The sequence below is a fragment of the Betta splendens genome, chromosome 10 (genome assembly GCF_900634795.4).
Source record: "Betta splendens chromosome 10, fBetSpl5.4, whole genome shotgun sequence".
NCBI lineage: Eukaryota > Metazoa > Chordata > Actinopteri > Anabantiformes > Osphronemidae > Betta > Betta splendens.
This window is the reverse complement of record NC_040890.2, coordinates 13466761-13588656: the sequence shown is the minus strand read 5'-3', so window position 1 is coordinate 13588656 and position 121896 is coordinate 13466761. Positions and strand designations below refer to the sequence as shown.

Here is a 121896-nt window from a genome sequence, read left to right as displayed (position 1 = left end):
ATCTGTAATCTTAACTGACTTCAATCAGGCACATGTTGATTGATGTAAAATGTAAGCTGAACTTTGCTGAACTGCCATTTAAACCACTTTACATTTCAGGATGTGATGTAAATTATATGTATTTTCAAAATATTTACATTTTGTAATCAGAAAATATAATAAAAATGTCATTATGAATTAAATGTTTTAATGAAATGTCATTGACTTAAAGGAATGACTAATGTGCATGGGAAGAATAAATAGGGCTGCTAAGCTCAATGTATTTCTTAGAAATCCTTTGGTCATCATTTCTGCTTGTCTGCATTCCTTCCTCAACAGGCTATAAAAAGAAGTGCAGCGACTCAACAAAGTTCAAACAAGTCCACATCTAGAAGTCTACTGTAGATATTACTATATTAACACAAACCCAACACACTCCAGACGTCTTATATGCAAATAGGCATTTTGCATATACATTTTTTATTTATTTAAGAATGCTTTATTATATATGTTTTTGTAAAAAAAATATTCAGTTGTATTTTGTTGCTGTTAATGTATAAACAAACTGAATTGAGCCTGTAACGCTAGATACTTACGTGGCATGTCATCAAACTAGGAGGTATCATGAAATAATTTTAAATAGAATTTGTATAAATACAAAGTGTTTTCCATTCCACATAGTTCCGCATTCGTAATTTCACATTAAAACTACGTTTCCCATAACTCCATGGTAGAGTAAACACTTTGGGCAACGTAGTTTGTTGATTGGTTTAGAACGAGTACAGCGCCATAGTAAAACTACATTTCCCTCAAAGCACTGCGCGCGTTGACGCTGGAAGTGTGCAAATTTTCGTTGTGGAAAAAAGTTCTCATGGTAGTTTTGATGCCAGAGTAAAAAAAGTTTCGTCTCAGTCTAGTTTTTCTTTAGGTTGTATCAAACCCGACGGACCAAGTCAAAGGTAAAACTGTGAAGCTAATTGTAGAGGGTTGGTATTTGCGTTAACGCTACGTTTGACGGTATCTGTGTCGTTTACGCTAGTTTTTAAATAACGGGTGCATGTTAGCTAGCTGTTCGCTGTTTATGTTTGAGTGCACGCGTTTAGCTGCGGACGTGTGATAGTTACCTGCTAAATTAATGCAGCACGTCAGTTATTATGGACTCCAATGACGACGCTATGCGGCTTAAATTAACGAGACAGATGTGTTGACCCTCCCTGCTCTGGTTCAAATAGTTAGCAGCTGCGTCTTAATGTTAAGATCAAACCACGTTGATTTTAATGTCAAATTATTGTAAAGTGTATTACAAATTTTGCGGTACTTTCTCATAACAGGGCCCAGGCGTGTTACTGAATGTGGTTGTCTCTCATGACAGCGGAGTTTTTTTTTTTTAATTCTCAGCTCAGCTCAGACTAACTGAAGAGAAATGCCTGGTATGGAAGACTGCCACACCTTTGGGGTGTTGAGTGTGTAATGAAAGGATAGAGGGAGCGAGAACCACAGATCAAGTGTTGTGAAAGCACTGTCATTAGTCATGAAAGCAGAGGGAGGGAGGGAGGAACTCCTCCTCAGACAGCAGCATCAATGAATCCCATTGAAGCTGGTAGGATGAAGAGTGTAGTAAAGCACATGTTGAATCTTCCAGCCAGAGGCAAAGCAGCATGACACCCATAAGAGCACCCCACAGTCAGCTCAAACAGAGCTAAATATTGTTTGTGAGAGGAGGACCAGTCTATGCCCGATTGGTCATTAGCCACAGACGTCATTGTTTTCATTTAGGCCAAATATAAAAAAACATCTGTAATTGTACCAATTCCTCATCATGGGTTGAGCTTAACTTCTAAAGTCTGTCCTTGTCACTGACAGAAAAGCAAATGTTTGTAGTAAAGACGTTCATGAAATCTTTGTTATACTAACAAGTTATTAATTACAAAGTACATACAACAATTAGCAATAAGGTGACGTAGAAGTAAAATTGATTCCAATACTAATACCATATTACTGTTTGTGTTACGCTCACAGGGACCAGTACTGCGACAGAATGGGGAGTGAACCAGGCCCAGTTCAAATCATCACAGTGTCTAAGGATTCTCACTCCTTTGACTTGGACACAAAGGCTTTAGCTCAGATTCTGTTGTCTCCTCGTGTCCGAGACAAACATGTGGTGGTGCTGTCGGTGGCTGGGGCCTTTAGAAAGGGAAAGAGCTTCCTGCTGGATTTTATGCTCCGTTACATGTACAGAAAGGTGAGCTGCACTGAAACCTGATCTGCGTCTCAGTTTTCCAGACATCATATTCTCCTCTACCATGCTTATGTACAGTATCAAGGGCACAAGATCACTCAAAAAACAGCTTTGTTTTTAAATTAATTATTATATTGTTGTCAATATGCCTTTTCTTCCAGAGAATTAGTTGAAGGTGTGGCAAACTGGTAAATTATTTCTGTGTGCTAGCAATAATTCCATGCATGTTCAGCATTAAGGCCCATCCCTGCTGTAGCATGCAAACTAACTAGTTCACTGAGCTGAGTAATGATTTTTTTCTGTAGAAGGGGTTACGTTTCTGAGATCATCTATAGAATTTGTGCTAAATTTCTATTTTATCTAGCCATAATTTAAAAGGTTTAAGGAATTACAGTAAATTATCTAGACAAGAACTCATAACCTATCCAAATCAATATATTGTATTTTCTATAAAAAAAAAAGTAAAAGTTGGTCAGCCAATTAAAAGTTCTGTTCAGGTCAAATTTACATGACAGAACACTTTGAATAAGCCCAAAAGCCTCAGCCTGGTCCTTTTGTTTAAGGTGTAATTTGTGCTTCTAAAGGGGGATGAAGACTGGCTGGGTCGTGATGATGAGCCGCTGACTGGATTCTCTTGGAGGGGGGGTTCAGAACCTGAGACGACAGGAATCCAGCTGTGGAGCGAGGTTTTCCTCGTGAAAAAGAGCAATGGAACAGAGGTACTCGCATGTGGTTCATTCAAGCTGTGTGTAAGTCAGCAAACACAGCTCAAAACAGGCTTGCTTTGTTGATAATACTCACTACATGTGTATTAACAATATCAAATTTAATTGTTTTTCCCTCTTTTCTTATATGAACCTTTTTACAGAGAAGTAACAACAATTTTGAGTGTTCCTTTAGTTTCTTATAGGTGTAAGTTATAGTTGCAGCTACTGAATCTAAGCTAGTGTCTGGGCTTCCACAATATAATTTTTCTTAATAATACTTGTTTTTGTCTTTGTGTGCTGCTGTAGGTGGCGGTGGTGTTGATGGACACTCAGGGAGCATTTGATGACCAGTCTACCGTGAAGGATTGTGCCACCATCTTTGCTCTCAGCACCATGACCAGCTCGATACAGGTGACTGTCATGAAGAAAACCCTATTGAACTATGATTTTAACATAAAAACAGCAATAACTAATACTCTTTGTTTTTTGTAGCTCTACAACCTGTCACAGAACATTCAAGAGGATGATCTACAACAACTGCAGGTCTGTTTATCTTAGTACGCCGTGAGTCCATGGTGGTATCCATGTGTTTTGATGTCTGAATGTAGTGCTACTATCAGGCCTTAATTATTTAGTCTGTTTAAAATTTGGAATCTCCTCCTTCATCTCACTTTTAATTTTGAATTTCCAGCTTTTCACAGAGTATGGTCGTCTTGCCATGGATGAAATTTTCCAGAAACCTTTCCAGGTAAACAATAAAGAGGAAAAAAAAGATTTGCTGAATTGTTGCAGATGCTGGACATGTATCTAATTTGTTTTCATATGTTCCTTTTGTTGCCCCAGTCTTTAATGTTCCTCATCAGAGACTGGAGCTTTCCTTATGAATATAAGTACGGGTTTAAAGGAGGCAGTGAATTCCTGGATAAACGTTTACAGGTATCGGTGATTTCTGCAGTTCCCTGTGGTTGTATGGAAGTCAAAAGTTCTGGATTCCACCTATGTTTGTTTTGACTTTTAAAGGTTAAGGAGGCCCAACACGAGGAGCTGCAGACGGTGAGAGAGCACATTCATTCCTGCTTCACCAAAATCTCCTGCTTCTTGTTGCCTCACCCTGGGTTGAAGGTTGCAACCAGCCCTTCGTTTAAGGGACAACTTCAAGGTAAATTTTAATCTTTCATACAAATCTTAGGATTTAGCGCAACACTCAGCAAACTGAGTCCTCTCCTGACTGTTGCTACATTTACTGTGTTAGATGTGGCACCAGAGTTCAAGGAGCAACTGCAGAGTCTCATTCCTAAGCTACTGGATCCAGACAGTCTGGCTGAGAAAGAGATTAATGGGAACAAAGTCACTTGCAGGGGTCTTCTTGAGTTCTTCAAGGTAATGTCTTCTCCTTCAGAGTCACGTCCTGCTGAGCCTGAATATGTTCTTCAGATCTAACACTGACCTTTCTCTTACCAGGCCTATATCAAGATTTACCAGGGAGAAGATTTACCACAGCCAAAGTCTATGCTCCTTGTATGTTCAGTATTAAGAGGCCAAGTTTGAATGATTCCTTTCACTTCTTTGTATGCTTTTCATAGATAAATTTAATATTTGCTTGTTTATCTCCCCAGGCTACAGCAGAGGCCAACAACCTGGCCGCAGTGGCAGCAGCCAAAGATCAGTATTACAAAAACATGGAGAAGGTGGGCTTGCTGTATTACACAATCCTCTGTGCTGGCAATAACATGAGAGTATTTTCCATTGTTTTTTTTGTACAATAGAGTTTATTTAAGTGGACTTGAAAGGTTAGATTTTTATGCCAGCCCTGTTACATAAATCAGGTTTCTCATTTACATGAGTAATTCCGCTGTATCTGGGAAGATGACTGTGACCTGCATGCTTTCCTTGTTTTAAGGTGTGTGGGGGAGACCTGCCCTACGTGGCTCCTGACTCTCTGGAGGAAAAGCATCACTTTCACTTTAGGGAGGCTCTTCACTCCTTCTCATCCACAAAGAAGATGGGCGGACAGGAATTTTGTGATCGTTACCAAGCAAAGCTTGTAAAGGATATGGAGGAAATGTGGCAGTCTTTCTCTAAGCACAATGAGGTAAGAAAACAATGTAATTTCCTGTTGGATTCTGATCATTCTTTTAGTACATGTTCCTAATCACCTGCTTTTTTTTTTTTAATTTTAAAAGTCAAAAAATCTCTTCAGCGCCTTCCGTACACCTGCGGTGCTGTTCGTCCTTGTGTGCCTCCTCTACGTGCTGTCAGGCTTGTTGATCTTCATCGGCCTACCGTTCTTTGCCATGATATCTGACTGTACTTTGGGTGTGGTCATGATGGCCATGCTGACGTGGGCCTTCATTCGCTACTCTGGTCGGTACCGGAACGTGGGAGGAGCCATTGATCAGGCAGCAGGCATTGTCCTGGAACAGGTAATAAAATGGGCATTATGATTAGCATTTAGTTATTCAGGTATGGAATATTTTTATGTAAGCACATAGGAAGGCCACTAGATGGAGACACTGGCGTTTAGAACAAGAATTAATGACTTCACAATTCTGGATTATTCTTCTCCCAATTACAAACATTAGTTACAAATTATGTCCACTTCATTTATAGTAGATGTAATTTACCAGCTCGATCATAATATCATAAAGTTTAAATAAATGAGCTGTGGTATAGCAGTCAATTATATTTATAAACTGTCTCAGACCAAATTAAAAACTATATACTAAACTGTCAGTTTCTTTGCCGTCAATATCTTGCTGAGAGATGTAAAACGATAATTAATATTCATGAGCTGTATCCAACTATGAATGAAACTAACAACTGGGTTTTAAAAGAGCGAAATGCCTCAGGGGGGGCGTTTTATTAATAAGACAAAACCAGCAATGGATTCAAGCATTATTAGTGCCATTGTTAAACATATGACTGAGGAGGCTACAGGGTTTCAGTCATTTAACCACAGCAAGAAAATCTGAAGTCAGCAGTTGTGGAAGAAGTACTGAACAGTTTATGTATCTTCTCTCTCTTATTCCTCTGCTTTCAGGCCACTGAGATGTTGAACAAATCAAGGGGGACAAACGTGGGTGAGGTCAAGAAGAAAACCAGTTAAATGACCTTTGAGCCTTCATAATCTCGATCCAGTGCAACCAGCTCACATTCAGCCCTAAAGCCTTATTCTTCACCTGTTAAAATAAACATGCAGCTCAAACACATTGGCAAAATCATAATCCAGATTCACCAGTATCTATATTATGAAAAACTCCATAAAGTCCAGGTTGAGGCAGGGAGTCAAACTGCCCCAGTACATCAGTCACCATTTTACGGGTTTGTTACTGCTCACAAGTCAGTGTTTAACTTAAAAAACACTATGTTTCAGCTGAATGAATTGTTCAAACAGGGTGCTTTTAAATGATCTTTTCCTATAACATTGCTAAATAGTCACCTTTGGTTATTGGTACAATCGTTTGGTAATGGTGGCTTTCAAGCTCATGGATTTATACATTTTCTCTTTTGCTACAGATTTACTTATTGGCCTTAAAACATTCCATATTGTTTGTAGATTTTCTTTATACTTACTATAAACTAGCATTTCTAGGCAGGTGAACTGTCACCGTTTATACTGTAGAAGAAGATTCAAAGTGCTTCAAGTGCTGTTGCCATTTATTCTCTGATGTGTTAAACTTTCTTTTTTTGATTTTGACACTGTAGAGTATGCTTGTCTCTTTTAGAGACATTATATACCAGAAAACCTTTCAAACTCCAAAGATGAGTATCTGTCAGTCAAAGGCTTAGCTTTACATGTTCTTCTTTTGGCCTTGTAGTCTCAAGGAATAAAAGGAAATATAATAGGATATTTAAACAGTCGTATCTTCTATAAGTCACATAGACCTTATTCCTTTAGGTCTATATAATTCAGATATTTGTTTGTTGCAAGTATTTTCTAAAAATGTTGCAAGTATTTTCTAAAAAAAATTAATTACTTGCTAAAATTGTTCTGTCAATGTCAAACTTGTTTTTATTACAAACCACTGCTGCTTGAACCTATTTCATAGAATCAAGGCTTTATTTTTGACTGGTCGTGGTTGTATTACTGCAGCTACGCAACTAGAGAAAAATAGTTTCTAAAATTCTCATTGACATGCAGCCGTTTGACCTTTGGCCAGTCATACAGAGAACTGAAATAAGGACCAGGCGGGGCTTCTCAGGCCAACTTTGACTGAATGGATAAAAGGACTCTAATTATATGACTATGCCTAAATCTGATTGTGATGAAATATGCATTCCTTCAGAAACACTCCTTAGCAACTAGACTTAAACAATATGCCTTTTAGAAGAAGGGGAATCATGTCATATGTAAAAAAAATTCTTTAACCTATACGAGCAAATAGAGCTGACAATGCTCATTAATGTCCTTACACTACAGGAAAAAGAATACAAGGCCAAACCTTGACCTTAGGAATATGGAGGATGGAGGTTTTAGAAACTTGCAGTCTACGTTTTTGCACATTCTGTGTCTTTCCCTTTCCACAAGAGGAGGAAACTTCAGTGTTTTTTACAAGCACATACTTTTGCACTTCCCTCCTCTTTGGTGCTTTTTGCACAGCACTCATTCCAAAAGTCGGTAAATCCATTCAATATTGTAATGACAGCTTTTGCAGAGGTTGAGAACTGCTGTTTTGAAGAATAAATAAGAGCTTGACACTGCTAATGTTTTCTAATTGTTTTATTACCGTTTTTATTTTGTGAGATGAAGTTTGTCATTCGGTAAACCAAAGCAAAGTATTTAGTGAAATTTAGAGACATGGCACAAATTAACTACTATGTGAAATTATTCCTTTACCTGGGGTAGAAAGATAATTTTTCAATTTCAAGTAAAATATTGTAAATATACTTATGGTTCGCATAATTTTTCTACATTACATCACTACATTTACCTGAAGGAGTTATATTATATTATGTTTTTAATATAAAATACTAGTATAGTTAGTAAATGCAAGTAAGGGTGAAACTATTTGTAGATTGACTTTTTTTTTCTTTCAAAAATACCAACCAAATATACTATAGTTCTCAACTTTTCAGTGTTTCAGCATCAAAGTTCAGTTTGTATGATTGTTAGATTACGCTTATGATAGTGATTTTTGAATTTTGTTGATTTTTTTTTTCCTTTTTTTTTTTTTTGCAAAGACAAAACACTCACAGAGAGAGAACTTGCAAACTCCACAGAGAATTCCACCCCTGAAATCTAACCCAGGACCTTCTGTCAGGGAGTAATAATGATATGACTAAGGAGAATAGGCCATGTATGGAGACATCTGGAGGAGCCCCTCCCCCATTGAGATACGTGTTGAGAAGCTTTGTGTATGAGGTACAGTATGTTGGCCTGTACTACATTTTATTTATTCTTCCATTTTCACTCATTCCTTGTGTTTCTCTTTTATTTGATCGTTTGAAATCTTTACTACTTGTGCCTTGTGTGTGTGTGGGTTGGTTGGGATGATATCAGTTTGCAGTGTCTGTTTACAAACCTGTTTGTATTGGTTATTTAACCTCCTGATGAATGTAGGTCAGCGGCTCAGCTCTGAGCCTACTACAGCATCACCGTGCAGAAATGTGTGGATGCAGCTTCCGCTCCTCACTTCCCGCTGCGTCAAGTCCACCGCTGCCTCCCATCCTCACACTGACCCCCTCTGTGTGTCTTTCCCTCTGCTGTAGCGAATTTCGTATCCCGTGTTTTCCTTATATGGCGATCAGCGTCGCTTCCCAACCCGCCCCGCGCTGAGAGAAAAGCGCGTGCACATAGTGCCGCCGCCGCCGCTCCCCGTTCGCTTCCATATTTGGAAGTGAGTTCAACAAAAACCGCTCGGAGGGAAGGAGACAGAGGAGAGGGAGCGAGGAAAGGGAGCAAGGGAGGGGGGTTCGGAGAATTTCCACTTATCCCGAAAGCCGCTCTTTCGTGTTGTGGGTGTTCGACGTCGGTCAAAGCAGAGATATTTAGGTTTATTCATCAAGTAATCAATCTATTCGCTGTCTTTGCAAAAATAAATAAAACGTATTTAATTATTTATCAGTTTTACCCTGCTCACAATGGCCTCACGGTGATAGATGTGTATGTATGTTTAAATATATGCATACAATTTGTTCATAGGCTTGTTTTTAAATATGTGGTAATAGTAACAAAAACATAAAGATCAAGTAAAACTTTGTTTCGATTCATAATTATATTATTCTATTAATCAATTACAAATAAAATAATATATTAAAATATATTTAAATGTTGTAAGATTCCGGCGTTCATTCGAATACAAGCCTGCTAAACACATATTCCCATAATCCTCTTCGCTTTCCATTGGGTATGTTGGATTTCTGCACTCATGGTTGCCGCCACTCTCAAAGTGCGTAGTTATATAATAAATTCTAACATTCATTAAAACAGGTACATAAATAAACATATATGTAACATATATGAAATATTTATTTATTTTACAAAATTTACAATAGTATTTAGAAAAGCGAAATCTCGTTATCTTGAACGGAAAACAATTAAGACTGGTGTAAATATAGAGACATTATGCTTGTTTTTTATGAAATGTTTACTTATATGTTTATATATTGCCACTGAATCGAGGTAATTATTGTTAGTACACATATCTGCCCTGCATATATGTCTCTGTGGGTAACTGGTGATATAATCCATAAGTCAATATTAAACCTTAAATAAAACAACCGGACCACCGTGGTTAACAGACACGCGCTCCCCGCTCGTGCCCGCTCCTGGAGCGGGGTCCAGCACATACGCGCGTTCACGTTGTGTAGCCAGTGTGTGACCGTGAGAGACGATTCATCGTCACAACCCATTCAGTTCTTGTTCGGACGCCAAGCAGCTCTCAGTCTCACTATGGTAGGTTTAATATTTCATAACAATTCATGTGTTGTAGCTTCTTTCTTTGTGCCTTCTGAATTCAATGTAAACGTGTGAGGACGTCTGAGGTTAGCGGTTTTTTTAGAGATGCGGCTGCTGGTTTTACCATCAGACACAGCGAGTCGCTGCTGTGCGGCAGGAGCTGATGCTAGCGGCGGGGCCGGTGATGACTGGACCCGTAATGACGCGTCCGTAGTGCACATTGAGGCCGCATTTAGCTTCATCGCGTCCGGATAATTGGTAGCGAGATATTTTACACACGATGACGTTATTACAGAGCATTTAGGCGACTAAGGCCCCACAGATGGGCGCCATTTCATTCATCCGTTCCAGTTGCTCCGACAGAAAGCCGCTATACAAAGGCCCCGTCTGCGGTCACCTCAGCACCATTGTCACGACGCTCTGCGCCGGGCCGTCACCGCACTACGTCCATGTTGGCCACCTCAGCTCGGCGGCGCGTCCGCTCGAAGCCGAGCCGGGCCGGCAGGTGCGCGTGGCGCCTCGGGGGTCCGCGTACCGGCCAGCGGCGACCGCAGCGCGGCTGCTTGCGTTTGCGGGGCAGAAATGACGCGTTATGGCTGCGCTAGCTGAGATTTGCTTTTCTTTGTCTCTACGCGGCTCCCCGCTAACTGTGTTTGGACTCCGCTCGACTGCGGGCTCTAAACTAGGTCAGTTTTAACCCACCACGGCGGCGGATGATTAAACGTCATGCTCCTCACAGAGCTCCGTTGTGCGGGTAATTGTGTGAATTGACAGACCGCCGGTTTGACTACTTTTGCCTTATATAGCAGGCTAGCGCACACATGTGCGTGTGCTGCATTCATGGCCCCACCCTGAATTTGGTGCAAAGACCATTTTGTCTGCTGCCGTATCATAAGGCATCTGCAGTTAGGTTTGATTTACGGCCACTCGTGGCGTGGGGCTTTTGCCACTTATTTATTAGCGTGTAATAAATATCTGGTGGATTTATCCCGGTTATGTAACGGTATTTAGGCAGCGTTGTGTCCGCTAGCTCAAGCTAGTGGGCCACAGTCTTTGGATCTTTGTGGCTGCGCATCTCTCTCTCAGTTGCGCATCTAATTTATACAGACGTTTATACACCGCGTTCATGCCACGCTATTACAGTGCTGCACAAAAGCAGCAGGTACCTATCAATACATTGTCATGAATAATATGAGAAACATAAAACCCTAAGGGTGTACGGTGGTATATTTGGACATTACTAACCTGTAATATAATTTTAAAAATCTGTTAACTAATTGTGCTGTGTGTTGCCTTTAGCCTGAATTAATTCAAATACGCCTGCTTCACACTTTCTCTGGGTGAAACCCATTGGGCCTGTGTTTGCTACTGACACAGGCCTTCAAGATATTATCCAACAAGGCCCGTAATTGGGTTTGAAAGGAATTCGAGACTTGCGCTATGACTCGATTTGTACTGAGTCATTTGAACATTGACCTCTGTAAAGAATAGTAGCCGAGCTTAGGTTAAGATAAGGTGAGAGCTAATGATGGTCACAGCGGTGTTAGTTTACCTCTACGACAAAAATAAGAAAAATGAACACTTATTTGGCCAGTTGATCATTTTCAGAGAGAAGGCAGTACAAAGTAAAAATAAAATACTACACTGGCTTAACTGAAAATTATTTTGTGTACATCATTTATTTCTTAGCATCACCATAGTGTGAGACAAATGGGTCTTTCGGGCTCGTCTGCCAAGCAGAGAGAAATCTGTAGATTTCAGCAGGTATTTTAGAAATGCACATGGCAGGAGGAGACGTGGAAAATGTCAGACCCTAATGCCTATTTCATGGCTGATTGATAAAACATTAGGCCGTTAGTAAGGTTGTTCGCTGGTTAATTATTAGTCTAAATTTCAGCTTTATCTCACTGAGACCTTTCTACACCCTGAGCAAACATACAGCTCTCGTCGGAGTTGCATCGTCTCTTGGGTTCCTTTTACGTCCTTCCTGCCTTATTTCCTTTCCATTGTCCCTCTTTTCCACTGGCATATTGCTGCTAGATAGCAGATTGCACCCATTTCTGCTGAAACCGAGGTTTCCTGTGATGGAGGGCCATAAGCAGAGTCAGAAGACCCGGCTGAGTTTATGGAGCAGCTGTGACTGTGCGATGTGACTTGTATTCTATATATCAACAGAAGGCCCATTGTCTGTGCCCGAACCCAGCGCTGAAAAGCCTAATTCCTGGCTGCGCCCTGACCAGCACGGTCCTCTTCATGCTAGAAAAACTTGCTTGTCCCTCGGCTTGTGGAGAGAACTTTATACTGATCCTCTTCAGTCACACCTGTCAGCCCAGGTTATTTAGTATTCATACTCAGGGTGGACCTTTAGACTAGGAGCAACAGCCACATATTTATGCTGTCTTCTTCAGTATCCTTACAGCCTGACCTCATGCATAATGAATGGCATTAAAAGGCTGTAGCGCCTGAATCATCAGTGTTGGTTTCATCTGCACCAGCTGGGGTGGCGGTTGGATATTTTACTGATTGCAGCGGCAAGCTTAACTCTTCACCACCACCATGGCCATTTTACGACCACACCTTTTGTGTTTCAATCGTCGTTATCAGCTGTCTTGGTGGGAAGCGCTGCTGCTGGGTGTGATAGTCACATGCTGCCCTATCAGGCCCTTCTTTGGTTTCATGACTGTTTTTACTGTACTCAGTTTGACTTTTGTTTGTTTTTGGACAAACATACAAAATTAAGATATTACCAGCACCACTATTAACTATTTTACAGAATGTTCAGTTTAGTTGCTTAGGTCACTTTGTCAGAATATAAAAAAACTCAAGTTGATGTTTAGTATTTTATGTTGTTAAAACAGGAGTCTAGACACTTAATGTATTCGGTTAAATATTGTCAAAAACAATGGCAAATATTTGTGCATGAACCACTGAAACCAGAAATGTCTCCCATTGTTCATTGGTAAAGAGCCTTAAATCAGATCAAAAATGAATCATGCAGCTCTAGTGTGGAGGTACAGAATGTGCATTTTTATTTATTCATTTATTTTTTTTAAATTACTTGATCCTCTTTGAAATGCTATTAATAGATATAATGATTATACTTCTAAAAGTTGCATAAATACATTGAAGTTGCCTGTTAAATATTGAGGGTTTAATATGGAATTTTTATCTCTTGCTTCATCTTTATTCTGTTATATTGGACTTGAACTATTAGCAGCAGCTGCTGTGTTAAATAGCAACAAATGCGTTTCGACTCTAAATGAACAGATGATGTTCTCCACAGGCCTCTGGTGTGAAAGTCACAGATGAAGTTATCGCAGTCTTCAATGACATGAAGGTGCGTAAGGCTCAGGCCAACGAGGATGAGAAGAGGAAGAGGAAGAAGGCCATTCTGTTCTGCATGAGCAAGGACCTCAAGAATATTGTCCTGGACGATGGCAAGGAGATCCTGCTGGGCGACCTGGGAACCACCGTCCAGGACCCGTACCAGCATTTTGTGAAGATGCTGCCCCCAGATGACTGCCGCTATGCCCTGTATGACGCCACCTATGAGACCAAAGAAACAAAAAAGGAGGACCTGGTCTTCATCTTCTGGTGAGGACAGTGTTGATCAGACAGTCAAGTTTCTATTACCGTCAATAAGATTATGTCTATGTTAATGCGTTTTCCCATGTTTGCAGGGCTCCAGACAGTGCCCCCCTGAAGAGCAAGATGATCTATGCCAGCTCAAAAGATGCTATCAAGAGGAAATTTGAAGGTACGGTTTAGGTTTGCTCAGAGATTAATATTAAGCAGGATGAAAAGGGTCAATTGTTTGGACAAATTCATAGAATTATTATTGCCCTTACAGTTTTTGGTTCACTCTCAACAATCAGCATTGCAGCAGGTGAACGTATGATTAGCTGGTGCAGCCTTTAAGAGCAATAAGCCCCTACATTGTACTCTGCAGCTATCAGATGTATTTATAGTTATTAGATTCTTTTAATCCAACTCTTCTCTCTCTCTCTCTCTCTCTCTCTCTCTCTCTCTCTCTCTCTCTCTCTCTTTCTTTTTCTCTTTGTTTAGGTATTAAGCACGAGTGGCAGGTGAACGGTTTGGAAGACCTCAAAGACCGACACACCCTGGCAGAAAAGCTCGGTGGCTCATCAGTAATCAGCCTGGAAGGATCCCCTATATAAATATCACCCTCCTCTGCGGCTTCGATCGAGGCCTTTCAGACACATCTGTTGGGTTTAGCTGTTCATTCCAGTGTGGTTTGGAGAAGGGCAAAAGCACAAGCAGCATCACGTGCAGGACTCTCTCGGGGAGGGATATGTGGGTGGGTTTGGGGTCAAGTGACAGTTAGAAAAAAACAAAACACAAAAGAAATTCCACAAATGAAGACTGTCAATGCAGTTCAAGCAACAAAAAGAATATGAACAAAACACACACAAAGGAAAAACATTAAAATACAACTGATGAAGGATGATGATATTAAAATTAAAATACATATATTGTTCATGTTGGAGGGCAGGGATTGTTTTTCCCTGTTTTATTTGACTGATTGCAGAGAAAGGGACAGGCAGCAACCTTTAGTTTTCCAACTTCAATCCTGACACATAATCGTCCCAACTACATTGTTTTGCCAAACTTCTAGTTAAGTTTTGTAAGTGTGTGTAGTTGAGACTAGATGTAGTACAAACTAATTCACAGTTGCACAAAATGTATCAAAATCTTCTCTGGGGAAACACGGTTAATTATATATATAATTTTTTTTGTTATTCCATTGTGTTTTCTTTTCTTTGAACATGCAAATTCCAAAACTTGATTCCGTTTTTATTTTCAGTGCTGGGTCACGAACCGCAGCATTTAATGTAGTAACAGACAACATTCCTTGTATGTGTTCAATCCAAGATCTTGATTTTAAAAAACTGGTGTTATGAAGGTCTGATAGGGAGCAATGTGTATGTGAAGGACCAGCGAGTTTAGACTGAATATTGAATGGTGGATGTTTTGTATTGTCTCCTTATCTCTAATAAAAAGTACTAAACTACTGACTTAGCCTGGTTTTGTCAAATCTTCTGATTAGTGACCAGACCAGACTGGATAGATAGATGTTTGCATCTGCTGACTGAGTATAGATGGGTCTGAAAATCATACCACTATAAATTATTTGGTGTTTTAGGTCTTTTGTCTGATTGTGTATATCATGTACTTGTATTGTTTGTGTAAATTCAACAGGACACAATAGTTATAGCAAATAATTACTGATATACAAGAACTTGCTGCATAAAAGTGCACAAAAAAGATAAGTGTATAAAACACACTACCTTACATTCTTCCAGATTTTCTTAAAATTTAGGTGAAACAATTTTTTGCCAATTAAATAATTAAGTAGTTCCAGTAGTTTAATCGGCTGCAGCTGCAGTACAGGCTGTGACCACAAGACGGCGCCCCAACACTATTAAATTCAAATCAGAACTACAGCCACAAACATTTATAAATCTCTCTTTATTAAAATATATCAAGCATTTTTGTAAAAAATAAAAATAACACTCTGTCTCTGCTGTCGACAATGAGAAACTGAAACATCGGGATGACATTAATCCGCGGTCGATAAACTACTGTCAGCTGCGTATTTATCAGAATGCACCTTATGGCAGAAGCCTGATTCTGGAAGAGCTACCTACAAACCAAGACACTTAATCTAAAGCAGAGAGGAAAATGAATAACAATATCCTCCATACATCACCGTCAGACACAGTAGGAAAATAACCTGCTGCCGGACCCAAGCAGCAGGAAACACGTTTTTTCCCTCTTGTAAAAAGTGGCTTATGTTAATACAGTGGAAACTCTGACTATGTTATTAATCTGACGGCGGCTAAAATATATTAAAAGGAGCTGTGTAATGGTGTCACAGACATATTTGTTTAATAGACCCAGAGGTCACAGAAAGCCAATTAAACACAGAAGTCAAGTGAAACTAGATCCAATAGTATCCCTGTTTACTGATGTAAAAATGAAGGACTTTAATATTTATTATGCTCTTTATAAGTCACTTTGTGCTTTCGTGTATTTTTCATGTATTTCTCTTAAAACCTCTGTTCAGTCCTGGACACATTCTGGTCCGTTCCCATGAACCCAGTAACAGATCTGGGCGAACTTTAGCGGGGTGATGCGCACCGCCACGTTGTAATCCCGGTTCTCGCCGTCTATTTCCAGCCACTGGTGTCCGGAGAAAATGCCGATGACCTTCCTCTCCCAGCGCTCCAAGCCGCTGTCCCACACCCTCCCGTACACGCCGGAGCCGCTGGCTCCAGGTCGGGCGTCGCAGTGCTGGTATATCAGGTCGCTGGACTCTTCCTCCACGGGACAAAACCTGTAGACCAGCTCCCCGGGTCGGTCGCTGTCAAACCCAGAGAAGTGGATGCGCTTCCCCGCGAGGTCATCGGAGGAGGGGGTCACGGAGAGGCGCATGAAGGGACCCCTGTGGGGCCAGCGCAGCTCCAGCAGCGCATAGTCGAAGTCCATGCTGACCTCCTGGGGCCCCTGAATCCAGCCCTTGGGCACGCGCGTGCGTCTCACCCTCACCCAGCGGACCAGAGGCTTCGTGGGTGGAGTGAGGCCGGCGTTGGTGCCGTTGATGGATGGGAGCACGAGGAATCCCACCCGGAGCTTCCTGGCGCCCTTCACATAATCCTTGCCGTCGTGCACACAGTGAGCGGCCGTGAGCACGTGCAGCTGCGACACCAGGACGCCGGTGCAGCCGGTGGAGATCCGCACCGCCGTGGAGAACGGGTAATCCAGCAGGAAGTCGTGGCCCTGGATGTTGAAGCGCCCGTCGGCGCCGTAGATCTGGCGCCTCACGCGCCGGCGTTTGGGCTTCGCTCGGGGCCCGGGGCTGGAGGGGTGAGGAGCGTCGCCCGCCTCCCCCGCGACCTCGTCCCCGGCCTCCACCTGCACCGCGGTGAGCGTGCGCGAGCCGTCGGCGTACAGCGTCTCGAAGGCCAGCTTCTCCGTGAGCTGCGGCGCCGGCTCCTCCACGCCGCGGTGGAAGCAGCTGGAGTTGCAGCGGGTGGCGAAATCCAGGCGGGCGTGAGCGCTGAAGCGGGAGCGGCCGAGGGGCGTCGGCGAGTGGGGGACCAGGGTGGGGATGTGGATGGGCGGCGGGTGCAGAAGGGACAAGGTGGAGGGCAGGAGGAGCTGCAGGAGGAGCTGCAGGAGCAGGTGAGTCAGGACGGAGGCGTCACGTGACGTCATGGCGGCGATGGAAAACACTGGCAGACAGAAAACAACCCCGTAAACAACAAAACAACACACACACACACGCACGCACACGCACGCACACACGCACGCACGCACGCGCACGCACGCACGCACGCACACACGCACGCACACACACACACACACACACGCACACACACACACGCACACAAACAATAACCCCTCATAAATCTGGACTCCCGCACTGTTGATTAGTAATTGCAGGCGAGGCCCATTTGCAAAAAGCTAATGTTGCAACGAGGCCTGGGCTTCATGTGGTCTAGTGACGCAACAACCAACCTCTTGTTCCTATAATATAGATTACAAGGAAAGTCGGGCTTCAGCCTGACGGAAACAAACAAGCAGTTTAACACACAAAATGGAACCGTTCAGGATCAAGTACTTTGAAGAATAAAACCATCTAAGCTGATCCCAACAACAAACCTGCCCGGTCAAAGCTGTCAAAGCTCAGAGATAAGGTTTGTTTTCCATCAAACACGAGCTACTTCAGTGTGTGTGTGTGTGTGTGTGTGTGTGTGTGTGTGTGTGTGTGTGTGGAGCTTTCAAGAAAGATTAACAGAGACAGGGAGATACTTGATCCCCTCTAAACGACTGCGGAGCCCGAGGCAGTGACGGCAAGAAGGGAGCAGGTGTGTGAAAGCGAAAAAAGGAACAAGTCGAGGCAAAGGGCATTATTCCTGACAAAAGGCAGGGTGGGGCCTGTCCACACACCTATGAACCACCCCACGGGACAAAAGGAGGGCGAGTGCCCCCCCTCCATCAGGCACCTGGCAGCTGCTGGATCCACTTTCCAACAGGAACAGAACAGAAATGGAGGGTGTGGACGGGTTGAGTCCATAATCTGAGCACACGGTCTAAATGTGACCAGTTCTACTATCACGTGCAGCAAAGCAACACAACAATGATTAGAACAACGAGTGGCCTGAATAGTCAGCTTGTGTCTAAACACACGAAGCTGCAGGAAACGGGTCCTATTTGTTAAAACGTGCCCGTGAGTCCCAGCAGACCTCCCCCCCGGCCCCTCTGTGACGCCACCGTTCCCAGTCCAACCACTAACTCTAATCAATTACCTGCTGGTTGCAGATCAGTGGTTCCTGTTTACATCGCAGTCAGCCTTCGAGACCTCCGGTGTCACGTCCCGGGTTTCCCTCATCCTCCCCGGTGGTCGACAGGTACTTTCTCTCTCCCTCTCTCTCTCTGACTCTCTTATAAAAATCTCAGCTTTGACTCCGGCAACTTTTTTTTTATCCCAGAGATAAAGCAGCAGATGTTGACCCAGTCGCGCTGGATGTTCCCTGAACGCTGAACTCCTGCTCGGACACGGAGCCACAGATAAAAGTCTCTTGTCCGACCCAGACGCGCTTTGCGCCCGCGGACCGCTCGGTCCTAGCGCCCCGCCTCCGCTCACCGACGCCTCAGCGAAGCGCGCGCTCCGTTCACGCTCCTGATATAAAACAATATGTCACTCGAGCGCGATTATCACGGAGGATGGAGAGACACTCACAGCGTGTGTCCAGGAATGACGCTACACGGACTACAGCGAAACGTTTACACTCACAAGCTTCGTTCTCCGGTGTAAACAAATCATATCTATAAACTGCAATTAGTATTTTATTATCACTCTCGCATATGCGTGACTTCAAGGCTTTCAACTCATTTACATCTATAAGAAAACGCATTTCATATGAACTAAGAATCCAGGCATCATATAATAATTTTGCACCCGGCGCTGTGATTTAACACGTGTGATAATTTAATCACATTTTTGCTTTAGTGGCTCGGTAACAAATCATAGGTGTAGCAGACGTGTGGCCCTTCGCTGGGAGCCTAAGGTGACGCCCAGGCAAGAGGCGTCTTGTTTCCAGCATCAGTGCGCTCCAATTATCGCACGTGCCAAGAACTACGGGATGGAGGACGACTCCTGGCTGCACGGCGGAGCGCTGTCGGGGCACGTCGGTCCTCTGTCGGGATCCCTGCGCGGCTGTGGAATTTGGGACGCGGCGGCCGGAGCCCTCCCGCGGGGTCTGCTGCGGCGCGGCTGCGCCCGGAACAGAGCTCCCAGTCACGGCGACAGTGTCCTCAGGAATGCTGCGGAATGTCCCGGCGCGGACGCGAGTCCGGCTGCGGGCACAATGCGCCCGTTGTTGTCCTCGGGGCGGATGTCACCCGAAAAGAAGCACCTAAGCGAACCTGCCGCTCGTCCCCGGAGCGGAGCGCGCGCTCGGGGCCGCTATTAATACGTGCTGACGGACCGAGAGCGAGACGGAGCCCCTCGGACGTCCAGAGCGGAGTCACTGGGAGGCCAAAGGCCAGGGAGGTGTGACTTTCGCTGTGCAGGAAGTGTCTGGAACGGGAGCGGACCCCGTGACACGTGACACGCGTGACGTGCTCGGCGGTGGCGTCGTCTCGCACCGACCACGAGCTCGCATCCCAGCCTGCACGTGCGCCAGATGGAGCAGCCATTAAACCGCCTGACCTTTTAGCATCTGTAGCATCTGTCCACACAGTTAGCCGGGCCGAACCTGCTACTTTAGTGGTTTCACTGGTTTCACTGGTTTCAGCTGTAACAGCTGCCCTTAAGCTGTAAAATGTTTAACAGCTCGCTGGAGTTGTGTGTTTTCCTTCCTCTCCATGTTTGTCTCTTGGACCCTGAGGGTCTGGAGGTGAGTGACATTCCTGCTAACTGTCCACGACCTCGGTCCTCAGCACTCTCATACCTTCCAACACAAGTCATATAATAAAACAAAAACTGCGAATGTCAGGCTCATTAATTCCAGAGAAGCCTGTCATTATCTCCAGAGGTGCTTATTATCCCTGTAATGCAGCAAAGTAAAGAGGACCCCAGTCTGAGGCTGGTAATTATTCAGGGCATTTACTGGTAGCTGTCTGCGCTGTTCGCTCTGGAGGATTCCAGATGAGTCAGAGCGCTGGGTTTTTGTGAGCGGAGCGGCGTGCAGCCCTCACCCCCACCCAGGCGCCCCCCCCCCCCCCGTGCATATTATACCGGGCTACGGAACTCGATCCCTCCTGGATCCACGGGCGTTCGGCTCACGCGCAGCGCGGCCCACGCGGCCGCGGAGCTGGTTCCTGTGGACTATTTAACTTGATCATTGGCTTCGGATTCAAACAAGTCATCGGAGCCGTAAAGCAGCGGAGAGAAGCTTTCATGACTGTGGCGCCCGTCACTAAGAAACGGCACAAACTGGAGCCGCGTCGCAGCAGCGCTCTTTAAAGAGCTGCGAGCGCTGAAGAACGTTCCCTCTCTCCGCCTCAGTGTTGTACGTCCCCGCTTGCCTCTCACATTTATTTATTGGCCCGTCTCCCTGTCCTCTCTCACCGAAGCTGTCCTCGTCAAACCTAAACACAGCACTTATTTTCCACACTTCCATCCACGTGTTGTTGCAGCACTTGACACAGAGTCTCACGCGCGCCAAGAAGCGTGTGTTCAGTTTTTCCTCCGTGGGATTATCTCATCATCATCATCTTCATCGTGGTCGTCGTCCTGCGGAGCGAGCGCCTCTGCTGCCGCTGCTCCCCGGTCCTCCTGCAGGGCCTTGTGGGTACTCCTTTAGCCTGACCCCCCCTCCTCTCCCCTCCCCTCCCCTCCCCTGCATGATGTCATTTCAGTTTGACTGCATGAGCTGTGAGGGGAAAAAGAACAAGGGGAAGAAACACAGTTTGCAAAGACCGAAGTAAGGAATGCAAACTGACTTAGATGAACTCCATCCGACGGGAGCGTGCGTCTCCTCGTGTCTTTAACCAGTCCGGGCAGAGCGAGGCCCGCTGAGCAGCCTGGAAGTCGTCCCAGTGCTCCTCTGGCCTCCCATACCAGCCCTGAACACATCTTCAGGCTGGATTCACATGTAAAGGGCATCTGTTAACATATTTAAGTAATTCTTGGTTTCAACAGTTGCTACAATGCCCAGGGGCCAAATAAATCGACTTATCACTCAAGGAAAGCCATTTCACAGATTGTGAAATTAGTTGAGATGCCAGATTTATGTAAAAGAATGTTGGACAAATATGTTGTGGCACGAAGATAACGACTGCCGCTGCAATTATAGTTTCCAAGTACAAGTAAGTGAACGCACATCAGTTCAGCACAATCAAATCCAATGACTCGGATTCTTGTTTTTAGATTCATCCGTTGATGTTGTTAATTATTATTGAGTACAATCTGACCTGAGAAAGAATGTGTCTAACTGGGACGAGAGAAAATAAAATAGTTCCATATACTTCATAAAAAGCCTTTCCACCCAACCGCAGCGTACAATGAAAAGATCAGTGCCAAAAGTGTCCGACATGGATTTAATACCGACAGGCGCTAAAGTGTGGGTTGAATATCTGAGTAATGGTGGGTTAAGTGATACCAGAGCGCCGTCGGCGAGGGAATGTTAAAAATGCTGAGAATCGCTCAGTGGGACCAGAGGCGCACGTTGTCCCAGTGTTGATGCAGAGCTTTCAGCAGATCGATGTGTTTTAAGCATTAGGCAGCGAGCGAGAGGCCGCGTGAGACGGGCCGGGCTCCCTGAAGCGACCAAACGCTCCGCTCGCTGGAGCAAAGAGGCTCCAGCTCCGAAGGTGCTCAGCAAACGCGCAAATATTTACAGGCTCAGAGCCCACATTCTGGTCCACACGCACGGCGGAGCCGAAGGCCGACCCACAGCCGAGGCTGAGCCTCCGAGGCAGCGCTTCACTGTCCGCCGCAGGTGGCGCGACTGTTCTTATGCGACGAACAACCAGCGCATTCAATCACCACATCACCTTTTCGACTTAAACGATAAATCTTTCAATTGTTAATTCATCGTTGAATGAATCAAACATTTCATTCTGATTAAACTGACTAATTCTCGGCCTTTCCTCAGTGGAACTGTGGCGCTTCAACGGGGGACTCTTCAATGAAATGTGGTTATGGTGTAATTTCAAAAGCCCAACGCATGAGATTACGTCATTTGAACTCGTAATAATCCTTTGTGTCTTGAAGACAGATGAACAAGCTGCTCATGTATGAAGCCAAGGAGCCGCATCAGCATTAACACGTAGAAAAAAGGAACAGAACCCAAAATACACCAGCTTCGCTCAGACATGTGTTGAACACGGCTCACTTTGCTGTTGGCTTAACAGGGATTCCACTGATCTCAGATCTGCTGTGGCTGGTGGCAGGTGGCTGGTTGTTCCGTGTGGGTTTTTTCATCTCTAACACCCTTTTTACTTCACACTTAGTCATCGGAGCTGGTGTTATGACATGACAGGTTTAAGCCTTAATACTGTGTGCTGGTTTCTCTCCTGCCTTTTACAGTGAAACGTGTGGTAGACGTATTGTGTTATACAGACAAATTATATGTGTGTATATATAACTGTTTATACTATCCAGCCAACACACTGTGTAGAGGGTTTTGTCCAGGATAGAGATGAGTTTGACCAGCATTCTCCTCTCTTAGTATGTGCTGGAAAAATCGTCATATTATAGTATATGCTAAAAATATTCCATAGCTTAGCGTGCTATCAAGTAGCTGTGAGTGTACATTTATGTTATGTAGTGTAGAGTAACCTTCTGAGGGGCACCTGAGTGGAATCTCCTAGAATGTTCCGGAATGTTATCGCCCCAGTTTGTGCTCCAGAGTTCTTACGAGGGACCCTCCCACAGGAACAACACGGTTGCTAGGCAACAGGGGAGCCTTGATAGCAGCCACAGCGTGGTCTGAGGAGAGGAATCCAGCCGGTGTGTGTGTGTGTGTGTGTGTGTGTGTGTGTGTGTGTGTGTGTGTGTGTGTGTGTGTGTGTGTGTTTTTCTACATACTGAACAGTAATAGTGTGTCATGTATTTACTGATCGTGCATGTGTTGTGTAACGCCTTTTAAATCAGGGATGCTAGAAACTCCCCTTCCCGAGCGGTGGGACCAGGCTAATGTTCGGCACTGACTCTTGGCCGGATTATTGTCTGCTTAGCTAATGGAAGCAATGAGTTTAGTGTTTCCACGCTCTATTTGCATGTTTCTCATTTCGATCGGCCCCTTGGTTTGTCTTTGATCGCGTCCAGAAACGTGCGGCGCCGCTTGTTTTCGTCCTCCCTGCTGGAGGAGCACCCGATGCAGCTGTTTTCAGGCTGCTCCTATCTGCAGCTGTTGATATTAGCATCTGCATTCCTTAATAATTTGGTGACAGCGACAAGAGAACAACAGTGCAGATAATGACTCTCAGACTCACTAAGCAGACGTTTCCTAAACAATACAAAGCAACAGGCCGTCCTCTCATCCAGCCCTTCGCTCTGTCCAGCGTTACTGCTGCATCCCTCAGCTAAATAACAGCATTTTAGCCGCGGGGCTTCAGAAATGTGTCCCCGTGACTGGTTCTGGTTTCATCTGCAAACAAAGTGATGAAGCCTTGACGCTTATCGTTGGATTCGAGCATGGCTCAGCTGGAGCCTATTGTTTTTGACCTGCGTTTAATCCACGGCCGTTTGTGCTCTGTTCATTGAACAGACAGAGGACGGCGTAGGGATTATGGGCTCATAAAAGGCATCAAGACGGCGACAAAGCCTTCCAGCGACAAGTGTGTAAATGTAAAGCTCTCTAAAGCGTCGTCACAGAACGGCCCAGAGGAGGAGAGACCCGTGAACGTGGGACCATCACAAAGACTCTGCAGACGCGGATCTGTATATAATGAGTCATATGATTCCAGGCCGTCCATGCGACGCCAAGGAAAACTTGGAGAAAACCCTGTCTGACACCAGGGGTCCAGCGAGCGGAGACACTGTGTCCTCGCAAAAACCAGAAAAACATTCTGAAAATCTCCCCGTTCCCGACACCTGTTTTATTTTTCATTAATCAGTAAGAAAAAGAGGGACGACAGAAAAATAGAGGAATAAAAGGAGAGAGGCGCATGAGGCAACCGAGGCGGCCAAAGGCTGAGCTGCAGCTGTGTGTCCTCACGTTCAACCCCCGTCCGGATCCAGATAAGAAACCCCATCGCTCAGCCCCGACCTGCTCCCACTCACACTGACAGTGAGGACTGAGATGCACTTGCACAAGGTTGAGCTCTTTATCGTTTCCTCTGCAACCTGTGTCTGAGGATCCACGAGGACCACAGCTGGATTCAGAACTGATCCCGTCTGCAGACGCTGACCTGCAGCGGTTCTGGGTTGTTTGGACTCAGATTCACACACGTAATGTCTTCTACCTTGGTTTCTGTGAAGCTGAAACCTCTGGTGCAGCGCCCTCGTAGCTGAGAGTGTTACTGAAATACCAGCCTGAGACTTAGCAGGGTGTTGAATGACCGCCGGCCTAAAGCGCGCCGGTTCACCAGCTCCACGGCAGAGAAGCGCCGCTCAGACGCCCTCCGTCCCCCACAACAAACACACCAGGACATGAGAACAGGGTGAGGGCTTGTGTCACACACCAACCTGAGTCTTACTTCGCCAAACGAGTCGCGATGCGTTTCAAACCCTTTCACAAACTCTGTTTCCTTTCATATGTTTTCCTACAAACTGAGCACTGTCAAGTTTCAACTGAATGAGACAAGTAGCAAACACAGTGATTAATAGTTAATGATAATGAAAAGCATCGATGGCTGCAGGAACGCAGGCAGTTTCCCATCAACATCATATCGGCCTCTTCCTGAACATAAAACAAAATATGGAAACAATAAGAGCGGTGGACGCTGCAAACAGCGGGAACCTGCTGCTCATAAATCACAGCCCTGACACCTCTACAACAATGGACTCTACCTGACCTTTCCCTGTTGCTGCTCTCAGCACCAGGGAGGCGCGAGTCCCGGGATTTGTGCAGCGGAGCAGGACGTCAGGTAATAATGAACACGCCGAAGCGCGGTCAACGACACACAGCTTCACGCGTTAAGTCGTGACTCAGAGTTTCACATGCCGAGCCTATAGACGCTCTCCATCACCTGATAGCCTCGTTGTTGACTTGCAAACGGTGTCAGATTCATCCGGGTCACGGTGTGAGCAAGCCGTGAAGTATAGATGAGCTGAATGCAGACAAGCCCGGTGTGAATTCATACTAATCAGCCTCCGAACGCAGATGTTTGGGGTCTCTGAGATGCTGCAGCGGCCCACGTGGTCAACGGCGTGTGGGAGCGAGGCCAGGTACCTTAATCCCCCGTCACCCCTGGGATTCCCCACCAAGAGATCCCATTAGCGAGGATAAAAGCTGTAATGTAGTGCAGAGAGGCTCGGTGGACCTGCAACCCCCACAGGCCGGCGCTGACCTCCATCTGATCCCTCACTAACTGGAATTACAGCTCCGGCTCCAGCGGGCAGTGTAAAAGAGCAATGAACTGTGAAGCATTTTGATGTCTTAATGAACAACATACACACAGCAACAAGTCCAATAAAAATAGAAATGTGAAATGAGCTGCAGCGCGTACAGATGCCGGAGAAACCACAGCAAAGGCGCACGCAAACACTCTGAAGCAACTTCACGAGAAAGGTCAAAGGTCACGGTGACGTGACGCAACAGAGGCCCGGTGCTCAAACGTGTTTCTAGCTTAGCGTTCTTTCCACATTCTTCGCAGACGCACGCTACGGAGCGGAGCACCGGGTCGGCGTCTGGTGTCACTGAGCAATAATCACACACAATGTGAACACGGGGGGAAAAATTCAACACCCAGATCCGGAGATCAAGAAACGCACTCGCTTCAGCGACGTCCAGGCAGCGATCGGAGCAGGTGCATGAACGTGGAGAGACCTGAAACCCGACTGGTCACGTGTCGAAGCAAAGAACAGCTGTTAATGAGTCAGTTGATATCATACTCAGCTCTCTCCTCCATCAGAAGAAACAGAAGAAAATGTCAGACGCGCATCTGGTCTTTATGCAGTGAAAAGCACACGATGACCTGAAAAAGATGGATTCTGTGCAGAAAAACACATGATTTGCTGAGTCTTTATAAATCAAAAATTCAGAAGCCATAAATTGTGCTTCTTTCTTGTTCCCAGAAGGAAGTTAAACGTCGCGGAGACCTTGACTTTTCCATCCCATGCTCCCGCCCTCGTGGCCAGCTGGTAATCTGTGAACCAGATTCCTTTCATCCGGAGACGAGGGGCCAAACACATATTTCTGGAAAACATTTCTGAAACAGGACAGACTTGTTGGCCTGACCTTAAAATGTGGAATTACTGCTGGAAATATTTGGGCTTCCATCTCTCCTCCTCCGCGACATTGGGCAGGGAAGCGTCTGGTAAAATAAACCCTGCAACGGCAGATGAACCACCACCACCCCTGGTTATGATCCCTTCATGTGGACACAAAGAGCCAAATAAACCAGTGCAGCTTCGCCAATTAGCGAGTCGAGGAGGAGTTCTGCAGGTGGAGGCAGGCAGCGGCGGCTCATTTGCCGACACCCTGCTGAGATAATTCAACCCCTGCATGAGTGTGTATGTTTTCACACTGGCCTAGTGAACCCTCACACACCGGAGGACCTCTGGTGTGGACAAATAGACCCAGAGGACGGAACACACGGCCGCGTCTGGGTACACGCATGCAGGGAAACCGCCAGAACCCGGCCTCTTAATACGAGAACGCCGCGCTTTCGTTTTAGATCGGAGATAAAAAGGCAGCAAACTGGACCCCGGGGAGGCGGCGGTAGCCTCCGGTTCAGTGTATGCGCTGCTTACACTGTGTGTGTGTTCACAGCTGGTTTTAATGTACTGTAGGAGCAGCAGTCAGATAAGAACATGCTCAGGATGATAACGGGCTTCAGAGCGAAGCTCCGTAACAGAGAGTAAGACGTCCTGCGGCGTCAGTGCTACGCTGTATGTGGTCACACAGAGACGCTGAGATGAAACTGAACTGAGCTTCAGTCCTTCGAAGACATTCTTAGGGCTGCTGAAGTGGGAGTTAAGCCATTTATCATGACTGAGTGAGGCCTGGCAGCGTAAAGTGCAGGCCTCTCCACCCCCGCGACACACAGACCAACGGAGTGTATTGGTTTGGACCACAGCACACCCAAGAGTCGGGCTGCACGTGCACTTTGATTCATGTCGACCGCAGACGGCACTTCCTGCAGCAGCTGCTCGCTACGCGCCGGGTTTCACTGGAGATTCCAGCAAATCACCTCCCGTGACTCACCTCCTAGAATAAACTGAACTAAACTCCCCTGACAGCAACAAGCAGGCCCGATAACAGTAAGTGGAAAATGGGAAGAGACGTAATGATAACAAGCTTTAACACAATAGCCGCCCTTGAAGGCAGAGGGAGAGGAGAAAGATGTGGGTTGAGGGAACTTTTCCTGAGCTCCGCTGCCAGTGTCAACTGGAAACCTGGACTCCTCGCGGCTCCACATCAGGAGCAGACAGGAAGAGAGGTGCTGTAAGGAGCTCAGCACCAGCTTGATCCAGTTACAACAACGCGGATTGTTTTCTTCTGATGTCTGTGGCTGAGGGCATCATGGCCTATAAAGCAGTTATTTCCTTTGTGTAGTTTTTGTAGGTTAATAATGACAGAAATTATTTACGCATGCTCCAGGGTGCCACCACTAAACAATCACTTATACACAATATCAACTTCCATATACTTTGTATTTGCATAGAGTCCATAGATGCCCATGTGGCAAACAGAGCAACGCTGCCATCTAGAGATAAACAAACAAAACTACATCAACCACATCAGCATTATTGGATTATAAAGATTTTAATCCAGACGCCCAACAAAGGTTCCTGCTGTGGAAAAGGGCCTTTAGGAACATACGTTGCATTTACTTGTATAAAACTGCTCATACAATAACATTTAGAACTAACTGGTGGTAAAGCTGAAACAATACATCAATCAAACAAACAGCCGTGTTCTAAAAAGCCAAAAAACTCTTTAGTGATTACAGTTTGGTCCTTTTTCGCAAGAGAAAAAAGTAATTTTTTTTTTTAAATTAAAACAGACAAATAAAGACATTTTAATGTTAGCTTGAAATGCACGTTTTCAGTGTTTTGACTTCTCAATAAGAGATTAGATTAAAAAGATTCAACTGAAATCAAATCCACCCCTAGACGTTTGAGAAATTGGAAAAAGGATTAGAAAAGAATGCCTTATTTAAAGATTTATTAATTTATAATACAAGCTTTTTATGTAGACCACATTGCATTTTAGTTTGTACATTTACTCATACTGAGCTAAACGTCATAGCAGTGACACTGATTGACAGAAACACAAACCAAGGGACACTCAGTGGATGGAATCAAAAGGTTTACAACTGTCTCTGAAGAAACCGCAGCCCATCAACACTCTCAGTGCTTTCACTTACTTTTTTTTCCCCCATGATGACATGCCCTTACTATTCCTCATTCACTATCCCACGTGGATCAGACACCCTCAGACACGCACGCACGCACGCACGCACAGACAAACTCACCCACACTAAAATTCAACAAATACCTATACACAAGATAAAAATCGATATTTAAATTTCAATATTAATGATATTACTGAATTCCACAATAAAAGGCAAACAAGAAGACAGCATCCAGATGAAAAGGTCAAACACCACCAACATTTTCCGAGTCCAATAGAAGAGGGTCTCACACTGACAACACGCCTCCCTATCGTGTCCTAACACTTCTTCTGTCTGCGTTTAACTGGCCCGCGCTGTGTCAGTTCCCATGACGGGGGAGCAGCGAAAGTCACGTCAATGAAATCACCGCCAGGGGTGCAAATATGACACCTGGAGGCACACAAATCCACCAAACTCCGTCTGTACAAGCCTCGCTGGGAGCTTGCGGTCGGTTCTCTGCACCGGATCATCCCGCAGTTGTTTGTGCAGCTCCTCCCAATAAAAGTCGTCCCCCCTGGTCTGTTACCAGGAACAAATGGGATGCAGCTAATGGCACAAACGCCACTGATGATACAAATTCAATGGTTCAGTTAATAAGACGCAGAACAGAGGAGCACAGCATGTTTACTACACTACTATGGGGAATGAAGGTGTGCTCCTCTAATGAAAAATATAAACCATGATGGAGAAGATGATACAATAAACAGTTGTGAATTAATAAGGGTTAACACCCAGACAGACATCCATGTGGATGGGTCCACACATCCATTATAGTTCTTCCACGTTCATGAGGAACGATGAGTTCTTGGTAAGTCTGATAGCTCTGTAAAACCTTTCCAGTGGAGAATTTGTCAGTGATGAAGCAAAGATAATGTTAAGGTCATGATTATGAAACAAAAAAAGCCCAACAACAGCAAATTCTGTTGACAAAGTCAAGGTTCGGGGGCAAAAGGTGAATATATTGGCACAAAAAAGCCTCAGATTAGACAAGAGTTCAACCAATGCAGATACCAACCCAAACCAGACTTCCTGATTTGATCCAGATCTGTAGCCATCAGAATGGTGGGCAGGAGAGAACAGAGTGTATGCGGGTATACGTGTGTGTTTGTGTGTGTGTGTTATGCTTGTGAGGGTGAGGTGGATTCTTTTCCTGTTGCTTTACAAGAGGAGGCAGCAGTTGCTCTCTGTGTTCTTTTCTCTGTTCCTCTGACCTACAAAAAAAGGACAACAGCAAATGAATGAATGAATGAATGAGGAGTGAACAAGAAATGAGGTGAAAAAATAAAGAGAAGAAAACGCAGAGCACTCAGATTTCTTCAGATAATTAGTGGGAGAGCTGAACAGCTCTCACACTATTGTTATCTTCGGTCTTTATTATTATTTTTCTTCTACTTATTCCGCCCTTTTTTTGATTGCTATCTACTTTTTAACGCTTCATCGTAGAATCGTCGTTCAACTTTCTAAACGTGAGTCATCTGTGGGGGAGATGTGGGCTATTACTTTTTATGTTTTCAGCTTTTCAACTTTTAACGTTATTCAACTTTTTTCATCGTTTTTTTATAATGGTCGTCTATGGGAATCATCGTTAAACTTTTTGTCAACTTCCCTCTTTTCATCAGCGTCTATCATCGTCATACTTTGGCGTAGAAACGTCATTTCAACTTCAGAAGCGTCCATCATCGCTCAACTTTCTCCTCGTAAATCAGCGTTGCCGTATCTTCTATACTTTTTGACTCGTGAGCGTTTAAATATGGTGTGGTTTTTGTTAAATTTTCAGCTTTTCCATTAGTGTGTATTGGGTCAGTTAGAGTGCGTGATGTCACAGCTACAGTGAGAAGGTGCGCTTTTTTAAGACAGAACTTCTGTCTTTAACTTGTCACTACAGCCACAATTTTTACTCTATCAATGTAATTACTTCAATAAATCGTAGTCATACTTGTCTTCTTTCTAATGATGTGTCTGGATATACCCTCAGACCTATACTTCAGTCGCTATCAACCTCAAAGCGCAGAGACATCCTGAAAATCTCCCATTGACTCTAATGATAATTTTTCGCAGACGTCTGGGGAGAAAAACAGAGGAGACATATTTTGAAATTGCCACTGTGGCTACAAGCTTTTGTCCTTAAACATAAAATTCACACCATTTGCTCATTGAAGCCTTGGGACTCGTAAAATGAAATAATTTTTGTGATAACTATCATGGTTTAGCTGGAACAAGCCTGTTTATACAGGGTGAAACTCTGCTTTCACAGAGCAGAGTGAGCCTGATTTTCCCGCCTTTCGTCTCCATGGCGACGGCGCAGCTGCAGATTTGACTGACAGGTCAAACTGCTGATGCTCAGTGTACAGAGCAGTTCCATGCTTATTACTGATTACTCAACTACACTATTGGATTGTGTAGTAATTAAGCACACACTTCCTCTTAATCCTTTCAAAATAAAAGCACCAAGCCAAATAATTAGCTTTAATAGCAATATTTCAACTTTTAGATGGGTAATTATGACTATTTAAAGATAGAATAACAGTTTAGTAATTACCCACACGTGCTTCCTCTACATCCTTTCAAAATAAAAGCACCAATGCCAATTATTAGCTTTAACTGCACTGTTTTTGCCTTTGAATGGGTAATTATGATTATTAATGGGTAATTAAAGACTAATTGACAGTTACGCTATTACCCCCACACATTTCCTTTAAATCCTTTCAAAATAAAAGCACCAATTACAATTTATTACCTTTAATGGCAAGATTGATTAAAAAAAATTGTGGTTCTGAATGCTTACCAATCGTTAATGGGACTACTTTAGAGTTCAGTAAATAGCCACTCAAACTTATTAGGGTGCTTTTATTCTGAAAGGGCTAAATCTAAATCTTTTGCTTTAATAGGGCTATTCTTGCTATTGAATGATAAATTATGACTATCTAATGACTATTTTATAGTTTAGTAATCGCCCACACACACACAATCTCTAAATCCTTTCAAAATAAAAGCACCAATGTAATTTATTACCTTAAATGGCAAATTTTTGTTTCTGACTGGTAAATTTCTACTAGTTATTAAACTATTACACGGTTAGGTAATTATTTACAAATACTTTCTTCAAATCAAAAAGATAATCATCTTATTTATGATTGTGAACAATGCACCTTGGTCAACTTTTTAATCTTTGACATCTTTTAACCTTGGTCAACTTTTTAATCATTGTCATCTCTTTAATATTGTCATAGTATGACCTTGGTCATCTTTTTAATCATCATCTTTTTAATCGCCATCTTTTGTCATCGTTTTAATCTTTGTCAACGTTTTCTCGTTTTCATCGTTTTGCCGTAGTCAACTTTTTGACGTCAGCAGCTTAATCAGCGTTTAACATCGTTGCGGCAGCAGATCAGCTCTCCCACGTAATTTCTCGAGAAATTACTTTTTCTAGTTATTATTTTTCTACTGATTCCGCCCTTTTTTTGATTGCTATCTACTTTTTAACGCTTCATCGTAGAATCGTCGTTCAACTTTCTAAACGTGTGTCATCTTTAGGAGATGTGGGCTATTACTTTTTATGTTTTCAGCTTTTCAACTTTTAACGTTATTCAACTTTTTTCATCGTTTTTTCATAATGGTCGTCTATGGGAATCATCGTTCAACTTTTTGTCAACTTGGCTCTTGGCTCTACAGTAGTGGTCTTAGCACTATTACTGCCTCTGTACAAGACAACGGATGGTCTAAAGCACATTAAGAAATGCACACGTCTTGACAAGACAGTCTGAATAAAATAACAATAAGAAAAGTTGTTCTGGTTGTTCACAAGTTTGTTTATGACAATTCTACTTGAGTTCTTTCATAGTTTAAATTAACTGCAACATGAAAGTGCTTTAACTACCCATTTGTAGTGGAGCACATTTATTGAAACAAGTTCTCTCTTTTTTTAATGTTAATTATTGACAACAAATGGAGACAGAGCGGCAGACTAAGACATTTATGAAAAGCATAAAAGGTCCTATGTGATAGCAATCAAAGCACCAGCCCAGATAAAACGGCCTAAATCAGATAATATTACATTTGATTTGGTCCGTTCACATCTCAGTTGGCGAAAACTAAAATCCGTGTCTGGGCCACTATAATGGTATGTGAACAGAATCTCATATTCAACAGTTATGTCAACAGTGCAGCAGAGTATATGCCTTACTGTTGCTAGGCGAGGGAAAGTTTACAAGTCAACAGTGACGTTTTCAGGGTTAGTCAGCAATAAAAGCTTTTGTTCAGTCCAGTTCAACCAGCACAATTACTAAGAGCTGGCGAAACGCGTTTGCTGACTAATAAAACAGGTTTGTGGCGTCAACGCAGTGCATACTGCTACCAAACCTACTCTTAATCCAACCGTGGTTCTACTAAAGAGAATGATGCTCACCATGAGAGTTGGGCTCTGGAAGCGTCTCTCTTGCAACCAGATGCATGACAGTTACTCTGCCCGGTGGCAGCTTTAGAGCTATAGACACATGAAAGACATCTTATGACAAGTTCATTACAACAGATTTTATTTAGTAAGTTTTATTTGGTTTTATTCACCACTTTAAAATGTCCAGTCAAATTATTTGTGGTGTAACTGTAACAGGAGGTCAAAAACGTAAGAAGATTTAAATAATCAAATCAGCCGCTTACAATGGTCAATTCACAGTAAGATGAAGTGAAAGGACTAGGTCCACTAAGACCTGTCACAATGGAAACATAGTGCAGCAGCTTTTAGCCACATCACACAGCCTCAATGACAAGAAGAATTCCTGAAAACCACCTGATGAAAACCGATCATTTCACAGGATGAAGCTTCACTATGACCAGAAATATTTCCAGGATGCATCAGACAGGATCTTACCTCCCAGGGTCACATTGCCATGAAGGAAGCGCCCCTGGTAGATGAGGCGCAGTATACTGGGACTCCTCACGCTCTCCTCCTCCCATCCTGTCAGGAGAGCAGAGAAAGTGAAACACCCGAGAAATACCTATATCACCACAACTAGTCACATGTGTGGACACAGCTTGAGGTTACAACGCTTCCATTGCAGGATTTTTAGTGTTTTATTAGAATAGTGACCCAAAACAACAAAGCAGTTGATAATGACTAAAAGGAAAATTAAACTAATGTAAAACGATCAAATCAAACTTAAAATGTACCTGGAGGCCAGTTCTCAAATACATGTCTGGCGATGTCCGTGGCCGAGTCATTCGGGGAGAAAGTGAAGTCTTCTGTTTTCCCACTGACCAGAATGAGGCGAACCAGCTACAACCACAAACAAATATATTCCTTAACGTACACAGTGACACCAAACTTCCCTTAAACTGCGTCCTAATTAGTGGCCGAGGAACCCCTTCACTTCCTCTAACCTCTTCAGACATGAGACCTTCAGACGGCTGTGAACAGACAGGCATTCCAGTCTAATTAGATTTATCCACGCCAGCTCTCCACCCTTCAACTGGGCAACTTCATTCATCAAGGGCTTACGATGAAGTGAGCCTGTTGCTGCAGACAGCAACAGATGGGGCATAGGGGGAGAACACGGGCCATTTGCTTCATGCTGAAGGCCTAATGCGATAACCCCAGGTGTCCCAGACAGCTTCAGGCCACAGCATTAAATTTATACTCATAGGAAATTGTGTATATGTGCATGGCAATGAGGTGTCGCCCAAACGTTATCCTCTTGTCAATGATGAAAAAGTGTAGTCTTATTTCGCTTGCAAGACAGTAGACATACAAATACAAGCATGCAATTAAAGTGTTCCCTGCTCTGGCACAGCGCAACTTAAGTCTGAGAACTGACCTGACGTATAAAAGGTTAGTCTTGTGAATGTGTGGACACACTGACTCTAAACCTAGAAAATATATTCACAAAAAACTGCCTGATCTCAGTCAGATGTTGAAAAAAAGGCCACCCACGGTGATAACATCATTACTTAGTGCATATTGTTGGTGAAACTTTATTACTCAAAAGGAAGTGGCTTGTGTGTGTGATTTGGTTTAAATGTGCTTTGCACTTGCTTTAGCGGTAAATATTTGAAATTGTATGTAGAAAATATCCCAGAGAAGAGAACAAAGAGACTTAATTGTGAGGTGTGACGCAAGCGTGGGACAACCCCCTCTCTGATCTGTTTACATGTACAATCCTCCCTTGGTGGTCCTGTGCCCTGCCATCCCCTCCCCCATATGAACTGAATAACCTCAAAGTGGGGTTACATACCCATGTAGTCATTTACAAGCTTTGTCCCTTGTCCCTTTCATCCCAGCAAAATAAAAACAAACACAAATCTGCCTGGTGATCCATAGTAACGTCACATGGCACAAATGTTCCCAGTCCTTTATGCTGCTACGTGCCTTTAAAGAGTTAGAGCTACAAAAGGCTTAACCAAGCTAGGTTCCTAGTTATATTTCATGAAAACATACAACAGAATGCTGACAGAGACAGTCCCTCTCACCACCTCATTGTCTTTATCTGATGTACAAAAATAAGGAGTTTAACAAAGGAGGATCATATTTGTAATATAAGTAAACAAATTCTAATAAATACAGAAAACTACAAATTACCTTTTTCTATTATTTTGCTTGCTAGTTATTTTTCATATTTTATAAATGTATCATTTATACTGACAATAACTGGCACAATTTTTTGTATTACTGTATAAATTTCCTAATGGTTTCATTTGACCTACAGTTCACATCCTAAATAATTAAAAACCTAGCCCTAACATTTGAAAAACAAATTAAATGTTCTACATTGTTCGTTATAACTGTGCGTTGAAAATACATGCCAGTTAGTTCTCTGTCGATCTACCAGCTGACTGTTGCAGCTCTAGAAGCCACAAGTAAAAGAAACCTTTGCTAACGTAATTTATTTAACCTCACTAACTCACTTGATACATGAATTAACAACATTGATTATCCATCATCAACCATTTGTCAAACTAACTCTTAATATTGAGGTATGTTGGCTATATAGCCTCTGTGTTTATCTTTGATCTGTCAATAAATACGTCTTGTCTATTAATGTTGTTTTGGGAGGGGGGACACTTAGTAAGAGGGTACAATCAATTGGAATCTAAACCTTGGAAGGAAAGTAGGACAACGTTTTAACTCAGATTAGACAGATGGTGTTCACAGGAACAGCAGTCACTGTCCCAGCTAAGTATTTGTGGACGCTGGCTAATCCATGACCACCCCCAAGCCCACACAGCAACAGTTAACTTTGGGAAATGTTTAGTAATACAACTAAGAAGAGTCTAATATATTAATTAAGCAATATGGCGTGCTACACGTGGACAGAGACCACGTACCTACAAAAAGCAGAACCTTGATCTGTTGATAGTGGTGAACAAATAAGTACATTAAGTAGGAAGACCCTCACTCACCACATCACGATCCCTCTTGGAGGTCATGACTCAATAAGGAGGAAAGCCGTGGATGCAGAACAGTGGACCGGCCTGGCGTGCTTCAGCTGCTTGAGACTGGGCCAGAGCCCTGACATCAACAACAAAAACACCATGAAGCTGCTTCCCACATCCTGTCACCGAAACTGCCTGCACATCATCGATTATCCAGCGAGCTTAAGTGGACCATAACATTATCATCCCAAGCTCTAACCTTCGTCTAATGTATTCAATTACTAAAATCGTATAACCAACGAGCAAATAGGCTTTCGTTTGCTTTAGCTAATTAAAATAACAAACTTAGCTACGGCAGCGACGAGCTTAGTAGCTTAGCCAAGTCTTCAGGATGTAGGCTAACGTTAAAATTTCAGACTAGCTTATGTTACTATAATTAGCTGGATTCAGTCAACAATTCTACTTAGTTGGCTTATGACAATAAAACACAAGGTAACGTGAAATACTGAAAATGTATCACTCGTGGAGCAACGTCCTAATAGATGTCGACACTGAGCCTTGTAAATAGACATGGAAATGCTAACGTTAGCTTTAGTTTCTGTGTTAGCCTGTGCTAGATATCCTGCTATTGCTGGATGTCTACGGGCTAATTAAATGTAAAACGGCACCTTTACCTTGATTGATCTCACCTGCATCTGACGACTATGATAAAACTTTGCATTCAGTTATGTTGACGAATCAGCGGGGATCGGTTTGCATAAGGAAAATATCGAGTGTAGTTGGATTTCGAGGACTGTGGATATCGGTGGCTAATGGACGGGAAGACGCCGGATGTCAGCTGGTTGCAGACCCCGACGTCTTCGGGAGTTGTAGTCCAGACACAAATATAAACCAAGACGTCACAATTTTTAATAATTTATAACACTACTGTTTTGCATAGAGTTCTCATTAGAACCAAAATAAAATAGTAAGATAGTGAATATTTTTACATAAAATAGAGAAAACTGCATTAATAAATTTCATACCCATCAGATTTTTAGTAGAATAGTAAAAAAAACAAGCTTTTCCTAACTTGAACTAACACTAATACTTTATAAATGTTTATGATATCATAACTTTAAACAATAATAGCTAAAAACACATAAAGGTTTTACTGTGAAATCAAAAGTCAAAAACAGTATATGTGATGATGTAGATTTGAACAAAGGCAAAATCCCTGTTTAATTGGGGACCATTACTCATACTTGAAATCACAGAAAACATCAGAATACAACAGTATATCTTTAGGTTCATGAAAGCAAAATAATTACAAAACACTTAAGCTGTGTGCCCTGTTTATGGATGTGTGTTTGTATAGTTTCTGTTTTCTATTTGCTGCCCTCTTGGTAGGTATTAGGTAGGTATTCTTATTCTTATAAACATAATAGTAATAAAGTTATAAAAATGAACACCAGCTGAGATACCAGCTATACCTGGTTCCTGATGTTGAGCCTACATTATAAGGAATCTGGTGAGTCACATAAGAGCAACAGAAACCTAGCTATCAGACACCACAGCTATAACACAGAGTCTTTACTCCTGAGTCATGACTCAGGTAATGAGTAGGAAGGTCAAACTTCAGAGATAGAAAGTCCCACATTTCTAAGTGGCATACTCAGTATTTTATGATCAACATTATGATGTGGTTATAACATCTACAGATACAATAATCTATTTTCTACATAAGGCATTTGTTAATCATTTTAATTTCTTATCTTAAGACATTTTGGGACAATTTTGTACATCTTTTGGAATTAACTGGGATTTTTTGATATATATATATATTTTAAATATAATTAATACTGTATATTTTTCTAAATACCTTTACACACTGTGCCTAATGTCTTAAATACATGCTGCATATATAGACAGACCGGGGTGTTAGGTCCACTTGCCTTCTTAGAGAAAGGCAAATGAAAATAGTTTTGAGTGGTCATCACCTTTAAGCTATATAACGTTTAACATTTCTAGTATACACACATAGTGTACATACAGGGTGTGCGTATGTTTGTGTGTATTTCATTCTTTCCTACTGACCGTTAATACCCTAAGTGTCCTGGGTGTACCTGAGATTTAGTACACTGATAAACTATTACATAATGTTCCACTACAGGTAGCCTACATGTTACCTCAGTGCCGCCAGCTGCGGTTTGCGCATGTGCATGGTCACACTAATTACTCAGTTTCCCAGAAATCCGAATAACGCATGCGCAGAGGGGGTTGCCTGACCGTGGTAAACAGACGTCAGAAGGGAGTCTTCGCCTCGAGTCAAAACAAAACAAAACAAGTCAAAAGATCCCGAAGGAGTGAAAATTAGGTCCACGGAAACGTCCGGAGGTTTTACAAAACTCGCCAGTGTTTAGAACGGTTACTTGGGAGAAGTTATCGGAGGCTTTTCGCGGACTTTTTCACGGATTGTAAACTCTGGAGTAGCAGGAGCTTAACCAGCTAACGTTACGGAGGCTATCGTGCTGTTTTCAAAGTGCGGCGAGTGGGAGCCGACAGACCGCCGAGGCGACCCAACTTCACCCAGCGCCGGGGAATCCGCTTTCTAGTGCGTTCGCTGAGACCGCTGCGCGGGGATTGGCCGAGCTGCGGGCCGTGCGGGTCGAGGGGGTTGTGTAACCGCTCCTTGGAGCATCGTGTGCGGCGGCAGGAGTGTGGAGAAACATGGCAGATGGTGACATGCGCCCGGCCGCAATGTGGCTGATCGTGCAGACCTGAGGCTCAGACTTTTCTTACGGACATTTGTATAATTCTTACACTTTTTCTGAACTCCAATATTACCCAGACCGGCTCTAAGTGTTCCCTCCACTTCAGTTTGGTTGGTGATTTGCTGCGGCTCTGACCCTCAGGCCAGAGACGTTTTGTTTTTTCCAATTTTTGGCCGTCGCTTAGAACAGTTTTTTGAACAATCAGACATTTTACCAGGATTGGATTGGATTGGATCCTAAACTCTTACTGCGTTCTAGTCATTGTTGGATTTTAGAAAAAAAAAAAGTTTGTGTGGAGTTATTTTGGCCGGGGAGAGCCTAGACATCACTTTGTTTACAAGTGTAGACAGACGGTCTCTCCTGGGAACGTCCTTTGTAACAGTAGCCAGCTAATCCCTTTTTGTAGCGTTTATAGATTTAAAAAAATAACTACCAGGTTTGAATATGATCATTTTTATAGAATTTGGTCCGAAACTGATTCTGAATTTTATAGTTTTCCGCTAAATTATAATCTTATATTTTGAAAATATATATATACTTTTATAAGATATATCTTTTTGACAGATATTTAAATAGTTAATACTTTAGGAATTCAATAGGCACGACCTATTAATTAGTTTTCAGGTGAGCTAGAACCTCTGTCAAGCCAGATGTTTGGATGCTCTCTGCCACTTCTGTTTTTTATTTCACTCAAACAAAGGAACTCCCATCCCAACCATCCTTCAATCTATATAAATCAGAAGGTTTATGATAGTTACTATTAAGGAGATTATTTGGGTTCCCTAATCTCCAATCTGAGGATTAACCCGGGCTATTGGTGTGTCCAGATTATTACGTCTCTTTTGTAGGCTCCTCAGTGGGTGAAGCATATTGTTTTTATTTTGTTTTCAGGTGTGCTTTTTTAGCAGCCGCCTTAAAGTGACGTTTGCCTTTTAAAGGTAGATGTTTTAAGTGCATCCCATCTTTCTGGTTGCGTGGAAATTGAGCGAGCCGCCATGGAGGAGTCACCGCTGCCCCCGATTGACCCAGATTTTGAGCCGCAGAGCAGACCCCGCTCCTGCACGTGGCCGCTGCCGAGACCCGACATCTCTGCTGTCAAACCCGAGGGCGCGGATGGCACCGAGTCCGCCGCCGGGACCCCGCCCGCCGACGAGGACAAGTCCGAGCCGCAGCAAATCACGTCCGAGCCCGAGAAAGCGGCGGCGGCGGTGGAGGGCGGAGTCGTGGCCGGCGTGGGCGGGGCCGGCGTGACTCCACGCAAGGGATCGTCCCGGCGCAACGCGTGGGGGAACCAGAGTTACGCGGACCTGATCAGCCAGGCCATCGAGAACTCGCCCGAGAAGAGGCTGACCCTGGCACAGATCTACGAGTGGATGGTGAAAACAGTGCCTTACTTCCGAGACAAAGGAGACAGCAACAGCTCAGCAGGCTGGAAGGTGAGTGTGTGTGCGCGCGTGTGTGTGTGTGTTTGTGTGTGTGTGGGTGGGGGTGGAGGACACTGGGATGCAGCGTGAAGTGTCTGCATCCCAGTGGTTCGAAACTGAGCAGCCTGTCGAATCTGATACCAAAATTAATTCGTGCTATTATTGTTTAATGTAGAAATTTATTTTTTTAAATAATTGTCTTTGAATCTGATGCTCCATAGTAAAATTAATAGTATATTATTGAATTAGAGCTGCAAATCATAGTTATTAATAAACACTGACATAATTAGTTATTCTAATAAAGATGTTACTAATTATTTAATTATTGTCTGTTTGGCCTCTAAACGATCAAAAATAACGTGATATCATCTTGTTCTTTCTGGACAGAAGTGCAAAATTAAATATTTTCTTCTAAATTTGGTAAAGAGTTTGGAGCAGATTTATTTGAGTATATGGTATGGTTACACGCAGAAATAAATAATTATCTAGTGATTTATTCTAGGTAATTATTGGTGCCTTGTTGTATTTGTTTTCCACTGTTTTCCCAAATTCGTAGTGAAACGACTAGAATCTAGTGACCCAAGGTAAATCTGATTTAGCAAATACTTTTGGAGCATTATTCCACATTAGTGGTTCTGAGCCCTATTTAGATTTTAAACATTTGAAATAATCAACTGTGATACTTTGTGTCACTGTTGAGCCCAACATTTGTAGCAATAAACAAAGAAAAATATATATACATTTACTTTTTTACCTTTTTTTAAGGGTTTTAAATCATTGAGTACATCCCCAAAACAGTGAAGACCTGCATAACCATCAGAATTCCTTTCTGCTTTCAGAATTCAATCCGCCACAACTTATCACTCCATAACAAGTTCTTGAGGGTTCACAATGAGTCAACAGGTAAGAGCTCCTGGTGGATGCTCAACCCAGAAGGAGGAAAGACTGGGAAAGCTCCACGCCGCCGGGCCGCCTCCATGGACAACAGCAGCAAACTGCTGAAGAGTCGCATGAGGGCCAAGCAGACGAAGAAGCAGGCTGGAGCTGCTGGTCTGGGAGCCAGCAGCGCGGCACTGCAGGGTGACGGCAGCACAGGTTCAGCTGGCGCAGACAGTCCCAATTCATCCCAGCAGTTTCCCAAATGGGTCAACAACAGCAGCCCCTCGTCCCGCGGCAGCATGGACGACAACGACATGTGGACCACCTTCCGTCCACGCACGAGCTCCAACGCCAGCACCCTCAGCGGACGCCTGTCTCCCATTGCTCCTGGACAGGAGGACGACGACAACCTGCCCGACGACGGGCTGCTGGGGAGATACGCCGGCAGCAGCCTGACCCCTACTCTCACTGAGACCCTCATGGAGGAGTTGGATCTGATCGACGGCCTGACACTGATGACTGGGCCTCAGGGAGGAGCCAGCCCCAGCACAGCTCCGCCAGCACCTCCCACTCCACTGCCCTCTGCCTCCACCCTCCTGCCCCGTGGCTCCGGCTTCTCCTCCTTCCATCATCTGCAGCCATCCAGCCTCCCGCAGGCCCCTGTTCACAACGGGACCCAGGCCTCTGTGTCTCAGTGTGGCCCCAGCAACAAAGAGCCATCAACCTTCAGCAACTCCCTCTTCAACCCAATGTCCAGCTCCGGCTCTCGTGGCACTGGACAGTACAACCCCCACGTACCCTCCAGCCTGGAGGCGCTGCTCACTTCTGATTCCCCTCCTCCAACCGATGTCCTGATGTCCCAAGTGGACCCCATGGCCAATTCCGGAGGTGTAGGCCTGATGGGTTTGGGCTCATCATCTAAACCCAATCAGCTGCTTCTGAGTAAAGGACTAGAGCCTAACAGAGTGGCCCCCATGGCGCTGCAGGCCCAGATGCAGCCACAGCAGCACCACATCCACCACCAGCCGCGCCAGCAGCAGCCACAACAGCAGCAACAGCACCAGCACCACTCGCAGATGGAGTTGGGGATGATCCTCTCAGGAATGTCTCAGGACCCACCTCAGCTCTCAACTGTCAAAATCCAGCATGGGACGCTGTCTGCTGTGTCTGCTGCTGCTGTAAATACTCACCATGGCATCAGTTCGACTAATCCCAACGCGGCTCTGCAGGCGATGGCTCAGTTCCCAGCGCCCTCCTGCTTCCCCACCATTCAGGACCGACTGCCCACAGACTTGGACATAGACATGTTCACCGAAAACCTGGATTGTGATGTGGATTACATCATCAACAGTGACCTCATGGACGGAGACGGCATCGATTTCAACTTTGACCCCATACTGCCAGGGGCCCAAGGCTACCCAGGCCCGGCCACCACACAGGGCTCTGCTCACAACTGGGTGCCCAGTTAGGTCCTGAGCGGATCCCACACTGTCAGCCAGGTTAGGAACTAAATCTCTTTCAACCGCGCAGCGTTTGATCTAGAAATGATGAATGATCACTATTACCTAATTTTTAGCTTTGAGACTGCCACTGATGACTTTTTTTATCATCTTGTCTTGTAGGAAGTGATCACCAATCAAAACAACCTCACAGGTGCAGTCAGCCTCCCTGCTGGACAAAGATACTGCTTTCAAATTCAACGCTACTCTCAGACTTTAAAGACAAAAGCCAGACCTCAGTCATGTCACGTGCCAAGACATGTAGAGGACAGGGGGCAGATTCAGGCTACTATGCACACTTTCTTTTTTTTCCAGTTTTTTAAAAAATGACATTAACACTTGCAACACTGGCTGCTGGCCATTTGATTTGATGAGTGAGGAGACGTGTGGCATCATGTTTTTAGTGTGAAGAGACCTTCACCAGAAGAGCTTTAAGATGATTACAGTACCCTTTGATCTCAAAGGGTTTGGTATCCCCTCGGTTTACTGCATTGGGCCCAAAAGGCCAGATTTCCATCAACACATGCCGAACGTGACTGAACACCTGAAGGAGGTGCGATGACTCTGCTGCGCCTTCCTCCAGAGGAAGGGTTTCACCACAGGAGTTGATGAATATTGAGCACAGTGACTGTTTTGTGCACAAGTGAACAATTCAAAACTGGATGACTAGAGTTGGAGCATTTTTGACTCCGCGTTGGCTTCACATCTCGCCAAAATGCGCATCTGAACTCTGATTATGTGTACGAATTATGTTTCTCATGTTGGAGGAGCAGAATGGTAGATGATGATGCATCTGTTTCTCCAACAGTCAAGAGCGTATTTGCAGTTTGGCATTTTTGACTTCAATCCAGTGTGGTTACGTAGATGTCAGTTTTTTTAATCCCTGATGTGCAGTTAAACTAACCAAATGAAGAAATGTGATTTGTGACTTTACACACGGGGCATTCACGTGTAGTTTTATTTGCCAACCAGTGATTCGTTGGCCAAGTATTATATTGTCTTGGACAGTAATACGCCTCAACTGTCAGATGGTCTACCTGATTTCCTTTCTTCAATCCCATGCATTTTCAGAGCACTTAGGTTTCCTGCGACACAGGGACCCCAAACTAAGAGACAGCATCCACGTTGGATTGTACTATTTCATCATGGATTTAAGTCCTGTACGAGAAAAGACACGGCGCACCTGTTGCACAGGCGCGTCGCACCATGCAGATTTATCAGAAGAACAAAATGAAATCTTGAAGGAAATTTGAAAAATGTCTTCTTGAAGGGTTTTGCTATTTAACGTGTGTCAGTGAGGTGACAGTGGGTGTGGGTGCTTGATGTCAGAATATCCTCCCACTTTAATTCTTCAGAACTAGCGTTCCAGGAAATTAATTCACTGTGTGAGACGTTCAAAAAAAGAATTTATTTGATTATAGTTTTAATATACAATTTAGATGGAGGTAATAAATGAGATATTAATACATAAGAATATATTACTAATGACAAGTGATGTTTTTTACATTGGAGGAAGAATTTTCAGATCGTTTTTAACGGTAATTTTCTATACTTTTATTTTTGTAAAGGATGAACTGCATGTAGATTTTTTAAATAACCAAAGGAACACTAATATTTGCATTTGCATGGCATTTAGAGTGAGCTTCAGCCTGACACAGTATCTCATTGTACATACGCTTCGCAAAAGGCGCCTGTAACATCAAATTTGACAGATACTTGACCTTTTATAACTAAAAGTTTCCTGTCTCTGCCTCAATGTCTTTCTGTGCACAGTTAAAAGGAATCTGTGCTGGAAACCTTTGTCGTCCCACTTTCTCATCTCAGATTGAGACTAATAACACAGCCTTTACCTCTCAGGGTCACTCAGAAGAAAAGCAGCAGGAAAACAGTCCTGCACAAATATAATCGCACCACGTGACTAAAGCAAATGCGAAATTCGTTTCACGCCTCTTTCTTTTTTCTCGACGGACTGAAAGTAATCGGCACGTCTTTGCTTTGTTTTTGTTTTTAAGTAGTTGAATTGGCTGCAGCCATGTTTAGCAGTACTAGGCTCTGCTCCTCCTTTGGCCAAACTTAAAACACTAGAGCGTTCTGTAGCAAAATGGACTTTAATCGCTCTCCCCATTGAAGATCTTGTGTTTTGTGCTTGTATTTAATTACACATCAGAAACCATCCCTGTAGTTTAAACTCAGCATTCATCATTTCACTGTAGTCGTGTTAGCCTCTGCTTTGTATAAAGTTTCTCTTCCCCACTAATGTTTTTGTTTTCTATTGAATGGTGCTAGATGTCATGTGTATTGTAACCTGAGGTACGCCACGCTGCAGTGGGTGCGTATCAGGGCCTTTGTTAAATTGTTTCATTTTCTCTATTCATCACGATCATCTCAATGTTTTTATTTTTCTGTATCATAACCCCCCCCCAACCTGGTCCCAAACTAAAGACCAGCTTGTTAAAACTGCATGATTTACCTTTTAATTTACATTGTAACATAATTATTTTAGGAAGCTGTATATGCAACGACCCCCTTTTTGACTTCACAATGGTCAGGTGTTGGTAATGTTATTAACAGCTGATAGGATGGTTGCAGCAGGTGAAGGCGGGCAGTGTGTGTGAATCTGCTGCACCAGGTTTTGTTGTCTGTAGTTTACTGTTTCCTATTAAAACAGACAGGCAAGCTGTTAATTCCCTTGTATGCCCCCCTCCTAATTAATCACAATTATTTACTTTTTCTTCCGTATAGTCGTAAGCATGTAGTCCCCTTTACATTTGTTTTGAAATTTAAAATTGCCCTACTTGATCCAGTATTTAGCATTTGATATTTTGTATTTTGACTTTCCATAGTGGAGGGTGAGGGGGTCAGGGGACTGATGAGCTGTGCATAAGCCAATTATGACTTTTGATTAATGTTGATAGTTTTTTTTCTTCTCTGCCCCTTCAGTCTTTACACATTATAAAGTCAGCCAGAGGTGAGAAACTTTTCTGAACAGCAGAAATAAATTCAATAAAATGTTTAACCCACTCACTGTTTGTCGTTTGTTGATGGGGAGTAACTGGGTTTCAGTGCTTCAATGATGACAGTTCTGCAGCTCATCCACTGAGTGGTGCTGTTTGGTTATACAAATATTAAAGCAGCACCCAGATAGACTTTTACTAAGCTCTTGTGTGATGTCAGTAACACGCTTGAAGTGACATATGAAGATGGATAAGAATGCTTTAATAGTAACTTTTTTGTGCTCCTTTCTCAGATTCAAAACATCTTTTTTTAAGTTGCCAATATTCTACTACCCTGTATTATATATAGGCCACATAATGTTGTAGTGGTGGAATACTACTAGTTGTGTCCAGTAGCAGCAGGATCCATATTGATAAATTGAGAACGTATATAAAAAAGCAGCAGACTGCAGTAATTTTCATAGAGCATCTTTATAGAAAACATTTCTTCACATTTTCAAAAACATTTTTTTGTGTTTTCACTTGTTTTCTGTTTTATTGTCATTTTTTTAAATAATTGTCCATTTTTATTATTTGCTTAAGTTGAATATGTTTAACATCCACATCAAAGGCTCATTCTGGCTTGTAGAAGGTGTGATCGGAAACACTTCATTGGAAATGGTGCTGACCAACACCACAAATAAACAGTTCCCCTCCACGCAGGAGATGCCACAAGCTTTGGACCTGTCAGGTGGAGGACTTCCCCAGATGCAAACAAAGCCTCCAGTAGTCCCATCCCTCCACTTCGAGCCTGAAGGCACCTGTGTTAACAGCGCTTTTGCTTTTATTGATATGCACTTCTGTTGCATTTCTACGTCTACACCTAATAACTCTAAACAGTCTGTCACACCTCTACATCTACCCAGGCTGCAGCACAACAAACAGGTCCTACAGTCACACCCAGAAATGAAAAAAAACTACTCTACATTTACAAAAACATGTAAAAATAAACACAGACAAAAGATACAAGCGTTTGAACAAATAATTTGCACATTGCTCTCCTCTGAAAATTGTACTGTGGACTTTAACTTGATAATCAGCTTTGATGCAGCGCACAAAAAAAGCTTTAATAAAAAGCTTTGAGCAAAAGTCGAAGCCCAAACTCAACTCATGACCAGTGCAGAGCTACTTCAGGGCATTTTCATCTTCTAATTTCTTACCAAACAACCTTTGGTCTGAGACTCGCGCTGATTTGATCGTGTCAGTACAAAAAAAACCCATCCAAAAAGGGCTCAGCTTAATATTCACTGTCAGAAACAGCTCACTGACCTCTTCAGGTTAGTTACAAGCTTTCAAATTGTGTGACTCCTGCGTTAACGGCGTCAATGCCAAAATCCTTTCAATAATCCACTGAAATATTTTGGATTAGGAGGCTTCATGAGTTTGAGCACAAAAACAAAGTCTGAGTGTTAGAGGAGAAACATTAAAAATGTTTGTTAAACGTTGTATAGTGGAGAAGAAACGTTTCAGACCCACGCAAAGTGTGCCTTATTGTCTAATAATGAGCTACCTTGCATTATAAATATATAAAGTTTTTTTAAAAGTGCTTATTAAAAGAAACTATAGTGATGTGATAACTTCCAGCTGTGTCACTGTTGTGCTTGTTCTTGACCAGCATTAATACGAAATGTTAGGGAGATTAAACTGTCGTTCTTCACAGTCTCCTGATCGTTTCCTTCCAACACTGAATTAGATTGTCCAGAAAACAAACTAACAATAATCTAAAGGCCCAGGTCTCCCATCAACATTCATTCAACTTGTACAAAAGTTTTTTTTTTTTGAAAAGCTGAGTTAATACAAAAGGAGACTGATTAAACTAGGAGAGTATTGGCCACTGTAACACACTGCTACAACCAAGCAGTTTATCACAGACTGACACCTGTAAAATTTAAAACTCTAGAAATAATTGCACATAACCTTCGAGAGCCAACATGTTCAAGAAGATGACTTCACAACAAGAGAATCTGCAGAAAGTGGTAAGGAGTGGGGGCTGTGGCACACTACGGTTTAAATACATTAAATCCGAGGGGAGGAAAAGCACATTCATGAGGTACAGCTACAAAAACGATGGAGCTCTGTGTCCTTAAAAGTGCCGCTCTCATCCCACTTGCTGAGATCTTGTTATGCTCGTGTCTCTGGGTCTCTCTGTACCGGGGGAGAATTGTGACTTTGTGCCTCTCCGAATACTTAGGCAATCATGTACTGAGTGATGGCTCTCAGGGCATACAGCAGCTCCGCCTGCAGCCGGGCCTCCATGACTAGTAAATTGACATGTATCTGTGAGAGAGAAAGAAGATGAATGAGTCACACTGAGCACTGAAAACATTTAGAATGCTGTGTCATTGTTGAGTAAAGGTGGAATTCCTTCTTCTTTGCACAATGTGCTTATTCGCCGAGAACAAATCTCCTTAGCTTAGCATAAAGAGAGGAAACATGTGGAAGCAGCTAGCTAGGCAAGTAAAAAGGTAATCTAATCCAGTAAACTGGATTACGACATGTCATTATCTTATCTATACAAAAACCAAAAGTGTAAAAGTAGTCATTACTCTGTTTTAAGGATGGGGTATGTGCCTTAGCCAAGACTTGTTGCCAAGCAACTTGAAGAGACTACAGACAAGCTGCTAATTCTTCCTCTAATAGATAGTTACTGATCTGTACACTACAGGACGTGACCACAGCTGTGGGTGTAGTCAACAAGAATCCAATAAAGAATGTAAACACTTAGTGTGGGGAATATTAAGCACCACAGGGCCTGATTGGAGGCCTTTAGCCGTAGAGGTGAAATCCAATGCTCAACTTAAAATAGAAGCCAGATCACGATGCTGCACAGATCACAGTGGTTTTAATCCCCTTTTCAACCCTCACGTGAAAAGCAAATAAGATGCTTCCTAACAGGTTCAACTAATATTACTTTGAATAAGTTTGTAAAAAGGGATCTTACCCGTTCTAAAGTCTTTAGTGGAGCCCAACTCAGCGGACACACTGACGTTTTGGTGGCATCAGGAAAACAAGCCACAGCCTTGATGTACAGCTTCAGATCCCGCTCCAGCAACTGGTTCACTTCTCCATAATCATAATCATCATAGCTGTAACAACAAACCACACCACTGCTGATCCACTGGACACATTATGCTTTCTGTTTGGTATCGTGCACAAGGTAAGTGGCAGTTTACCGTATTCCTAACACACAATGGATGTAATTCCAAATAGCCCTCTTCAGGTCGGGGCTGTGCAACGAGGGGAGGGTGGTCACACTCCTGAATCGATCGTCCAAGAGATGCCCAATGTCTGAATACAATCTGTTGATTAAGGAGAAGCCGTGGTCCTCCCATGAATAGTCCTGACACAGGCAAAACAACATTACGTCAGCACAACAAGTCTTTGACATCGCCGAAAATAAGCACATACACTGAATCTGTATCTGAATTTGGCTTTGACCACCTGGACGTCAAATCAAACCGTTTCTGGCTAAGCTTCAGATGCAGTTTGGATAAGAGCCTTTCAAATACCAGACAAGATATGTGCTGCCCATGTGACAGAGGGTTATATCAGTTTACTGTCAGTTAGATTAACTGCTGGTAAGGGATCATGAAGCATACTGCTTAGGTCACAAGCGGTGCCGTGATACATGCATCAAAATGTGAAGCTTTGTTAATGTAGTGGGTGTTAATACACAGATTTAAAACACAACCAGAAGTATTTTCTGTGGTCACTGCACACATATGTAAGTTTACTTAAGCGCTGGTTTTGATACTCACCTGAACTCGGAACTCCTCCTCCCTACGAGCAAACTCCTGATAGCTAAAGTCAGGGTCTGTGATAAAGCGCGACGGGTCTGTGAAACATATCACGTCCTCCTCCTCCTCTTCCATATCTAAAAAAAAAAACAAGAGAGATAAAATAAGTGCATCAGCAGCGTGACTGAGTAGTAAAGGCTCACGTTTCACACCATGTGACCTTAATCTGACACTTAAGATAGCCATCAGCAGTGAGTGAGCTAGAACAGTGTTAGTTAGTGTGTTTGTTACAGCGTTGTCCTGCCAAGTGGGTTACCTGTTTGCTGGAGTGTGTGTGTCTGTAGAAGCCGCTCCTCTCGCTTCTCACGCTCCTCCTGTGACTTCTGGATTCTCTCCTTGAGGCATACCATGTCACAGCTGGAGTCCAGAGACTGTAAACAATCCGTAGAATTTTATCATCATCTCAGATTTAAACTAAAGAGTTTCAGATGTAAATAGTACAAATATTATTATACACATTCTGAATGAAACCTAAATGTACCAATGGTTCCCAAACATTAAATATTTTTGGACTGGTTTGATTATTTTTCATGACCTTCAAACAGTAATATATATATGTATTGTATTGTATAGAAAATGTAAATTGTAAGCCTCAAATAAATCACTGGTGCTAAAGTGTAAGGACACTCAACCTACATAAAATAAAAGCTTTTATTTATGTTTGTATCATCAGTTCATCTCAAATGAAGCAAATTAAAACAATGTTAAAAGAGCATTAAGTGGAACCATTTTAACTATTTTCACAATAAACATTGCAGTTAAGGAACCAGCTATAAAAAGGCAGCATGGTGCACGTTTATCTTGACAAACACAACACACAAGGAATAGTAGGAATACTTTCTGCATAACACACATTTCTCAGTGATGTTTACTTTTAGAAAATACAAGTTGGATTTGTTACCCGCCGTCGTGTTATGTGTTCAGAGGGAGAGGCAAGCGACTGAGGCACATTGGCATTGCCATTGGCAGCATCAAAGGGGCAGAAGGTCGGTGGGGTACCGTTAGGAGATTTGGAAAGAGGAGCAAGGTCGGTGTTTGATTCGCATCCAAATACAAAACTACAGAGGGAGTGGCAGTGGGCCAGGATCACCACAGCCTGCACCAGTTCAGCCAGCGACCAGCACTGCTCGCCTGATTTCAGCAGGGTCTGGAAGCAACACAGACAAGACCTCATGATTAGTCAGACCAAATAAACTAAAACTTGTTCCTCTCTGAGGAGTCGGACTTCAGGTCAGTTTGGTCTCGTTATGATTTATGTAGATAATGTGAAGGGTGGTTTTCCTTCGCTGTACCTGGATGTGTGAGCAGGCAGTCATCCAGGGTTGGTGTGCCAGCACCTTGTTGATGTGGTCAAGCAGGCGAAGGCGGGGGGGTGCCGCCTCCAAACCCTGCAACCACAGGGGGTCCCCACCCATCCTCAAAAACTGGGCCGAGTGTAGGTACACCAGGTAGTTGCAGTGATGCCGTGCTGCTGCCTAAAAGGAGAGGTTAAGGAGACTTAGGAGGACGACCAACTCGAACAAAGGATTCTGTTGTTTCGTTCATTCACAGTAATAATAATAATGAGCTCTGGTGGCTCTTGATGCCATAACAAACAGAGTTTGTTGTGTATTAACAAGTAAAACTCTGGCACTGACCATGATGGCGATGTAATGTCTGTACGGCAGCGGCAACGGGCCGTCCATGTGCAGGATGTAGTGCTGTGTCCGCAGGAAGCTCTCGAAGTACTGAGGATGCGAGGCCATCTGCTGGGACACAGCGTCCACGCTCCCCCTGCTGACCAGAGCCTTCATGAACAGCAGCGACACGCGCTCCTTCTCACTGTTCACCTTCATCTGCAGAAACAAGGACGGAGAGCAGTTGATTTCCACATGTCCAAAGCGAAAAAGCAACAATTAAATAGAAACTAAAATGAACTGAAGTCAAGCAACAATAAATAACTGAAACTCTTTGTTTTTTTCAGTTATAATAACATAACAGAATAAATATTTGACCAGCTGCTTGCTTTGTTTGCTTTAAAAAGGCACAAGCAAATATCGTTATTCTGTTATGATGGTTGCAAATGTATTCGCAGTGTGAAAGGTTTCTTTCAAAACACTGCGCGCGCACACACACACACACACACACACATCTGACCCTTTTAACTGAACAAGATGGTATAAAACCAGCAGCAGGGCTGACCGCTACTCTGAAGGTATTATTAAGGGCTCATTTTGAAGCCAAAGCAGTTTGGCTCAAGGTAAAGTTAGACTTCAGCGCTCACACCGTGTGATGGGCTCAGACTGTGCTTTGGACCAGAGTCATGTTCCGGACCTTAAATGAGCTGAGCAGAGGCGATCGCCTAAGAACTGCAGCTTTAATGTGGCGATACAGCGCCACTCTTGTGTGAATGCATTCCACATGTTTTTCTTTCTTCAAATAAAGAAAGTAAACAACAGCGCTCGGCAAGAAACCGACAGACACTCAGTCACCAAGTTTTATTGGCTGCAGCTGGATCAAATACTTCATCTCTACTCTACTTATTACATTTTGACAAACTATAGGAGAAATTACATTAACAAAAGCAAACAGCTTAACATGCAGTTAAAACAAACACAAACCAACAAAGAAAAACACTCAAATGGGTCCTTTAAAACAGGGACTTTCAACCAGAGAGGAAGAGCAGAAGAAACTAATGTGAAACTTGAACTTAGGAGGCCTTGAAGAGGGAAGCTCAGCGGCAGCCAAGAAGTGGATGAGACCAAACACACAAACACTGGAGCAACAGGGCTGTGGCGCCTGAGGCCAAAAGAAACGGACCCATGTGGAGACGGAAGCTGGTTTTCCCTCATAGGCACAGGCGTATATTACCTCTCGCTATCATACAACGGCCTCTAGGAAAGGAGCCACGGCCACTGATGAGTTCCCTAAACGTGAAACCGGAGTGCACAGCACTGATTAAAGCCAAATGGTGTCTTGTAGCCTGAAGTGAATATTGCCAAACACCTTTTTAAACGCACCTTTTTAACAACACAGACTGCTGTCTAGGGTTTTTACTGTCCTGTCAGATCACAGACACCTCAACTTAGGCCAGTGCAACTGCCCTGTTACTTAATATTAGCCTGTACAGCCCTTTAGAATTAGACACCATGTTTATCTGGCTTGTAGCTCCATGTGGTATTTCACTTCTCCCTGTAGTGGATGAGTGTTTCCTCTCGATCCTTCAATAGGCTCCACCTCTTGACCTATATAAAGCCCACGCTCGAAACATAACTGACATATTCACATACCACACATTAAAGAAATACATTTCATTCAGCTTTCAAACGTATTGTATTGCAGTTTGGAGAAAAGGTTCTAAAAGGAGCAAGAGGACAAAACAAGCAGAGTGAGTAAACGCATTATATGAAAGACAGTGACAGAGGTCTGACCTTCTCCCGTCTACTGGCTTGTGTTGGGAATGAACTGGAAAATAGTTGGAGCGCACGGGCGCCTGCCAATCAAAGACCTATTGACAAGAGCATAGAGCAAGTATCTCTATGCAAACTCAAGGGTGTCTCATTAGTATGCTGAGCAGCAGAATCTAGGTTACTGCTCCACTAAGCCGTAACTGGCTCTGTCACTGTGATGAATAAGCCTGTTTAACTAGGCATCCTTTCAGAGGCCTGCACCACACAGAAACATGCTTCAGCCAACACTTGTTATGAGTTTAACGTGTAGTGAGACCACTTGAGGTCCATTACTTCTATTCTGTCACCATAAAGCAAGGATTGCAACATTAATTAAATTTAATTTCATCTCCACCATCTCCATTTACATGTGTTTAGCATCCCAGTTGGTAATATCTCCAGAGCATCATCTGGCTTTACACAAAGCATGAATTTAACAATACACACTTGGTTTTAAGGCTTTCAACCATATTTTCATGAGCAGACAAAAAAAATCCTGCAAACATAGTGGTTTATGAAAAGACAGATGACTAAGAGCCCACTGTCGCAAAACCTTATTAGACTGGAAAATCATGAGCTATCATGTTACACAATGTTACCTATGTACAAGTAGATACAGTCTGAATAAGTGTCCCTAACCAGGGCACAGATTCAACCAGCTCCAGTAAGCCTGTGGCTCAGCTCCTTGATAGAAAGAGAACAATATATGTAGCAGAAGGCTATTACTGGGTTTAGACCAGTTGGAGTTAAAATGTAAAAAAATGAATGTCCTTCATGAAACACCAGGCCCAGAAAAACAGGCTTTGGGCTTCACCGGGCTTTCCGTCAGTTAATAAACATCTTTTACTCTAATAAAGTGAATAATACAAACTATACAATCAGAAATGTAAAGAAAAACACTAAATACCCCAAAAATCTTGAAGATTTCAGTGAATGACATCTGACATTTACTAAACCTTTAGCAAGTCTACAACACTTACACTTCAAATAAATGCCAGCACTTACTATTAAAGGTTTAGGGATTTGCCATCACTGGCATCCTACAAAGAGGAAGCTGGTATCTTTTGTAATCTCATAAACATGTCTGGGCAAATACGACAGCAAAAGTCGAACTGAAACAGGAACTACAGTCGTGAGCAATCGTTCTTCAGGAAATGACACATCCCACGTTCCATTCTATAGTTTTAGAAAAAAGCTACACGACATGTTCAAGTCCACTTCAACTAAAATGACATCTTTTTCTCTGCCACTATAAATTAGATTTTGTAATGCCCTTTATTAACCATATTTATAGAAACATCGTCATCAGAAATGATCAATAATTGTAGTTAATAAAGGATAAGGAAGAATGCTTTGTTAAAACTGCGCTGACCTACAAACACAATGCTTCATCTACTTCTTAAAAACAAGGTTCAAGAGCTGCACACTGCAGTACGTATGATAAGGTACAGTAATACGCTCCTTATTGTCCTCCCACATGAAAAATACACCCGCATGAAAAGTGAAAAGGCTGGTCACAAAAGTGCGTAGGTGGATATGTAAAGCAAAAAAAGAAGAAGATTTAGGTGACTGTCTTTGGTATTACAAAGCATATTTTGAGTTCTCATCTATCGGTCTCATTAGGCACAGGGTCTCTACAGTTGTCCTTACAGTACACCAGCCACAGATTTTGTAACAGAACCATTTGTGCGTAGTCAACAACAAGCTGGAAGGTGAATAAAGCAAGACTGTGATGTTGATATTAGAGCTGTGTGTTCATGTCACAAGATGAAGTCAAACTGTGGCCTGGTTTTAGAAAATAAACAACTCAGAGTTACTGCTGTGTGCAAAATGTTACCCGTATCTATCATTTGACATTCAAAAGCATTATTAATCTCCATTCCCAACACGGGAGAGGTCATTTGTTTATTGATCAGAGAGGAGCAAGAGGCAGGGATAAAATGAAAAACAGGGGTGACGTCAGTGAGGGAAGGAAAGGTAAATGGAGACAAAGACAGGCTTTGATAGCAGGCAGACAAACAAAACTGCAGCACTGCTGCTGCAGACACGGGAGAAGGACATCAATCTGCATGAGGAATGAGGCTGGAGGGGTCTGTCCTTATCATGCACCAGCGTCCTGGTGGCATTGAACCCCCCCCACACACACATCCAAGAAAGCATCGCTGGAAACACAAGCAGCCGAGGGACGTTTTTGGCTTTGCAATGTGAACTCAGGGAGTAGCGCAAAACAAACCAGCTGCAACCTAAAGAGGCATGGAGGGAGGGAAGGGAGCCTCTGGGTAGAATAGCACATACAACACAACCATAAGCAAACAAAACACTGTACTGCAGGACCAAAAAAAACAGAATGCTGAGCCCACACACAGCAGATGAGCGATAAAGCAAGAAGACGAAGAAAGAAAAGAGATTCATCCATAACATGGTAATCGATCACTCATCTTATGACAGGTCATTTAATTAGAATGCAAATGGTTGATTAGGTGTACACTTAAAATGCTAATTCCTCTGCAGCAACAATGTGAGATGCACACCATTTAGCAAAGCTGACAGATAACAGAGAGAGAGTGGGTCAAAAGTAAATCACTGGATCTGAAACCAGAGGAGATGGGATTTGAATCCCTTGGTGCTCACATTCCTCGCTGTTTTGCTCCATTTCTGGGCTCTAATCTGTAGCAAACATGTCTTTTTTTGGACCGCATTTGAGACAGCGCCCCCTTATTGTTGCAGATGGGAACAACAGCGACAGAGGAGAAAAACAACTTTGATTGGCAGTCCAGTTCAGCGAGCAAAAAACAGCACAATCAAAGTCTCCGACGCTCACGGGCACCAGCAGCAGCACAGACGGAGGCGTCCTCGCCAGTCCGCGACGTTTAAAAGCATTTACTCCCGATCCGCTGCTATATCGTATTTATACAGTAGGCAAATAAAATGCACCGCATTACTTCAGTCAGCCAACGTTAACGCACACTTTTCTCCCAAATCCTCAGATGATGTCATCCTCACCTACAGCTATCTCCTTCACAGACGTCAACAGACACTGTCCTGTGTCCCTAACATCCGTGTAAAAGTTAAATTAAAGCACATTTTTAAATGGAGCACGTCAACCCCCCTTTGTGAAACGAACAAAAGCGGACTCCTGGTTCAACTGTGTGCGCGACTACTGCGACGTTAAAGCATAAGACAAATGGTTAAAATGGATAGTTTGTGCTAGTTTAACGCTAATGTGCCTTTGTGGGGTCAACACTGTTGTGAGCTTTACGTGACATTTTAACGCCTGCTCATGGAAACGACACAATAGTTCTTAGTTCTGGACAAAAGTAGAAGATCCTAAAGTTTAATGTTTAAAACAGGCGTAGCTATGCTTTTATTCCCTTTTTTATCGTTTGTATTGTATATTACTACTGTGTAGACCGGTTTTCGCTGGTTAGCAAGTTAACGTTTGAGTCACAATAACGTTACAGAGTGACGCTATGTTGAAAAGTTCAAGAGATTTTAAACTGTTAGCAGTCGTATTTATTATGCCCGTCGACTGGCAACAGCACAAACTGCTCCTTTAGATACGCAAAAGCTGCGACAAAGTTCAACACAAGAGCTGGAAAAATACTTTTTCTTTGATATGGCTGCGCGAAATGAATGAACGTTACTCGGGCTCCGTAGTTAGCGGCTAGCTCTAATTGCGTTATAAGTAACTTAGCCTGACTCCCGCTAGCTCCGCTTTCAACCTACCTGGTTTTGGACGCGCTGGCACTGGGTTCTCAGGGGGTACTCCATTTTATTCGTACAGATGATCATTTTCCAAAAAAGTGTGCTATTACATGGACGCGGCTCTGGCTTGTCTTGGTGCGTTCCAAGCTAGCGAACAAAAGGCACGGAAGCCTGCCTGCCTGCCTGCCTGCCTGCTGCTCTGCTGGCTGCAGCTGAAGCCTGGTGTGGACAGAAAACCTTCCAGGCTCTGGGCTGACAGCTCCAGTAACAGTGCAGCCAATCAGAGCTCGGGGGCGGAGCAGCTCGCGGGGGGCGACGTTCAAATGCTAATGAACATCTGCAAGCAGCGGCGCAGGGAGGCGGAAGCGGCGCGCGCTGCCACCTTCACAGAACAGAAGGATACTTTTACTCTACTTTCCAACTCGGTGTAATTAAATAATTAAATATTGTACTTCTTGTATTTTACTGTAAGCGTGTGTCCTGAAAATTTTCAACTGGGGGATCAGATAAGGTTAAGCTTAAAGAATCATAGTTAAAGAGCCATTGCACTCAAAATAAACCCTGTTTTTTGTTTGGTGACGGGATGCGTTCACTGACACGTTGAGCCGCATTAACCTCGGTATCAACAACAATAAATTGCACCAAAGGTCATGTTCAGACATGTTACAGTGAAAGATTTGAGCCTTTATAGGCCAGTGTGTCTATAAAGAACCATAAAGAAGATCCAGTCCATTACATTTCTAAATGTTTAGAGTCTCCAATCAACCTGTCTATGCAACGTGGGAGGAAACCCGAGTACCTCAAAAGAACCCACATAGACACAGGGAGGACGTGCAAACTCCACACAGAGAAGGCATCTCTTACAGAGATAAAGGCAAACCTGATTCACTGAATCTATGAGAACTGAACTGCTGTTTTACTATTGGGACACCCATTACTAAGACATGCTGGGTAACCTGGGAGCCCTAAATCTGATTAGAAAAAACAAGCATCATGTCTAGATTTCATTGTTGGCAAGACTCAGACTTGATGAAAGCTAAATCTAGAAGCACTAATTATCTTCTTTAGTAGTTTAACCAGAACAGACAAGGTGACTGAGAAAGGTGGTCATAATATACTGTAGGGGAGGCTGCTGCACATAAACAGCAGAATTTACACTTCCCATGGCGCACTTTAATAACATTCTTTCGTAGCAGCCTCTCTGTCTGCTAAAGGCCTGTTCCAACACAGGCTATCACTTATAAATCTGTATTCTCAGTGGCCAAGTTGAGGGTCCAACATAGGGGTTGTCTTAATCCAAGACCTGACAAAGAACCTTACCAGAGTCCCTGTGACCTCCATGTGTAAACTCGGTGCATGAGATTTCACACTGCAGTGAGCTCCCAACTTTGCGGCAGCTGTTTGGGGAAGGCCCTTTCCTGTTTCAACATGACAATGCTTCTGTACACAAACAAGCTCCATAAATGTGTTTCCCAGCTCGCTGCAGATGAAGCAGATGGACTTCCACTGAGCTCTGACCTCAGCTACATCCAACATCTACGACTTCAAAGCCGCTACTGAGGCTGCACATTAGCTGTGTATTAAGCTGGTTTAGGAAAGAGATGTTTAACAATGACGTGCAAGCAGGGGAGGAGGTAAAATCCCAATCTTATCGCCACACAACTGTTACCACTCTTGTCCTAATGAATGGGACATTTGTTCTGACAGAATTTTTTGGAACTGCTGCAGATCAACTTGTTTTTCAGTTGGAAGGTTGGAGTCAGGCCTCTAATTTCCTACTATAAGCCTTTTCTGCTATTTGTATTCTCTCAGCAGCCTTGACTGAAGTTAACGTTAAGAAACCAGGGCATAAAATGTGACAATAAACTCTTTATTTATTCATTAAAATGTACAATATTTAAACTTTTACAGAGGATACCAAAATAAAAAATATACAGTTATAAAATACTGTGAATCAGCCCTTTTAATTCACAGATTAGAAGGGCTGACAATTGTTATGTGGCGGAATCATGTTGGAAAGTCAATGTCAATGCAAGTACATGTAGTACTCTATGTTTTTACCTATAACATGATCGGACAAACAAAACTAACTTTTAAACAAAAACATAAACTAAACAAACCTCTCAGTGTGGAACAAAAGAAGCGACACTGCTCCAGGAAATGCATTTAAAACAACATATGAATCACACTGGAATGTCTGGTCTAAACCAGTTGCATTAGGAAAAACAGCCAAACCGTGTGACTTTAATGAAGATAATAAATTAAAGAAAGAATCAAAGTCTAGCCCAAGGCGTGAGATCTCTCTGGGGAATTTGCTGTGCACGTCAGAAAGATCCAATAAATAAACTTATTTACAGTACATAGCATTTCAGAGAAATCTCACTTCCATTAAAATGACTCCAAGGGTTGAGCCTGACTTTCTTTTGACATTTGTTGAGGAACATAACCAGTTCCTTGTTTCAGCTGAGGTGTCAGCAGCTGTTTGGTGCTCCACAAACCAGAGCCATCATACACAGTTTATATCACTTGTTTTGTCAGCTGTGACACATGCGATTGAAGGAACTGAAGAAAGTTTGCCCCAACGTGTTTCTTGTTGCAGTGAATCTTACATTCGACTGAAATTCTAGAGTAGACAGATGGGGAATTTTCTAAGAAGGAAGTTTATGACACTGCTTCAACAGTGAGATGAGATCTGCCAATGAAAATGTTGTCTGTCAGCAAGTCAATTCAAATACAGTGTTTCAGAAAATAATACTAGTTAAATTCAAGTTTTAACTTGTTCCACAACAGCACTTCAACAAAACGGCATGTCAATAAATTCTTGCAAACTCTCCAACCTTTGTAGTAGAAACATTTCCTCATTGTGAGGTTGTTCAGAGTATTAAAAACGTTTGTGCTGCCTTTCACCCATTACTTCCTGAAGAAAACCTCATCATTGTGAAAAAGTAGTACCTCACTGCTAAATTACAAAAGTGTGAGACCTACTGTCTGTCCTAAACTGTACAGCGAGTTGGATTTAAAAGCCCAGCTTCTATGTGCTAGGATTAAAAAAAATTGACTCAACAAGGTGACATGCACAATTTAGCTTACTGTGATGCAATGAATTTCTTCTGCGTCTCTGCATATCTTCATAATGAACACAACTTTGGAAAGTCAAAGAATGGAAGTCACACATAGTCACAGTTTAGGCTGGGTGAATTGGATTTTTTTTAATTATACATTATATAGCACATGTGACAGTGTTGTACTGTGTTCTGTTCACCGGTCTTAGCTGAAATACATTATCAGCTCACAATTATGGCAGGACAAACCTTACAACACTTACTTACTCTTACACTCACTGGCCAATGTATTAGTTGCACCTGTACTAATGCAAGGTAATACAGCACCTCTACATTATAATGCAATTTGCATTATATTAGAAGGCTAATATTTTGGCTCATGTATTCATAGAAGCAACTGCATATCAAACTAATGAAACAGATAAAGAGACATTCTGTGATTCATAATCTAGCACATTATGTTTTCACCGAACACCGAGGGCTCTGTCGAGAAAGTTTGCAAAGTTCTTTGGCTGTCCAGGTAAGAACGGTTGAAGAATAGCGAGATCCATGGTCTTCAGTGTTTCTGTCAGAGTGCTGGAAGAATTCAGAAGACAACGTTTGTTATTGCTGTTTCAACCACTGACAAGTGCACAATCAACCTGAGGAACACATACCTGCATGTGCAGTAAAGCAAGTGTGAGTCAGTGTGCAGCTGTTCAGCCAGTTCCAACTGGTGATTGTTCATTAGTTTGTCATTGACCACAACCAGCAGAGGTTTGCCTGCACCGAGCGCCTCCAGACAACTACCAGCCCCTGAGGAGAAAACCATGATCCAGAGTAGATGCAATTTTATTTACTAAAAGTGACAGTTTTATTTCCCCTATTTCGTGGACCTTCCCATGTCAGAGCAGAATGGCCTTGTAAATATTTTATTTCACAGTTTTGAACCACTACACATTCATGCATAGTGTGACAACACAAATGTGTGGTTTAAGAGACAGATTTAGATTCTACACATCCAGTGTGAATTAAACTACAAAAACTGCATGTTTTGGAAAAAAAAGATGCTTTTTCAATGTTTATCCTTTTGTGCTTGTGTATTTTTAATACTCACCTGCGTGGCTAATAACAAGATCAGCCTGCTTCATGTCTTCTGCTATGGAGTCTTTAAATCGAAAAGCCTCCACTCTGATGAGTGGACAGCTGTCAGCAGTTGGAAGAAGACTTCCTCTCCCGACCTGCAGAACCAAACGCTCATATCCACGAGCCTTTAAAGCCTGTGGGAAGACATAAAAACACACTATTGCCATTTCAAAGATGAATGGATTTTGCAAACAAATTAAAGTGCAAGGTTTATGTTGGCCCAGTTTTCCCACTAACTGAAGAGAACAGGTCAGAATTACCTGCTTTGACTAAATTATTTTTAGGACCAGAACCTGACACCAAGCCACAGGTTTTGACGTCACGTTCCTTATTCTATGGGTGTTATGTTCCCAGGCAGAGCTGAGTCCCATTCAAACAAGTCTGCATTGTGAGTTTAACTTCCTAACCTACAGTCCTTATAACAATACCAAACATCCCATTGTAGAGGCAGGACTCTAGAGGCAAATAGGATCTTCTTTCATTCGATCTTTTTTAATTCAATGAACTAGATATTTTATGACCCAGGGTGATTGGATGGTATCGAACAGATGTATGTCTATAAATAAACGTCTGGGTTCGATAACGTCACCGTTTGGTTGATTACTTTGCTACTGAAACCGACTGTTATCGCTAGAGCTGCCTTTACTTACCTGAACGGCGTCTAAAGTCGTGATGTTTTCAATGAGCTCGTCAAAGCTCGTAGTCCCCACAGTTACAAACACCGTCTTCATGCCCACGCCAGTAAAACAAGCCTCTTTAATCTTTTAGTTCATTTGTTATTTATCTACTGCCATGGCAGTCTTTACTTTGACAGCAACTTCCGCTCCTGTGACGACTAGACGTCTCAAACGATGACGTCAACACGCTACGTAGGGAAAAAAACATGCTGTGCTGCCCCCTGAAGGCGTGGAGGTAAAACTGCCATAGACGCACAATAATGAGTCTGCAGCATGGAAAAATACCAGGGTCCAGCTTGTTGTAATATCTCAGCACATATAAAACGCTACTGAGCGTCTACACAGGGCTCCACAAAATGTTATAACAATAATAACATTCATGGACATACGTTGGTATCAAAACATATTAAATCATTATAGAACCAATACTAATCAATATTGGATATTTTACTTTACAAAATGCATTTAACATTGTCCTATTGCTATGTCAATGCATAAGCAGAAGTCACTATTGTAGCTTGATCTGTATCTATAGATTTATAATATCATTCTTTGCCCTTTCTTTGTTCCTGCAGGAGTTTCCTCCTCCCCATGCAGTAAAAACAGCTTTAATGTGTGAGCATTTGTCTTTGTGTGTGTAACAGACTAGCGACCGGTTCAGGTTGAAACCTGATGTCCTTTAATAGCTAAAATCAGCTACACCGGCCCTGGAACGGGGTTATAATTGAATCTGGGTGGAATAAAACCATATGAGGTACTGTAAAGAATCTGGCTCCTAATTTGTGTTTTTCATTCAACAATCTGGCATCTGAAGCATCAAATCATATTTTGAGAGTTTGACCACTTTAGATACTCCTAGTATGCTGTAATGTATCACACTACACTTGAAAGCCACTTGAAATATGTTGGAAGATGGAAGCACCAGGAGACCAGTGTCCTGTTTTTGTCTCTACTGCACATGTATCCTGTGGTGTGGCCAGAAAGAAATGCAGCAGGGACCAATGAAAAAACAATTCAGAGGAGATTCTTTTCCCTGGAGGAGCTTACAGGAGCAGTGGTGACCCTGCTGATTACAGGGACGTCCGCAACCCCACCGCTTCCACGCGCACACACCGGCCGCTGCCAACTCTGAGGGATGCACAGGCTCAGAGAACAGCTCCACCTGACAGCCGCAGTGCAAAGAGCGGGGATGGTTGTTTCTGTACTCCGTGGGATGTGAAAACGGCAGCAGCACCACGTGTGAAAAATGTAAGGAGAAAAACTCAGTCGCAAACACACCAGGCCCATCGCATAGTGCCAGGGCAGTGCACAGAATCACACACCAGGAAGTGGAATATGTAGGCTGCTACTGAAAGTGATATTTTTAGACAAGGAAGCATTTTAACTCTTTTGTTTCCTATTTGCCAGATATGATCAGAAACATCAACCAGTTTAACCACTTTTAACACTTACGGTGCCTCATTTACTGACAGAAGATGTTTTAAAAGTACCAGAAATAAAATAAATGTTGTGTTTCTACACAACATTTATTATTGATATGCTGGATATTATTATGATCATAAGGATGAAGACTAGCAGTTAGTACATGGGTAATAGGAGTAACTTGTTTTGTTACCCTTTCAGCGAAAACAAAATACTAGTGGATGGACAATGTCAGAGAGAAAACTAATAACAGTTCACACAAATCCAGTGGCACACCAGTTAAAGATAATACTGTGACTGTGTCCCATGACAGAAACACAAATGCAAGCATGTTTATTACAAAGTGATGAAAATAAAGAAACATGAGACCAAGGTTCAAGAGAAGTTATTTAAGGCTCTGTTAAATTCTCAGCTTCAAAAAAAGAAAAAGTCACAAAAAGCAAAGGCTAGTATAAAATTAAGAGTTTAAAACCGGTTACCAATGTCATTAGTTTTTAATAAATATGTCACTATAAGAAAAAGAAAAATACAAAGATAAATCGGATTAACTGTGCCAGAACATTTCTCAAATCACGTTGCAGCGGGAAGTTATTAGGAGGACAACAAATCAGCGTTTCTTGGAATTAAAGCAACACACGCCATGTAGTCAAACACAAAAATGCACTGTGAGCTTCCTTTGGTCGCTCCAAAATTTCCCTCCTACTGAAAAGTCTGCGAGAAAACTGAAAATGGAAGACCTGCGTCCACACGATTCATGCCTTGTAAAGAGACTAACAGAATTCAAGGTAAAAACAATAAAATGGCTCTTCCTTATCACTTCAAGTTGATTTTGTAAAACATTCTCAATTTTGAGCATGCGTGGTTTCAGACCAGTTCAGCTGCTTCAGGGTACTGCAGTATCAACTACAGGACACCAGCGTAACATGATAAAAAGGACCATTTAATCGAGTCAAAGTAAATCCTGCTGGAGTTTTTGTCAGAAGGCTTTCAGAATAAAAGTAAGCAGTACACCTGAGCAGCAAGCTGATCCAAATATACACGCTTAAAAGTCAAAATGTTTCAACATTATGAAATACTAATTCCAAACTCGAGACATAATACAAGTAATAACAAAGTATATAATAGTGATTAGAACAGCTTTAAAAAGAAGCTGCAGCCTCACACAATCCTGCTCATTAACTCAGGGATACGTCTGGCTAAAGGGAAAAAAAAAATTCACAGATGGTCGTTCTTACAAGTCCGTCTGTCTGACACCATCGCGGGTCAACGCAAAGGCCGTTAAGGTTGCAGCAGAAACGTCTTCTAACAGTTAAGGTATCAAAAATAAGACTGACGTCTTTCCTGTCAGATGCTCTGTGCCAGACAGTCAGAAACGGATGCAAACAGAAACTTTGTCAGCAGAGTCAAAGTCAGGTTGTCCCCAGGTTCGTTGAAATGCTTGTGGTGATCCAGAAAATGATGCGACGTCTATTAAAAGAGAGGAGGAGAGATTAAGAGAGACAGAGATACAATGCGACTTAGTAATAGAACCAGTGTACGAGTGGATCTGTGCTGGCAGACAACATGTAAAGTGAACTTCCTGTTTTGGAACTATTTCTTTTTCAGGATGTCACATTTTCCTCTTTCTGTGGCTCGGCTCGTAGGCCTGTCTGCTTCATCAGGGTCTTTTTCCCTTTGGTGGCCCTGAGCTACTCAGGCAGATTTGTTCTTCGTGCCACATTCTTTCTGCAATCCTATGATAACAACCTAAACCAACGGTTTGTGTGCAACAGCACCACCCACTCGTCTTTCTCACTTCCATCGCTCCCTCACACTGCACTAAAACGCCACACAGTCATCCATGTGTCACATCTCTCCTCAGCTTGTGAACAATTTTTACACAGGCACTGCAGGGACATTTTAGCACATTTTGTAAAATTAGCAAACGGCCAACTGTCCTGTGTTTGTGTGTTTGAATGCAACCTCTCTCTAAAGAGGATGGAAGCCGTAATGCCCATACCTCGTCCTCACTGAACTACGCAGGCTGTGCAGCACTGTTCCTGCTTCTCCGGCAGCGTGGAGTAATTCATCTGTCGGACAATCTCAGCAAACAGCTCGTCCACCATGGTCTTGCTTTTGGCTGAAGTTTCAATGAAGGGGCAACCCCACTCTTGAGCCAGAGCTCGGCCATCGGACCCAGCGACCTCACGTTCCGACTCCAAGTCAACTTTGTTCCCAACCAGGATCAACGGCACCTTCTCAAAGCGCTTCACTCGCACTATTTGGTCTCGCATCGGTCTGATGTCCTGGAAGACAAAGAAAGCCACATGAGAGTGTAACCTGTCATAATAAGCGGTGCCTTATCTGTAGAAGACCATGTAAAGGGCTGTGCCACTTTTATACCCAACACACAGTATACTAGCTTGTGTTACTTTTACTCTTCTGTTATTTAACACAAGAAAAATGTGTGTCTATTAACAGGTGAAGGGATATTTACCTACACAAATAAATATACAAGAACAGTTCTAAACCTAAATAGTGCATGTAATCTCAAAACATAAACCCACAGCACATACAACCGTTCTTTAGTGCTCATCCATCGTGTCCACCATACTGTTGGACGTACTTTAAATGTTTAACCTCATATATGCTCTACCTAATGTGCTGTAGCTGTTCCAGTTGGCTTGATGAACAGTTTCATCTGAGCGCCAAGCCAGTAATCCACTCATCATCCCTTCTTATCTTACTCCATTGGTAGTAGTTGAAAGATATTATCAAAAAGAACTGCTCTGTGCATGTATTAGTTCCAAATACCACGTGGGTTTCTTTGTGATAAAGAGTCAGAGTACACTGAAGGTTCTACTTGTATCCAGTTGAAAATGAACCTACAACTGTGTCAATAAAAGGAGCTCAAATACGTCCTAAAGTGACTATATTTGAGTGATCTATGTGGTTGGAGAAAATAGCACACACAAACATTTTGGGACAGTTCTTGAATTTACAGTAGTTTCTCTAAAAAGGCAATGTGTTGAAAATGTGTCCTGTACTGAAATTTGAATATAACCGCTGCTATTTTAAAAGCCAAAATGATCTTATTAAAAAGAAACACTGTCTAACTCCATTGTCAACGGCTGGATCTATCTTAGTCCTAAACAAAACATCAGTGTTTGTACTACACGAAGACTGTTTATACAATACATATCGTTACACACACGCAAAATAACTTACATTCCACCCACTAAAGATCTGTTTCGATTGTATAGTACATTGTCTAGTACAGGTGCGTTATAGTACTACTGATTTAGACTCTAGTCTAAAAAAATAGACCCTTTATGACAAGTGAGCAAAATTTGTGACCAAAGATAATTGGTCACATTGGTCACAGATTAAATAATAACTTTAAATTTGAACTATGTTAGGCTCTGATTAGCAGCGGTCGCTGCAGGGGTGATATGAAGCACACCCAACAGTCTGACCCGACCCTAACACAGCTACGGCCACGTGCCGTTCTCACCTGGAAAGACTGCTGGTTGACCAGGCTGTAGACCAGGATGAAGCCCTGTCCGTTCTTAATGTACAGATCTCTCATGGAGGCGAACTGCTCGGTCCCCGCAGTGTCGAGGATCTCCAGCACAGAGGGAGACGAGTCCACCTCGATTTCCTTGCGGTAGAAGTCCTCGATGGTGGGGTCGTACTTCTCGATGAAGGTGCCGGTGACAAACTGGACGGTGAGCGCGGACTTACCGACGCCGCCGCTGCCCAGCACGACAACTTTGTACTCCTTCATCTGGGCGGTCGAGGCAGGCTAACTTAGCAGCTAACTACTTAGCTACCGTGCTATACTCGCTCCAGAAACATTTATCAGGCCTTAAAACGAGCTAACAAGTGAAGGAACAAATGTTGGCCGATTAAAAATAACGCTACCCCACTCACATAAACGAGGATCTGTTGCGCATCCTTCCCGCTTTTCTACTATGACGTAGCTTTAGTGTCTTTTAACGGGTAAAACTTGGCGTCGGTGAACTTCGGCTAGCTAGCGGCAACGCTAGCTCTTCTCCTTCCCATGCTCGAGCCTTCACATCCGATCTGACGCTGACGAACCCCACGTACCGGGAGCTTTCCGTCCAGCTACCGACTCCAAGTCGCGGATAACATTACTATTTCCCTACGAGCACCGTGCCAATTCCGCTACACACATACGCACGCACGCACGCACGCACGCACACACACACAGCAGCCTGCCGGTGTCGCAAACTACAGCACCGGTGATGTCCCTCCGTCCACCCGCCCGTCCGGGCCTGGTTCTGGCCCGGTACCTCGACACTCGGACGTGTTATCGATGGACAAACAGCACATTTAATATTGGAATCCTGTGATCCATTTGGCGAGGGTTTGTAGCTGCTCTGTTGTACGTTTGACTCCCTGCAAATCAGGTTTGATTACAGAAAGAAAAGCCTTTTCCTCCAACTGGTTTCCTGCAGCCAGCGACCTTGCTTCCGGTAACGGCAACCAGACATCCGGTGGAAATGTTTCAGAATAAAAGCGTCCTCCGAGCGCTGCGAAAAATACAGAGCTGTGTTGCCGTATGTACAGCTAAAATCACTCATAAATACAGGAACCTTTCTTAATTTCCACATCATTTCAACTAATTACATTATCAATTTAGTAACATAAAATATCTGTGCAGTCCTTCAAGTTGATGCTCAGCGGCGCCCCCTGCTGTTAGATGTGCAACAGTGCCGCTGTATTTCATATCCATGAATCCTTTCTGGACCTGGACCTGGAAAGCCTTTTACTTACTTCAGATTATACACCAAGGAATGGTTACTGTCATTCGGGGACTGTACCATCGACTACATGCACAAAATTAGTGTTCCTGAAAAATTCCCATTATTTGACCAAAAACAAAGGAGACTAATTGACAGGTCATTTCAGGCAAACGCACAAAAAACATTGGCTACAAAGGGTCTTAATTATGTGTTTTATTTCAGGGAAAACAGAAATCGCAAAACTTGTCATAGGCACAGTAACATACTCTTAATAGCTACACACTGCAAAATAGGTTGGCATGTAGCACAGCAGCACATACAAGCACCACAAGCAGAAAACAAAGTGAAACGACAGGCGGTGAAGAATCAGCAATTACCTTCACTACTTCAGTACTTTCAGAGAGTTTTCATATGGCTTAGTCCTCAAACAGTCTTTGGCCCTCGTCACCTGGGGGCCATTCAGTCTGACTGTACCCATCTGTATGTCAACTCACCAACAAAAGATTTAAAAGAATAAAATACATTTTAAACACAATCCACTCATGCAAAATTTAACGGTGGAATGTAAATGAAAATAATACATTTTGTATGATAAAGGCACAATTCAACTCAACAGTTTAAAAACATTGATATCAGTAATGAACAAGTCAAAACACAACGTTAAAATGATTCCACATGTATGTTTATAGAGCAACAGAGATAATGAGAGCTGGTGAAGTGTTGGTGAGTTCAGGGTACAAGTCCTTCGGAGACACATCTCTCTGCACAGATGCTTTAAAGTAAATATTTAACAGTCAGAGGGCTGTGAATCGATTCACCAGGATGACTCAGTCAATCCAACTCTAGGACAAATGCCATGGCAACAAAATCGCTGGGTTTAAGAGCAGTCGATGAGCATCGCATGCTCAAATCTGCAGAAACACAGTTGTTTCACTTTTGCATGAATAAAATCAGAAAATCTGCTTGTTGATCAATTTGATTTAAATCCTGGGGAAATTTGTTTTATTTGTTTTAATAGCATGTTTCTAATCTAACTTCATCAATGCTACTGCATTTCCCTGCCTGTTTTTCAGCCCAGAGGTGGAGCTAGTCTCGTCTATTCCTTAGTTTGGTGCATTACTAGAGAGACTGCGCCTTCATTTGTGTATTCATGATGAGCATGAAAGGACAAGGTTAATTCTGGTTCCTTACATATATATATATATATATATATATATATATGAGTGTATTTTTTATAATCCGCCTACTCTAGTCGTTGACCTCAGAGTCTGTTAATACTGAACAAAAATGTCACAGTAAACAAACTTAGAAAGCAGCTCTTAAGCGAACGACTGATGATTTACATGATTTACAGCTAAGTGAAGTTACAGGACTCCTGCAAACAAAGAAACATAGGATCGATCCCTCAAAGCACCTTTTACTATAATAAAATAATAGACATATCATTAACAATCCGCTGATGTGATTTTTAATCAATTCTTTTATCTATATTTATTCAAAATAAATTTTGAGTATTTTGACATAGTTATGTACATAAGTGCAAACAAGGTGAACGTCACACATTCGTTTACACCTCAGTAAAGGTCGATGTGACCCAGCACAGCTGGGCGGGAAGAGGCTTCTGGACCACGTCTGCAATGTAACAAAACACACAACTCTGTACTGAAGCCACTCAGCGAGGCCCGTCCAGACTGCAGGCAGAAGGTGAACAGTGAGGATTATCAGCTAGTTCCATTTTACAGAAGAAGCTGAAGATCTTGCCGTCAGTCCAGAAGCCTCTTGACCTCCTTGACAGAAAGGTGTTTTCTTTAAGAGTCCATTCTTATTTCTTGAAAACACAATTAGAAAGAAGAACAAACAAAGGTCAAACAAACTAAATTAACACCTGATCTCCCCTAAGGACCTTTGGATATTACGATGACTTAAATCTTCCATACAAAATATTTAATCACAGCAGTAACAAGACAAACTATTTAGACATTACCTTTTGAATAAGTTGGTGTTTGTTATTTTTATTTGTTTTAATTCATTCGAAAAAGAAAAACCACAATTATGATAATAGAAAGGTAGCCATGTTGTAATTCTGTTGCCGTAGCAACAACAACTATTACATTAACAATGACTCCATCATTGTATACAAATCATTTTCATATTATATATATTTATTTGTTGGTCTACACAAACTATTAACTATGTATAAATGAGCTTTTTATTTTCATGCTGTGTTTTTTTCAAGTCAGATTAAAAAAAACTTAATTTACCATTAACACATGTCATTTTCATACACAGGTATCACATCTTTATACAGTGACTGAGAAATAGGTCCCTTTGTTTGTGCCCAGGAAAACCAAAGTACACTCAGGGCCATTTGAATTGTCCACATGCTAAAGGATCTGGCCACTGGACACAATGATCAGAACGTTTTGCATATTCCACAGTTATGACTCATGGCTGTAGGGAGAAAGTAGAGTAAGGCCCAAAGGAAATCAGGTACAAGAGAATGGGAACAGTAGAAAGTCAGATTTCTGATGCCACGCTGCAGATCCTCTACACGTCAATGCGGCCTGGACCTAAACATTGCCCTCAAGAGGCACAATATGTTAATCAAGTTTCTTTTTCCGACTGAACACTAATGAAGGCATAATGACGTGATGGGGACGAAGACTGGGGGACGAACCTTTTACAGCTGGAGCTAATGTTTAGAAGCTGACATCTGAACATTCTCATCACCAACGTCTTCAAATACTGAAGGAACATTCATGGTGAAATTCTTCAACCAGAGAGAAGAGAATGGAACTAAATACAGGAGGCAACGTGAATGGATGCAACCTAAGGCTTTCATTAAACAACTATTTTATCAGTTTGGGAAATATACTTATTTGCTTTCTTTTCTAACAGATAGATAGGAAGTTTGACATCACATTGTTCTCTCATATCACATAAAAATTACGTTTGAACCAGGAGTCAGCTGACTTGGATCAGGCTCATTCAGCCGTGTAGTACGTTTACTTAAGACATTTCCTCTGGTCCCTCTCTAACAATGGAGATTGTTAATAAAATCATCTCTTTTCCAACAATATTGGACCTGGGCTCTGGACAAAACTCCAAGATATGTGATAACGACTGTGGTCGTCCGAGAATCTATAAGCAGAAATTCTGGTGGGATGTTGACTTGTTTTTGTCGATCACAGTGTTAAGAGTAAAAGAACAAATGATAGCGGTTTACCCTTCCCTGACATCTGCTATCTGTAGATATGTATGTATCCAGCTGTCACACACCCTTAAGGTACACGTCCATAACAAGACGATCAACAGATCAACAAATGTTGGCGCTTCTACTAAATGGCTAAGACGCCAGTGAGGGACAACAGTGCAGCTCCTCTATATTACAGCAGGGTGCTCTAGAACTGTAGTAAAGAGTAGAACTGATCAACCCATAACATGTAGGGAGGAAAAATGTGGAAAACGTAGAACGGACTCTTTCCCTCTATGGTGCCAAATGCTTATAATTCTGACCGGTTTGTGTTGGGGTCCAACCCGACACATGTGCCAGGTGCTATTGTACAAGTGTCCTTTCACCTTTCATCAGTAAAAGATTCGTAACACCACCCACTATAATGGAATCAACAACACACACAGTTTGTTTTAACACATGTCAGGATGGAACCCATGGGGCCTCAAACGGCCCAGAGCCAGTGAATGAACACGCGTCAACACGTCAACAGACCGTCGTCTAGGACACGGCGGAGTTTTTGCATTAGATACATTCACTTCACAATTAGATTATTTTCAAATGAGCAACGTTCAGTGGGAAACGCTGTAACATCTGCAGCATGTATGTTTGTATTTATGCAGCTCATTCATGGGACTCGCTGTTTTCTGGTACGAACAGGACTTCACAACAGTTCGACAGCGCAGCTGCCTAAAAGAAGAGGCTACTACAGATGAGATTCCCCCAAATAACGCGTATGTTTGGGCCCTGGTCTGTTGGTGCGGTGTTGTAACAGCGTTGGTTTGAGGAGATGTGAAAGAGGCACATTTGAATTTGGACAAACCGTGATTTCAGCCCACTTTCCCGAGCAGTCGCGTTATTTACGCGCCTGTAAAGCAGCTGCTCACAGACATCTGATCACCAAAAATCCAACTGCCTTGTACTTTTTTCACCAACAGACTTTCTTGGCTTTACCTCAGCCAGGCTCCGGCTCTGACCGGCATGGCTGAAGCTAAAAAATGACAAAAAAATGAAATATCAGTAGAAAACACGACACATTTGTAGGTGAAACGGGACATTTTCAAGTTCTGAGCTTTCTCCCTGAAGAGCCGTAAAACATAAAGATGTTGTGCCACTTCTTCAACCCAAAAGCTGCACGGGAGGAGACAACGACGAGGAGACAAGCCAGCTGCTGTTTTAAAGCACATCTCTGCATGTGAGAGTCACGTATTCAATGAGAGCAATTATTTGGGTATTGCATTAAATGGGGCAGATTCTTGCATATACCACCACTGACTTTAGGCACGATATTAGGAAACAAACCCAGCTTCCATCTGACATCAGCTGAAAAAGGTTAAAAATGCCAATTAGGATTATAAAAGGCTGTAATCTTTCATCTTCCATTCACAAATATCCTTTTTGCATGATTTCATAGGTCAAACACAAAGTCTGTGTATATGGCTGACACAAAGACTGATCATTTAAATAATGTGACTGTGCTTGTACATGTTAATGTTTTATATCCTGTTGACAATCTTATTTTTTAGTCATTAGACAACTAATCATTGAAATGAAAAAATTATAACTCAAGTTACACAGTGACACGATCTGATCTTCAACAATGTCACAAATATCAACAAACATATAATATTTCAAAACCAATTGAACATTTGTCTTCATCTGATACTACACCAACATTTATTAAATGTCATCATAGAAAAAGTGAAGCAGTTTTTTTAATTCCTGCTTGAACATCCATCCAAAGGTCATCGCTGCCAAAGGCAGTTCAACCAGGTATTAAGAAACTCTTTGATGTATATGTTTTCAATAAAACATTTAATCTACTTATATTTGTGGTTTTGGTAAAGGTCAGATCACACCAAATAACATATTAATGAAGATGAACTAAGAATTAGTTATAGCCAAACAACTAAACAACTAAACATCTGCATTTTTGTTGATTTCTAGTTTTCTGATTCTAACAACTGAAGTTGTTGAATTATGTGAAGAGTAATATCACGTTTGTGCTATTATCACTTAGCAGTTACGCAATTTTAAGTGGCGATCGTGTAAATATTATATTGTTTCACAACAGGAACTATAGATTAATGCATGGTAGATCTGCAGCAGACACTGTGTTCTTTTACAAATGCCAACAATGTTCACGCTGTTTAGTGATAATTTGAAATATTTTGGGAAAAAACGTCTCCTTCGCAGCTAAACACATAAATCAAAGGCACAAACAAATGAAAACCAAGTGGCATTCATCAGATGAGACCATGGGAACAAAATGAATGGTTTACATTGTTTAACATGAATGTTACAAACGTCCGGTACACGGTACAACCTCTTGAACCTGAACATGAACATGACGTGATATGAAACACGCTTTCTACAGTTTGTAGATCAGTTCCAGGCCTGTTGTGAGTGTGAGTGGTCTTTGTTTTTCCAAAAGGAGCCTCTCTAAGTTTCTGACTTTGGAACAGGCAAACGCGTTGGGCCGCCTCATGCGATGGCTCCAACCCATGAAGGGCCTTTTAGTCGTCTAGTGTTTGTGTGCACACGTGTGCTGCACGTTTAAGGTGTGGGCATGTATGGCTCTAAAGGACAAGGAACACTATTGCTCAGCCTGATCGAGTCAAAATGCATCAGGGCGGCTGCTGTGAAGCAGCAGTAAGACGTCCAGGCTTGTATTGCACGAACTACTGCAGCTCGTTTTCGTTCGTCTCTCACAAAATGCTGCACGTTTCCACTCAGTTAGCCCCACGTGCGCCGAATGCGAGGCACATGTTTGCTGCGTTCAAGAGAGACGACTGCGGCGGATTCAGGGACTTTAACTGGGATTTCGGGAAAGGCTTACTGAGTTTAGTGCCACTGGAGCTGCGACCAGCAGTTTGGGGACGGGACAGAAGTGGGTTTCCATGGGGATGCACTGGAGCTCCACCGGATCAGACGTCACGAGCTCCGAAGGGTCTACTGGAAGACAGAATATAGATTATTAAGTTATTAATTATTTAATTAAGTGCAAGTTCTGAGTATCAAGTCTTATCTTAGATTGTTCTTACTCTCAGTAGAAAGCATTACGATGTTAAAGCATAAATTAGTCATAGAATTTGCTTTAATAGGCCTTTATTCATTCCTGTCATTAGGTTATATGCATTAGGTTAATATTAGTGTAGATACGTAGTGATAACAGAAATATTGACAAAAACAAAAGAAATGTTTTAAATCATGGAGCTTAAGATTCTCAAACACTATAAAAGTAAACAGCAGGATATGCCACATTTTGTTTACCTTATTTGACTGTATCCAAAAACCAAGACAGTAAAAAGTAAGGAGCTCAAACCCATGTAATGATTTGGTTTATGTGGTTTGTGTCTCTTTATAGTGTGAACAGCAACACTAGCAAACTAAATCATAAGGGTATGAATGGAAACAGTTTCATAAATTAAAAAAATAAAATCCTTCATTTGCTCACAATAGAACAGACTTAAAAGTTTGACAGACAGATGAAATGTGGACACTACAGGCAGATGATTCTGTAAAAACATGACTTAGAATTTACAGAGCTAAAAGAAAAGAGAACTGAAATGAGAGAGCAAACCTGATTCGAGGCAGCAGATTCAGCGAAAGGAACATTGGTGACTGGGGTCGAGGCCGACGAAACAGTGGAGGTGGTGGCACCGTGCATCATGGGAACTTTTATTCAGGCCAGTCAGACAAAAGACAGAGGACGAGGATATGGACGGGGAGGAGGGGGGACAGGAATGATATGGTTACCATGGCAAAATGCGTTGGTTCAAAAGTTATGGCACAAGTCAAGTGATAGTGATCAAACCATGCAAACAAAGGTAGAGATAAAGAAAACACCTTGTTTAATTGGCCAAATAGTTAAAAGCAAATAAAATGCATTGTTTACCAACAAGGTCATACAATGTAATCAGACTATATCTGATTATTGTATTTCATGGACAGAACATGTTTATGAAGGGAGCAAATGAACCATTAGAAGTAAAGGTCACAGCTCTAATTTAACAGCAGCGTATCTTTGGCTCCATTAGCTGATATTCATCATATTATTCTTCTCTTAATAGATTGTTTTTGGTGTCCAATCATAACTTTAAACCTCATTGTGTCCCTGAAGCTCACACAAAGACAGAAAACCTTTGAGCCAGCTAAAAGCAGCCGTCGGACCCCCAGCTCGCAGCAGCGGTGACTGTGGTTTAGATGGAGAACTGAAAGAGTCGGGACGTACACACACACGCCTCATCTGGCTGTGCAGAGGACTCAACACAAGAGAAACCCGGTCTACACTTGGCTTATGGGGGTTTGGAGGTGGGGTATAGGCGGGGATAACCTCTGGACCCCCCCAACCAGAGTTCTGCAGTTGCTCCACTCTCTCCCTTCAGCTGATGAACATCTGAGCTCTTTCCCGAATGCGTTAGCATTTTGTCTTAGGAAAACTTTTTAAATCCTATTTCATAGCGATGCAATAAAAACTAGTAAGTGGGGTAGAATTTATTTATTAGGTATATTTCTTTCCTACAACAAAACACAGTTTCAGGTGCAGAATGTTTTGTTTGATTAATATATTAAAAAAAATGAATCACCAAGATCTGGTTTTTTACATTTCACATTATTTGTACCACTGTCTTTTGTAATCGTAGCATCACTGTGTACCACAACGCACTTTTGTTAATAACTGCTGTTTAATTTATGATAGGTTCATGAAATTAGTTGGTATAACCTGTTTATCATTCACAACAATAGTTTTATATGTGACTATGGACAGTTATCAGTATTACTTGGAAAACAACTGATCTTGACTCACTGACTGATGATGGTGGGGGATGACAACTGGTCTTCTGGTGTAACTTTCATTTTCCTGCACCTGATTTTAGCTAAAAGACCAACATCCACCAGTCCACGCACCTGCACCTCCACAGGAGGCCATGCAGTTTGAATCGTACTGTTGAACTGCATTAAGCCTTTTCAACCTTCTTTTACAGCTTCAACAGATGTTAACCACACATGAAGCAACAGTGAGTAAATATACAACAGACAGTGGAGGGAAGAGACGCGTTTAGCATCAGGCAGCGTAAAGGTGAACTACAAAAACACATCATGCACATTACACCTACACTACACTTGTATTTCCCTGCATCCCATAATATTATCTTGCATCTTTGTGCAGCAGCATTATTATTCGTGTGTCCAATGTCCAATCATTCCGTGTGTTGCAGACAGACACTCACCGGTGGGGATGAAGGCCTGCTGCTGCAGCTGCATGTTAGCCAGCGCCTGCTGATAGTGAAACATGCTGGGGTTGAAGACGGGGGCTGCAGCTCCGTTAGTCTTCTCCAAGATGGGCCTCTTAGTCAGCGTCTGCACGGCCCCTGGTGGCAGAGCCTGGTCAGGGAGGAAAACGAGGCTTCATTTCAACAGCGGCACAGAGGGAGAGGTTTCCGTGTCCGCCACAAGGGGACACTGCAGCATCTGAGCAGCGGCGGAAGTGACACGGGCCCAGAGGTCAGGCCAAGAGCACCGCGGCGTTCCCCATTTGAGTGCTTAATTATAACAAGCTGCGGTGGAAAACAGCCCGGACAGCGCTTCACTCATTTTAGCAAAGCAAAAGATGAATATGGGAAACACACAAGACACCGGAGGCCAGCAGCAGATTTAAAACCAGCCAGCAACATATTCTGCAACAAAAGCAACATGAATAAATGACCGTCGGATCCCTGGTTTGGTGAAACCGACACACTTCACAACACAGCCACTGGACGGGTACTCACCAGTGCTGCCGGCGCCGGGTTCTGGCTGGCCTGGTGCTGCGCGGCCTTGATCCGGGCCTGCAGGTGAGCCGGGGGGTGGAAGTACTTGCACTTGTCCCGGTTGCAGCGGCCCTTGATGTAGTCCATGCAGACGATGACGGAGTTCTCGCTGCAGTCCACCATGCCGGCCTCCAGCGGGTGAGCGTAGCGGCAGTCGCTCTCGCCCCGCGTGCAGTTGCCGCGCTGGAACTCCCGGCAGACCTGGCCGAGCGGGCGGAGGAGCTGGTGAGCATTTACGGCTGAAACGCGGACAGAGAAGGCGTGCGTGCGTGCGTGCGTACCTCCAGCTTGTCCGTGCGAGCGTGCTTCTGCGCGGAGGTGCCGTTGCCCATGGCTGCCAGGCTGGTGGGACTCCCAGGGACCAGCAGGGGAGCGCTGGGCAGCAGCTCCGGCATCAGGCCCATGCCTGGGCCCATGTGGCTCAGATATGGACTGAACGCCATGCTGGGACTCGTCGCCAGGGACGGCGTCACTGGGAATGTTGTCTGGTGGAGGAGAAACTGAAGAAGTCATGGCAGAGCTTTGATGTTGTTTGATGTTAGCTTAAAACAATTTTGCACTATATTAAAATAGTCATTTTTTATTTCAATATATAATTTATTTATTTACATATATATTTAAACAGGTAAAATATTTACTTGTTGGTTCTGAAGTTTACTTCAGATGGTTTCATATTTCTTCTCACCTTCCAAGAGTTTTATTAAGTATCAACATGAACTAAACTGTCAAATGGCTTCACAGAAACACTTGAGAGCCAAATCAAGTGGGTTCCCTTTCATCTTCAAACACCAGAAGAATCTGCATCCTGCTTTTGTTTTAGGGAACACGGTCAAACTCAGCTTCTACCTGCAGACAACCTCCATGCTGGTATTGAGGATAACCACAATGTAAATGCTGGCTGCTGCCTCGCTCACAGGACGAGCCTGTCTGGACTAAACATGATAACAGTTAGCGCACATTGCTGCTCACTATGGGCTGCAGCGGCGTTCCAGGCAGCATGAACTGCATCTGTTGAGCCAACATGGCCGCCGTGGCCTTCTGCTGGATCAGGTTGTTCCTCCCGTTAATCTCCAGCTGAGTTTTCAGGTGCGGAGGCGGGTGCAGGTATTTACAATTCTCACGTACACAGCGCCCCTGAAGAGGGAGGGAGGACAGAGGATTGAGAGCAGGCACACAAGGCGACATTTTGTAGTGACTCTTAAAGCAGATTAAGTAACATAACAGGGAAATGAGAATGATGTGATTAGGACGCTGCATCAATCAGGGATGTGCCTTGACACTAATGGCAAAGGGATAAAAGGCTCAGCAGCCAGTCCAATGCAGACCTATCTTGTCATACTAAATAATATTAAAGCCAGTTTTCAGAGCTGCTAAAAACCTGCATCATATGCTGGAGACAACAACAACCCCAGCAAACAGAAATATAGAAATTTAACCGAGGCACAAGTTGTAGATTGTTTCTAGTAACAAACATACGAAGCAATTACACACAGACGCATTTAATTTGAAACAGTAGACGTGTACTTACAAAGCAGCTGTACGTTTCACTACAAACTATGCGAAATGACAGGTGTATTAATATCTGACCCAGCTGTTGAGATTTCGAAAGAAGCACGGCAGACGTCAAATAAGCAGCGAGACAAGAGATAAAACCTGTGAAGCATATGCTCAGCTCTCACCGTGACATCGAGACTGAGGTTATCAGTCCGACACACAGGCTGCTTACCAGAAAGGACACAGCTAACGTGGACTGACTGCAGCACACACTATATAGCGGGAAACGTCCTCTCCTCTCTCTATTTTATTTAGTTCGTATGAGAAGACAGCATTCTAACTACTGTTTATACTACAATCCAATCCCAATAAAACGACTGAGATACTGGACTTAAAATGTGCATTGTAGCAATGCACCAAATGTGAATATGACCAGTCATGATCACAAATTAAAACAAACTAAAAATAAATTTTAAAGTTTAACACAATTTACAGCAGCGTAATATTAGCTATAGTATATAATAATGATATCTAGTGTCAACAGTTTACAGTATTTAGTATTTTATTTGAGTCGTCCTAAACTGATTCTAATTCAGCAGTCAGTACCTCAGACTTTTTTAATCTGAAGTAATACCTAATGCTAGTTTTTGCTTTTTCCCTTTTCTCTCATCAGATTATGAGCCCTTTATCTAAAGCAATTCCTTTTGTCTGCGTGTACCACTAAAGCTGTGTCCTTTGTCCCGACCAGAGTCTGTGGGGAAGGTGAAGATGGTGCTGCAGGAGCACCGAGGAGGAAGCGCAGTCTTCATTAAACCCCGGTCCAACGGCAGCTGTCTGTGCCGCTAACCTGCTCAAACCGTCTCAAACCACAGCCGCACGACGGCTCGCGTCGGACGATGGTAAGTCGTCCCAAAGACAAGCTAAAGAAAAGCTACTCTACAGGCACAGTGACGTCATAGTGCAGAGAATCTGATGGTGATGGATGATGTGCTGAGACGAGGACACATTAGAAAAAAGGGAGGAGAACTACATAATAGAGGAGGAGACCGCAGTGTCTCCAATGCCAGCAACCAGGGGGAATTCACACGACCTCCAATGCAAAACAAACGTGCAGCAGCCTGAAAAATGTCCGACTGCACGGGAGATGCAAATAAACTGTGCATCAGCAACCTGCGCGTTTAGGGATGATTCACTAATAGGGATGGAGTCCCACGAGCTCAGCCGGCCTGCCCAAAACCTAAAGCTGAGACGAGGACCTTTTAGCGCCGCACACTTCAAAATAAAACAATGACTCGAGCACTGACAACAAGGCAACACGTTTATGAAAGCTACAAACTGTGGCGTAGGAGAAAAGGCCAATAAAAATGCGGTGGCGAGAAGAGTTGTGGGTCAGGGACCTCCTTCTGGTCGCCATAGTAACACTAACAGAGAAAGTCCCTGTTAGTACAGCGGCGTGATGTTGATGCTTTCAGCAAGATGACAGAAATTACTACCCAGATACTTTCCCCGCACTCGTCCTCACGGCGGAATTACAACACATCATAACATGAGACGAATACGATGCTTTAATTGGCAGCAAAACACTAATTGTTGGTGGTGCTGTGACTTATTATAGGTCTGTAAACATCTTAGTGATTATAGTTATTATGTCATCTGCTGATTGCGTTCGGCTTCTTTGGACAGATTGCGATGTTATAGATATATATTCTTCTCGGTTAATAAATAATTAAATATTATTGCAGCCTCACTATGATGTCATCCCAACGAGACGCTGCTGTTAAATTTAGTGTCGACTAATCATGTGAGGTGACAGCAGCTGTCCTGTTAACAATATAAAAATGGCTAGGTGGTGAGCCCAACCCCCCCCCCACCCCCTCCTCTGCAGCAGGTACAGACGGGCCCAACAAAGCTGATGGGGGAGCAACAAGCAGTGACAGCGGTCGGCTCGGACTGGGCCGGAGCCAGATATGGGAGGGAGGCCATTAGCAGATAAATCCATAAAATTAACAAAGGAGGGAGGGCTGGGCAGGGAGCGGGAGCAAGGAGACTGTTGAGCAGCTCGTTCGGGGACGGCGGGCGCCGCTCCTTGGCTTTTTTCTAGTCGTTCGACCAAAAAAAAAACCCGTCTGTCAGCAGAGAATAATGCTGAACGTCAGGATATGAAGCCGCGGCTTCCGATGGGCAGCGCCGCTTTGACCTTCAACCGTCACCAACTTCACCTCTTTGTCAAACTAACAACATGCCCCCGGGGCTTCAAACGGCCCGGCGTGGCCTTTAATGCGCGTTCCCCGCCTTTGGTACAAAGCGGCTCGCCTCTATCTCCCATCAATGCAACCAGTACAGAGCCAGGCTGTTGCTCTGTGCTAAAAACAGCCGTGCCACTCAGGAAGATCAAACTATCCAATGGGTACGCACTCCCGTGCTGTTGCTAGGCCCCCTCTCTCTGTCTCCCTCTCCATCTCCCTCCTGCTCTGGAGGACATAACAGAAAAATGGCTGAATAATAAATTCTAACTCAATAAACGGGGAGACAGCAGCTGCACTAAGACAGAAAGCCCCTTGTCTGGGTCTCACTGTTTGCTGCAGGAAACGCAGGCGCACGTGCGTGGATCCACGCACGCCGCCGCGGCCGCCGTCCGGTCTCAAAGGCTTCAAAGGTGGACGTTTTGCGCGAAGCCGCTAAGATTCGGTAAAGCGTCGTGACGCGCGGGTCGGTGGATTTCCTGCTACGTTCGTGGCCGGTGGAGAGAGGGCGGGAGCTGCGCGAGCGGTGGAGGAACGGACCCGCAGCAGAGCAGCTCCTGCAGAACTGTACACAATGAGCCTCGCGTGACCTCAACACGCGGGTTTAGATTAAGCCATTAATTTAAGTTAGATTCAACATCCCATGGCTTTGATCTGCTTGGTGGACTTTCCTTTAGTAGCTGGACAGTGTCATAGAGCAGTAATAACTACAGGTGAAGGCAGCAACAAATAATACAAATGTGCATAATTACTACAAAATGACCAAGACATCCATAATAATTAGCGCACAAATTTAATGTTGAATAAGTTTGGTTTATGTGCATAATAAAGAAATGTGCAACTTGCTTTTAAGACATTTCACTTCGTCATGCTTAATTTTTATATTATTATTTAGCAAAACTGGCTGAAATCTGGTCTGTCGCCTTTCTCACAATTCCATATTATTATTAAATGTACTATATTGTGATAAACTGCAAACAGTAACATTTATTATGTTTAACACTGGCGATGTCAGTGGTGCTGTGCATAGATTATTTTCACCGCTAAATAGAAGATGAATGGTTTCATTAGTAGCTGAAACAGAGTGTGGTATTTGATGTGTTCCTCACCTGAAACAAAAACACTAATGCTGTGAAACACTGGAGGAAACCCTGCTTTGTGTTTGTCTGTGGGTGCGACCTTAACTTCAATATTTATACAATGCCGTCCGGAGGAAAGCGGCCTTCGCCGACCTGCCACGGACCGCATCACACGTGTGTCTACACAAACGCGGAGCAGCGCGGCTGACGCGGCTGAGACGTGCGTTACCTTGAGCGAGTCGAAGCAGGCGATGACTCGTCCGTTCTCCACGTGGCAGCTCCTCGACGGGTGGGCGAACTTGCACTCGGCGTCGGAGCGCGAGCAGGTGCCCCTCTGGAACTCGCGGCACACCTCCAGGGTCAGCCATTTGGTGTCCCGGCCCATGGTCATGCTGACGGCCATGAGGGGCGCTCAGCGGGGGGCGGCGGCGGACTGGCGGCGATGCCAGAGGCAGATCCCCGGCTGAGGACGGGGGAAACAGAAGTAAAAGAGCGTCCGAGCGCAAACCGGCAGCGAGTCCTTGCGCTCGGTGTATTTTTGGGACGCCTGGTAGTTCTTCCTGGGAAACGTGGCAGCTGAAGGTTCAGTGGGGTGAGAGAGGGCTCGGTCGTGAGCAGAGGCCAGCTCCGTCCCGGGGAAAAAAGGAAAAAAAGGAAAACACACAAGCTACTGTGGAGACATCGTTCTGGCGCGATCAGATATGTTGCCGAGCGTCACCAAGGGCGACGGCTCCCCACCGCAAGGCACGGCTTCATCGCGTCAACATGGCCGAGGCTCGGCTGCTCGCCGCGGGCCCAGGTGTGAGCCCGGAGGGGGGAGAAACGGGTCCGGAGGGAGGACGACGTCCCTGCACCGGTGGGAGGAGCTGCTCAGGATGCGCGGCCTCTGCAGCCCGGCGGTGTGGGACGGGTGACACTGTGGCTGTCAGGGTGAGATACAGCCTCCATCCAAGGCCGCGCGCACTGACAGCGTCCGGCCCTCGTCCGGCGGCGGCAGCAGGCGGCAGCAGGCGCCCTCTCGCACCAGGCGCTTCGGACTTCCGCTCACTTCTCCCACTTGAGCCGCTTTCTCATTCCCGCGTCGTCGCCGTCCGCTCGCCCGCCGGCATCGCCGCTCACTGACCTCCCGTCCGCATGCCCTCGCTGACGTGAAACACAGAGACACGCACATCAACTCGGGGCGTTCACACGAGCAGCAGCCTGTTGAGGGGACTTTGGCGCGGAGGCGAAAGCCGCAGCCTCCCGTGGAGAGCGCGTTGCGAGAGCGAGGGCGGCGAGGACCACGAGGGTGGAGGGTGGAGGGTGGAGGGTGGAGGGAGGATGAAGCGAGGACAAACAAACAGGCAAGCGGAGCATACGAGAGGGAGGAAGGCAGCAGTGAACAGGAAAGGGCAAGCTATGTCTTGATTAAGTGATCTGAAAGAGAGAGAGAGAGACAGAGAGAGAGAGAGAGAGAGAGAGAGAGGGAGAGTGGGGGGGGTTGAGGGAGACTGCATGCAGGCAGGACAGAGACGTCACATCACTTCTCCTGAGCTCCACAGAGCAGAGTAATTGATGAACTTGACACGAATTGCGCGGCGAAATGCTGTGGAAAGAGATGTCCTTGAAGTGGCACAGATGGCACGTGTGGCCGACACTGATGATTCCCAGACAGTTATTAATGAGACGGGAAGAGCCGAGCGGAAGGGCGAGCGAGGCGCGGAGAGAGAAAGGCTAGTTTTTCACAACTGCAGCTGCTGTGGTCAATGCAACGCGGCAGCCAATCGCGCGGGCCTCTGCCGGCAGGCAGAGCGGGCCGTCGGCCAATCGCGGGGCCGGTTTCACAGCAAGCCCCGCCCTCCACCCACCCAAGTTCCTCCCAGGCTTTTATCACTGGTACAGCACAGTCATGGCTGAGCCACATGCTGGTGTTCAAACTGTAAAACAACTCTGACTCCGAGCAGCTTTGTCTCTTTTCACACGGCGAGCGTTGAATTATATCTGAAGGAGACGGAGGACGATGCTGCGGCGCGATGCGGGAAAGACGCAGGACGCCTGCTGGGAGTTTGAGTGTGAGAGCAGTGACGTGTCCTGACACTAACTGAATACAAAAAACAATCACCAAGGTGGCTCCATAAAGATACAGACAGGGGAGAAGCCACGAGGTGGCTGCAAGCTAGGAACGGATGGGAGAGGATGACTTAGCATGAGACACAAGGACACGCAGGACGTCAACACGAGACGCGGGAGAGAAGGAGCACGAGGAAAAGGAGGAGAAGGGGGTTGGAGCAGATATTATCAGTGCCGGCGTCTGATGGCGGCAGACACAGACGGAGGAAGCGATGGGGGGCAGAGTGTGAGTGTGTGTGTGTGTGTGTGTGTGTGAGTGTGTGTGTGTGTGTGTGTGTGTGTGTGTGTGTGTGTGTGTGTGTGTGTGTGTGTGTGTGTGCAGACAGAAGGATAACACTGCAGTGGAGTGGGAGAAGGAGGGAGAAGGAGGAGGTGGGAACTCAATTGATACATCCACCCTCCGACGCAGGAACAAAGACAAATCCCAGCCCACGAAAAAGGAGGCAGGACAGAGAGAGAGAGCGAGCGGGCGGGCGGGCGAGCGAGCGATGAGCAGGTACGGCCGCTCAGCTCTGCTCGCTCAGGCGTTCCGCTGGGCCCGGCCCGCCTCCGGATCGATGGGAACTCCTCTCAGGAGGGGACGAGGCCTGTCCGGCGTCCGCCTCACGCCCGCTCGCCTGCGCTGCAACATGTACGACCGAGATCATCAGAATGTTCCCCGGCAACGGTCTTCGCCCGCAGACAGGGGCGGTGACGCACGGTTGCCAGTGCGGCCATTCCTGGAGAGGCTGGCTCGCCTCCAGAGCCCATCTGCTTTATACTGCACCCTCAGCCTCTGAACACACAAAGTGATGACCCCTGACTTGCTGAGACGCTCGACGTCTATCAGCAAGAATGTTCCTCCCAAAATATCGCTGTTTAAACCAAACTAAAGCAAACCCTCGCCTTTTAGTTTCCTGTTTGGCTCCAACGTGGTCGTTATGGCTAATAGATCGATAGGATGAGTGGGTTAAACAAACAAAGTCCACTTGACATTTCCAGTCATAAACCACAGAAGTGGCCAAAATACATACAGGAACACGTCCACCTGTCACATGCAGGCCAGCGTTGAGGATAAAAACAGACAACAACGCATTCAGCTGCGTCACAGAGCGGCCGAACTGAGTGTCACGTGAACCTCGTCTGCGGAAAAAACAAGACGATTCCCGGGTTCGCTCCGCGTCGTGGTTTTGGAGCGACGGCGGCGTTTCGCAATGAAGTTCCGTGGCGCCGGAACGAAAAGTCCAACCGCTCATCTATTGCACAACGGTGAAAGAGGAGGTTCAATACGGGCAGAGGAGCAGGTCAATTAATGAGGCCGGGACAGATGGAGGATCGCGGCAGACTGAGGAGCGGGCCTTGATGTGCTCCAGCTAAATATTTAGACCTCTCCTCATGAGACAATGGCTTGATGTTACATGCTTGAGGCTGCATTATTGTGCAACTGCAGCCCACACACCACAGCTATCTGTTGTCCCACACAACACTGATGAATGGGCTGCAGGAAAAATAAGGCAGGAAAATAATCTTCTGCTCGTCTCAGTTAACTGACATCTACTAACACATCGGCTTGAACGAGGCCAAACAGGCTGAAAGCTGTAATTCCAGGTCAATGATGAAACTACCTATAGAAATAATCTTGGCCTACTGAACCTGCCTGACCTTTACAATGCAGCAGTGGATAAATGAATAAATACTCTATACCAGTCACTGTGCTGCTGCCTGTCCTGCAGTCCGCAGGTGGGGGTCGACGTGCAGGTGGAGCGGGGTGGAGGGAGCGAAGGAGGACAGATGGAGGTGGCTGCTGCTGTCGACTCCGGCGCACTGCGTCCCTCGTCAGCCAAAGGGCTCCTGACGGGGTAACCTTCAGCTGGGACGCCGGCGCCGTGGCCCGCGTGCAGCCTGGGCGGCACCTCCACCCGCGGCCTCGCCCTCGGACACGGCCCGTCACACCAGCATTCGAGAGGAAAACCAAAGGGCCTCTTTATTCCCTCCACTATGTTTTAACCTGCATAATCATACTTGAATTAAATTCTAAACAGCAATTTCTGCACTAATAAATTACTTAAATTAAAGTATTAGCTACATACTTGTGTGTCATATATTACAGGGGTTTCATGTGCCCGCTGACACTTGAGGTGACATAACAGGAATAAGATAAACTTGCAAAGCAATGTAATTTTTAGAAATTAAGTACTTAAGTTGATTAATGTGGCTGAGCAAAAGTGTTGAATAGGAAGTGTTTCAGAATCTACAGATTCAGCGTCCGGTGGTCTCCATTAAGCTCCCAATGGGATTGTAACTGCTTTTCCCTGGAATGAACGCAGATCTGCGTGTGTCAGTTTGGCCTCACACAAGAATCTGCAGTTTCCCTATTTTCAAACCCCCGGTGAATTCCACTTGAACTTGAGGGTTTAGTTAAGTTCAGATCACCATCAAAATAGTAGATAGACAACAGACCACTCTTCTGAGCGGGGACGGGCAAAACAGGATAATGTCAATGAGCAGGTGATTGATTAAAAAGCACAAGGTGGAAGATCCATAAATCACAATGAGAGTGAAAGCCAGCAGCTTGGAGGGAGGGAGCAAAGTAATTAGGTTAAGTATTAGTAATCCCTTCAGCTCATTAAAGCGCCACTGCTCCACAAACATACAACAATCATTTTCCAGCACATAGCACAGTAAAACACACACACACACACACACACACACACACACACACACACACACACACACACACACACACACACACACACACAATGCATGGATATGTGGAATACTGCAGAATAAGAAGCCTGTTGCACGTCAAGATTCAGAGAACAGAGCGAGGCCCTGAACCCGTCCATCGTGCAGCACCAGGCCGCTGGGCCGGAGCCAGAGGTTTCCCGTCCCTGTAGTGGGGTAATTAAAGTTAACTAAGTGGAAAACTACAGCCGGGCCAATTACACGTGTAAGCATAGCACTTTTGATTTGTTATCGCTGCTTCGCTGTTGGTGACCGGTTTTATCCATGCGCCTACAGATCGATCATCCCCAGCGTTTAATGTTCCCGCGCGACAGCAGAAACGAAAACAGGTTCTGTGGGAAACGTGCCTGTGTGTGTGTGTGTGTGTGTGTGTTGTCGGTTCATCTGTGTTTATATAAAGTAAAAACTAGCTAGACTGGTGCAGAGTCCACAGCCCAGAGCCAGTGTGAACTTGCCTTCACTGGCTGTATTGTTAGACCAACCAAAAATCATGTGTGTGTGTGTGTGTGTGTGTGTGTGTGTGTGTGTGTGTGTGTCTGTGGGGAAGTAGTGACTTCACAGTTTACCAGGGCGGCTGGAGGGTAAACAAGGACAAGAACGAACCTCCAGCGCTGACTGCATTTAAAATCCCACCGTCATATATCTGGGAAGCAGCCTGCAGGTGCTCCTCGCTCCGGCTGTAATGGATTCAAATTCGATATCGCGGTCGACAGAGTGACTCAGAAAGTAATTTCGCATTGATCTTTTTGCTCCCCACTTTCTGGCGTGACGACAAAAACCCCAACGTGCCCCTTTAAAAACACGCCAGATTCGTCCGGCGGAGTCTTGGATTTCGCGTGCGCGCAGATCCCGCACCACAATACAATACGGCAGCTGCCTACGGCTTCATTTGCGTCTACGCAGACCGTGGCCGCGAGCTCCCCGCAGACCTGCCCGCAGCTGCGGGACGCATGTCAGCGCTACACTGCTGCGTCTACGTGGAACGCCGCAATATGCCCGTATTTACCCGCAAACGGGCAGATGGGCAGCAACAGGCAGGCGGAAACGGCCGTTTTTAGTGAGCGCAACGTGAATTTGTGCAAACGCAACTCATCGCTGACCTTGGTTGTTTCTACGGCTGAGGTAGATTTATTATTCCTGCAAAGTCAACTGCGCCAGACAGGCAGTCAGGCTCTTACCTGAGGTCCAATCGGATTCAGACTCAAGTGCCTTCCCCTAAATCGCCATCGGTTTAATGTTTATTTGCTTCCCCAAAAAACACGGACTTGGTTGGACGTTCCCGCAGAAAGTGAAAGAATAATAGCAGGAAAGTGCGCTTATGGCCGGGTAGAAATAATAAAAAATCAACGCAAATAAAAACCGCGGCGGAGTAAAATTAAAATAAAAAAGGAGGAGTGAGCGAGAGATGCAACTAAATTTTGCTCGGCTGCAACACGGACTGAGCACAGAGCAGAATAACAAATGTAGAAAAAAAATCAGAGGCAGGGCAACGCGGCGAGGGAGGAGTTGGGAGGGAGCGCTGGCGTGCGCGTGTTCGCCTGCGTTCGTTAGATAGCATCATTAGCAGCGGGAGGAGTCCGAGTCACGACAAAGGCGCGGCGGGGAAAACGGTGGGTCGGTGAACGGCACCGCCCGCAGGAGCAGGTAGGTTTAGACAGGCGGGACGGCGCGTGACGAGCACGGCCAGAACCTCGCCTTATGTCTGGAATGGACACGTGGAGGTGCGTTTTTACACGCTACCTCAATTAAGCGTGATTTGACTAAGTGTTTGAATACCGGTTCAAAGTTGGATTTGTTGCGCCCAACACTATACAAACAATCGAAGAGAAGCGGCCATATGTGTATATAAACACATATTTAACACTTACAGCTGCCACAATTACAGTGCGTATTATAACCTCTTCATTATAACGCCAGGTGACACCTGTTCCACCTGAAACTAGCAGCTTCGTGTATTGCGTTTCCACCGTCACTCGCCGATGGGAGTCGCACACGTGGGGCTGTTTTATGCCCTTTATTTTGTTTCGCTCCTCGGGCGTGTTTCACTCGGGAGAACGCCCCGATCGGGATAGAAAGTCTGCTTCCTCTCCCGGTGACGTCACAGCGCCGAACTCCTTAAGAGGCCGCTGTCCTCGAACAACCCTCGGTGCCTGCGCGTTTGCCTCCTCTGCAATAAACACTGAGCTCGGTTGTGTTGTCGTTGTCATGTGCAACACACTCAGCAGTCATGGGCCATTTCATGCGCCTGCTGTTGTTGGGGTTTTTCGGATTGGCTTCTTAGGTTGACAAAGACAGATTTAACACAACAAATCTAAAGAAACGATTCATACTTGCCTACTTGTACTGCTATAACATGAGCAGCTGCTATATTTGCTTTTCGATTCAACCGTGTGTGATGCTGATGCTGCGTTGAGTGAAAAATAATCTCTCCGTTTCACAATAACCTCCAACACCTTGAGCAGTTGCTTGTTTATTAATATTTCTGCAACATTTAGGAGCAGCTGCCACAGATAATCCTTCTATTAAATCCTCGAAGAATCGGACTGAAAATGGCTCCAGTCCTGTCCAACCACGTTTATGCATAAGCCGTGATGTCAACTGTCACCTTAGCGTCTGCTTTCGGGCAGGTTTGCTTCATTCCAGTGGCTGCTACGCTCTCTGCTGGTGCTCCAGCAGCTTACAAGGGCAACACGAACGCTTTCAGTCTTTTTGTGCACACTGCTGTATGATAAGAACGTCAAAGTAGTCCAGTATATGTAAAATCATTTTTATATAAAACTGAGACTTGAGACACATTCAACAATTTTTTACAAGATTATCAGTTAATGCAACTCATTGAGGTATGTATTTGGATCAAACCCCCGTTTTTTTTTACTTAAAAGACACTTAAAACTGATACATTTTGTAATGTATGCATTACAGACAGGACAACAATTTGGCAAACATATAGATTGTTAATCACAAACAGTACCCTTTTGTGGAAACAAGTATTATACTGCTCAATTTAACAGAAAAAAATAAAACATCTGTTCATTTTAAGCTACATGGTGTTCAAAAGCCCAGAGAATAGACTAGAAGGCTTGTGTGAGCGTTGTAGTGTGTCAGCTAAACCAGGAAAACACGTACTGCAGCAGCTGCAGCAATAAATTTGCCTGGTGGTTTAAATTTTATGCTGAAGCATCAAGGGGGATTTAATGTATATAAGGAGCGTCTGTTCATTATTAAAGTCAGTTGTGACAAAGAAATACAATCAGCATCAATAAATAAGTGTCATTTCAAAGTGTTCATAAGAAAAGAAGATTTAGTGGAAGGAACACATTGAAAAGAACTTGGATTTGTTAACAAGAGAGAAGGCAGGACTTGGCACACTGTGTTAAGACATCTTTACCACTGCTCCACATTGTCTATGTAGTCCTCCATGGTGCTGTTTTCGTCCAGATCCCACCAGTCTGGGAGCAGCACATCTGTCTCTACGCTGTCTCCATCAGCCTTTTCTCTCGGTTGCTGCTCAGTTACTACAAACTGGCTTCCGGGCTGGTGCAGTGGTTCTGTGGGCTTCAGCTGCTTCGCTTGCTTTGTTGCGAGCCTTCCACGTAGTCGCCTCCTCTCCTGCTGCCGCCTCTCCCTGGCCTGCCTGCGCTCCTGCTGTCTTGCCACCTGGAAACGCTGCAGAAAAAGGTCACGGGCATATTCGTACAGCTCTACATCCCATCGGTTTAGCTGGCGGATTCTGTGTTGAGTCTCCGAAGGGACCTCAACACTGGAGGCTCGTGTGCCATTGAGCTGAGTGAAGGGTGCAATGAACTCCAAGTGGAAGGTTCGCTCAAATAGATACTGGGTCTTACGCTGGTACTCCGTCAGCCCAAAGAAAGCCATGCCCCTTAGGTTACGTTTAGCACTCTCAAGAAGTACTGCCCAGCGCTCATCCTCATTCATGGCAGACACGTTGTAGCAACCGACCAGGCTGAGGTCAGCCAGCATGCGGCTCTGCCGGTTGTTGGCCAGGTTGTAGGGGCAGTCCATGAACTCCCGCAGGGAGCAGCCTGACCAGTCGTCTCCAGAGTAGCAGCTTGGCAACTCAGACAGCGTTGGTGAACGTCCATCACATACGTGTAAGGAGGCTTTCCATGTGGCCCCACGCTGCACGTGACGCCATTCGCTCAGGTAGCGTGATACTGGGTCTCTTAAGATGGTTATATAATAATAATTCCTACTGGAGAGAAAGGGGTGCTATTAGATCTACAAAGAACAAGCTCCAGTTGCCACAAGACAGCACTGAAATTATATTATACTATTACTATTTAATTATATTTTTATTTGGTTAAAGTTAAATTCACTTTCATTTGCATTCAATGATTAGTCAGTGTTCCATAATAACTGTTATGAGGTATATCCCTTTATTGTATAGTATGTACCATCTTACTTACCTGGGCTGCCTCTGAGCCTCTCTTGAGTCCATGCGTGACGGGACGCAGCGGGTTAACTCAGTCCAGTCCGCATGAAGGCCACAGCTCCAACCGGTGGAAAACCGGGAGAACAGCCAGGTTTCCTTTTTACCTGGCCGATAACAGGTACACTTCTTTTGGCCTGCGTGACACTCGCAGGGCCTCTCCAGCTGAATATTCCGCACCAGGTGGCGACCAAACGTCGTGCCGCCCGTTTTTTGAATGTGCAAGAACACTATTACATCGTCTCCTTTGATGTTGAAGTCTACAACGCGATTCAAGTCGGCTTTCGTGAAGTTGAAGCGAGGAATAAATCGCACCAGGGCACCGTCTTCGGCGATGTAGGGGTCCTTCTGACCCTCCTGGATGTCATTTCCACTTCCCTGGGAACCAGTTGCGCTGCCGACTTTCAACCAGGATCCCATCTGGCGCAGCATATGGCACTCAGACCTGCTCGGGCATACGTACTGGATCATAATGACGCCAAAGAGCAGCACCATGAGCAGCAGTATTAGGAGCCGATGGTGGCTGCTGCTATTGCTGGATCTCTCATCCATCTTCCCGGGACGTACAAAAAAACATCCCTCTGGCAGTTCAGACCCCTGCCTTGGCCGGGGAAACTCGAGGCGCAGTGTTTATATAGCCGCCAAGTAGAGCGAAAACAATAACAATGCGGCTACTAGCCAGCTAACATTAGCTAGCCCGAGAGTTCATTGAACCGCGATAAAACGGAGAAGATCCTAATCTAACATTTACTATTTTATACATACCAATGCGTACATATATTTCTTGAAATAGCGGAATTTCCCCCGCATCATTAATTAGTTCTACACAGCAATACCCTTTGTTACAGCAGTAAATCAGCGTCTCCACCAGCCACCGATTCTTGACCTTTCTCTTCCCAGCAGCCTCTGCGCTGAATCGAATTACGTCACAGTGCGGAATGTCTGTCTTTCTGGGTACATGTTTGTCAACTAATAACGAGGGAATTACTGTTTATAATTTCCTGACCTATTACATACTAATAAATAAATACACACAATTAAATCACTTATGTCTGAATATATGTTTAAGTAGTCTAGATAGTGGCAATTAATCTCACCGCCGAAATAGCTCAGTTGGGAGAGCGTTAGACTGAAGATCTAAAGGTCCCTGGTTCGATCCCGGGTTTCGGCATTTTGTTAACTATAGATCTATTTGAGAACAATACAGCATGTGAACAAGCACAGCATGTAATCTGAAACAAAGAAGACTAGAATAAACGTGTGAGCTGTGTGTTAAATGTTTTAACATAAAAGCACTTAAAACCACTAATCATCACTTTAAGTCACAGTTTGAAGAACTCACTCAATCTAGACTGACTTTCTGTGTTCTAGCATCGTGTTCTGGGTCCAGAAGAGAAAGTTCATAATTGAATTTAGCTTCAGTTGATTAAGGCAATGATAACAATGCAATTTTATTAAACTACCACATGATGGAGTCAAAAGACTGAACAACAATTATAGCCTTTTATTCTAAAGCCACACTTTGGGTACAATAAACAGTTCATGGTGTCTTAATAGTCTTTTATTGTTTTGTATTGTAAAAAATACAAATGCTTAGGTAACATTTTTTTAAAATAGATCCATCCCGAAATAGTCTACTATTAAAAATATAACCTGCTTGATTGCAACAGTGCTATAAATTGCAAAAAATATGTAACATCATAACACATCATCATAACACTCCCTGTGTCTCTGGCAGGGCCACCAGGCTTGTCCAATCAGATTTAGGTGGTGGCCTGTGCCACTCTGTGGGAAATGTGAGCATTAGAGCAGAAAAAAGCATAGCCTTTATTTTCCAGCTCCAGCCTGTCACAGCAGTCACAGCGTTCCGACAACCACCACCACCGACCCCTACACCTTATAGGGTGAACAACACAGTATATGGATGGGATGGACAGTGGGATAACTGCAGGAGGACATACCGTCCAGTAAGTATACATTTTCCCATGATAAAGCATCAGACGTCAGGCTATAGACTCTCCTCTGTGTGGTTCCAGGACCCACGTATGGCTCAGTTCTGTGTGGGAGACAGTGGCACAACTCATGATTACAAGGCGACACTGATCATGTAGCGACAAAGCTAACAATTAATGTAAAAAAAGTAGTAGTGTGAGCATTTTGGTGACTCTCATTAGACAGCAGCTCTTTACCTGCAGCTGGATTGTGTGCAGTTTTATAATTTTGTACTACATGTATATATGTCTAATGAGGTCACATGAGTGACCGGCTAAATTAGGACGACTGTGCACAAAAGCAATACATATGTATATGTACAGTATTATAAAAGTGTTTGAGGAAATGGAAAACAGAAAATAAAAGACGTAACTTGTTACAAATTGGAGTCTTTCTCATTAAACACAATAAAAAAATGCAATGCTTATGGTTTTGCTCTTAATACACACATACTGTACAAACTTGAGGGAGTGAAGTGAGGCTCATTTCACAACAGCCTAAGAGACATTGAACTATGAGCAAATTAAAGTCACCAATTAACCCGACCTTCATGTCTTTGGACTGTGGGAGGAAGCCAGAGTCTCAATCTTTAAACAACAAGATGAAAAATGTTTGAAAAGCTCAAAATCCCTGTAGCCCCTGGTGTTTTTATCGTTGATGTCTGGGTGGGTCAGCATTGCTGCTGCTAAGATGGATTTGGTGAACCCTCTGAAGTAATAGCTGAACATGAGCATAATGTACTTTCTGCCACTGTTGAACATGTTGTCATTAAAGAGACTGGTCAAAAAGGTTTCAAACTTACTGGTGGGTTTTAAACTAGCTGCTTTATGAACAGTTAATACTAACCAGTGTCTTGTTCCAGGTATGTGTTAATCCTGTCACAGTGGCAGACCAACATAGATTTTTTTCATGCTGTGCTAATGGAGACATTCAGTAACAGTGCAGTTCTGCAGTATTTCCACTTTAATTATTTAATTATTAACCTATAACCACTTTGTCCATGAGTTGAGAACAAATAACACAACAGTTCAAGGCCTTAGATCACTAAAGATCACTATAGACAAAAACACTAAAGTAAACTGTAGTTAAACTGAGGATCTTGTCATGTGATGTCATGTGTTATCAGTCAGTTGTTGCATCATTTCATCTCCACCTTTCTCCTCCTCATTTTAGAAAGCAGAAGTATGAACTGCAGAGGAGAAACCGATCTCGTGTTTTGGCCTAATATTAGAAAAATGATGACATCTGTTCAAGTCAACTCGCTTCTCGCACGCTTGCAGAAGTGTGAATGACAGCTGGTTATGCAAACACACGTTCACATGCACATTTAAATAAGTGTTACCTTTTTTACACTTGGTAACATTAAAGGCTAAACAGTAGATACATTTACATTATTTTAATTAGTTCATAACCTATCAGTATAAAACCTCAAAGAATAAAATATTGTAATCATAAGCAGTGATAGGCTGCAGCATAATGGATACAGAACACCAGTACATGCAGGTGTAAGCAGCCAATCTACATACGCTGTATGACTGAACACTGCTGCCATTAAAAGTGCTTTCTAATTTGGGGCATGAATAGTATTTTAAAATCATGCAGCCTTATGATGTGAGCACAGCATCCAGCATTTGTTTTAATAGACGTTTCCTCCTGGTTTCCTCCTAATTCATTCATGGGTAATATAAAGGACCTGAGAAAGGAACAACTGCAGAGTTAAACAAGGATCAAGGAACAATCGTACAAGAAACCTGAGATGCAACTTAAGCTGTAACGCAAAGACACAAGTGGAGGAAACATCCAAACCTACCAGATACTTGAGATGCAGCCTGTTAGAGAACTGTGATGATGACCACAGCACACAGTCACAGCTACACACGTATGATTTAATAACAATGTTAGTGTTCTGGAGTGGATTAAATTAGACTGAAGCAGAGCCCAGACCTCTGACTGGATCCGCTTCTTTGTTTTGTTTTGTCGAGGCAGAAGATGTAGCAATGTAAGGAAGTATGTATCACAGAGTGTGTGTTTAAAGAGAAGTGTGTCTTGTGATGATGATGATAATGATTAATCAGCTATTCGGTGGCATCATGTGATGTGAGTAAAACTAAAGATGAAGATTGTGTCAAGGCTAGACCTGCCTTAGCAGCTTAATGGTACAGTAGCGGGCTGCGGCTCCAGGACATGGCTTCAGGCTGTGACCACTGCCAGATGGAAAGAGATTAGAAAAAGATTCATTTACATTCTGTGTGATCACTAAACTACTTATTGAGCATCTGCAGGAACTGATCAATGGCTGTGAGATAATCCACTTCAACATATAAAATATCAGCAAACCGCCCTGTAACTTCATTAGGTAAACATGCAACTGGTCACTTCAGTCTTTCCAGAGCTGTCAATGGTTTTACTGGTTTTATATGAGATGATATATCCATATCATAATTGACCAACTTGACCAGTTTTTCCTCTGTTGTAGCAACAGGGAAATGCATGTGGTCCTGCAGCATCCTTTCCTGAGACAAGTCAGGGAATAAGGCCAACAGAAGATGATTTGTTTCGTGGAGAGAGTTGTGCATGGTTCCACACGGCACCGGCTTGAACCTTTGACTTAACAAACATTCACATCTGGAGTATGTCAGTCCATAGTAGCGCTGCCAGGAATGCAGTGTTTATTCTCCACAGCCACTGGCACCAAAGAGCAACATTTTCTCTGCTGCATAGAAGAGAAGGGAGGGTTCGAGGCCAGAAGAGGAAGGAAGAGCTGGCCCATATAAACAGAGAGGGGCAAGAGCGGAGTCATGACTGAAGGCGATTGGGGAAACCCTCAGTGACTGAACGGTGAGTAGTAAACTGAAAATATGAGTCTTTTGCAGATTGTTCTTCTGATTGATTGAATCATTTATTTACAGAAAAAGAGAAAGCCTAATAATCTCATTAAGGCCAATTACTCCTTTTCTTGCACTTCCACAGATGCAGTGACGACGTGTCCCTGCTGGTAAATAACACACGTTTGCAAAGAGCCCGCTGGTGCCTGTGAGACCATGCTGTGCACCGGGACCGGTCCGGGCGCCCGGCGCTGGCTCACCTTCTTCACGGGTCTGCTGGAGTGTCTGTGTTTCGCCGGCGCTGTGTTCGGCTGGGCTTCGCTCGTTTTTGTGCTGAAGGCTGACGGCTACTTCAGCTCCCTGTGCGTCAACACCACGGAGGTCAATTCAACAGTCCCAGGTCAGTTTTATCCTCACCTGCTCCAGGAGCCTAGGTGTCTCTGCACAGGTTTAACACAGTTTACAGCTCAGCTGCCTTGACCGTGTATTCCATGTGCAGACTGCAGTGGACAAGATGAACAGTTCTCCCTGGTTTTCACCATCGCCTCCTTCATGAACAACTTCCTGACGTTGCCCAATGGATTCCTGTTTGACCGCTTTGGGACCGCAGTCGCTCGGGTCTTCGCGATGTGAGTCGTGCTCCTTATCTTCCATCACAGCTGACGTGTTTATGTGCAAGCGTTTCTGTAGTTACTAAGCCAGTCCAGCGGACAAACAATCGACCTCCGACATCAAAATAAGGTTGAAATAATGCCTCTTATTGTTGTGACGTTGATGCAACATTGAAACAATGTTTAATGCGAATAGTTGTAAAAAGGTTAACAAAATATTTATAAATTAGCGTTGAAATTTTTTATTTTTTATTTTAAATTGTTTTTGTGACATTGATGTAATATTGATGTAACATTTTTAATGATATAACGGTGATAGCAAGACACTGAAATACCGTTGCCCATCAACGTTCATTCATCTTCCAAAATCAACACATAATCCAGTCAAATTTAATTATGACATTGATCCACTATGATTCACCATTAAATTAAATTTTTTTAGTGAGAATAATATAATAACAATTTATTTTACAAAATTTCCTATTATTCTAATATTCTTGACAACATCAAAGCAAAAATAGAAGGAACAATAACAAGTTAGTCCCTCTGTTTGTTTAGCAGTTGTCTTCTCTCATGGGAGTCTTCACATGCGGTACAGTCCGAGTCAAGGACATTGTGTGTTTGTATTGCTGTTAAATGTTAACGCGTGTGCGTCCGTTGGTGAGAGGACAGCAGGAAGCACACAAACAAAGCACGTAAGAGATCAAAATAAAGAACAAGGACGTGATGCTTTAAGGCGCAGCCAACGAAGGAATTCGGAAGGAATCCCAACCTGTTGTGGAACAAAGTGGGCCAATTTACCACCACAGATACAGATTTGTGGTAAAAACAATCAGACCCAGATGTTTCCACTGAGACAGGGTGTGGAGAGAAAACAGAAAACGAGAGGAAATGAGGTTTAAGCTGAGCTTAAGACGAGCGAGGCGAAGGATATTGAAGTGGGTGAAAAGTCCTGAGAACTGCAGCAGGAGCCAGCGCCGTGAAGCTTTGTGTTTATTGTGGGAATTCCTTCTCCCCGCAGATTCCTTTACACCGTGGGCACCTTGATGGTGGCCTTCTCCTCTGCAGGTGAATCTCTCTGGTTCTGATTGGTCAGGTTTATAACGGGCCTGGTCTCATCCTGACCCTGTTTCTTCCCACCAGCTCTTTCCATCCTGCTCTTCCCGGCCCTCTCCCTCCTGGCGGTCGGCGGCATGTTGATTCTCATGACCAACATGCAGGTAGCGTGCGGCCCCTGACCGTCCCCCACTCCACCTGTGTTTGGTGTGTAACCAGTCCCGCCTTGCTCTCCTGCAGGTTGGGAACCTGTTTGGCTCTCGCCGCTCCACCGTCATCACTCTTTACAACGGGGCCTTCGACTCCTCCTCGGCGCTCTTCCTCGTGGTGAAGGTGAGAGCTCGTGAATCAAACTGTGAGCGGTCCCAGCTCAGCAGTGACCATGTCCTGCTCTCCTGCAGTTTCTGCACGAGGCGGGCGTTTCGCTCCACGCCTCCTTCCTCTTTCTCTCCGGCTGCAGCCTCATTCATCTGTGCAGGACCTTCTTACTGCTGCCCAGGAAACTGATCCCCTACCCGCTGCCCGACAACTACACATACGGGTACGAAGGATGACCTGATTCATTTAGAGGCGAGAAATCAGTTTATTCTAACATCTTTATTGTCTCTGATCCTTTGTCAGGGTCACATGTGGCAAATCAAAGCGTTTAGAGGTGGCAGCCATCACTAATGCACAGAGGGCAAACGAGGAAAAGCCACTGAACAAAGACGAGCCCGTCGCACCTGGTTTGTGTGTTAAACTGAACGTTTGTGCGCAGAACGCGACAGATTAAAGTGCGCGTAACGGCCCTTTTCCTGCTCTCAACCCCGTCAGCGAGGAGCTTCCGGGAGTGCTTGCTGTCCAGGTTCTTCATGCTGCACCTGATGTGGCTGTCCCTGATGCAGCTGCGGCACTACCTGTTCATCGGCACGCTCTACACCATGCTGCACCGGCTGACGGGAGGCGAGCCCGCTCTAGGTGAACGGGGACGCGGCGTTTAAATGCGGCCTTTCTGCAGCATGCCGCTTGTGACCCCTTCAGCTCGCCATATCTGACCACGTGCCCCTCGTTCGCAGTGAGCCGGTACATCAACGCCTTCGCCGTGACGCAGCTGTGCGGCGTGCTGTGCGCCCCCTGGAACGGGCTCATCATGGACAGACACAAGGGCAAGCGGCGCCTCCCAGGTAATTCATTAAACAAAAGCCGTCAATCTGCACCATGAGAGGAGATGTCACGCTCTCCGTCCGCCCCCCAGGGGAGAGCGAGCAGGAGGCCGACCTGCGGGCGTCGGTGCTGTCGCTGTCCGCCACGGCGCTGCAGTGCGTGCTGTTCTCGCTGTGCGCCTCCAGCCCCTCCCTGCCGCTGCAGTACGCCACCTTCGCCCTGCAGGTGCTCAACCGCTCCTTCCTCTACGGCGGCAACGCGGCCTTCATCAGCGTGGCGTGAGTGCAGCCGTCGCCGTTGCGTCGCCGGGACGTGCTGGCGCTCATGGCTCTGGTCTTTTCCCACGCGCAGTTTCCCACCGCGCCACTTTGGGAAGCTGTACGGCCTGGTCATGGCTCTGTCGGCGGTGTTCTCTCTGCTGCAGTATCCCTTATTCACGCTGGTGAACGAGGGTCTGGGCGGAGACCCCTTCTACGTGAGTGCAGGACACGTCCTGGCTGCTCTTTAACCTCCTTCACCCCCTCTGACCCACCTCTCTCTCTCTCTCTCGCTCGCTCGCTCGTCTGCAGGTGAACATCGGGTTGACTGTCCTCAGCCTGCTCGCCTTCGTCCATCCTCTCTCTGTGCACCTGCACTGCCGACGCCTCGCCTCCCAGCGAGCCGAGCGCCAGGAGGTCGACGCCTCGTCTTAAATCGATGAAACCTCTCTGTTTGCACACTCGGTGAGTGGCTCACAGTGGAGGAGGAAACCAGTCTGCCACCAGCCGACCGCACGGCTCCACTGCCAGTGCCAGCATCCATCTGACTTGAGTTTGGTCTCATGAGATCAACCAGCACCAGTGAAGTCAAATAATGGAGGCGAGGTCCAAATGTATTGTACCTATTAATATGAAATCTTTGTATACTTTTCAATAGATGAAATAAAGGAATAAACATTATTATACTGTATTTTGTATCAATAAAAAAATATTAAAAGCATTTTTTGTTTTTAAAAACAGAACAATCAGGTGTGAGTGTAGAAATGTTGTAATGTTTTGAGCTGATTGGAACAAACACGTCAATAGGAAAAAATAAAGGTGTAAAAACTGAATGGACATCAATGCTCCTGTCACAAGCTTTCCAACTTCGTGGATGTGCTCTGTGGTGCACCCTGCTGTGCTGCTGGGACTGTGGCGCTGTCGTCCAGAGGGCGGACAAAGAACGGGACAACAGGCTTCAAGGATTCGAGCTGAACAGAGGGTTGAGGGAGCGAGGCCCAGACCTCCTGGATGCACAGTGGGCCCAGGATGCGTCCAGGACGCTCCACTACAGCCTCCCTGGAGTTGTCTGTGAACCTGAAACTTGCTGCATCTCACCACGAAGCCTTGGAAACGGAAGGCGCCCGGCGACGGGTCACTTCTGCACCCGCGTCATCCGTGAGCCCAACCTCAGCACGGGGGGATTCAAAAATACCCACTTGCATAAACAATTACAGGACAGGAATAGGAGCAAAAGCAGCAGCGGCGGCAGCGTGGGCTAAAAATAAGGCGCTAATGAGGTGATCTGTGATGCGCGAGCTCTTTGGTGGAGCCACTGTGGGACCGGGGATGTCTGTGTGACACACGCGTGTGACGGGCTGAGTCACCGCCAACCAACTCGCGTCTGTTCCCTTTGATCCGGGAAGAAAAAGGAGAGAAAATGTGACGGCCGCACATTTGTCAGCGCTAATGTGCTGCTTCCATCTGCTGGGAAAGCAAACGGCCTCGGAACCCGACGGGCCTCAACGCACAAGCTGCACACGGTCGACAAACAAGCCACTGAGCGCATATGTTTATGTAAGGAAAAAAGCCTAATAAAACATAGGTAAATAGGTCATGTTTGGATTTATTAGATGCAATATATTAAAATATGAATTCTTTTACTTATTTTAAATGGTTACTGAATCTGGGTTTCAGATGTGTTTTAACTTCTGTTTTGCCCACAACGACCCACATCACAAGCAACAAATGACTGTTAAGACCAAAACTGATGTTTTTTAAGTTCATAGACTTGAACGTAAAACACTGAACCTTCCCCTGCGCACAGTGGTACCAAATATCAAATGATTCAGCATCTCATTAGTCAAGTCTTGTCAGACCTCTCCCACATCACGTATGACTCACACTCCTGCACACACTGTACGACCCTCACACTCAGATCAATACCTTGGATTTGCACAATTATGAGTTTGTGCCAAAATCCTGTCATGTGAGTTTTGACATTTATTTGGACAGATCTGGATCCATGGGCGATTCCTGCAAATGTCAAGGCTAATTAGACCAAACAAATCAATTAACACCGCGTTTTGAGTGTTTTCAGTGTCAGAGTTCTCTCGCCTCTGAGCTGTAATCGGGGGATCACACTCTCTCCACACATACGCTTCTCAGCGCTGTGAGTGCTTCTCGTGTGTACTGTATGTGGAGGGTTCAGACAGAGTCAGCAACACCTTTATTTTGGACCAGAACAGATCCTGGGAACATTCTGTGTTTACACCAGTTCAAATGCCAGTGCGCTGTGATTCACTGCGACACAGTGGGATAGTGAGAGGTTGACGTGTATGTTGTTGCATACATTCATGTGATGTTAGTGCTCAGGCCTTTGGGATCGGTCATTACATCACAAATAAGAAGGGCGTGCACGCATCAAACTGCAAAACCACAAACTCTTATTTCATCAAGTGTCATTTGAGATATATAGATATTGATGGTTCTGCTCCACTGGTTTACAGTATTGATCTTCTCACACACAAGCTCCTTGGTTGGTGAGTGTGTTGCCTCCCCCATGAGCCATGAACAGCCTCAGTTCAAACACACACACGCACACACACACGCACGCGCGCGCACACACACAACACACACACAGACACACGCACGCACGCACGCACGCACACACACACACGCACACACGCACACACGCACACACACGCACACACACACACACACACACACACACTGTCTGCCTCCTTGCTGCTCGCGCGGCGCGCGCCCGCTCCGCGCTCACAGCTTGGAGCTGCAGATGACCTTCCACGGAGCACGTTCGGGTGAGAACAGATGATGTGCATCACGGCCGACCTGGTTGTGGCCTTCTCTTTGGCCGCGAAGGGAGGACAAGTGAGTAACGCTGGCCCACCCCGTGGCCTGACAATGATGGTACCCCGCGTCCCGGCCCGTCCCACCTCCCACCCGCGCACCGCACCAGCTGCTCTGCAGGTCCATCCAGGGCAGCTCCAGTCAGTGCCAGTGCATCATCAGGACCCCAGTTCACAGACCCTCACCGCTGAAATAAATATGACAGCGACTGTTTAGAGAAGAAGTGTCACTGGATGTGCTGCACAATATGTGGTCTGAGTCGGGTCACCTCGCTCCATCGTTGTGTTTCCCTTTCATTTTACATTTTCATCTGGTGTTCTGATCCGTAGGCGGCCCTTGGCTTGGTTTCAAGCGGGCCCACACAATGAGACAGTTCATTTGTTGGCTCCAAGTGAGTTTTCCCACGTCTTGGCCTCCTCCAAGCAGTGAGTGCATGTGCCTCTGTGGAACCACACAAACACAGAAGAAGCGGTGGCTGTGCACTAATTGCTTCTTACTCGCCCCAGAAACGGTGGATGTGTTCAGCCCACCTCTACGGTTCATTAGCAGCTGACCCCCTACTCGGTTTGAAATAATGGATAAAATCATTATACTCTCACTAAATTCACACAATTGATCTTTAACAGTGGCAGGATTTAGTTACAATCAAATTTAAACATGCTCTCAATAACGTCACCATTTTAAGCAGCCTATTCTCTAATATGTATACATATATATTTGTGTCGGAGAGTGGTGCGCTGCCTTTTAGGTAGTTCCACTGTAAAAACCCACTCTGCTGCTGCCTTTCTTGTCGCTTCCTCCGGTGACTCTCATCCCTCCTCCCGAGCTGACGTAGAGAGGATGCTCCGCAGCCCACGCCCGTGGGCGCGCGCCGGCCGCGACTATAAACGGGTCCCCGGGACTCCTGGACGTCACTGCCTGAAGCAGCAGCACCTCGGTCACCAGAGCGGAGCCTCAGCAGAGATAGCAGCAGCAGGCAGGCTAACTCGCTTTCGGCTTTGATTCGAGATGGAGACTCGTAGGACCGTGACAGGTTCCCGCAACTTCAAGGGTGAGTTGGAGCTCAGTGCATTTCTGTGATGTGATTTACGTCGTTGCACAGTAGACGCTTATGTGCACTTGTTGAGGACGATAAACGTTTCCTTTGCGGGACAAACGTTTTCATTTTAAAACTGCTGTAATTTCCGTGTTACTGCGCAAATCGTTTCATGCGTCTTGGCTCTTTTACGCACGGGCATTTTGCGTGTTATGTGTCGTGTAGCGAAACACTGGAAAGTACTCTACATCAGGTTGAGGCTACTTAAGCTTTTCAAGCTAAAAATTTCAGAAATATAGAGCCTCGTCTACTTTACAGAGAGTCAAACGTGCGCAAAAACTCCCCGTGTCTGCGTATTCTTCCAGCACGCAGAGATCGGGCGCTGGATCTATGATTTTGTTCATTTTTTCCAGAATTCGTTTAGATTTTTTACGTTAACAAGTATCTAACAGCAATTTGAGGTCAATAAATGGCATCATCTACATGACAGCCTCAGTTCCCTCAGCGTCCGGCTCAACTAACGGGCCTGCGGGTTCATCACATGTAAGGTCAGGAGGTGAGCCACTGGAAAATCTCGCGCACAGCCCATGAATAGGAACTTCATTATCATTTCATGCATGCACTTTTCCTGCTGTGCATGGCCACGTTTGCGCGCCGGCATCAGAGCTGTGCCAAGAAGCTGCAGAATTATTGATAAGAACAGAAACGGATCCGGGTCTCCTTACCGGTTTTACGCGCACCGTCTCCTTCACAAAGTCTTGAGCTGAAACATCCTGTGGTGCAGAGAGGTCGAAATAAGGCAACGAGGATTATTTCAAGTATTCGGGCTGCTGTGATCTACGTTTTCTGTCTGTTAAAGAGCTTTTTCAGTCTTTAGTGTTCAGTGTTTTTTCTATCATAAACAGTGCAAATCTACAGTTATGTAACCGTGACACACCAGTCATTGACCTCTGTAAAGGGATCAGGCGGACATGAATGGGTGAATGATTTCTGTAATGTAATCTGGTTAATTATATATAAACCCTGAGGTTCTGGGTACGATCAACATGCCATGGGTGAGAGCACAGCGGCGCTGAAGACAACGACTGACAGCAGGTCAGACGGACAGCTAGCTGGAATCCTCCTCCCTCCGTCCGTCTGTCACATCTGACTGTAAACTGTGGGCTTTCGCTCCCGTGTGAATTGAGCTCCCGCGTCTCTCCTCAGGTGGACTGACCCTGTGGTTGATTCTGTGGCTGCTGGTGATGAAGCCGGGCCGGGTGGCTCCATGCCCCAAGCTGTGCGTGTGCTACCCTACGCCCATGACGGTCAGCTGCCAGTCCCAGAATCTCACCATAGTGCCGGCCGGCGTGCCCTATGACTCGCAGCGCGTTTTCCTGCAGAACAACCGCATCACAGAGCTTCGCGCAGACTCGTTCGGGTTTGAGACGCAGGTAAAAATGACACCTCTGCTGAGATCCCAACCATCAATCTGAAATAATTACTGTTATTAATTTCACTAATCATTATCCTCTTTTCTTTCTGTGCAGGTACTTTGGTTGTACGGCAACAACATCACCTGGATCGAGGCCGGGGCCTTTAGCAACCTGAGGGTTCTGGAAGAACTGGATCTGGGCGATAACCCCTCGCTGCGACACCTGGAAGGTGGAGCCTTCAGGGGTTTGGAGAAGCTGCAGAGCCTGCACATGCATCGCTGCAAGCTGGCCACTCTCCCCCATGATCTCTTCCACAAACTCTACAGTCTGCAGTTCCTCTACCTGCAGGTACGTCGCTGACGCCGAAACACGAATCCCGGCGGGTGCGGAAGCGAAGCAACGTACGGGCCTGACAGGCAGTTGTTCATTTGAATGTGCTGCCGCTTGCAGAGATCCTTTTGTTTTGTTTTTCTTTTTCTGCCCAAACTGTTCCCGTCACTTTGGCAGCTGACAGTGAGGTCTCAGCTGCTGGAGTGTGATTGAATCTGAGCAGACAATAAATTTCTGCCAAGATGAACTGAAAAATTCCCCTCCCACATTCGCTGAGGCTCCAGTTGAGGTCGCTTCTTTCGCAGTTACTTTCTAATAACGTCAGATGAAGCCACTGAGAGCAATCACTGACTCAATCCAAAGTGTGTGTTTTGCATCAGAACTGAGACCTGAACAATAATTAATTGACCTGGTTTTCTACTAAATCTTCTTATATTCTGCCTTTACTCCAGGAGAATCAGCTCCACTTTCTGCAGGACGACCTGTTCTCCGATTTGGTCAACCTCAACCACCTCTTCCTGCATGGAAACCGCATCCGTGCCCTTTCTGAGAACGTGTTCCGAGGCCTGGTCAACCTGGACCGCCTCCTTCTCCACGACAACCGCATCAGGCAGGTTAACCGCCGGGCCTTCCGCGATCTGGGCCGCCTGACCATACTTTACCTCTTCAACAACTCGCTGGCCGAGCTGCCGGGCCAGGCCATGAAAGACGCCCAGGGCATCCAGTTCCTCCGCCTCAACGGCAACCCCTGGTCCTGCGGCTGCGAGGCCCTTCCCCTGTGGGAGTGGTTCCGTGACGCCCGCATCTCCTCCTCTGAGCTCCTCTGCACCTCCCCGTCCCAGCGGCGTGGCCAGGACCTCAGGTTCCTCCGGGAGCTGGACTTTGCCCTCTGCCCTCTGCCTGACCCCGGCTCCATGGCCGGAACCACCACCACCACCTTCAGCACCAAGACCCGCTGGTGGTTCTCCAAGCACAAGCCCGCGTCGTCATCCAAGGCCTCCTTCCAGAAGAGCTCAGAGTCGGTGAAGTCCTTCCCTTTTGCCGCTGTCAAGCCTCAGTATCTTCCCAAAACCCCCACTGAAGCCCTCTCTTCCAAGTACGAACTCTCCGAGCACGAGGCCGCGCTCCCCAAGGTGGACCAGGAGGAGTACTGGAGCAACTATGGCAACGAAGACTCCTCCATCCGCTGCTACGAGCTGGAGTGTCCTCCGAACTACGACAACCCGTCCTTCTCCTCCTCCTCCTCCTCACCCTTCACTCCATCCCTGCTCTCCCTCCTCTCCCTCTCCATAGTCACTCTCTCCTTACATTTCCTGTTTGGCTGAACCCTTCTCACCTCCAGCCTTTTTCCTTCTCTCATTTATTCCCCTGCTCTTTCCATCTTTAACAAAAACCTGGTTCTTGATTCCTTTAAGTTACCTCCTCCAAGTGAGGAGGATGCTACACTGACGCAGGAAGCAGGTGGGGCAGCAGGGAGAAGCTTTAAAAGAGCAAAGATCAGTCGAGCTGATTTAGAGCAGGACAGGATTTCAGGGTCGAAATAGCTGCTGCTTTAAAAAAAACCCACAGGGGTGACCTCGACAAACTCTGACAGCGACAGCACAAAGGCTGAGAGAAGAGGAGGAGTCAAGAGAGAAAGATGCGAATTCACACAGGTAATGAGACGAGAGGAAAGTGGGAACGAGGGACGCGATCGCATGGAGCCAGCGCAGCAGGAGCTGAGCGAGGGTCCGGCGTTCGTCTAAGGGCAGAAAAGGGTGAGAGCCTCGGTAGATGTTCAGTCGAGCACAAATCTCTCTCCTTCAGATTCCAAGTCTTGTGTGATCCCAGAGAAGCCAACCGCCTACACTTGTACATACCACACATCACACAGTGCTCTGTATTGTAGACTAGCTGGATTTGTACTTTCCTTTTTGTACCATTTAGTAAATGATAACACACACTTAGATAATAACTAAGAGACAAATGATTCAAATGTGGAAAAGTCTTCGTCCCACGTGTTTTTCCGGCTTTTCCTTTTTCTGACGGGGCTAAAATCTGATTTCCAGGACTGAAGCTACTCAGTGAGAATAAACTAAATGAAAGCAGAGAAATCGAAGCTCGCTACCAAAAAGGGAGGAAGCCTTGTTCTCCAGACTCAGTTCGTTTTGTGGTTTTTATGTGTTTTCTTGTGCTTGTGTGAGTGAACTGAGACAGACAGACAAGGAGTCTGAGGAGTCTGTCCACACGCCTCCTTCCTCCTCCCGTCCATCTCTCTCTGCATCACTGTGTATATTTGTGTGTCCTTGTTTACTTCATGTCCTTTATGCACTAATTATTTAAGATGACCAGGACCCAAAACTGTTTACCAACCAACTGTACATTTACAAAATGCACAGGAACGTGAATGGGTTTCACTATTTTCTTAATATTTTTTGAAGCTGTTTGGTAAATGAAGGGTTTTTATTCTGATCTCAGTGATATGTCTGTTTTTTATGGTTTCACAGACTGTAATCACATTGTTTACTAACTCTCCTGTATTAAAGCTTTACTTTAGGCCACATGCACCTTGTCAGTCTGAATCATAACTGTGAGTTTCTACACACAACCTGAAAGATACTGTGATGCTGTCATAGTCTGTGTTTTCCAATGATGACGTGTGAAAAGCGTTTTGCTTTAATAAAACATAAAGAAACAATCAAGCAGAAGTGAGTGGGAGTGTCCTTTATGTGTTACTGGAGCCTGTGTTCACAAAGGATGATGCACAGAAAATGTGCAAGAGCTGGTGGAGACACAATCACAAACACAATCAACACTGATTAGACAATTTGGTTTGAGCCTTCAGACCGAAAACTCATACACTGTATTCATTCATGAACTAAGTCACAATAACTACATTATTATTTTTTCACACTGAAAGTATGATAAAAAAAAAATAAAGGCGCCATATGGATAAACACGATATATGTGAAAGTGTGACAATGTTTATTTTGACATCTGCTCACTTTGGCGTCTTTTAGCTGCTAAGGCTAGTCACAAAATAGTTCTGTCAAAGAAAGGTGGTGTTTGTTATGTGTCCATGTGTATGTGTATGGAAATGTGAACACAGTCCATGTGTCCATGTGGCAGCATGTGCTAATGTCAGCCGCCTGATCTGTCTTTTCTACTAAATATCCAATTACTCTCCTCACCATGTGTACAAGGCACCTATATTGGGCCATAATGTACAGAGAGTGGGTGAATGAGCTGTCAAGTCAGTATGTGTGTGTGTGTGTGTGTGTGTGTGTGTGTGTGTGTGTGTGTGTGTGTGTGTGTGTGTGTGTGAGTAAGTGTGTTTTGGGGGGTGATGAGGTATGAATCAGGGTTGGGGCAGAGTGGGGACTGAGCCAGGTTGACAATGTGACGATGTGTCCCGGAATCAGCCCCCTCAACAGATTAACTCGCACCAGGATGATTATGATGCACACACTCATGCATGTATTTGCAAGTGTCAGGACACATGCACATGCACGTCCATGTGCTATGGAAACACAACATGTACGCACGCAACGACTGTAAAGTTCCAAAAAGTTTTGCTGGACCTCTTTTTTATTTTTCAGCTCACCAATTAATCATCGCTTTCTCACCTTCCCTTCTTCAAAACAAAACACCCTCACTTCTTTACAGTAGATACATCATCAAACCCACACAGTGTTGCCCTTAGCACCAAACTTCTCATTGCATCTGCTCTTTAGCTTTGTATTAAGCTAAAATGCATAGTTTCATTGTAGATTTCTGAAATTGAAAAACATAGGAACATGTCCAGATTTCCAGACACGACCTCACATGAATGACCAGGAACCCTCACGTTCTAGCAGAGGAACTGAGGGCTCTAGAAGAGTCAAAGTTTGGCATTGAAATTAGGTGAGCAAGGAGCCGATGGAGGTTGGGTTCTTGACATCCTGTTTCTAGTCTACCTTCATCTTATCTTATTATCTAAGAGTTCACCTTGTTTTGGTGCTAGAGTTGATCTTTAGGAAGGAACTCTTTCTCCAAAGTGGGTCAACCACCTTAAGAAACGCAGATCTAAACTTTATTTATAACAAAGGGAATTTCCTCTCACACATTTGCAGGTTGCTTTTTCGTGGCAGAGCTGTAGGCGTTCGCCTTCACTGCCTAACAGCAGCTGCCTGGGTGGCCATGGGACATGCTGATTTCCTGGTTCAGCAACGCCACCCGGCCATTAGCGGAGATAATGACTCTGAAGACGTCAGACAGTAAAGATGTGAGCTTGTCGCACGCACTGTGCCCACTCATTTTCCCCGAACTCTCCAAGTTCTTTTGCCTCCCCTTCTTTCTTCTTCTCTTTTGTGCGTTTTATATGCTGTCACTCAGTCTTTTGTCTGAACTCATTCCTCTCTCGCTCTTGCCGCTCGTCACTCAGTCTCCCCCACATGGATATGCTGTATTTGGCCAAGCCTGTGTATTGGCTCGTACGCATTTGTTTGCGTGTTCGCTGACGTTTACCCTCACACGTGTCCTATTTGCTGAGGACCAAACCAAGACTGATGTCAGAAAGGCCTGGGGGAGGGAAACGAAGAGGCAGAAAGAGACTTATAAAGTGATGAATGAACTCGTCCGTCTCTACTGCTTGAGAAGTGTTTACTGTGAATAAGAATGAAACGGAACAGAAATTTATAAAACAAAAAAGTTTGAACACAACAAAGGTCTAAACAGGGCGAGCTGCAGTCAAAGTGACAACTGACCTATGACATCAATAATTGATACGCTTTATTTTCAGCACCACTGCAATGATCAACTTCTTTTGTCCAGGACATGAAAGATGAGCTTCAGGAAACAGAAACATAAGAGGAAGGAAAAAGACAACATGAAAGCAAGCAACAGTGTCATTCTCTACTGTGTGGTGTGTAAAGGTAGCTTCTGATCATCAAGCAAAGTGCAGCTGGTGAACATAATGTAGGTGCTAAAATGATGCTGAAATTGTTAATCAATCAAATCAATCAAAGTAAACTGAGGCAGGAGAATAAGAATGAAGCTTGAAAACGAATACAAGGAAAATGAGACATCCTGTTTCCATAAAATAGAGTCTCCAGTATTGTATAGTTTAAGTGAACAGACACATATATAATCACACAAAGTTTTGAAAAAAGACTCCAGCTGGAAAAGATGCAGAATAAGTAAAGGCCTTGAGTAGAAACGTTATGTGCAGTGTGACTGTTGTTGACCAGACTTGTTGTTTCAAGCCGGAATTAATATTTAGGCAGCAAATAAATGTGTTTTGATCTAACTGGGTTGTAATGTTTGACAGAGAATAATAAACTTCATTACAAAAGCAATTCCAGCTGGAGCCCAAGCAAGAGACAAAACACAGTATTTGAGGGCAGAAATACAAAAGAGCTGGATTCACGAGTAAAGGTTGCTCGTTAGTGTATGCACAGAAGCATCAATGCACATATAGTGAGTGTGAATGCTTTCTCTGAGCTTTGGACCACACGCTGTAAACTGTGGAGGCAGCCGGGATCTGCGTGCATCACTTCCTGAGTCATCTAGAAGCAAAAGAGGAGAGCGGGGTGAAGACAGGGCACATCTGTCTGACGGTCTGTCCGCTCCCATGAGGGTTTATGCACGCGGCTAAATATACACGCCACCAGACTGCGAAGACAGGCTGGGATCCAGGATTGGACGTGACTTTGTGTCTGCGCCGTTTAGGAAAATGAGTGAAAGGTTTATTCACATGGAAATGTCAACAAGAGTAAAAATGACTGCCTGAGTTTGTTGTCAGCGAGCGAACAAAGGAACGATTAGATGGGCGCATGTGAGTCAATCACACCGCCTCGCTCTGGAAGTGTGTATAGTCCTTATTTGTTGGCACAGACGTGACTTGTGACGTCCTCAAGACAATTTGACTGATTGCCCAAAATAGTGATAGTCACATGCACTGAGTAGGACACGGATTTGGTGTTGCTATTCCGGCAACGCCATATTTGCCCTCGACTTTGGAGCCTGAGTCCACACCCATCTATCGTTCTGTAAGCTTGTCTCCGGCTTTCTTCTTGTTTGCTCTGGATGCTGTCTTTCAGTCATCTCCTACAAGTCTATATTTGGGGATAAAGCAAACTGTTGCAGAACGTGAGAGCACACCACCTGGCATCTGTTTCAGTGTTTACTGCACAAAGGATGTGGTGCAGATATGAGATTAGCCAGAAGGAAGTTTATCTCAAAGCGCTTTCAAGTTTTAGCTGGATGCAACGACGCAAAGCCGAAATCAAAATCTGGGTATCATAGTTCCTTCCCGCACGCTTCAAATGTGTTGTGTATTCTGAAATTGCCACTGATGAAACATATTGTGATACCACAACTCCATTGATGGCTTCGAACTGTAATTCCTACATTAATCACACTATTCCACCTGCTGTTGCAGAGGATTTATTAATCAGTTGTGTTGACATCATGTTGGAGGAGCAGCTGGTACCTTTAAATGAACGATGCTCCGAGGATTTGCCTTTGACTGAGGACAAGAAACTTTTCTTATAAAAATGTCCTCGCTTTAAAAGCACAACACTCTAAAGTAAACACAAACATGAAATAAATATAAATACTTTAACATAGCTGTCTATTTAATGAGGATTAGATATGCTACCTTGTTTTTTATTAGTAGTTTTAATAAGGTAATGTGGTAGATGAATAATTTATTTAAAAAAAACTATTCACATTATTTTATCTTTGCCTAAAATAAAACATAATCCAATTACTAATTTCCTTTTATAAATGTAACATCAAGTTATTGTTTATGTGTATGCACTTAAATAGGACAAAGGCTTCTGGGTTCCTACTGCAGGTAATCCTTAGGGATTTAAACCAAAACCATTTAACACAAAGCCTTTGTGAAAAATGAGTAGACAGTGTTAACTATAGAATCATGTGCAGACAGGATCATATACTTCTGTCAAACTTATGACAGACATCAAACTAAATCTTGAATTACTTTACTGATAAAAATGTGCACTGTAAAAGGCTGCCATGTAAAAACATCAAAGCAACAGTAACATGATAATGTTAGATTTCTAAAAGGGCAGAGGGTGATGAGGGCAGTAAAGGAGGACACAGAGGCAAGAAGCTTAGAGGATGTGGATGAGAGGGTGGCATTGATTATATTTGGTCTCTAGATAATCCTTCACCAGATCAGCAACTTCACTTATTTCACGTGTGTGGGGAGATGATTGAGTCTTTAGAGCATGAGTGAATGTGAGAAAGTCAATTGATTTTTAGCAGACAGACACTTTTTGGCACGAAATCTGTCGTAACATTTTATTTTGTTGCATTTATCAACAAATTAATGTTAAATAAAAAAAATATTGTGTGACATTAAACCGGTCCGTGGAGCTAAAAAGGTTGGGGACCGCTGCTTTGTATAAGGAAGGATTAGTGAAACTTGAACCATTTATGACAACAACTCTTAAAGGGGGCTTGAGTTACAATACGTAACCATCGATGCTTGTTGAAAGATGGTGTTGATGACAGACAAGAAGCTCAATGGCCGCACCACAGTGAGCAGAGACAGTCTTCTGTCATCCTGATGGATCAACAGGTTCCACGTCATGCATGCGTTTGCCAGTTTGTCTATTTATAATATTAACTAAAAAGTTACTCATCAACTAACATTTAACATTTAGTTTCAAAAAGAAAGAAGTGTTATATTCAATCTGTTCCCCCTCAAATATTGATTCTTTGTCGAAGTGAACAAAATTTTTAAACAACTTAGCCTATCTAATAGTGGTTCTGTTTACAAAACAAGTATAATTTTCAGTATATATTATGAATATTGTGTAGACATCTATATTCGTTTGTTTTATATATTAAACTGAACAGCTACACGTCTTGCCTACAATGGTCCGGTCCGTCTTCTTTAACTCCCCCCTTCGGTTTAGGACGTTGGTACATTCGACCAGCGCGGGAACGTTTTGTATCCGCAATGGCGTCCAAAACAGGTGTGCGCGCGTGTGTGTGTCGTACGTTTTTATTGCACTTGTATAAAACTGCTACTTGAATTTAAATTTCCGTGACTACATTTAAAAGGAGGCATAATATTTGAAGCACACGGAATTTCTTGCCTTGGATGCTGTGGCGTCAACTTCATGCTAACGCTAAGCTAACACTTGGATAGATCTAAACAGTGAAGATAAACCGATATTACTGTTTATCAGATATATGTCATGGTCCACGTCGGACAACTTGTTTTGTCGTATATGACTCGTTTGACGTTGTTGCCTTCCAGTTCTCATTACTAAAAAGCTGTAGCTAGTGTTTTAAAAGCAAATGCAATATGTTACCAGGTCGTCGAGGCACCAAACGCAAAGCGGAGGTCCAGGCTGAGGAGGAGAGAGCTTCCGTGGAGGAGAAAAAGAACCGAGAGGAGAGGGAGGACGGAGAGACCGGTCAGAGAGTGGTGATTGAACACTGGTGAGTTTGTGGAGGAAGTACACTGGTTCCTAAATTCAGGAAAGGTTTCTGTCCCACTAGTCTAGACAAAGAGTCTCCTAGCTCAAAGCTTTTTGTATTATTTCAAGCACAACACTTGAGTGAATGTATGTATCTATTACTAAAATTTATGTCTGCCTCTGTATAGTCTGTATAGTACAGATATCTGATGGTTGATACATTGTCTCTGACAGTAAAAGCTGACGAGTGTATGGGCGTAATGCTGAGGAGGTGAAATCTGCTCTCCTGGCTGCCCACCCTGGACTGAGTGTGGTCCTCAACCCTGAGAAACCACGCAGGAACAGCTTCGAGATCACTCTGCTGGATGGAGGCAAGAGTAAGATTTCAAGTCTTGCAGGTTTACAGGTTTACTAACCCTACGCAGAGGTAAATGTGCATTGATGTTCACAAAAGTAAAAATCTTACATTTTGCTTGCTTGTTTCCTCAGAAACATTTCTGTGGACTGGAATAAAGAAGGGGCCACCTCGTAAGCTGAAGTTTCCTCAGCCTGATGTTGTAGTTGCTGCTCTGCAAGAGGCTCTAAAAACTGACTAGGCACCATGTGAAGGTTTGTGTTTTCAGATTTAACACACACTGTGAAAAAACAAAAGATTAGTGTTTAAAACTCATCCTCTGTTCTTAAAGTTTGAGATGGTTGTGAATTTTCTTTCTTCTTCATATCTGTGTGTCATAAACTAAAGGTGGATTTTCTTTCTTGTCTTAACAAGTTTAAGTAATCAGACTGGGGAAAATTTTTATTTGTTTGTTTGTTTGCAAAAGTAATATCCGATTAGTGGACACAAAGTTCCCCACAATGACAGCACTCTTATTTGTGATTCATGAAAATGTAGAAATATCTTAATAAAAAAGGATTTAGGCAGAAGATAATTAGATTTCATTTGTATGCACTGTTTAAAAACAAATGGTATGTTTGTATTTCTTACTTCTGACTTCATAATTATTTGTCTTGCATGCAGCAAAAAGCTCAGGGGACGTGGCTTATGGACGCAGAATGACGAGGAGTGATCAAGGAGTTCTTCTCAATCGCTCTTCTGATGATCAAAGCTCCATCAGCGCTAACCTCTATGCAGATGGTGACACCTAGTGGAGTGTTACAGAGCAAACAATTCTGTCTTGCGATCTCAGTCTCTTTTCTTTCTGAACGGTTATAGTAATGTTTTTCTTGAATAAAGTATTGTTGAAATGGAATGTGTCATATTTTAGCTCAAACATGTTTTACTAATCACAGTATTTAAAGCATACTTAACTAGTGTATGCTAGTTAGAATATATTTAGGAACTAAATTATTGTAAAATATTTAACTGAAACTTTTTAAGGTTTTATTTGGGCTTTTTATGATAAGGGGTACCAAGGGATGTTATGGGTGATTAATATATAATATAACCACACGTACCTTAAAAATATTTGCAGACTAAATTGTTCAGGGTTTACTGAATCTCAAAAATATCCCTTGAAAAAAAGCACAAGGCAAGTCTTACTGCATTTTAGACCAGAAGCTCAGTTGTACAGTACAAGGTGATCGTTTATTCTGATTAATTTGCTGCTTTTTTTTCAAAAAATCCAATTAAAACAAAGGTTTTGCTATTAGAGTAACATCGACTTTTGCACAGCAGTAAACGACAACAAAAGTGTTTTTACACCCATGTGTTTTGTCCAGCGGACAACCCTAACAATTGGTAGCCAGTGATGTGACGTCATCAAAACGCGTCTATTCGCAGGTGGAGTTCGGCTTCTATATTCATTCCCTAAATAAGGCTTCAGAATAATTCGTAAGTACTGTATATTGAGATTATTAACTGTTACAAAAAAACAAGTGGTGTGGCTGTAGCTGTAGAGGATTTATGTGCAGCGGTATTAAATTTACTGCAGAATAATTTTCAGTAACTACGAGTAATGAACATAGTTGGAACCACGGCCTGCTAAATGCTAGTTTGGTTGTTATCCTACATATGGCCGGTGGCCTTAGTTATAATAAGTTGAATTATTTTATTTCATTGTGTTCTCGTCGATAGTCTAACGTGTTTATTGTAGAGCCAAAAACCTTCATGTAATGATACGTATAACGCCTAATATAGCTAACAATTAGCACAAGGACATAATTCAACCTCATCTTACTAAGTTTCAGAGGCCGTGTTGAAGATAGCTTGCAATATAAATATAATACTTTTTTTTAGCAATCTGAGTATGTCTTTAAGAATACATTTAATGCAGCTCATGCAACAGGACATGACTTTTTTTCATATTTTTTTAATAATTATATAATTACTTGCCATTACATTTTTCCCTTTGTCACACATTGACAGTTTTGTGGTGTTGTAATTTTGATCAAACTGAAACATTTAATACACTCTTCGTTATTAAGTAAATATTTTTCTATGTACCCACAACCTAAGGATATAAAAGTAGGCTACATGTTGTAATTGACCATTTTTCCTAAATGCAAAGATTTAAAGTTTTAACATATACAGACAACATAAGTGCTGGAGAAAAATTATTAAACATTTAATGGTTAAAACTAAAACCATGTTTTTGCAGAGGTATTTGTAACTTAGCCATCTCCCATCAGCCATGGCAACAGAGGGTGTGGAAAAGACAAGTGAAGATGCTCCAGCAGCTGGTAAGCTGTGCACTAGGTATGATCTGGAGAAGGAGACTGAACTTCGCTTTGAGGTGGAGGCAGGGGAGGCAGCAGAACAGGTTGAGCTGGAGCTCCTCACAGGAATGGCAGAGGTGTTTGGCTCTGAGCTGAACCGCAACAAGAAATACACATTTGGACCAGGCTCCAAGATTGCGGTTTTCACCTGGCAAGGCTGCAGTGTCAATCTCTTTGGAAAGCCAGAGGTGAGCATCTGGAAAGGGTCTACATCAAGACTCTGGTTGCTTTCTAACCATCCTCACTTTTTCACCCTTTATATTAGCTGAACAAAATGTAATGCTGGTAATTCGCAGTGGGTAGGGCAGGGGAATAAGACTATGGGACTATGGTTCTTGAGCACCCAGATTGGCCAAGCACCAATATTAGAATTGAGAAATCATTGATGTGGTTTGTGTTCTCCATATATTCTGTGTTAATTTACCATTGGTTTTACCACATTTAACTCATGACTTTGTGAGTTGAGTGTTAGGAAGAGAAGGAGATAATTGAGGGACTTGAAATAACCCATTTCTGTCGTTCATCGTTTAAGGCGGCTTATGTGTCTAAGGATACTCCCATGCTGCTCTACTTAAACACACATGCTGCCCTGGAACAGATGAGAAAACAAGCAGAGCGGGACAATGAAAGAGGGCCACGGGTAGGTTTCAGTGCCTGTAATAATTAAGCTTGTCAGATGCCAGTAAATGCATTTTGCATTGAGAGTGAATAATTCGTTATCCCTTAGGTGATGGTGGTGGGACCTGCAGATGTTGGAAAGTCAACAGTGTGCCGCCTTCTATTGAGCTATGCTGTAAGGGTGGGCAGGAGGCCAACACTGGTAGAGCTGGATGTTGGTCAGAGTGGGGTAAGATGAATGGCAGTTATCTTTAAGATGTTGTGAACTGAAACTTCAGCAAATACATCAAATAAAGAGTAAATGTGAGGGTTGTGTTGTAAAGATCAGACTGCTCCCCCAGGTTTCTGTACCTGGGACAGTGTCAGCACTGTGCATTGAGCGTCCAGCAGATGTGGAGGAGGGTTTTTCAGTCCAGGCTCCGTTAGTGTACCACTTTGGCTCTACTACCCCGGGGACCAACATCAAACTTTACAACAAGGTGAGAGAATGGACACGCAAATACCCAAAGCAAAATTACAAGAGTATACTTTAGTCTGTCCATACTAATGTGTTCTTATTTGGTGACGTGTAGCTGACATCATGCCTGGCCGAAGTGTTTTCCCAACGTTGTGAAGTGAACAGGAAAGCCAGCGTGGGAGGCTGCATCATCAACACTTGTGGCTGGGTGAAAGGCTCTGGATACCAGGCTCTGGTCCATTGTGCTTCTGCCTTTCAGGTGGATGTGGTTCTGGTCCTAGATCACGAGAGGCTCTACAATGAACTCAAACGAGACCTTCCACACTTTGTGCGTGTTGTTCTCTTGCCCAAGTCTGGAGGAGTGGTGGAACGCTCTAAGGAGTGCAGACGGGAGACTCGCGACGAGAAGATTCGTGAATATTTTTATGGCTTCCGTGGAGTGTCTTTCTATCCTTTTTCTTTTGAAGTGCGTTTCTCAGACGTCCGCATCTACAAGATTGGGGCACCATCCATTCCAGACTCCTGTCTTCCACTGGGAATGTCTCAGGATGACACACAACTGAAGCTGGTGCCTGTGACACCAGGAAGAGACCTCACCTATCATGTGCTGAGTGTGAGCAGTGCTGAGGATGGAGAGGAAGGTGTTAGAAAGGGAATTGTGGAGAGCCCTGTGTGTGGCTTTATTGTGGTCACTAATGTGGACACGCAGACACAGGTAATGAAAGTGCTGTCCCCAGCCCCGAGACCACTGCCCAGACACACTCTGCTCATCATGGACATACGCTTTATGGACATGAAATGAGGCAATGCTTAGGTGTGAAAGACTTGCTAAGGAGGATTGTTTTCAAAATGATTTTGTGCCAGGATGGAGGGGAGTTGTTCTATTGTCACCTTTTATGTACTTTGTAAAGACTACAGAAGTATAAAAATGCAGAAATTATTTTCACAACTTTTTTTTCTTGAGTAATAAATTTTTTAAATGTGTTTTGTCTTAATTATTTAAGTTTCATTGTCATTGTCTATTGACAATGAATCTTTGTAATGTATACATATGTACTGCATATTATTTCACATTTATTGACATATTCATTACAAAGTGAGTATGACAAACATTTGTGTATTCATCATCACTGAAGGTAACAGCCTCTAGAATAATTTTGTATAACTGAGGAAGAGAAATAGTAGTAAGAGAACAAAGCAGTGTGTAAAGGTTTGAATGTAAGAGGTCATAAAAACATGTATACTGAAAATGTCAGAATTTAGAAAATGCTCAGGTCCTAATCTTTAAGAGAGCTCTTCCTTCCTTCCTGGAATATTTTCTTTTCTAGTTCATGTCATTTTTTTCCAAGAGTGCCGATTCACCAGTAAATGGACCTTGCAGAGACAGGTGTATTTAAACTACAATCTGTAAAATGCAGTCGCTGCACTCAAGAGAACTACTATGCCTTGTTTTCTGTTTTATATAATGCAGCTAAAGAGGAACGGATGGATATTTTAGTACATGTAAAATATCATTTATTTTATATAATGCCGAATCAAATTAAACACCGGCATTGTTGTAAAGATTAGAAGAGTAAAAAAAACAGCTTTATTTCTGTTGTTAATTAAACGAAGGCACTGCAGAAGTAACTGGACAACACTGTTGCTGCAATCTTGATCAATTTCAGGAAACGTGTTAAAAATGTGTTGCAAGCGTGATATTGGTATTGTGATACCGTCTTATTTTCGCAGCATGTGTTGGGTAATGGAAGCGTTGAGACCACACCTCCCGCCTCTGATTGGCTATTCATGCCACCTGAGGGTCGGCGCACCACTTCCGGGATTCCGACGTCGGCCTAGCCAGTGAGCTAATTAGTTTGTTAGCTGCTAGCTCACGGACGATAAAAACGACTCACACCCCACAGGCAAGACAGCTCACACGATTACCGTTGGGTGTTGGTTTCCGATCGGTTTCGTGGTAACTGCTTATGTGAACCTAGCCACATTTATTTTCTAACTCGTTAATGAAATGCACTTGTATAAGCGACTATAAAGCCCCTATGCTAGCCAGGTAACGTTAGCTAACTCTGGTAGCTGTGGTAAAGGACTGAGCGGTGTCGCAAAAAACTTTGGAGGCTAGGTAGGAGCTAGCTCAAGTGTGTGTCGTGTTTAAATGTGTTGATATATTAGTATTCGTCGGATGTAAAACGTTACATCGTCTGATTGTTGGTTTGAAAAAGTGTCGTGTGTTTTTAAAGATGTCCGTTTTAATAGTTGTGTTGACTGAATCTTCGCTCTGCCCTGGCCTGTTTCTCATGGTATTTCCAACGTAGGATTTGAAGATGAATTGTTAAATGTTATAGATATAATTGAGGTAATCCTGGTCTGTCTGTCTGCCCCAGTAACTGTGTGGGTTGGAGGCTATAGATTATTTCAGTGACATGACAGACAGGACTTGACACGGAGATTTTAGGATTAACTTTCATTATAGTCGAGGGGGGATTTGTTGCGAGGCAGACACATGATTAACAACGGGCACAGTGACACTCCGCCTCGGCCACATCTGTTTGTCAGTCCCGATGTTGTTGGAAGGAGGGGTGTGTCCTATGTCACTATATCAGGTTGCACTGCTGGTGCCAGTCTGTTTCAGTTCGTTCGCACGACACCGACGAGCTTGATATCTGTAGCTAAAGGAAATTAACGCGATGTGTGTGTCAGATCCTTGTCTTCACGCTGTTGTGTATTTCCAGTAGTGGGCGGAGTTCACTGTGACCACCGGAGGGCATGGAGGTGACAGCAGTCTGTTTGGAAAATTATGAGTAATGGTGGGAAATGCAGGCACAACAAGTTTTAAGGACAGTTACAAGTTCGTTAGTCAGCCAACACATTTCAGTTCTAAGTGAATATATTGAGACAGTAAACACTAAAAACCAATCACAGTCTGCTGGTTGTCTTTCTTGTACAAACAATGTCTATGAAAATAGTTAGTTTACTGAGACATAAAATATTTACCGTATTTGCATGAATTTATTTTCAAGAGCACTCCACTGCTCCAGTACTGCTGAGTCCTTGATATGAAGCATTCAGTTCGTGTTAGCTGCTGATAAATTGAGTCATTTTGTGTTTACAGGACCTTCCATCGTCTTACCTGCAGAACCGACGGGGACAACCAAAACAAGGACAAAATGCATCACACTACGTAAACTCCCTGCTACACATGGCTACGCCTAGAGGATGTAAAATGGGAAAGGAGATCTACTTGCAGAGAATTTGGAGGTGGGAGAGGTCTTTTCACCCAGACCTGGCCAAGTGCAGTGGGACCTCAGAGAACTACAGAGGGCTTCTTTTTGGAATGAGTTGATTTTGTTCTTGTATTGACACAAAGACTTGAACGCAGGAAGCTCAAAGGATCTACGGGACTGTTGAGCGATTTTAAATGCAAACGCATAAGTAGATTTTGATTTTTTTTTTTTTAGTTTTTCAGTTTTTTTTTTTTAGCATTTTTAGAAAAAAAATAGTTTCAGGTGGACTTTTGTTTATCAAGCTTCCTGCAAACGTTTTAAAGCCGAATATGTTTGTTTAGTTGTTTTCCCCTAGTTTGATCCTCATCCTCAGCTTCTTCCACCCACCCAGTGCCTAAATAAGCCCTCTCGGGACAATCACAGGAGTCTTCAGCAGCTGCTGCTCTCAATCCTCTGCCTGTTCTCCTCCATTCACTTCTGCTCTCAGCCTGCTGGCTATCCACCCGCTACCTCTTTCATTTTCTGATCTTGTCTTTTTCCATTCATTTTCTGTGAGGCATAATCAGAGCTCAGCACAGGCACATGCATTGCTTAAACTGTTGTCATGGTTAAACAAGCTTAGCTTTCTCCATTTTAACTCAGTTTCTGTGAGCGTGTCCATGTCTGTGCTTTTCTGTGCAAGATCAGCAATGTTTACATTGCACAGGTGCCAGTGAGCAGTTTAAGAATACATTTATTTATATTGGGGCACCAAACACAGTTGCATTAAAGCCATACACAAGTATTTATAAATTATCTGCACATATTTTTGTATTACCTTGCACTTGTATAGTTTTGCTTTTTTAAGCTTCTGCTGAGATTATGCACACAAACAACTGCATTGTACATTAGTGCCGAGTGAAGTTTTCTTGTCTGGACAAAAATTCCTCATATTTCCATTGTGCTGCTGCTCTGGATTTGCTTTGCAGTGTTGGATTCCTGTTCTAGTTTGGAGTCATGGCCTCTCTTCCCAAATTAACAGTGCATTTGCCATTTTGACGTGTAACACAGCCTTTACTGTAGGTAGACGGTAGATCTCTGCTCCTCTCTGTCCCCCCCTCTATTTCTGATGCCGGGCTTCAGTGGTGGGGGGGTGGGGGGAGGAGTAGGGGGCCCTGCTCCTCCCCGCCCATTTCGACCCAGCCGATATGTACCGGTGTCTGCAGCCACCACATTCCTTGTTGGATCCACAACCCTCTTCTTCTGCTTTACGTAAGTGTCTCCTGGTCAATCTCACATGCACACAAAGTCAAAGCGTATGTACACAGCTTTGTACATAACTAATTATATTTGTATGTCTGTTGTATTTAAATTGGGTATAGACGTGTAAATAGTATTATTGTTGTGTTTTATCTGGCAGTCTGCTTACAAAGGTTACAACAGATTTTTAGGGAATGTTACTTGTTCCCTTTTTCTCATCAAATAGAGGAATTTGAGAATGGATTATGTTTAATCAATTAGTGGAAAGAAATTGTTAGTTTTAAAGATGCGTAATTATAGCAGTGGTATGTCGTTAAAACTGTTTTGTTCCACCTGCTTTCATATTTGCCAGGTGCCCATGGTTGTCAGAGTATTTTTCATCTGTCATTCCCATTTACAATGCTGTGATCTTCCTCTTTACTCTGGCCAACTTCTGCATGGCTACTTTTATGGACCCAGGAGTCTTCCCCAGAGGTAAACCAAAGAAAAGTTAGATAAGATAGGATAAAATGTCTTATCTGTATAAATGTATCTGAGAGTCTATTAGACAAAAATACACTTAAAAATGAGAGGTCAGGCTGCTCCACTACTAATAATTTAACTGAATACAACAATGCAGGAGAAGCCACATAAGTGTGTTATGATGTTTTGGGGCGTTTGTGTTTGCCGTCTGTAGCGGAGGAGGATGAGGATAAAGAGGATGATTTCCGCGCTCCACTCTATAAGACAGTGGAGATCAAAGGCATCCAGGTGCGCATGAAGTGGTGCTCAACGTGCCGTTTCTACCGTCCGCCACGCTGCTCGCACTGCTCAGTCTGCGACAACTGTGTGGAGGTAAAAAATCCCTGTGTTGGTAAATCTGCCAGATCCATCCTAATCCTAAATTTATTCCATGGTTGAGCATTTTTGTCACCTTTCTCTCTTGGTCTTTTTCTTGTCTCTCAGGATTTTGACCACCACTGTCCTTGGGTGAACAACTGCATTGGTCGGAGGAATTACCGCTATTTCTTCCTATTTTTGTTATCGCTTACCACCCACATCGTGGACGTATTTGGCTTTGGCTTGGTGTACGTCTTGCACCACCGTCAGCAGCTGGATACACCACACGCTGCTGTTACGTATCCTTTCACTTGTGTCATGTAGACAGAATGGGACTTTCTGACTTTATGCTAACTTCCTCTTACTTTTATGTAATCGCCTTGACCCTCGCTCCTCAGTATGGCTGTGATGTGTGTAGCTGGTCTGTTTTTTGTACCAGTTGCTGGCCTGACTGGGTTCCACATGGTATTGGTAGCCCGCGGCAGGACCACAAATGAACAGGTACATGCAA

General features: G+C 44.0%; 15 protein-coding genes and 1 non-coding gene across 30 annotated transcripts in view; 9 read left to right on the top strand and 7 right to left on the bottom strand.

Annotated features, from left to right (window-relative positions):
- Positions 1–778: 778 nt before the first annotated feature.
- On the top strand, positions 779–7626 carry atl3 (atlastin 3). Its single transcript, XM_029165426.3, has 14 exons — positions 779–938; positions 1999–2221; positions 2803–2937; positions 3232–3336; positions 3418–3468; positions 3617–3673; positions 3769–3861; positions 3946–4084; positions 4178–4305; positions 4387–4443; positions 4542–4613; positions 4826–5017; positions 5109–5348; positions 5966–7626. The coding sequence occupies exons 2-14, from the start codon at positions 2018–2020 to the stop codon at positions 6029–6031; spliced, it is 1539 nt and encodes a 512-aa protein (XP_029021259.1). The 5' UTR covers positions 779–938; positions 1999–2017; the 3' UTR covers positions 6032–7626.
- A 2041-nt stretch (positions 7627–9667) lies between these two features.
- On the top strand, positions 9668–14859 carry cfl1 (cofilin 1). The gene is made up of 4 exons (XM_029165356.3): positions 9668–9820; positions 13107–13417; positions 13504–13580; positions 13889–14859. Exons 1-4 carry the CDS (start codon positions 9818–9820, stop codon positions 13999–14001), a joined length of 504 nt encoding a protein of 167 aa, XP_029021189.1. The 5' UTR covers positions 9668–9817; the 3' UTR covers positions 14002–14859.
- A 435-nt stretch (positions 14860–15294) lies between these two features.
- Positions 15295–19562, bottom strand: LOC114864493 (serine protease 23). Its single transcript, XM_029165355.3, has 2 exons — positions 18157–19562; positions 15295–17079 (listed from the first exon to the last, which is right to left on the bottom strand). Exon 2 carries the CDS (start codon positions 17060–17062, stop codon positions 15908–15910), a length of 1155 nt encoding a protein of 384 aa, XP_029021188.1. The 5' UTR covers positions 17063–17079; positions 18157–19562; the 3' UTR covers positions 15295–15907.
- Positions 19563–28119: 8557 nt separating this feature from the next.
- ubl3b (ubiquitin-like 3b) lies at positions 28120–36663 on the bottom strand. 2 transcript variants are annotated; one of them, XM_029164661.3, is made up of 6 exons: positions 36403–36663; positions 35756–35864; positions 33530–33635; positions 33231–33317; positions 32769–32846; positions 28120–29574 (listed from the first exon to the last, which is right to left on the bottom strand). In XM_029164661.3, the coding sequence occupies exons 2-6, from the start codon at positions 35780–35782 to the stop codon at positions 29522–29524; spliced, it is 351 nt and encodes a 116-aa protein (XP_029020494.1). In that variant the 5' UTR covers positions 35783–35864; positions 36403–36663; the 3' UTR covers positions 28120–29521. The 2 variants fall into 2 exon arrangements, with proteins under 2 accessions (XP_029020494.1, XP_029020495.1); XM_029164662.3 differs by having other exon boundaries at positions 36418–36577.
- Positions 36664–37913: 1250 nt separating this feature from the next.
- Positions 37914–45303, top strand: foxo4 (forkhead box O4). Its single transcript, XM_029164658.2, has 3 exons — positions 37914–39917; positions 40745–42283; positions 42407–45303. The coding sequence occupies exons 1-2, from the start codon at positions 39477–39479 to the stop codon at positions 42251–42253; spliced, it is 1950 nt and encodes a 649-aa protein (XP_029020491.1). The 5' UTR covers positions 37914–39476; the 3' UTR covers positions 42254–42283; positions 42407–45303.
- Positions 45304–45689: 386 nt separating this feature from the next.
- Positions 45690–56441, bottom strand: sesn4 (sestrin 4). Its single transcript, XM_029164660.3, has 9 exons — positions 56228–56441; positions 50711–50908; positions 50366–50548; positions 49975–50220; positions 49330–49444; positions 49035–49150; positions 48450–48616; positions 48218–48362; positions 45690–47553 (listed from the first exon to the last, which is right to left on the bottom strand). The coding sequence occupies exons 1-9, from the start codon at positions 56291–56293 to the stop codon at positions 47464–47466; spliced, it is 1326 nt and encodes a 441-aa protein (XP_029020493.1). The 5' UTR covers positions 56294–56441; the 3' UTR covers positions 45690–47463.
- Positions 56442–59400: 2959 nt separating this feature from the next.
- On the bottom strand, positions 59401–61237 carry zgc:92907 (uncharacterized protein LOC436733 homolog). The gene is made up of 4 exons (XM_029166031.3): positions 61044–61237; positions 60365–60527; positions 59925–60063; positions 59401–59844 (listed from the first exon to the last, which is right to left on the bottom strand). Exons 1-4 carry the CDS (start codon positions 61122–61124, stop codon positions 59733–59735), a joined length of 495 nt encoding a protein of 164 aa, XP_029021864.1. The 5' UTR covers positions 61125–61237; the 3' UTR covers positions 59401–59732.
- Positions 61238–62810: 1573 nt separating this feature from the next.
- Positions 62811–66988, bottom strand: rap2c (RAP2C, member of RAS oncogene family). Its single transcript, XM_029165526.3, has 3 exons — positions 65986–66988; positions 64492–64777; positions 62811–63959 (listed from the first exon to the last, which is right to left on the bottom strand). The coding sequence occupies exons 1-2, from the start codon at positions 66256–66258 to the stop codon at positions 64499–64501; spliced, it is 552 nt and encodes a 183-aa protein (XP_029021359.1). The 5' UTR covers positions 66259–66988; the 3' UTR covers positions 62811–63959; positions 64492–64498.
- Positions 66989–67438: 450 nt separating this feature from the next.
- mbnl3 (muscleblind-like splicing regulator 3) lies at positions 67439–87416 on the bottom strand. Of its 10 annotated transcripts, none has more exons than XM_029164707.3 (8): positions 87113–87415; positions 84894–85197; positions 81331–81564; positions 77255–77419; positions 76567–76785; positions 76247–76486; positions 75707–75860; positions 67439–73427 (listed from the first exon to the last, which is right to left on the bottom strand). In XM_029164707.3, exons 3-8 carry the CDS (start codon positions 81502–81504, stop codon positions 73285–73287), a joined length of 1095 nt encoding a protein of 364 aa, XP_029020540.1. In that variant the 5' UTR covers positions 81505–81564; positions 84894–85197; positions 87113–87415; the 3' UTR covers positions 67439–73284. The 10 variants fall into 10 exon arrangements, with proteins under 10 accessions (XP_029020540.1, XP_029020545.1, XP_029020539.1 ...); XM_029164712.3 differs by lacking the exon at positions 84894–85197 and adding an exon at positions 74056–74150 and having other exon boundaries at positions 67439–73424; positions 81331–82244; XM_029164706.3 differs by having other exon boundaries at positions 81331–82244; positions 87113–87414.
- A 1269-nt stretch (positions 87417–88685) lies between these two features.
- On the bottom strand, positions 88686–91301 carry hs6st2 (heparan sulfate 6-O-sulfotransferase 2). 3 transcript variants are annotated; one of them, XM_029165810.3, is made up of 3 exons: positions 91150–91301; positions 90362–90829; positions 88686–90147 (listed from the first exon to the last, which is right to left on the bottom strand). In XM_029165810.3, the coding sequence occupies exons 2-3, from the start codon at positions 90814–90816 to the stop codon at positions 89319–89321; spliced, it is 1284 nt and encodes a 427-aa protein (XP_029021643.1). In that variant the 5' UTR covers positions 90817–90829; positions 91150–91301; the 3' UTR covers positions 88686–89318. The 3 variants fall into 3 exon arrangements, with proteins under 3 accessions (XP_029021643.1, XP_029021641.1, XP_029021642.1); XM_029165808.3 differs by having other exon boundaries at positions 90362–91300; XM_029165809.3 differs by having other exon boundaries at positions 88686–90144; positions 90362–91300.
- Positions 91302–91482: 181 nt separating this feature from the next.
- Positions 91483–91555, top strand: trnaf-gaa (transfer RNA phenylalanine (anticodon GAA)). Its single transcript has one exon. It is a non-coding gene; the product is annotated as a tRNA-Phe (tRNA).
- A 3862-nt stretch (positions 91556–95417) lies between these two features.
- On the top strand, positions 95418–98949 carry slc43a3b (solute carrier family 43 member 3b). The gene is made up of 12 exons (XM_029165899.3): positions 95418–95601; positions 95701–95830; positions 96834–96880; positions 96956–97032; positions 97109–97201; positions 97270–97409; positions 97490–97593; positions 97682–97825; positions 97924–98031; positions 98103–98289; positions 98363–98486; positions 98581–98949. Exons 1-12 carry the CDS (start codon positions 95418–95420, stop codon positions 98701–98703), a joined length of 1461 nt encoding a protein of 486 aa, XP_029021732.1. The 3' UTR covers positions 98704–98949.
- Positions 98950–102017: 3068 nt separating this feature from the next.
- Positions 102018–106580, top strand: LOC114864810 (reticulon-4 receptor-like 2). The gene is made up of 4 exons (XM_029165771.3): positions 102018–102169; positions 103361–103587; positions 103684–103917; positions 104352–106580. Exons 1-4 carry the CDS (start codon positions 102127–102129, stop codon positions 105222–105224), a joined length of 1377 nt encoding a protein of 458 aa, XP_029021604.1. The 5' UTR covers positions 102018–102126; the 3' UTR covers positions 105225–106580.
- Positions 106581–111748: 5168 nt separating this feature from the next.
- selenoh (selenoprotein H) lies at positions 111749–113561 on the top strand. The gene is made up of 5 exons (XM_029166094.3): positions 111749–111866; positions 112212–112338; positions 112551–112693; positions 112806–112925; positions 113335–113561. Exons 1-4 carry the CDS (start codon positions 111851–111853, stop codon positions 112910–112912), a joined length of 393 nt encoding a protein of 130 aa, XP_029021927.1. The 5' UTR covers positions 111749–111850; the 3' UTR covers positions 112913–112925; positions 113335–113561.
- A 445-nt stretch (positions 113562–114006) lies between these two features.
- On the top strand, positions 114007–117090 carry clp1 (cleavage factor polyribonucleotide kinase subunit 1). 2 transcript variants are annotated; one of them, XM_029164529.2, is made up of 6 exons: positions 114007–114147; positions 114914–115219; positions 115564–115671; positions 115759–115878; positions 115991–116128; positions 116222–117090. In XM_029164529.2, the coding sequence occupies exons 2-6, from the start codon at positions 114947–114949 to the stop codon at positions 116906–116908; spliced, it is 1326 nt and encodes a 441-aa protein (XP_029020362.1). In that variant the 5' UTR covers positions 114007–114147; positions 114914–114946; the 3' UTR covers positions 116909–117090. The 2 variants fall into 2 exon arrangements, with proteins under 2 accessions (XP_029020362.1, XP_029020363.1); XM_029164530.2 differs by having other exon boundaries at positions 114012–114147; positions 114945–115219.
- Positions 117091–118032: 942 nt separating this feature from the next.
- The window catches only part of zdhhc5b (zinc finger DHHC-type palmitoyltransferase 5b), a 9530-nt gene continuing 5666 nt past the window's right edge, over positions 118033–121896 (top strand). Inside the window, exons 1-6 of one of the 2 annotated variants that reach the window (XR_003787191.3) lie at positions 118033–118225; positions 119216–120578; positions 120919–121040; positions 121243–121400; positions 121512–121684; positions 121784–121886. Coding sequence is in view for 1 of the 2 variants with exons in the window: in XM_029164525.3 (XP_029020358.1) it covers positions 120436–120578; positions 120919–121040; positions 121243–121400; positions 121512–121684; positions 121784–121886 (699 nt within the window). In the remaining variant the exon portion in view is untranslated. The remainder of the gene's footprint in view (positions 118226–119215; positions 120579–120918; positions 121041–121242; positions 121401–121511; positions 121685–121783; positions 121887–121896) is intronic. The other variant, XM_029164525.3, reaches the window with a different exon arrangement.

Coding starts and splice junctions, on each gene's coding strand:
- rap2c (XM_029165526.3), bottom strand. CDS start 66,258: ATGAAGGAGTACAAAGTTGTCGTGCTGGGCAGCGGCGGCGTCGGTAAG. Junction 64,778..65,985: donor TCAACCAGCAGTCTTTCCAG/GTGAGAACGGCA, acceptor TTTGTCTTCCAG/GACATCAGACCGATGCGAGA.
- cfl1 (XM_029165356.3), top strand. Junction 13,418..13,503: donor GACCTGGTCTTCATCTTCTG/GTGAGGACAGTG, acceptor CCATGTTTGCAG/GGCTCCAGACAGTGCCCCCC. Junction 13,581..13,888: donor TATCAAGAGGAAATTTGAAG/GTACGGTTTAGG, acceptor CTCTTTGTTTAG/GTATTAAGCACGAGTGGCAG.
- zgc:92907 (XM_029166031.3), bottom strand. CDS start 61,124: ATGAAGACGGTGTTTGTAACTGTGGGGACTACGAGCTTTGACGAGCTC. Junction 60,528..61,043: donor CGACTTTAGACGCCGTTCAG/GTAAGTAAAGGC, acceptor GTCTTCCCACAG/GCTTTAAAGGCTCGTGGATA. Junction 59,845..59,924: donor TTGCTTTACTGCACATGCAG/GTATGTGTTCCT, acceptor GAATTCTTCCAG/CACTCTGACAGAAACACTGA.
- slc43a3b (XM_029165899.3), top strand. CDS start 95,418: ATGCTGTGCACCGGGACCGGTCCGGGCGCCCGGCGCTGGCTCACCTTC. Junction 97,202..97,269: donor CGCTCTTCCTCGTGGTGAAG/GTGAGAGCTCGT, acceptor GCTCTCCTGCAG/TTTCTGCACGAGGCGGGCGT. Junction 97,410..97,489: donor CCCGACAACTACACATACGG/GTACGAAGGATG, acceptor ATCCTTTGTCAG/GGTCACATGTGGCAAATCAA.
- hs6st2 (XM_029165808.3), bottom strand. CDS start 90,936: ATGGATGAGAGATCCAGCAATAGCAGCAGCCACCATCGGCTCCTAATA. Junction 90,148..90,361: donor GAGGCTCAGAGGCAGCCCAG/GTAAGTAAGATG, acceptor CTTTCTCTCCAG/TAGGAATTATTATTATATAA.
- LOC114864493 (XM_029165355.3), bottom strand. CDS start 17,062: ATGACGTCACGTGACGCCTCCGTCCTGACTCACCTGCTCCTGCAGCTC.
- clp1 (XM_029164529.2), top strand. CDS start 114,947: ATGGCAACAGAGGGTGTGGAAAAGACAAGTGAAGATGCTCCAGCAGCT. Junction 115,220..115,563: donor ATCTCTTTGGAAAGCCAGAG/GTGAGCATCTGG, acceptor TCATCGTTTAAG/GCGGCTTATGTGTCTAAGGA. Junction 116,129..116,221: donor ACATCAAACTTTACAACAAG/GTGAGAGAATGG, acceptor GGTGACGTGTAG/CTGACATCATGCCTGGCCGA.
- foxo4 (XM_029164658.2), top strand. CDS start 39,477: ATGGAGGAGTCACCGCTGCCCCCGATTGACCCAGATTTTGAGCCGCAG. Junction 39,918..40,744: donor ACAGCTCAGCAGGCTGGAAG/GTGAGTGTGTGT, acceptor TTCTGCTTTCAG/AATTCAATCCGCCACAACTT.
- sesn4 (XM_029164660.3), bottom strand. CDS start 56,293: ATGATCATCTGTACGAATAAAATGGAGTACCCCCTGAGAACCCAGTGC. Junction 50,221..50,365: donor CTGCCTGCTCACACATCCAG/GTACAGCGAAGG, acceptor TGTTGCTTCCAG/ACCCTGCTGAAATCAGGCGA. Junction 48,363..48,449: donor CATTGTGTGTTAGGAATACG/GTAAACTGCCAC, acceptor TTGTTGTTACAG/CTATGATGATTATGATTATG.
- LOC114864810 (XM_029165771.3), top strand. CDS start 102,127: ATGGAGACTCGTAGGACCGTGACAGGTTCCCGCAACTTCAAGG. Junction 102,170..103,360: donor AGGTTCCCGCAACTTCAAGG/GTGAGTTGGAGC, acceptor GTCTCTCCTCAG/GTGGACTGACCCTGTGGTTG. Junction 103,588..103,683: donor CGTTCGGGTTTGAGACGCAG/GTAAAAATGACA, acceptor CTTTCTGTGCAG/GTACTTTGGTTGTACGGCAA.
- ubl3b (XM_029164661.3), bottom strand. CDS start 35,782: ATGACCTCCAAGAGGGATCGTGATGTG. Junction 33,318..33,529: donor ATTTGAGAACTGGCCTCCAG/GTACATTTTAAG, acceptor CTCTCCTGACAG/GATGGGAGGAGGAGAGCGTG. Junction 29,575..32,768: donor TCCAGAGCCCAACTCTCATG/GTGAGCATCATT, acceptor CTTTTTTTGTAG/GTCAGAGGAACAGAGAAAAG.
- mbnl3 (XM_029164707.3), bottom strand. CDS start 81,504: ATGGCCGTCAGCATGACCATGGGCCGGGACACCAAATGGCTGACCCTG. Junction 77,420..81,330: donor CCTGCTTCGACTCGCTCAAG/GTAACGCACGTC, acceptor CTCCCTCTTCAG/GGGCGCTGTGTACGTGAGAA. Junction 73,428..75,706: donor GCAGGCCTTCATCCCCACCG/GTGAGTGTCTGT, acceptor TCTGTCTTCCAG/TAGACCCTTCGGAGCTCGTG.
- atl3 (XM_029165426.3), top strand. CDS start 2,018: ATGGGGAGTGAACCAGGCCCAGTTCAAATCATCACAGTGTCTAAGGAT. Junction 3,674..3,768: donor TTTTCCAGAAACCTTTCCAG/GTAAACAATAAA, acceptor TTGTTGCCCCAG/TCTTTAATGTTCCTCATCAG. Junction 4,614..4,825: donor ATTACAAAAACATGGAGAAG/GTGGGCTTGCTG, acceptor CCTTGTTTTAAG/GTGTGTGGGGGAGACCTGCC.